This window comes from Scatophagus argus, chromosome 13, assembly GCF_020382885.2.
Source record: "Scatophagus argus isolate fScaArg1 chromosome 13, fScaArg1.pri, whole genome shotgun sequence".
NCBI lineage: Eukaryota > Metazoa > Chordata > Actinopteri > Scatophagidae > Scatophagus > Scatophagus argus.
The window spans coordinates 14,978,526-15,120,535 of record NC_058505.1 but is presented as its reverse complement, the minus strand read 5'-3'; the positions used below and the strand labels follow the sequence as shown (position 1 = coordinate 15,120,535).

Sequence of the window (142,010 nt, the reverse complement as noted above, 5' to 3'; positions counted from 1 at the left end):
ATAGTGAAATGATGTTATACATGTATGTATTTATTATACAATGTATTGTCAGGCAATATTCCATTATTCCTTGGGGAAAAAAAAAACTTCTTTTCGAAGTTTCTTTTTGTCTTTTTGAGCTCACTATCCAACATTCACTCTAACTAAACATTCTGGGATAGGATCCCCTGCTGCATCAACCTCACAGGATCATTAATACAAAACAGGAAGCCTGTCTTTTCTGTGTGAAAGGGCCCTTATTTATGTAAATGGTGCCCATTTTTACGTGGCAGAGCAGATTTTATGCTAACACCCAGATCACATTACTACACATAATGTTAATATTAACTCCACTGGGTTTCAAGCAGCAGTTGGGAATTCAGTATCAAAACATTTTAGATTAACATAACAATTACATAATATGTATCCAAAGCTATACTTTTTTTGCATGTGATTAAGAAAAGAATAGATTGTGCCTTTACCATGATTTGGGCTCTCCAAAGTGCAAATAGTTGATACTGTAGAGGTCCATGTCCTCTGTGTGCCATGCAAATGTGGTCTTCCACATGCCAAAATACAAGTAGGGTGTATTAACACCCTCAATAGTGATGCCACTTTCATGTTCAACGGTATCCAAAATGGTGTCTAGATGGCAAATGTTCCACTCTTTGACTTCCTTCAGGAGTAGAGCAGATAAAATAAAATAAAATCAATAGCTGAGAGGGTGATAAATACTACAATGTTCAGTATCAGCATCCATTACATATCAGGTCGACAGATACACAAACAACAATCTGAAAATCCAACAATACTGATGAATATTCACAACAACCACCACATCCAATAGGTGTTAACTCACAGGGTCATAAAGGGTTCCATTAACATCTGCCCCATATATGGGAGGGTTAAATGTTACATTCTTCCAGTACTTCCTTTCTAGCTCCTCAAAGTCATCATAATGTGGACTACAGAACCTGAGAAGACATTAACAATAGTTAATTATTACCAACACCGTAAATGAGCTTCAGTAACAACATGCGTTTGACTGTATTCAGTTGCAGATGCAACAGATTTACGAATCACCGGAGAGAAAAAAAATGACAAACTTAAATGTCTCACTTGTCACTGTTGGCAAGCTTGCGGAACTCTCTGACAGTCATGGCCTTCTTCTGAATGTTGTACTGGGTAAAAAGACCAGACTGGCCTGTCACCACCTGCTGAATGGGCGCAGGTATCACCAAATCATCTATGTCGTCGTAAGAGCCTCTAGGCTTCCATTCCTTTGGTGGGATAATCTTGAAGAAGGAAAGTGGAGAGTAAGTTATCTTATTTTCTTAACACTGTTTGTGATTGTGATTGTGTAAAGATTATTAAACATCAAAGCTTTTCGTAAATGTTTTTATTTTTCTGACAAGCTGATGTAAACACGATTGCAACACATGAAGTGATGAAAATTAAACAAATGACCTCCTGTTTTCCTAGATAATGTCAGAGGAAAAAACAGACATAAGATATCATGACTATCTTATAGCTCTCATAATTTTGTCACTGATTGTTGTACCATTATTAGTTTATTATTTTATAACTGCTCTCCATTTATTTGATAATTTGATAATTTTTTGTTAGTAAATGTCATCCCATAAGCACTGATGTGTACTTACTTTAGCCAGGCCTGCCTTATGTGCCCCCTGGGACTCCATATATGCAATGTAGCGGCTGAAGTTCTTGAACTCTTCAGCAGTGGGGTAAAAAGTCATGATCCTCCTGGAACCATGGCTTTGGAAAACTGCGTCCGAAGCCATCCCAAAATGCAAAAGCACCTCCTGTAGATCATAATTTGGGAAACTGTCATTTTATTAGTTTTTATGAGCTATGCTTTTATTTATTTTACACTGCAAATAAATATATAGAGTTAAAGAATCAAAACAATAAATTGCATATTTTGGCACGTTCATTTTTATGGATTTCACAAAGTGGTAGCTAAAAATGTCAACATACTAAGTGCTCAGTTATCTATGTGATGACCACTCAATACATATTTATCTTTCAGTTTTCACACTACAAATTAGATCATTCATGTCATTTAGTCTCTTCAAATCGATACTTCTGAGTAGAAGAGAAAGCACTGATTATTTAAATATCTGTAGTTATATGCTGCGTGTTTCTATACGTTTCCTCACTATGGCGGCGGACAAACTAGATTGGAAAGCTACAGTCGCCTCTGATTGGTTAATCCGGCGTCTCTTTAATTCAGCCCCTGTGTGGAAGCCCAGTCAGTTAACTTTAGCACATTTGCTAACTTGCTAAAGAAACATGAAGTATTTCATGTAAAGAACTTGCAATGACATGTAGTACACTATTAGCTAGTCTGATAGCATTTATGTTTTCACTGGTATTCAAGTCTCATTTATATACAGTCACGTACATGTAAATACAAATAACCGTTTTGTACTGTATGTGAACTTGTCATCTTGTTTCCGTGGTATTCATAAGGAGAAAGTAAAGCTAGCTAGTCACAATAATGGGATGTGACTATTACAGAAACCATCATACTATCCGGTTCATTCGTACTGTGAGGAGTGAACTAACTTAGACAAAGCTAACTTAAACGTTCTCATTAGTCTGGGTAAAAAAAAGAGATTAGAGCTGATTCATACCTAAACGCGTCAGTCAACAATTGTTTAATTTGAGTTTTATACACAGAAACTATCATTCACAAAGTCAGTAATATCTAATCCAGGAAATAGTCTACACCCGAAGCTTAGGCTATACATTAGCAATGGAGCAGTTCCGGCTAGATTAGCCATCAGAGTAGCATAGTAGGTAAAGAAGCTAACATTGTGGCATGGTCCTAAGATAAACTGGTATGCAAATGCTTACCACCTCCTTTTGGTTGATTCAGACGCTGTTCTTTTACGTTGTAAATGCCTCGTAATCAATAGAAATAGTAGGTATGAACTGAAGAGAAAGAAGACGGCTTGTCCCCTATGTGCAGATAACTGCCGTCCATTGCCACTTGTACGCATGCACACGCACCACGGATTTTGTTTACCACAACACGCATGGGACACGCTCAGCCAATCAGGTGCCGACTCTGATGGTTCGTCATATGATGGATGAAAACACGAGCTTAAATGTCATCTGTTGTAATGACCGTAAATATTAACTTAACTAACTACAGTTGTTTTTGTTGCTATACATAAGTGATATATAGAGACTGCAGTTTTCTTATATATGTATTGGTTGTTTCAAGCCTATTAGATTGATGTATTAGTAATGTTTCAACTCACCCATCTATTCTTACCTTTTAAAAGGTAATTGTGGTATATGAGAAATCTTTATAGGGCCAGAAAGCTCATATCTTCAACCACAACATAAAAGTCAGGGCAGCTGAATGAAAGAAGCAACTATTTTCATAGTTCAATGTCGATTAGGTTTTATTTCCAAAAGTCAGGTGTACGAAGATAATATCAAGATAGATCAGATATCTGAGGTGAGAAAAGCACTCATATTACCTCAAAGTCTTTGCTGTCAAATTCAAAGAACAAACTTTTTGCGTTTTATTTTATATTATTATTATTATTACATTTTTATGTGATTCTGATTAAATATTCTTGAAAAATATTCACAATATAATATATAATATAAAAAACGATTTTGAGGTCCTTGTAGTTTCCATTTTTAGCTACTTTATACTTCAGTTCAGAGGTTGGTTCAGAGGTAAATGGTGTACAGAATTGGAGGTATCGGAAATTAAATACTAACATTAGAGCAAGATAAAAACTTTTAATTATAAGAGAATAACATACATTATACTTATTGGATGATACAAACATTGTTTACATGGTTTTAATTCAATTTGGTAAAATGCTAATAGGCAAAGAAAATGTAATTATTTAAAATAAAAGTGTCACAATGAAGAAATAATCTAATCTACCTCCTTTTTCTCTAAAAATGTCTGCGTTTTTCAGTGTGTCAGTTGCATCTGTGTCATCTTCAAATTTTTGATCTATACTAAAATAACTGTAATGGTGTTCTCTGATAAACAAAGCATCATTGTGCAAACAAACAAACAAACAAAACAAACAAACAAAATCGCTTGAAGACTGTGAACATCTGTTTTATTTTATGCCAGGGAAGGCACGTTTATACACTGAATCCAACTGTTGTTGATAGGCTATTTTATATGCATCTACATTCAGGCAGTGCATATAATATGGTTCCCATGAATAAATGCAACAACATTAACACATTTGTTAACCACAAAAAGATATAGCATATATGAGCACTGACTATTTGTATATGCACACTTTTAGCATAAGTACATGTGCACCCTGTAGTCCATACAGTTTTACTGACCTTTTACACCAAAGGAGACATACAGTACATTGCATCAGCAGCACTTGTGGGTTTTTGGAAAGTCCACAAAGAATATATAATGTTTTTGAGGTGTCAGTGCCAGGTCAGTTTATTTCCACTCTGTTTCTCTCTATTTTGTTCCAGTTGCATAAGACCACTCATGTTGCATCCGCATTCTGTCAAAATGCATATATAACAGACCAGCATGATCAGTACAAATGTCCCTATTTTTATGGGACTTTCTCCTTTGGCTGACTCATGTTGATTTTAAACTTTGGACACTGAGTCTCAAATCCACCAGTTTACACCTTCTGCTACTCAAAACAGTAAAAACTATCCAGTCAGCTTCAGTACTGTCAGGGAACATATTAGACTGTACTTATTCACAACTTAGTGTCCCACTATGAGACAAAACAGCACCCATGAATGAATGTCTCTCAATGAGCATAATGTTAAGCTCCTTCTCTCTGTCTGACACTATTAGATAAACAGGGCGGACTAAAGAGTAGTAAGGGAACAGACTCTTTTTGAATTTATCAGCTTACAGACACAACAGCTGAAAGCAGTCAATACAACCACAATTTGTTATGGCAGTAGCTGTTATTTCAGAATAAAAGCAAAATAATACTTAACACACATTAAGAGTAACACTTATTTGATTAGAGAGGAGTCCACTGGGATATATTCAACCCTCATACAGTACCTTTTCATATTCTGAAGTCATGCAGGGCCTTGGTGCTTTGTATCCTTAGGATATTATATACTATTAAAGAAATGGCTGTTAGAATAGAGGAGAACAATCTTTTGGTATCCATGTTTGTTTACATCTGTTTTTGCGACCAGCTCACATCTCTCATTAAATATTATTTAAGTTTCATGCAACTATGACTGGTTACGTTGTGCTTAACACAGACATATATAGAATTTTGGATTTAGAATTTATATTAGAGTTCAACATATGGAAAATTAAGAGCTGTAATGTAGAAACAGATGAGCCAATTGTATTGACAGTAGTGGTGATGGTGAGTCTTTATGTTCAAGATGGTGTACACTACACTTTTTATGTTACTGTTAATAGATGGTTGGATTGCAGATGAACAAGGATTTTTTTATGTGTCTCCTTTTTGCATAATGTAATCTATGTATGCATGTGGTGCAATTATTAATTACATTTTGCATGTACATGTATATTTCATGTCTTTAAACCATCCAGTCTATATTTGATAATTTACTATTATTATCAATATTCAAGTTTTAGTATTATGTCTTTCACATCACAGTGGAAAATCAGATCTGTAATTCCTCAATTCCCTAATTATTTCTTTGCTAGTTTTCCACTGAAAGCAGATGTGAGACCATTTTGTAAAGGTAAAACAGGAGCTCTGCAATACTTTACAGAATATTTAAGATAAAGTATGGAAACTCACACACCATTTCATGGATTTTATGCTTTTTGCATCTGGCAGTAGTCCGTTCTTCACCAGGAACATTTCACACACAAATCATGAATGGACTTAGTCCTTCTGATCTCCAGGTGTTGTGTCTTTTTGTAAAATGACACAATGGAACTCAAACTGGTATCAAAAAGCAAAGCAGAAACTGACTGTGTATTTGCATCCACCCCTCTAATCTTTCTTTGTTTCACCATTCTCTGGTTGGCACCATGCCTTAGTCCTGCTTTATCTTTAAGCACCAGTGGCCGTCTGCATCCTTAAGATGTGGCCCTGTTTATAACTGCACTCAGCCTGGGAGCAGCCTTAAGCACACATGCCGAAAAGGGCCTTCTGCTTGGTTCTGTGATCAAACTAGACTCCTGGTTGGTTATTTGTCCATAGGCTTATTGATTTTCAGGGTGTGGACAGTGTCACTGAGAGCAACAGTCTTCTCTGTGTCTGTCTTGTTGCTGTCTTTTCTGGACATGTCAGGCTCCCATAGAAAGAACTCATGGAGGAGGGTGTTGACAGTGTCAGGACACTCCATCATGACCATATGACTTCCCTCCTCAATGACTTTAAGGAATGCAAACAGGAGGATCTAGAAAGGAAGCCAAAAATGAATACAGAACATTACATTAGGTATTACAGCACCAAACACCAAACCTTGAATTTCCCTCAGGATCAATAAAGTATCTATCTATCTATCTATCTATCTATCTATCTATCTATCTATCTATCTATCTATCTATCTATCTATCTAACTAACTAACTAACTAACTAACCAACAAAAAAATCATATCCAGTATCACATGATGAATAAGCAAGCCATGCACATATGAAAATGTATTAGACCTCTGCCATGCGCTGGTCCTCATCCATGGGCACAAACTTGTCGCACATTCCATGAACCAGAAGGATGGGCACAGTGAGCTCGGCATGGTAAACCTCATCCCCCTCAGGCCAGTACTGGCCACTCATCATGGCTCGCAGGACAAACGGAGACACATTGAAGGCATTGCCTTGCTTTAACAGCTGCTTTTCTTTGGCACCCTGACGGGCAAATCCAGCTCTAAAGATTAGATAAACAGAGAAGGTGTTACTCAGAACAGTTGGGTGTACATTTTGATGGTCATACATTCTGTATGAGGACCAAAAAGTTATTTGTTACAGTAGTGTATGACTGTCTCTAGTGTTTTACCACCATACAAATCAGATCTTACTTGAGGAAGCTCCAGGCCAGACAGGGCGACAGACAGTGCAGGACACAAGATGGCAACTGGAAGATGGAGCATAGGCTGGGCTCCAGAGCTGTGGGACCCCCACCATTGATCATCACCACCTTATGGACCAGATCAGGATATTCATGGGCCAGGAAGGTACAAAATGAGACTCTGGAAAAGATAGGACGAGTTGAGTATAGCCTGTTAACAGCAGCAGGTTAATCACTATTAGATAAAATGGCAGAAAAAGAGCTTTGATCAGTTGTAGAATTGCTTCTCAAAAACCCTCACCCATATGAATGGCCAATGAGAATGTTGCGTTTACGAGCATATCGCTTAAAGATGGCACGAAGGTCTTCTGCGAGGGCATAGAAAGTATAAGCTGCTGCAATCTGTGGGGCTGTGCTGGCTCCGTGCCCTGCCAGGTCAGGCGCAATGACTTCATAGCCAAGCCGAGAGAAGAAGTCCAGCTGGCTGCCCCAAATGTCCAGAGAACCTCCCACACCATGCACGAAGAACAGAGCAACGTCCGAGTGTGTTCCTTTGCAGCTTGATATCACCCTCCTTGAGTTGATTAGCACTGTGCGCTTGGGTTTACGACGGCGACGGCGAGGAGGTGGGGCAGGTTTCTGTTCCCCAAGGGGTGGAGGAACTGGAGGAGGAACAGGGTTGGGGTCTGGGGAGGAGGGTATTTCTTTGTAATCAGCCAGCTCCACCTCTACGGTGCTACAAGGCTCCAGATCCCCATCTTGACACTGCAGGATCTCAGAGTGCAAAACATCACCGAGATTCTCAATCACCAGCTGGCCGTTGCGGTAGACTGTGATCTTCCTCTTGCAGTGGACGCTGCTGCCAGTACTGCTCTCATTATTAAAATCCTCAGGAGGGGAGCTGCCATCATCACAGTCGCCATCCGTCTTCTCCTTGCCTGCAACTTGCTTTTCTGTTACTACGGGCTGACGTTCAGGGATGATGTGCCGCACTCGCAGGACTCTACCAGGTTTCACCTCCACAAATTCGAAACCATCAGATGGTTCTGATGACTCAAGGGGCAAGACCAGACTAGCAGCCTTCCCAGTTAGACAGCACAGTATGCCTTCAGTGATACTGGTCAGCATGATGCTTCCCTGCATAAATAATATCACACAGATACAAGAAAGCAGATCATCACTCACATTACACAGGTTTACAAAATGTACAAAATATTAAAACAGACTACGTATGGGGATGGGTTCACGAAGCATGTCACATTTGCATTATGAATGCTTCCAGGTGTATTTCCTGCTGCAGTGTTTGCAAATGTCAACAGCTCAGCAGGAAGAAACTGGGCCCTCACTCAATTCATACAATATTGGACCCAAGCTGTTACCTAGCAACGCCGTTACAATGCAGCGCTCTTTTTTATCCCTCACAACCAGTGTCAAATGATATGAAACACACCAACATCAAGAAGGCTTTCAGTTTAACACACTCTAAACTGCTAATGCAAATTCAAAATACCACTGCCAATATAAATGCAACTCAACCAGCCTTTTACACCAAAGGAGACAGTAGAGCTTTACCTACTGACACACTCACCTGGGTGACTAAGCAATCGAACATTCTGAGAGTCCACATCCACAAACAGACAACATTAAAACAACGCCTGTCCTATGGTTTCAGCGTCAGTGAGGGCTGACCATTCACATGCTGACCTGGACGTTTGCTATTAGTAACTCATCCTTTTCACATGGTCTGAATCATGGTGCATGACTGTGTGCATGTCTGCAAACTGTATGTCTCATAATGGTATGATGGCACTTTTTTAAAAAAAACTTTATTGCTTCCAGTGGAGATGAGAGGAAAAATAAAGCATCGTATCATTAGTAACCATTTTTCATACAAACACAGTCTGCTTATCTATAGGAAACAGAGTAAGAGTCACATCTACACGGCAAGACTTAAGTGTTTCCTGGTAACAGAAAAAGAACAGTGAGCACATTACTGTTAACGGCATATCATGTAACATGTAGTTTAGATCGTGGTTGTGTTATATGCCTCCTATTTAAAAAGAATGCCATCTTGGCATGCTGTTGCTGAGAGACAAAATAAAATTAATAGGTAATTAGCAGTTAATTTTAATAGGGCATATATACACAGACATAACTGTGACTAGTGGGGGATTATTTTCAATGAATTTCTTTCTAAGCATTAGTAAAGACCTTCAGATGAAACTCATAAAACATGTATTGAAACAAGTCTCATTACTTCATCCCCCCTACAGATACAGATTCTTATTGTGCCATTATGCAAATACCATCACTGTAATAAATGCATAATAAAGAGTACATGTGTGAAAGTTTCTTTGTATTCCATCTGCTTTTGGTTAAACAAAGCCAAAAGGTTTAGGCAGGTAAATGAACAATACAGACTGCTTCAGAGGACTGGCGCTACAGTGAGTGGAACATGGAGCTGGCCTAGAGCATGCCTGCATCTGCACAGGAGTATTAACGTGTGTGTTGTTGTTGTTGTTGTTGGTGGTGGTGGTGGTGGTGGCGGTGGAAGGATGGTCTGAAGGTCAGTGCATCAAGTGCTATCCTGTTACGCCCAGGAGCCAAGTGAATGTTGACTGAATGGCCTGTCTTTCACAAGCTCCAAAATGGAAAGTCATCAACATAATAAGCAGACACTGCGAGCTGCAGCTCAGCTGTCAGTCTTAAAAATGGCAGTGAGTTTCATTTTATTCTCAAAGTATGTTTCATATTTCCACCAGTAGCCAACACCAGTATCAATTCCACAGTCTATCTATCTATCTATCTATCTATCTATCTATCTATCTATCCAATGCAGTCCCGTCATTTAAATAAGGGATTCTCCTCCTGACCTACTATCCATCAGTTTGGCCAAGCAGGATTTGAATATCGCTGAGCAAAGAAAGTGGACCAGAATCTGAAATGTACAAACCCTCAAGCCAAAAACTATGAAGGTTACTCAGCCATGTTATTTTATTTTATTTATTTTTTTTGCCTGCATTGCAGAATATATAGGTTTATATGTCTGCCAAGTCTTACAGTAACATACATTTAGTACACAGTGTGCTTCTCTATCCTCACTGCAACGGGGTACAGTGCAGCGCAATCTGACATGATATCTGCACATCAAATAGGTCTATTTCCGAAAATAAAACCTTTACAATCTAATTTCTGTTTTAAAAAAGGCCTAATGCACATATGTCCTGGAACTGAACGGTTCCAAACGATCAAGCTAAAAATCGCAGTTCCATATTCCAATAATTTGACTTAGAATAAGGATTAGGGTTAAAAATGCACAGTGAAGGACATTTTTAAAAAAAATTAGTACACACATAGGCCTGATTAATGGCGTCGCATCACAAGTAGAAAAGATTAGAAATCTGTGGGGGTCCAGCGCTGAAGGCCATACTTGCAACATGCATATTATTGATAGGTCTATTATTTTGCACTTAAATACAGGTCGTTTGCTTGCAAGAACCGCGCAGCTGTTTGTTAATGCTGATGACTATATGTTGCACAATAAACATTAGCTAATTAGATAACACAATGCAATAAAAATCGATTCCTTACCTGCAGGATGACTGATGATTCAAGGTGATTAGAATTCTGCAGTCAAGGGCCGACAAAACTGAAGTGAGAAAAACGCTGCATTTGGTGCAACAATTTGTCTACGCTTGGTTTGCTGCAAAATAGTAAACGCGTCTCATTAGCCTCATTAGACTGTGATCACAGAACACGGAGGGATCTGAACTGGTTAGAGGACGCATCCATAAAAGTGTGCCAATAGTTTTTCAATAAGACACCCATTACGATAACAAATATTTTTTCCCTCAGCATCCACTGCGCACTCAGGCCAGACCCTACCCAGCCCTGCTGCCCTTGTATCCGCAGCAGCCACAGCAGTCTTCGGGCATTTTCGCTCCTGAGTGGCAGTGAGGAGGGCGAATAGAAGACAGGCGAGGACAGAAAGGAGGCCAATGGGAGACGCTTGTTTCCTTGTTGCCAGGGCCGACAGAGTAACAAAATACGTGCGCGCGTGTGCTCGCGGTCTGGGAGACTGACAAATAAGAAGACATGATAGTCCAGCTAATTAACTAAGCAGGCTAACACATGCGTATCACCATATGTGCATGTGTGATCCCATTTCGAATTCCATAACTAAGTTTAAACCACCTTACATGCACCATCACAAAGAGACACCTGAAGACGTTTCATTATAGGTGCTGCATCGCTGAAGGCAGCAATGACCTTTAAGTTTTGACCAAATGGAAATGTGCTGTCAGTCTCTGTTACCCTGTTGGTCTATGTCTGACCGGTGCCTGTCACGGAATAGCAGCTGTGACGTGTGAGGGGCGGAGAGCTTGTGACACAACAAGTATATGGGCCTACTTTCTATTATTGTACAAATAACAATTACTGCTTTATGTTATTACATAGCACGCATTTGGGCTTAAATAAAATGATTTAAAACGTGTAATTTGGCCCTCCCACATCAGCCCAGAAACTGTTTTGTAAGAAAGGGCATTTTCTTTTTGTAACCCAACAGCACTCACCTGACAACTCATACAGCATGTAAATATTGTATTATATTGTGCCTTATAAATTACAATCCTTGTGATTCATCCATCCATCCATTTTCTATACCGCTTATCCGTCAGGGTCGCGGGGGAGCTGGAGCCTATCCCAGCGAGAGGCGGGGTACACCCTGGATTGGTCGCCAGTCAATCGCAGGGCCAACACACAAAGACAGACAACCACACACTCTCACACTCACACCTAGGGACAATTTAGAGTAGCCAATTAACCTAATGTGCATGTTTTTGGTATTGTGGGAGGAAGCCGGAGAACCCGGAGAAAACCCACGCAGGCACAGGGAGAACATCCTTGTGATTCAATTTTTAATTATTCACAAAACACTACATCTTATACTGCACTCCGATCATTAAAACCACTGACAGGTGAAGTGCATAACAATAATCATTTGTTTACAATGCAGTGTTCTGTAGGGAAATCATGGGTTCTGGAAATCATGTGGATGTTCACACACCACTCACCTAAACATTGCAGACCAAATACCCCACACCCACCCACTCACCAGCTCATGGCAACAGCTCTTCCCGTCAGCAGCAGCCTCCCCTTACTAAGACAATGCAACCAATCACATTTCAAAAACAGCTCAAGAATGTCTCAGGGACCACAACAACGGCCTGCAGACCCCCCAGATCCCAACCTGAGAATCTGTGGGATACACTAGACTAAGCCGAATCCACCCTCCTTGTGGGTCCTCCCACCTGGAGGCCCTGTGGAGGCCCACCTTTATTGCACAGGACCCAAAGGATCCAAAATCCTGATGCCGGTGACCATGAAATACCCCCAGAGGTCATATATGTCCCTTCCCCTGACAGATCAGAGCTGTTTTGGCAACACAAAAAGGACCTACAAAATATTACGCAGGTGGTTTTAATGTTGATAGGTTGATAGGTCATCATTATTCTGTAGAATCTCTGTGTATTAGTGCAAATATTCTGAAAATGTATAGTATTATTAAGGCTTTAATTTGGCTCTGGTTTACATTGCTTTAACTGAATGGTTCAGCAGTTTTTCTTGAAAAACCTTTTTGGTGCTTGTATGGCATGTGTGTTCTGATGGATATACTCTTCGGCAGGCTTAGCTTCTTAGCAGGCAGTATCTATGACTGTTTATCTTTATTCTTGTGCCCTGTTTCACAGATACTAATCTCAAACTATGATCCTTAAAGTTGCAGCCGTTATACTTGCAAATACACTATTTAATTGGTGAAACATGGTAGTGTCGGTCATAAATCGGTAATAAACTGACATGTGCAGCAACAAGGGTTTCAATTGGCCGAAATGTCTGAGCCAATCATTTCGCTTCATATTCGCAGGGAGGTTGGTAGGCAGACCTGTGACATTCATCGTTCTCATGTCTGTGTCAGCTGTGTAAATATCTTAAAATGAACATTATATTGTCTCCTTTTTCCCGATTGCGTGGAATCACTCATCTCACCAGGTAACAAAGTTCACGTAGGTTCGTAGACAAACGCTAAATTCAGTAGTGTTTGTTTACGGTGCTAACATTGGCACGTTAGCTTAGGAGTTCGTTAGCAGCGTGGATCTTGAAGCTAGCTGCTTGCTGATTGGAAATGAGAAATGTAGTTAAGTTAGAAGATGGTAAACCCGTTATAGCTTCATTGTAACTAATCAAACCAAAGTTTATATCAACATATGGTGGTATTTGCTGCAATAATTACAGTATTAAGAAAGAACTGCAGCAGTTCGAAAAGTGACTGTTAAAGTGGCACGCCACCAGTTTATAGTAAAGCCGGATTCACACTTACTGTGTTTTATGTTCCATAAGATTTAATCCCTATGCTGACTTGAATATCCATTCAGCCATCGTAATAAGTTTCCTATACATTATTGTTATTTTTAATAATGTGCCTCAAATGTTCGAGTACACTATACTCTGTCTTTATGAATTATGAATGACTACACAACATGCCCTGTGCATAATCTTAAAACAACTCCTGTGATTACAAATGGTGAATATGCGCGAGATTGATGTTAGTTAAAGGAGTAGTTATAATGTGTTTTCAGTGTTCACATAAAATTTCATCATCGTGTTGACGGTAAAAACCAAGGCATGAGATTTATGCATGATTTCTCTCTGCATAAAAGTAGCAGCACTGTAAATTTTACACGGTACTCACAGTATTGTTGTGGGACAATGGTATTAAAAAATAACATTTTTAATTTCTGCTCTTTCAACAGCATTCCTGCAGGGAACCTTGCTGTGACTCACATCTCTCACCTCAGATCATTCAGTAACTGGATTGTGCCCAGACCAGCTATAGGACCTCAGATTCTCAGATGTGGGCCGCTTTCTTCGCAAGCTGAGGGGTCAGGAGTGTTCCAGCAGCTTCCGTGGCAATACCAGCAGGTACGGACAAAGAAGAGAGGAACAGAATACCAGCCTAAAAACATCAAACGCAAGAGGACCCATGGCTGGATCAAGAGGATGAGCTCACAAGGCGGCATTGAGGTGGTCCTACGGCGCATGCTGAAAGGACGGAAATCACTCTCACACTGAAGGTTCCTATTGGAAAGCCTTCAGGAAACAGACTTTTGATCCATTGAATGCATTGTGTTAACTGGTGATACTGGGTGTGTGCTGGGTTTGGCACTCTGAATGCAGCAGTAGGTAGGAGACTGAAAAGTGGTATTTTGTTGAACAAGTTTGCCTACATTCAAAAGGAGCCTGTTAGTAGATAGCAGAAAGGAAGAAGAAGTGTGTCTTTTAAAAATCTGTCATCTTATTTGTTCTCAAATGAAAACACAAATTGTGGTTAACCTGGAAATAAAAAACATCCCAGCAGAATTTACATGCGTTTGCATTTGTGTGTGTGTACATGTGTATACATGTGTATGTATGTGTGTGCAGATAGATAGATAGATAGAGCTCTCTCTCTCTCTCTCTCTATATATATATATATATATATATGAGAGTTTTTAACCTTACAAGCGCGGGTCAGGGCAATAAACTGACATTGAATTTGAATTTCCCTCGGGATCAATAAAGTGTCTATCTATTTGTGTGTGTGCGTATGTAAAAAATACATAGACATACACAAAAAAATGCTTACCGCGATACGTAATTAGTGACAGTCACAGTTTTAATGTCAATAATATGGGGCATTCAACTATTTCTTCACCGTGGTCCACCTATCCGCTCACCTCGTAACTGCGAGCAGCAATAGGGATATGCATTAACGCCACTTTGAGAAGGGCATGTTAGAGAAAGTACTTGTGATGTTTTCATGCCACTACCCCTCCTGTATTGGGAGATTGGTCTGTTACATAACTAGTTTGTAGCCAATCAACGCATTGTCTTTTTCTCCCTCGTCACGCATCGACCTCTGTTCAACCAATGAGATACGTAGAATCGCCCCCCCGGTAACCGCCCCCGAACAGACGAACAACAAAAATGGAGCTGTGAATTAGTAGCAGTTAGCTTCTTGAGAACGTTCAGTTTTACTTTTGTTTAACTACCTTAACGAGAGTGGAAGTTCCCGACTGAGTAAAGTGGCGGGATGTGATCACTCGAAATTGTACGTAATTAAATGCTGAAAGAAGCTTTCGAACGGGTGAACAAACGGATATCTTGGCTACGACAAAGACAACAAGGCTTAGTGGCTAGCTAAAACAGTAGCATCTGCTTGTTTTCACTGTCACTGTGTTAACTCACCAAGAGCGTGTCCCGGACAGAAATGGAGAAGGTAGGTTCATGACTGGTGCGCTTTTAATCGTTTATCGGCAGTTATACATATAAATGTGTAGATATTAGTTTGAGTTGTTGGTTTTATCAGCTTCGATAGCCAAGTTGATTAAGTAGTAGTAAATAGGACGCATCGTTAGTGTAAATACTCTATTTAAAAATCACATTACTGTTGCTATCCAGTTTGATATTAAGAGGAACGAGTTGTTTTCAGCTACAAAGTAATGGTAGTTAGCACCACCACCCAATACTTTTCCTTCTTTGTAACTGTACTTTGTATCTTTTGTTGTGTTCTCAGGGAGATTTTCTGAAGGGACTGCCTGTCTATAATAAAAATAACTTCAGCAGATTCCACGCGGACTCTGTGTGTAAAGCATCAGTAAGCCATCAGCCATCTTATTTGTTGCTCATATTTTGGATTACAATCACGGTGTCAAAAATATTAGACGCATGGTGGTACTGCTTTCTAGCCTGATGTGATTCTTGCCAATTTATCGACTAACATAGAATTCAATATTGCTTTAGAACCGTCGGCCATCTGTGTATCTTCCGACACGGGAATATCCTTCAGAGCAGAGTAAGTGTATTGGCTTTTGATAATGTTAAAGAAAAGCTTATTTTGTATCAAGACTGGCTCAGATCAACTTCAGTTCCCCAGTTACAGTTATCAGTCCGCTTGGTTATCAAGATAATCTCGACGGGAACTGCTGATTTCAACTACATTCTCAGTTTTCTGAACCTTTTAACTTTGGGTGTATCATGATTTAATTATTGCCTGTGGTATCTCTCCTTAGTCATTGTCACAGAGAAGACAAACATCCTACTGCGATATCTTCATCAACAGTGGGACAAAAAGGTAAAGGTTCAATGGAGGAGAAAGTTGGTGCAAGTTGTACTATTTTTGACAGTAGATATCCTCTGTTTGGAGGTTTGTAGTTTGTTAAATGTCATTTCTTTCTTACTTAACCAGAATGCAGCAAAAAAGCGAGAGCAGGATCAAGCAGAGGGGGAGAACACAGCACCTCCACGGAAAATTGCTAGAACAGACAGTCGGGAGCTCTATGAGGATTCATAAACAGCTGTGCTGTTGATGCACACCCAGCAGAGACTGATGTATACGAATAAAATGTTCACGCATGCCTTTACACTGAAGCACACAAGGATCAATACATTTCAGACCGCAGCCAGCATGACATTAATCCCCAAAATATTGGTCTTAATATGTGCATTTATCTTCAGGTTTCCTCCTTAACCAAAAACTTTATTTGGTACTTTCGCCCAGAATCTCTCTCTTAGATTTCAGTGTTTGTAGTTTGGAAATCACTTGCATCTACCTCCTTTTTTCTCAATCCCGCTGGTTTTTATTTATGCTCACACAGCTTTGGTTTAAATATGCAGGGAGTAAAGTCGTTGTTCCCTTGCCACTATTGAAGGATTTACAAATGTAGTTATTCATACCGTATCTGAGATATGCATGATTTAGGTTAAGCCCATGTAAGTGATTAAGCCATCTTTTGTGGCTCCTACTCCATTGTGAATTTTTAGTTTTGGAATATGTAATGAGGGTGGCACGGTGGTGCAGTGGTTAGCACTGTCGTCTCATAGCAAGAGGGTTCTAGGTTCGAATCCCGATCTGGGCCCTGAGTTCTCCCTGTGCCTGCATGGGTTTTCTCCGGGTACTCCGGCTTCCTCCCACAAACCCAAAAACATGCACATTAGGTTAATTGGCTACTCTACATTGCCCCTAGGTGTGAGAGTGTGTGGTTGTCTGTCTTGTGTTGGAAACTGCCTCTTGCCCGTAGTCAGCTGGGATAGGCTCCAGCTCCCCCGCGACCCTGACGGATAAGCGGTATAGAAAATGGATGGATGGATGGAATATGTAATGACAGCAACCCTTAAATTTTTATTTTAGCTCATGTCATTACAGTAGCTGAAAACAAAACTGAGTTGTGTTGGTTGCTTAGATTTAATTATCCATTCAGAGTTTGTTATGAAAAGGCATCAGTGCCGAAAGAAATGTTCTTGTGTTTTTTCCCCCCTATGAATAGTGATTTATTGCCTTAAACGGAAGTGAGTGTGTTTTGAGTGCCCCCTTGGTTTACATTGCTGTTTCAGGTGAAGAAATGAAAAACTGTTGAGTTGAATGGATATTGATCCTTAGTATCGCCACAGTAAGGACACATTGAAGCCAATACAGTCAAAGAGGTGACCAGTAGATTTTGTAGCCATATTTAAAGTTTGATGCTCATTAGTTTGAGGTCATGGTTTTATAAGCAGCACTCAAATCTTTGTAATCGTAAGGTTAGCACCTTTTATGGACTAGGTGATGACTGCAGGTATTTAGCTGTACTGATGTGTAGGCTACTTGTAAGGAATGCTGTCAGTCCTTGTTATACATTTGCTGTTAACATTTGTTTAAATAGATTTATCAGTTGAGTTATAATGAGGGAATGTGTTTTTGGATCAACAAGCTATTGACAGCAGGGCTAAATAAGCACAATGTGTGTTTGCTGCTCCTAAAGTGAGTGAAGCTCATAATGTTCTGTCTTTCATATTTGTACAGTCTGTATATTGTGATTATTCTGACCCTGTTATCAGGTAAGAAGGCAATATATCACTGTTTGCTCTTCCCCACGTCAGCCATAGTGTTACTTCATTTTATTTAGTGAAATTGTCCTTTTATGCAGGGGGTGAAACAAACAAAAGAATTTTGCTTGATTTACATAGCACCTTAAGAGACATGACTTTTTGTGCACCTAAAAGCGTGATACGATGCAAATGCAAATTATGTTTATCATGTTTTCGGTAATGTTTGGCACATCTGACAATTTAGTCTGTTAGTTTACGTTTTTACTTTTGTTAAGGGTTGGTGTAAGTTTCCTGAATATGACTTTAAACCTGAGACATGCAGTGTTTTATTTTCCCATCTTTTCATAGGAGCTTCACAAGCTCATTCTATGTTTTATCATATGGTTTGTATTTGGCCACCTGATTAAGTTTGGAAGGTATTGTTTTCTAAATGCTTTGCTTTGTGTCAATTGTATAATTATACTGTTGTCAATTTCAGGTGTTGTTCTTGTATAGATTACTCAGACAGAGTAAAGGCTGTGACTTGTAGTAAACAGCAACACTGGAAAAAAGCCCCTCATTCAAAGAGCATTAATTGTAAGTCTTAGCATGTAGTCATGTTAAACTATATCAAGTTCAGTTGAAATTATCTGCTAAATATTCCCTTCATAGGCATGTGTTGATGCTCAAATGTGTATGTTCTGTTCTTAATTTAAATGTTTGATGATTGATGAATGATTCTCCTTAAAAATGAGTTCACATACATGTCCTGTTGCCATAAATCCATCCATACACATTGATATAATGTGAACAAAGTCAGCCAACACTTTATCTCTTGATGGGTGCTTATTCAAGTGAGATTTATTTGCATTATAAGTACATTCACTAGTTTATGTAGTAAAATAATTCATAAAAAATCAAAGTTAAGAAAAATAGAATATTTTTTTTATGGTCACAGTGAGTATAATCTGACCTATTGCGGGAGAATACAATGGCTTTGAAAGTGCTTCACAACTGAAAAGACGTGATGGACGTGATGCATGCACATAACGTAACATGCATTCAATACAGGCATCGCAATGAGAAACAAATCTGAAATGGGAAGCTGCAATTTATGTCCTTTCACAAAAGAGCTAATTGAAAAAGCAAATCTGTAACATCAACATAATCTGTTCTGGTGCTTTTGACACTCAGGCAGTCATGCAGTATTGAACCCTACATAAAGGTTAATCAATCCCCATTTGAGGAGTTACACTTACTGTACATAATTGTACATATTTTACATGGAAGCTGGATAATCAAGTGTTAATAGACACACTATAATACTTTGTGTGAAATAAGTTGAGTTAAACTCTAACACTCGCTGACCTTACAAGTGTTCCGTGTTACTAATGTGATATCCTACAGTACACATGTGTCACTGTTTCTGAATGTTGCCTGAACATTTATACATTGCTCTAAGTTCATAATATTACAGTTACAGTTGAGCATTTATTAACTCTTTGAGCCAGAGTTTTCTAAATCAGTCAGTTGTCTTGAATCTCCCTTATCTGACTCATTGGAGGGTAACTCCTCCGGGGTTGTGTTTAAGTCAGCCCTGTTGGGCTGAGTGTTTGCAGGCTGTGTCCCATTCATACACACCACAGTCCCTTCTGATTTGCTGAAACTGAACAGCTTCCCAGGACTGAATGTCCTGTTGGGGGACTGTGACCTCTCTTGGCCACTAGGGGGAACTGAAGAGGTCACTGTTGACACAGGAGTTACTCCAGCTGCCACTGCTGGCTCTTTTTTCACCTCTGGCGACTTCAAGAACTTCAGGAATCCTGGGAGTTTTGCCTCACCTCCTGTTGGGGACTGGGCTGGTGAGCGTGAGGTGCCAGAGGAGAACTTTCCCTGGAGAGGAATAATCTGCTTCAGCTTCATCACATTGTTGTTTCCGAGTAGAGAGCTCGGTCTTTTAGGCTTGTCCCCCGGCTTGCCGCCCTGTGTTTTGTCATGGTGGTGCTGGTGCTGGGCGTCTGCCTTGTGGTAATCACTCTCCTGACGGGCCTCGGCCTGCAGCTCAGCTTGACGATGAAGCTCCTCCTCTTCACGTCGGCGTCTGAGCTGCTGTTGGAAGTGCTGCTGGGCTTGCTGCTCATGCTTCTAAATGGGGAGGTGTGTTAAAATGAACACATGGAAAAGGAGAGAGTGAGAGAATCACAGGAAGAATGAGCAGGATGGCAAAAGACAATGAAGCAAAGAGAGAGAAGGTATGTAAATGTATGTGAGGCAGCAGTGTTAGCAATAACAAGGTTGAACTAACTACTTACTAAGAGTAATTGAGTCTGTGTGCCTTATTTTATTTAACATCTTCACTGTTGAAGAAGTTGTCATCCTATCCAGCAGTTAGTTCACACAAACCAATGGTTTCCGACTTGTTTGCATTAAATATGCTGACTTTGGCATCACAAGACTTATCTAAGACACCATCAAGACAAGTGCCAAAGATGCGATCCAGCACCATACAGACAAACATAGTCAAACACGTACAGTTATGTTGTTGTTAGGCTGCACTAGTGTACATTGTTGGACAATGCACACCAAGAGACCAGTAGACACGCAGGGATACATGTGTAGAAATACAACAGAAATCACACAAAGTGCAGCCAACGGCAAGCCTTGTGTTGGACGAAGGTCTTTCAAGCTATGATACAACTATACCTTGAAAGCTTCCCTTCGTCGGTACTCTAGCTTGGCCATTTCTTCTGCAACCCAGCCAGGAATATCAGGGATGGCAACATGGATGATGTACTTTAGGAGGATTGCAAAGTGCTGTAAACCATCAAGACCACAAAGGGACAGGCTTAACACACAGTCACATTCAATTTCCTATTCTTATTTTTCTTCTTTTACTTCAAATCAAAGTCCACATACAGATACTAGTTTTGTGTTCAGTGATGAATTAAAAATAAGATTCTGAAGGTTTCATGAAGTCACAACAAAAAAGAAAAAATAGCAGGCCATGCACATTTATACTTCTTTTGTAATATTAAAAGGTATCATCTGGGGAATAAAACTATATTCTCTTAAACCTACAAAACTCTTCATAAACAAACCTGCATGTAACATATACTGTACAGCGCATACCTCCAGTAAGACAATGGAAATGATGGTCATCTCAGGACTCAACCAGGGAAACAGACGCTGGAGCTGCCCACACTGACCAATCAGGTAACAGTTAACTATAATGGCTATCAAGCCCATGGCCTCCATTGCGGTCTGATCCAAAGAGGAAGAGAGGGGAAAAAAAAATGTACAAGCTCATCTGATCAGATGCCCTCACTCTGTAAGATGAAGCCCGCAAGGCTTTGCTGACATTTTCCGAAACAAAACACACTGACCTGCCATTGTCCAATATTCTCCACCCTCTGTCCAAAGGGTCTCTGCAGGCCGGTGCAGAGCTTCAGGGCGTCGCTGCGGATCTCAATGATGTTGTTGATAAGGGCACACATCGCCGCCAGGGGAAATGCAGAGGAGAAGAGCACCACATAACCAAACTGAATGAACATTTCCTGGTAATCCTGAAGTGTGTCCTGTTGGGGTCAATCAAGAAAAAAAGTCTTATTTTCTGTTGTGAAGTTGTTTATAGATGATCTTGTATGAGGCAAGATAGTTTTAAAGTGTAAAACAAGTCCTACCTCATATGTCTGCATACAGCTCTCAATCTCAGCCTGGGTCAGAGTGACAGCTTTGGGTTCTTCAGGTGGATCAATCCATGACTTCTTATTCTCTTTCCCCTCATCTACGTTCTTTCTTCTCTGACAGAGAGTGTCAGATTCCTTTGGAGAGGACACAGTACCGTTCTCCTTGTTCTCCTGCTAATGTAAACATTAGACAGTGACATTTTCCCTAATGACTACCTATCATTAGAGAAAATATATATACAGATCTAATCTAAAGATATCTTAGGTGTTGTCATTTGGATTTGTCAGTGAATGGATGTGATCAGCCTCCACAGACATGATACGACTTAATTCATAAAACTACAGGAAATACGTTGGACTGTATTGGAAATAGTTTTAGGTATTTAAGCATAATTAGAGATTTGTTTCTTTAAGATACAGGAAATGGTATGGTATATCACTCCAGACAATATTTTTGCAGAGTAAGAAAAAAAGCCAAAACTAGAAAGTAACAAATAGACCACATACTTGAGCCTGCGATTCACAATCGCTGTCCTCATCACAACTGTCAAAAATACTGGACGCATCCATCCCTTCCTCTACCAATGTGGGACTGTCCTCCAGAAAGCTCTCATACACCGTCTGTGTTTCCGTCGTGACATCCTGGTAGTCGACCTTCTCAGTGAAGCTCACTTTACGTTGCTTCAGATTGCTGTCACTCATGTCCCATTCTTCCTCTGTCAGCCTGAATCCGGCTTTCAGATCCCCTCTTCTCCTCGGCTCTGAGTTACCATTAGCAGCGTGACTGACAGGGATTCCTCTGGGACCAAGGAAGGAATAGGCTGTCATTGAGGCTTGGGCTTTCCCCAGAGCCAGACGGCCATACTTGAGCATGATTGCCTGGAGTAGCTCCCACAGCACCTTTGGGGTGAAGACACCCAGTTTGTTTTGCTCATAGAGATAAGGCTGGAGAACCTCCTTGATGTTCTGAAGGAACTGGCGGAAGATCAGTAGAGTGGCTAGCATCTGTGAAGAGTAGACAACATTTGTCACTGTGCTGAATGTAAAAAGTGCATAAAAGATGACACATCCAGAAGTGTTTAGCATGCATTTGATGTAGATATTTAGTATGACTGAAGGTATAAATTCACACCTGACATGATCCCAGGACATTTACATCATTTGACACGCAACATTAAAGGGGCAGCTTATAAGTTATCTTCTGAATTCGATGGCAGCTCTGAAAACATCAGGCAAGCCAACTGTTGCTCACCGAAGTGTTTGCTGTAGTTATCTTTAGTGATGGCTAAAATTTGCTTAGTTAGCAATCCTGATAAACAGAACACACCCTGTTTGGGGCATCCATGTTGTTTCCAAATTGTAGCTTAAAGCTCATCAACACAATAAATTCGGGAGAAGAACTTCCCAACTGGGGAAATTGGAGGAGGAGCATGTGAATGCACACTGTGATAATGTTAATAGTAATTGTTACCTCTTTAAGTCGCTCCATGTCCTTGAGGTAGAATCCAATGTAGAAAAGGCTAAGGTAAGAATTTATGAATTCAAACTGTAAAAAAAGAAACCAGGAAGAAAACATTACAAAAAGTCAAACACTTACAACATCAAGATGAATTACCTCTGTTCTACCCCCTAACAGAGGAGGAGGAAGTATGACTTACAAAAACCATCTTGATGATGAGATTATTCTCATAGGCACTCTGAAGTCTGTAGTTCTCTGGATGAAGAAATAAATATAAGAGAAGCTTGTGCCAATCTGGAATAGTAAAAACTTATACCTTTAACTGCCTTACAGATTCCTCAAATGCAAAGGACAGGAACCTCACAGCATAATTCTTTCTATATTGGCACTCGGGTAACTTAATGTCATGAATGTCAAAAATGTTATATTTTAATTAACTTTCTTTGATAGTGATTTCTCTACTATACATCGCTATTGTGTCCAGTATTGCTCATTTTGTGTCTCTTACCCATGTCATTAAGCCAGTAGGCAATCTTCTTATACACTTCATCACATACGGTTACAGTGACGGCCAGAAGTATCTTAGGAATGAATCTTGTGATACTAGGTAGCTCCTGAATCTCCATCACCACTTCCTGCAAGGTGCATTAGAAGCATGATAAATACTTAATAAGTCCTATTCATTCATATCTCTCAAATCCCACAGCTATTTTTAAAACGCTATTAAATGAATATGAGCAGGCAAGATATATATTTGACTGTGCTTTGTTGAACCTGTTTGTAAAAATGATATCATTAGCAGACTAAATTGTACTTATGAATCTTAACTTTACACTGCAGTGGTGCTCGTTCTGCCCTGCTGTTGTTTAACTATTGTGTTATTATTCACATTTCAAGTAACGGTGTTTATATCAACTCTATTTCTTTCCATTAAACTTCAGCGCTGTGTTGCCTGTTCAGACCTGTAGCTCCAGGCAGAGGAGCATAGCGAGGAAGACAAAACAGAGACAGAGGAGGCAGATGGGCAGGCTGACCAGCCATCTGAACACAGCTCTCTTCCAGGGCGGGTAGTAGAACTCCTCACAGCCCGTTATGGGACTGCAGCGCTTCACTCCCTGCAGAGAGAGCAGAGGAAGACAGGTTTCATGAATACAATCATCTTTACTGAAAAATGAATCGCAAATGTGTGTTCAAAATATGATCCACTGCAACTTGTTTCCCGCTTGATTATATTTCTTTCTGATTAACACCAACCCAGATTTTGAAGTGGCATTTCACTTAGTTCAGATTTGTTTGGAGAATGTTCTGTCATGAATGAGATGAATGCAGAATGCATGTACATCAATGATCCAGTTATCACACATTCCACTTCCTCTTTTCATGCTATTATTTCATATCACGATAAATGACCATACTACTGTTGGCAGAAATGCCTCCTCAAAAAAAACATTTTCGCCCAACGTGGGGCTCGAACCCACGACCCTGAGATTAAGAGTCTCATGCTCTACCGACTGAGCTAGCCGGGCTTGTTGCGTTTCCTCCCAACATTTCTTTTCAAAGGGGTCACCCCACGTACCCTCCCCCAAACCCTTTTTTCCTTCTACCCAACAGAGGGTGGGGTGGGGGTGGAAGAGTGGGTGCCTGCCCCCTCCCTTTTCTGAGAGCACGTGGGGTATGAAGCCACACTCTTCTTGTAAACATGAACCATTTCCGGGTATTGTGTCAGCCCTGAAGAGTTGCACAAGTGCTCACTGATAAACCACTGAACCAGACTGACACTGCTTTTTTACCTGAGGACAGTGGAACTGCTGTACTGATATAAAAGAATTTACCATAAGTTTTAGATAGATAGATAGATAGACAGATAGATACTTTATTGATCCCAAGGGAAATTCAAGCATCCAGTAGCCCATTACAGCATTGTAAGTTAGTCAAAAAGTAAGCAAACAAACAACCAAACAAGGCCTAACTGTTAGTAGAAAAAATAGACTAAACATATACTAAATAAACTAACACATAAAGTACAATAGAGTGCAAAGGCCTGTTGTGACTGTTGAAGCGCGTACCTTTGTGAGAAGTCTAGAAGTCTCTTGACAAGTGACAATTAAAAGTTTTGGTGTCAAACTGCACAAATGCTGCAAGACGTGAATGAAACCTGTACACCGGCAACAAACTGCTCTTTCCATCCATGCGTGCTAAAAATTCAGCAACAGTCCTCACCCTGAACTGTGGCCTAGGCTCCTCCAAGGACTCCGCTGGGGTGTCCAGGGTGCCCCACCTGTAGGCCAGCTCCGCCTCTCGTCTCTTCCAGCGCTCCAGGAACAGCGTTGCCCACACAACATTGAAGAGCGCAAAAACCACACAGCAGATATCCTGACTGGTCTGTGATCAATCACGTGAGAGTAAAAACACACTTAGATAACCTTTGAAAGTATGATTATGCCATAAGTTTTTGTGTAGGTACTGAGTGCTGATTCGACTTGTTGTAAATGTTTCTTGTTATCTATAAAAACAGACAAAAGAAATAATTTTGTCAGCTCTCTGAGGACAGACAGCAGTAACAGTAAGGTTCAGTAAGATCCTGATGTTCTTGGCATATGAATAAAATATGTAGGTGAAAGAAAGCACAAATCAGCATCAGTATACATTTATTGTGATAGGTAGAAGAGTAGGTGTTAAAAAAGACAGATTGTGTGCAACAGCTCTTGTTATAGAATGAGTTTCAAGTACCTGGTCAGCCTCTGCAAGTATCCAGAGCAGAAAGCCGATGACAGCAGGGTAAAGCATGGAATTAGTGTAGAAGCCCAGCCAGGCAAAATACATGCTGATCTTCACTCCAAAGTAGTCACAGATATCATCTACAAAGCAGATGAAATTATAAACAGCTTATATAGAAATTGTGATGTATGGAAGCATCATCATGAACAAGACTTAATATTAACAGTCAGGCCTGCTGTTTACTGTCCTTCCATATTTTCTTCAAACAAAACTGGATATTTCCTACCCAGGGGCTGCCTTTCACACACAGCCTGGACCCAAGAAGTCATCAGCTGGTTGAGGATCCTCTGCTCATGAAGGGGGAACATTTGATGGATCACCCCCCGAGCCACCAGCTCTGGAACTACAGAGAACACATCATCACATCATGTCACCTTAGTACATTTTTTTTCCATTTTAGACAGAGCTTTGTCAGTTCAGATAAATGTAACGTTTACAGTAAGTCTGCGTTATCCCTATGTTATCACTTTGCACATAAAACACATTGCACACAGCACTGACGCTATTTAGATACAAAAAAGTTACACGGTGCATCGTTACAAAAAAAGTCATATCATAATAAATGACAGCATACTGATTGGCTGTCCCTCCAGGAAGTGAATGTTGTGAAGGACCTCCCCCTGTTTGGCTCGCAGATTGTCCAGCCAGTACTTAATAATACTCTGACGCTCCTGAAAAACATCAGGAAAAAAAAAAGATAACTTATAATAACTGGATACATGTATTTTGAATTCCTGAAACATATCTGCAGAAGACAGATTAAAAATATTTTTAACACATTCAAGCCAGCAGTTTTGACCACTAACCTGTGAGGTAAAAAAGCAGAGCTCGCTCTCTATGTTCTCGTAGATGTTGTCTTCCTCACAGGAAAAGCGCCGCATCCCGCCGCCAAACTGCGGTTTGACGACCTTGTGCATGCCCATCTGCTCTGCTCCACGCAGTAAGCTGATGGTGAGGAGACAGGGTAAATGAGCAGCAGGATTAAACCTGTGTGTGAAGGCTGTGCTGCAGATGTTTGACAGATTAGTGCATAGAGGGTAAACACACATTAAACTATAACACACACACACAGCTGTGACTGATAACTGTCAGTGTGATTTTTAACTTCTGAATTTGCCAATGTGTGCTTAAAAGAATAGTTCACCATTTTGGGAGGTATACACACAGCCCAGTGTAAGACCACTACAAGCTGGTTTTATGTTGTTTTCAGTCTTCATGCTAAGCTACGCCAATCAATTCCTGGCTCTAATTTAACAGTTAATGCACAGACATTAGAGTGGTATAAATTGTTTCATGTATCTCCTGGCATGTCAGTGAATAAGCATATCTCCATAAATAACAAATTTTTAATTTAATTTGCCAGGGGACCAGGGACATTCATCATTTTTTTCATCATTTTTCTTCATTTTTTCATACTTGCCTTTATTCGCTGAAGTGCAGAAATGTTCAAACACATGCAGATATACAAACAAACACATGCTTACGTTTGTTTTCTCTAATGGTGGTTCAGCTGAAATGGCAGAACTGGGGTTTGTCTACAACCTGTCTCTCTGCTCATATTGTTGGCTCTCCTTGACTTCATTCTAGCAACCTTGCTGTAACCCACGTGCAGATAAAAATTAAGTAAAATGTTATGAATAACCAGCAGGAACCACATTTCAATCACCATGCCTGACCATTATTCTGATCTCAGTCCTAAAATCAAGTATCAGCAATCCTCGGCTGCTTTGGAAAAGTAAGGACCAACCAAAATGTGCTCACTCCAAACAGTTCAAACAGAGACAGATTCACTCCACTCATGCATGTACGCACGCACACACTGAAAAGAGCGCGAGTTTCAGAGTCTTACTTCTCGAATGTTGTCGTGATGAAGAAGGCGTGTGTCAGGGTGTGTTTATGCTGTCGAACCTGAATGCTGACTTGTGGGATTCCAATACGAATCTGATTCAGGAGCCACAGCAGAGTGTGGTCATCTATTGTATCTGCAGGGAGAAAAACATTTTTTTAGTTTGACTGCATGTTAGCGACAACTGCATTTTCATTTTTTTCACATTGTGTCTCAATTAAGCTATTTTGTGTGTCATTACTCAACATCATTGTAAATGAGGACCTGCCCTCAATGATGTTTTTGGAGTTTAAGTAAAGGTAATACTTATATCTTTTTATATTTAAAATAAATAAACATCAAACTGGAAATTACTTACACTTTGGATCCTACCAACATGCACATACTATTCCCTATATGGGCTGAATGTTAGTAATAAGTGAGCTATTTACTGTAAGACGCCTGGTGATTATCCCATTTGTGTTATTTATTTGACAAAATTTTACAGTAGAACTGCAAGATTCAGTGGTCAACATCCAAATAAATGATCAAATATGATGTGGAGTTGCTTGATGATAGACTACTGATCATCACATTAGTGGCAATTACCAAGTACAGAATGATAATTTAATTCGGGGTTATTTAATGTTGCTCCACTTTTCCCCCAAGATGTTAAATGCAGAACTCACATTGTCGTCAGTATGATGGCTTGATATTGGATTTAAATGTTGGTGAAAATCTGTTTTCAAAGGTGATGATGTAACATTATGCTACTACATAAAATGTCCATCTCTGTAACAAGAGGAATGTCTCAAAAATCACGATAATATGGACAAAACAGACCAGCAGTCACCCCATGCAGCATATACAGGTTTTGTACATCATGTAAGTGTATAAGATTTATCTGTCTGAGTCAAACTGTAATGGCAATTTAATAAAATGCTTTCAAATCCCATTTTAAACCCACAACTGCAGCTCCTTCAAAAACACTGCAGAAAGGGCTGGTCTGTATACAGGTACAGTAAATGGATGCGATTTAATTGTCCCCAGAGAATACTTCAAGTCCTGAGTGGCTGGCTGACCACCAAAGACATTTAGTGAGTGTGCGCTGTTCTCTCTACAGTGAGGTATTCATCACAGGACAAACAGGGAGGACAGACTGGAGCTTACAGTACCTGGGAACGTCATCAGGATATCACAGTTTTCAGTGGGCACCATCTTGAGCCAGGACTTTCGAGACATAATGTAGTGTCTGGCCTGCAGAAGGCGCTTCCCAAACAATTTATCTGAAAGCAAAAAAGGGGCAACAGGGTGAGAAGGTGAGAGAGAGACTCAAATTGGGGTTAATAAAGTTTAAAATGACTGAGAAAGATGGCTTGACCGGGTGTGTCTGTGTGTGTAAGAGAGAGAGAGAGAGAAAAAGAGAAAGAGAGAGAGATAGAGGTGGGGTCCAGGCAGATGGTGATATTTTTTCATGAGGGCGATCAAGGACACAGATGACAGGCTAGTCATTAGTCTCACTCTACCACTCATCACTGACGTTACTTCTTCACCTTGTTTTGTTTTTGGGTTTTTTTTTTGGCCTTTCCAATGTTTTGCTCAGTCATGGGGCGCTTGTGGGAAAAGAATAAATGACAGAAATATCCAAAACAATTGTTCAGCCAGCGTGAAGGTTGACTGTGCCGTCCTGCCTATGACTTTGAGCAAATACTATGAGCTCTAAGCAAATACATGATATGTAAACTGGGTGGTGTGTAAATAGCCACTTGCAAACCAGCTTTTCGAGTCTGTTTCTAAAACCAATAAATGCAAGCAAAGCAACAGGCCTTCCCAGCAGCGTTACTCCACACGTACATTATCACGGTGCGGTCTGAGCTCTGAAGTCATCATTTTTTCTGCTTCTTTTTTCACACGTTGGTTCTCACTCTAAAGTCACACTCTCGTAGGCACAAAAGCCCAGTGGTGACTGACCGATCTCTTAATCGTTCACTGAATCGTGCCGTGACACTCTCTCTGAGGACCTGTCTGTGATCGGGATTTCACATTCTGCACCGTAACCGCACTATCACATCATCTACTTATCCATATTACTGGGAGCCATCAGTGCTGCTGTTATCACTGTGACACTAGTGTATGTTAGACTGACATGCACACTGAGCGACTGCCACAAACCCTTCATATACTGTACCTACAATAAATGACACAAAACAACAGTGTCACATATGTCATTCAGTAGAGCAGCGCTGTGTGTGCGTGTGTGTGATAATTACTCAAGCCAAGCCAAATCACTGACACTGATATTTTCTTATCTTTCTGAATCACAGATCATCTCTTCGACTGTCGCTGACATCATTGCTCATTAAGACCACAACATGCGTGCATGTATCTGACATGCAAATCTCTCTGCCAGGCAGCAGTCGGTTATCCATTCCCAGCAGCATTACCATGTATGATGAGAAGACTTAGTGTCCATCTGCAGTGGAGCGTAGACTGAAGAACTGGATTATATTGTACAGTAGATTTCTTTTTTATCCTTCTTTTTGTGTAAACAGTTGCGTAAGCACTATGTACGATCATGGCCACACGTACCAGTTTCAGCCATGGGATTTAAAAAAATCATCATGTTATATTTAGTGATATTTCTAAGTCTGTCTCACACAATGACTCCTGAAATACAGTTCAACCTGGAGAACATCGGCTACACAACCTGATATATGATTTCCCATAAATAAACATGACAATAAACCATCAGTGACATCTAACTAATGAACCACTCATCCACAAGCCCACAATGTTTGAGTATGTCTTGCCTTATGTCTAAGTACACATTAAAGATGGCACATTCTAAGAAACTCCTAAATAGTTTCACTTGAAAGACCAGCATAAAGCCTAAGCCTGTATCACCTGTCCTGATTCATATAAATGATCTTCTCCGACAAGGCAACACGGGATGCTTTGAAGTAAAGATGAAAAATCAAAGTAGCTACAGCAGTGACTTTGTTAAGGCTAAAGCTGTAGCGGTTATTTGAACATAATGCAGATGACCAGACCTTCATCTGAGTGTCTCTTCTTTGTCAGAGACGATCAATGAGAGTATAACTCAGGGGTCCTGGAAAATGCCATCAGTTCAGCCTAACTATCCTCCTCATCATGCAGTTCCAGATTTCATCTGCCTACTCACCACTGTAACATTTCTCCTGTGAAACCCTCAAGTCTTCAGCACCTGAGACAAAACGGAAACAGCTGACATCTGAGCCTGACATCTGAGTCTTCAAAGTGCAGCACAGCCCGCCAGGACGTGCACCTCGGCTGCACATGACTCCCGCATGCACCTGTGGACCACTAAAGCCTGACTCTTCCCGGGCCTGTCTCGGTCGGAATGCGCATTATGCAGCGGGAAAAGGAACGACTCCCTGACATCAAAACCCAATCACAGACGACTGATCCCTTCACTCTCTTATGAGTCATTCAGTGAAGTATATCAAGCACCAGTGACTGCAGCATATTGTCCACGAACAGTAGCCTCATTTGTTCCTCACTAGCCTCATGTTTTTGTTGAACACTAAGCTTCCTCTGAGCTCCACTGCACGCACGTACAAGACAGTGTTTTCTATACCGTTTTCCCCTGACACTTACCGAGCACTCCGGACGGTGATAAGGATGTTTGCTGCTGCTGCTGCTGCTGCTGCTGGTGGTGGTTGTTGGTCCTGTCCTGCTGCTCACTTGGCGCCGTCCTCTCCATCCTCTCCCCTGCCCCGTCGCTGTCGTCGACGTCTGCGGTGCTGCTGCTACTGTTTACAGTAGTGTCGGTATCAGCTGCTCCGGTGCCTGCCGTTTGCATGGTGGAGTGCACTAATACTCCAGGCGGTGATGGGACTGATAGACCGCGCTGCACAGAGGACTCTTTTGCTTCTATTACATGGCCGTTACATGTACAGGGAAAATCCCTAGCACATCTGATAAATGAGGAGGAGGAGGAGGAGGAGGAACATGATCATGGCATCTACACGTTACGCGCACTAGTCGTGACTGGGTGGTGACGACAGAGCGGAGGGAAACACCTCGCAGGCTTCAGGTCTGCATTCCGTAGCTGTTCATACAGATCTGCAGGTGGCCAAATAGCACATGTCTTCGATTATTGATAAGGATAAACCTGACACAACTGGGCCACGTCCCACAGTGACTTTTCAAGCATTTCCATGCACTATTTCCCTTCACCTTGCCGAATGAAATGTAGCCTGGTTTGAAAATGTTCGACATTCCTTATGTAAATGAAATTAACATGGCCTGTATGTGCAGATCTGTTAATGCCATTGAAATTGATATTTAATGCATATTTTATGATGGTAATACCGCTTTTCGTATATGAAATAATCATCAGATTGTAGCAGGGCCAGATTAGCTGAAAGCATATAGGGACCCATTGCTTATTTGCTTTGTGTTTGAGAGTTAAATTCAGCCAGGAGATGGTTAGTTGAGCTTAGCATAAAGACTGGAGGCAAAGGAATTAGTTAACCCAGCTGGCTCTCTGGAAAGTTAACTAGTCCTACCAGCACCTGGTGGGTAGTTTTAAAACTCCATTCCAACACCATTTTTGCACCACACCAAGATTAGCACATATATGTGGGTGAACCTGGTAAAAGTAGAGGCTGGCTGTGGCTCTTCAGGTGCCTTTTGGCAAACTCCAGATGGGCTTTCATATGCATTTTACTGAGGAGTGACTTCTGTCTGGCCACTCTACCATACAGGCCTGATTGGTGGAGTGCTGCAGAAATGGTTGTCCTTCTTGAAGGTTCTCCCCTCTCCACAGAGCAATGCTGGTGCTCTGTCAGAGTGACCATTGGGTTCTTGGTCACCTCCCTCACTAAAGCCCTGCTACCCCGATCACTCAGTTTAGTTGGGCGGCCAGCTCTAGGAAGAGTCCTGGTGGTTCCAAACTTCTTCCACTTACAGACTATGGAGGCCACTGTGCTCTTTGGGACCTTTAATGCAGCAGAAATCTTTCCGTACCCTTTCCCAGATCTGTGTGTCAACACTATCCTGTCTCAGAGGTCTACAGACAATTCCTTTAACTTCATGGCTTGGTTTGTGCTCTGACATGCACTGTCAACTGTGAGGGCTTATATAGACAGCCTGTGCCTTTCCAAATCATGCCCAATCAACTGCATTTACCTCAGGTGGACTGAACTCAAGTTGTAGAAACTTCTGAAGGATGATCAATGGAAACAGGAAGCACCTGAGCTCAATTCTGAGTGTCATGGCAAAGGGTGTGAATACTTATTTACATGTTACATTTTTCATTTTTAATAAATTTGCAAAAAATTCAAACAAACTTGTTTTACTTTGTTATTATGGGGTATTTTGTGTAGAATTTTGAGGGAGAAATTTAATTTGATCCATTTTGGAATGAGACAGTAACATAACAAAATGTGGAAAAAGCGAAGCAGTGTGAACACTCTCCGGATGCACTGTAACTGTTGTCTAAGTATGCTTTATGCTTTATTAGCCAGCTCTTGTCCATAAGTTTGTCTTAAAAACATATCGGAAGCTAAATTATATTATAATCCCATATGATGATGTATTTAAATGTTTGTGTCTCATTTTCCACCAACAACATGAAAAAACCCTTGTGTGGAAATGGAAAAACGGGGCCAAAAAGACGCTAATTTCTTGAAGTCGGTTATTCAGTCACAGAGGGGTCATTGCTCTAAAGCTTGTCTGTCCGCCTGTCATGGGTTCTCACTGTCCTGTCAACATCTGGGCAGATTCTACCTCAGCTCTGTCTGACGGATGAGGGTGTTTTGATTCTGTGTGTCACTGCTTGAGGCACAGTGAGTAGTTGAAGGCAGAGAGAAGATTGTAGACCACTGTGACAGACTGGACCCAAGTGTGATCTGAGGTTTCAGTGAATAAAGATAATCATATCCTCCAAAATGATGGTGGCTAATGAACTGAAATTTGTGTGTAAATATGCTATGTGAAAAGAAAGAATGAAAAGAAAATATCACTCCGCATTGCAAAAGCTTCCACTTCCACTCAGTTCTGATATTATATTGCAGCAGCAGATCATGTGATTAATATTGTGACATCAACTATTCAGGTGATATTAGCTTCATGCTTTGTAAATTACCTTTTTTATTTACCACCTTTTAGACCTGTAAAAAAATTCATGACATATTTAATTTCCCTTCCCAATTCCAGCATGATAATACACTGCAATGGACACTAGATGGAGGCAGAAGGTAATTTAAAGCTTAAAGTGCCTACCAGGGAAGGGTCAGGCTGCTGCCACAGTCTGTTGTGTATGTCTGTTGTAACCTTTAAGTTTAAGAGTGAGGCGACTTCCCTACTGTCTATTTATTACAAGGCTGAAAATAATGTAAAAGAATGTAATGTAAGAGGAAAAATAAAGATAAATCTCTATTAATGTATATGTGTCACAGACAAGCACTATTGGCTTTTTGGCTGCCCTGCCTCTGTCAAAGCCTATTGTTTTAATAGCTATTACCTTTTAAGTGAGGCAGATGGCCCTACATATTGGAAATTATCACTCAAATTTAAAATGAGCTTGAAAGCTTACTTGTCTTGGTTTCACTTTCTGTTTTACTCAAAATGAAGAGAGAACCGATGATAACCTCTCAACAATATGGTAACTGCCAGGAAACAATAACTTTTTGTCTCCTGCTAAGTGATGTTATTTATTCATTATGAAGAAATATTTATGATTGTTGGTAAGACAGGGTCACAGAGTGAACTTCCTGCTGTGTCAGCTTTGTTCATTGACCTAAACTTCACCTAATGAGTAAATAGGCTGTCAGCACACATTTAAACACACTTAAGACAAGATCGAACTTTATTTAGCCACAGGGAAATTGTTGTGCAGCTTTGGGCCCTGTCTCTCAGTGGCTGTGAGGGATTGAAACCAAATAGCTGCAGTGTCTTTAGCTCCATAACTCACTCTGAGCAAACAAGATGATCAGTAATTGTCTCTCTATCCCTCTCTGTGGTGTAGCAGCCGTAAGACTCTTGGAAGGTGATGGAAAATCAATGACATAAATAAACAAGACACTGGTGTGCAGGCTTACAGCCGCTAAGCTCATGATAATAACTCTGACACTTGAGGAAAAAGGCATTTGTTCCTCAGTAAAGCCTCTTGTTTCAGGTGTGTGTTTGTGTTTCTGTTTGGTATATGCACAAACAAAAGGAAAACAACATGATGTAAGATTTTACCATTATTTAACATAGACATGCTCCTGTAAAATATGTCAGTGAAATGGTATTCAGTGTGCAATTTTTGTGTCACACTGTAAATCAACATCGGTCACCATAATTGTTCTTTACTTCAGCATCAAATGTAATATTTGTTTGATTTTGATTGAAAATACAATTTAATCAACACTTTGACTCATGACTAAGTCTAATGTAAAACTAATGACCTTTGCATAAGATGATGACTGAAGTTAACATTAAAACTCAGCATGTTAGCATTGTTATTGTGAGAATGTTAGAAAGCTGATGGTAGCATATAGCTCAAAGTAACGCTGTCCTAATTACCTAATGACACAGCGGCTAGCATGGCTTTTGAATATTACTTATTTGAAAGTTTTGACTCAAGTGTTTGTTTTTTATTTACTTGGTAGTTTATTGCATTCATTAACTGTAATTCTTCATATTGCACTAGGTTTGAGATCACCACTTTCAATTGTTGCAGCTAAGAAATCACGTTTGGCTGTAAATACTACAATAGCCATGAGCATTAGCTGCTGTAGCCATGGAAAAGAATCCAACCAGAGTGGCAAATCAGAGCTTTAACAAACTGAAAAACACTTTGCAATGCCATACCACAGAATTCAGCCATGTTTACACCAAAATTAGAAGTGAATAGATATAAGGGTCAGATAATAAAATAAGTTTTCTCAACAGTGAAATCTTCAGCTTCTAACCGCATTCAACAAAACACACGACAAAATTTTCTCTATGATCTGATGTTTCTTGCCAAAATGCACACTGGGGTTAACTACTCAAGCTTGTACCTTCTACTTTTGACAACGAACTGGAGATTTTCTAACGTAGCTGTGAATATTTTGATCAGATATTTAACCAGGAGAGTTTCATGCCAATCCAAGTTGTAGATGAGCACCAACTATGAGTTGTTTGTTTGTGTGTTATGTTTACATCATGTGCACAACTTTAGGACTGCAAGGCTGTCCAGGCTACATTAGGTCTTACTGGTTACAAAAACAGGTTACATGAAGCCAAGCAGTTAACCTGATCTATGTTTTCCTTTTCATAATTCTTGGAAAGGGACGTCAAGGTGAAGGTTATGGTCGCAATGAAGGGCGTCAGTTCAAGGGTACATTTTATCTTCCTGCTGTTTCCAGCACTTACCTCACTCTCCCTCAGCACTATAGTATTTTCACAAGAGAAGGGGTTTTGTCCCCTGGTGTTTCTAGCATCCCTTGCAGCCATGGGACTGAGGGAGACCAAGAAGATAGGAAATGCAATTAGAAGTCACAGTAAAGGGGGAACATTAACAGCTACAGACAAAAGAGGTCACAGTCCGTCAACCTCAGGTGAGGAAGGAGGTTGTAATTACGAGCACCTATTCCCTTTCCTGCAGCAAGAGCGGCAGGGAGGTGGCAGAGCACAGTTAGACACAATGGCTCTAACTGTGTCACTGGTCTCAGTGCTGTCCACAATGCTTGGGGTCAAGATCCCCAAAGAACAATTAGCAGGTTAGCAATGTTAATAATCAGTGGAATTATTGTACTGAATGACCTAAATATTGACAAACTGACAAACATTGACAAATATTAACAAATGATTGTATTCAGTGCCTATTGTGTCCAATGTTGGTTGAATTACATTTTTTGAATTATGAAAAGCCTCACAAAGTTTGACTTTTTAATCTCTTAATTCTTACTAATAATTATTGTTCACTATGTCAGTTGAAACTGTAGTCAGTTGTGTTATTTACGTATGGGAAATAAAGAAATGAGTTGACAGGAAAAATGCAGAGATGACAGGAAATATGTTTGCACAAACAAGCAACATTGCAATGTTTTTCCAGTGAAGTAGTTTCAACGTGTCCTGCATCTCAGTGAGCCCAATAAAGTGACTTCCATACGCATCCAACCAGTTGACCTTTAATATCGTCATAACTACTCCTGCAGCAAGCCACACATCCCAAATGTGGAAAAACACTTCATGTTGAACAAAGGATATCCTTTGGACGGGAAAGAGTTCTCTACCCGCTCAAGTACTGTATTTATTAATTGGCGCCAACACACTTTTGCTTCTTGAATTAACAGTGTGTTCCCATCCTTTAACAGTGCAATGAACAGGATGTTTGTCTGTTCTCATGTTCTCTTTGTTTCCCTACTCCATTATTGCCTCATGGTAACGTTGGTCTTGGAAATACTGTACAAACAAAAATAATTTTATATTTCACTTAACTAATTTTATGATCACTGTCAATAGTATAAATAGGTATGCTATATTGCAGAGATGTAAGGAAAGTGCCGATCATATTTCATAAACATCAGCTGTTTATTTCTACACACTGAAAACAACCCTGTTTACATTTTTCTATATTAATTTCTGTTTTGTAAACCAAACAGTTACTAAAGAATAAAGATAAAATCTGGCTGCTTTTTCTGTATTGAAGGTCTGAATGCACGTCAGACGCCAAGAGAAGCCCCATCTTTTCACCCATGTGTTGTGTTATTTATAAACAACAGGGTTAGGGATATCCGTGTTCTTTTCAGTTAAGTGATGGCACATTGTTTTTAACAGCAGTACAAGTACAAGAACACTTCTAAGGGTTCTTCCCATGTGCCTGCTGACAAGTTGGCAGGTAAACATAAACATGCTGAAGGGATTAAATCGTACTGCCAGAAAATCTTGCCTCAAACATCACAGGAGGGGCAGGGGAGTCATTTGTAGACAATTAACCATACAATAGGTGACGCACACAGGGACAAACAGTTATTTCCGGGTCTGTATATGGTAGATATCTTAGATAGCTTTGTTTATAAAGAGGAGACAGGCACAGTTGATGTGCTTACATTGCACAAGGCCTTTATTTTTCTGTATTTACAGCTTAAAAATACAACAGGTGTTTATTCATGTTAAATTGCATATTATATAGATACAAATCATTAACACACAAAGTTCACATTCTGCATTCCAAAGTGCAAAAGTTATTCAAATTTCTTTTGTAAATGCACACAGAGGTGTAAACTGTCATAAACAGTGTATAATATATGGTATATGTTAATATGCATATGTGAACTCGATATCAGAAATTTGGATTTAGCTGTGCATTGTAGATGGTGTCTCACCAAGATGAACTAACCCAGCATTCTGGAGAGATCTTGTTTCTCCCTGGAAAAAGAAAAAGAAAAAAACAAAACAAAGCTTTTTGTTACAGAAAAGGTTTGTTGCTATTCTATATTGGTGTTATTGTCAACACTTCCAATGAGAGGAAAAACAAAAACAAAAGGTTATAAAACATATGTTTTCTTATACTTTAACACTATTAAATACAAAAATACAGTGTTCTGCTTTTTTAGAAAACCACTGAGTCTTCAGTTAATACAACAACATATTTGTAACCCATTCTAAATTATTCAGAATTTTATTCACTTCAGTATGGTCCAGTTCGTAGGAGAACCAAAGTACTGAGAGATGGACTAATGTGTCATTGGTTATATTCATTATTTTTTCCCAGGATTTATTGACATTAACAGAGATATTGAATATTGCCTCTGTGGAAATGCTGTTCTAAATGCAACAAAAACAGCAGCAACACTTTTGTATTCACTCTGAACCTACAGCTAAAGGTACTCACGCAGGGGCTGCCGGGTTGATGAGGCGTTGCAGATCTTGAAGGTGCTGAGCAACACTGACTGTTAGTTAAATATAAGAAAACAGTGATTTGTCACCACTGAGCCATAATCATAATCAATCACACACACTTTTCATACAAGTGGATGGCTGTGTGTCATATGTGCTGTATGTGCTCTCCTTGTGTATGCATGTATATTGCATTACTTATTATGTTTCTGTAAAGGTTCAGTTCAAATTATCTATCCTGGTTTTGAAAAATCCGATTCTGCCCCCACCCCAGTACAATACAATGCAAATAAATAAATTGCCCCAGAATGGGAATGCTCTTACCTGGGCCATGTCCACTTGTCCTTCCTGCACTGACTGGCAATCCAGTTCCACCATTACTATTCCCACTTGATGTTCCTTTCCCTGTTCCACTACCTGTCTTACTTTGTCCTGAATTACTGCTCCCATACGCAAACCACGGGCTAAGTCCAGAGTTAGTTCCAGACCCACTTTTATTTGTCAATCCAGTTGAACCAGAGGAAGACCCTAGGCCTGAGGTGCTTCTCACATTTGACGTTGGCTTATTTGAGCCTGTCCCGGTTGAACTCAAGTTCGGGATTAACCCAGTCGACCCAGATGCTAAACCAAGAGTTGATGAGCTTCTCCCAACCAGTGGTGGCTTGTTTGAACCTGTTCCACTGGAGCCAAGATTTGGATTTGACCCTGCTGGTCCATAATTTGAAAAAGCTCCCACGGCTGATACTGGTTTATTGTATCCTAACGCACTGGAGCTACTTGATCCAGATGATAAGACAGATGAGCTTGAAGAGCTTGTCCCACTTGATACGGGCTTATTGAATGAGCTTAAGCCCACACCTGACCCTGTTCTAACAGGCTGCCCCCCACCCAAAGAGCTGGATGAGGAAGAGCTGGATCCAGCACCACCAGATGAGCCCCACCCAGTCTGACTTATGCCTGTTCGAGTAGGCATGCCTCCACCAAAGCCAATCTGAAATCAAGTGAAAACACCATTAATATGGGAAAAGGTTTTCATTTCTATTACACGATGCAACCAAATTGAAATCCACCACAAAACGTGATTATATTGAAGACACAAAGCCCCAATTATTTGATAAACAGCAGACACTTATCACAGAGTTATTTGCCCAGTTCTCACCCTTGTCCTCTCATGGACCTTACTGGCAGACAATTTCTCTACTCCACCTAATTCTCTGCACTTATATCTGGATCATTTCAAAAAACCTGCCAGGTTGCTATGATCTCATTCATCTTACATACAAGATCTCAAAGCACTGGGATGAGGGCTTTGTTAGTACTTTATTCTTTCTAATCATCTATCTTGGCTAGAGGAGGAAACTTTTGTAGACAACAAAGATAGAATTAGTTCACAGAATGACATAGTTTTTGCACAAATGTGTGCTAATGTCTGCTGTGTCTGCTGTCACACCTGCAAAGCTTTTAACATTATAATCACATAATGAGTCACAACATTCATTTTCTTACCCTGGATATGCAGGACATGTTGAGCTGCTTGAGTTGCTCTTTAAGGTGCTCAGCTTCTTTACTTTTATATTTGACACTGCTGTCCAGGACTTGAATCTCTCCATTTAGTCTCATCTTGTCCATAAGGAGTCTCTCCTTGTCCTCGTCATGTTTCCGCTGAAGGCTGTCTAACTTTTGCCTGTGTTGCTGCATCAGGCCTGTGCGGTTCTGACTGCACCAGCGGTAGTCCTCAGACAGTCGCCAGTTCTCTGCCTTCAAGCGGCTGTTCTCAGACTGGATGCTTGACACCTGTTCTCCTACAGTGTTCAGGTAATTCTGGAACTTATCTTCCACCTCTTTGGACAGACTGCTGCAATTGTTACGGATTTGCTCCAGGTGCTCACTCTGCTTTGGGCAGGTGAGGTGGAAGGAATTGTGTGCGGGGAATACGGAATTGATCTTCTGCAAGAAAGCTTTGGTGACATTGGTCACACCACTCAAGGACTGAACAAAGTCAGTTTTGCATTTCTGTCTACAGAATTCCACCTCCTTTTCATGTGTGAATTTGTCCCTCCTCAGACTGATGGTCTCCAAGTTAAGGTTATCCCTGTCTTTGGCCATCTGGTCCATTTCCCTCCTCATCTGCCGTGTTGTTTGTGTGAAGTTGGACTGCACAAGCTCTAATCTGGCTTTCAGCTGCTCGACCAAGAGTCCACAGGTATCACCACTCGGGACTGCTAAATAAGAATGAAGAATAAAAGAAAAAAGAAGTAGGCAAATATAGAATAACTCAAATGTTTCATTTATGTTTGGGTTTGCACTAAAGAAATGTCACACTTACATGGTGAGCAATGGCCAGGTGGTAGTGGTCTGGACTTGCAAAGGAGCAACTCGACAGTGCACTGTTGCTGTTCATATTTAATTGAAAGAAAAGACATTAGTAATTTTGATTTTTGTATTTTTAACCTCCCAGTTACCCCCCTCCAGAAAAAAAACAAACAAAAAAAATGAACGAACAAAAAAAGAATAACTATGATACTGACATGATATATTGGCTGCCCTGCTCTTATCAGCATCAGTGATAGAAAAACCATATCAGTCCACTAGTAGCTCTTAGTGGTGATGTGCAGTGGTAAATTTTTTCTAGAACAGTCGTGAATTCTAGACTAATAGAAAAGTAAGATCTTTTATATGTCGATCTAAAGTGGCACTCTGACTCACACTAAATAAAATACAGCCAATATGTTGTGTTGCTTTTTCTTCTTCTAAAAACTATAAAAGAATATCTCAGAACTACAAAACATGAAAACTGCATTTAAACAGTAGTAAATGTGCAAATTTACTGTTTGAAAACAATATGACAGCATTAAAGCTCTTAGAAGTATTGCAGGTATTTTCCTTTCATTTGTAACTTTACTTATTCTAACCCAGTCATACTAAGAGGAACATACTGTTTGTAATTTGTAAGCCTGTTGAAAGGTTAAGAGTTCGATTCCAAATAAGACTTTGCAAATCCATATGAAAAAGGTCAGGAACTGGCACATTAGACAGAATAAAAAGGTTAAGCTCAGTTTCTCACCAGCTTCCTGTCAAGATCTTGGATAAGGTCTACTGAGATGTTGGCGAAGAAGCGTATGTTGGCCAGGTCCCAGTCATTACGGGCCTTTTCAGTCAGGGTGGAGTTGAGTAAGGTGGTCAGGTTCTTCCTCTGGTCCCTCAGGGCGACATTCTCTATGGAGAGTCGGCTGAAGCTCTCTTCAAGATCTTGGATGCGTGATGTGGATGCTGAGTCCTGCTTCTTACCGTAGATCAGGAAGAGCACCAGGCTGACTATGATAAGAGACTGAATGAGCGAAGAGAAGAAGAAGACAATGCGCATATAGTAGCCGCAGCTCTTGCCCTTTGAGTGGTACTGCATCCTCTTCTGGGTCTGTGGGCTGTGCTTGGAGACCTGAGAGTAGCCACTGCTGTACATAGGTGCTGGTGGCCAAAGGAGAGTCAGAGAAAAGCCGTTTACAGTACAGTCCAAGGGTTGATGGTTTAAGATGAGAAGCCAGCCAAGTTCAAACACGATTCATCTCTGAATCAGAGGACACACGCGTTCCGCCTCAGCACTCTACAAGTCAAACGAAACAAGACAATGCTGAACTGTTTCAAAGCAGTCAGCAGATTTCGCAGTCCATTTCATGAAAAGCTTGCACCTCTGTCTCTAGTCCAACACACTACAGATGTGTGCCAGATGTTTCCTCTCTGTGGCGTTGATGGTATGAGCATTGATCAGATTGTGGGTGAGTTGTAAACAGGGATAGGAATTTATAAACTCCTCTGACCAAACACTTCCCATAATCAGAATCCCCTCCCTGCTCATAGGCTGCCCCTCCCTATGCAGAGTTTGACAACACACACACACACGGCCAGTGTCTAAGCATATACAGTATGAGCCATGCAAGCTTGTTTGTTTATTTGAGCCTGAGTTTGTGTTAAACCAACTGAACCACTTCAGTTTGCTTATGACATACATGTGTGTTTCCAGTCAAAGCCAATATATTTTGGAATTTCCTTAATCATCAAAGTTTAATTTCATGAGAATTTAGTGTTTAGCAAATCAGTATGAGGCTTTGAAGCAAAAATGCAAATCAGTATGTTCTTGATTTGGTGTTATTGATTGAAAGTGACATTTCTACAGATGACCTCACCTGGAGCAACAACATGTCCTGTCTCATCAGGAAGGCACACCAACGGCCCTACTTCCTCAGGAGGCTGAGGCGTGCCGGACTGGGGAGCTCAGGCCTGACATCTTTTTACAGATGTGTGGTGGAGAGCGTCCTGGGCTTCTGCATCACTGTGTGGCACGGCAGCTGCTCTGTGGCAGAGAAGAAGGCTCTGCAGAGGGTGGTGAAGACTGTGGGGCGCAGCCTATCCACAACCACGGACATCTACACCTGAAGATGCAGGAAAAGGGCCTCCTGCATCATGAAGGACCCCATCCATCACTCACACAAACTGTTTGCTCCTCTCCCCTCAGGCAGGAGGCTGTGGAGCATTAAGGGCAGGACCATCAGACTGAGGAACAGCTTCTTCTCAGAAGCTGTGAGACTGCTGAACTCCTCTGTAGGTCCTCTGTAGCCCCTGCTGTTACCCCATACCTTATACCTATATACTATATATACTTATACCAGGAACAGGGAAACTAATTTCTTTCCACCTCATGTTTTTACATGTGTGAAATGACAATAAAAATCCTTGAATCCTTCTGTTTTCTATAGTGAAAACCTACAGTCAGTAAAGACCTCAGCAGACTCCCTGTGGGCAGCTTCTCCATAAATGTGACAAAAACTTTTTTATGGGATCATGAAGAGTGTTTTCCGGTGCACAGCAGGGCAGGAGGACAATGGCTCACATCATTCTTCTGACATTCATGTTTGGTGCCTCTTTGATGTTGCAAGTCTCAGTCCAACATGATGACGCGAATAGGATTCCCTGGGTCCCATAGGACACACACACACACACACACACAATTTAAAATGAAATACAAAACCCTGACAGTAACAGACACAACTTTTTCCTGCCAGGCATAGTTGACTTGCCAGGTCTCATCTTGACAGGAAGCAGTAATTCATAGAGGAACTGCTGATGGCCAAGCCTACAGTAACTTTCAGGACAAGATCCTAGATAAAAGGCGCCAACAAACCAACAAACCAACAAACGCAGGATATCAGACACAAATACAAGACATAAACAGTCAGAGTGTTGATATAAATGAGATTGAAATGGATTGTTTTTATTTTTACTTCTAAAAGTTTTTTTTGTGTGTGTGTGTGTGTGTGTGTGTGTGTGTGTGTGTGTCAAGCCTTTGCCAAACAAGCTCATGCGATTCCGATTAATCCCATCCCAGTCAGACAAGAACTACTAGAACTGAAGAGGAGGAATGACACACATCATGAGTGTTTGTGTGGGGGGGGGATAAAAGTTCAGTGCAGTCCAAGATCTGCAGCCTACACTCAAATATTGAAACAGATTCTCAGCAATCCCATGTACAATGAGTTTTATGGCACCACAAATCAAAAGAAAGTAATAAAACTAGTCCAAAGAAAACAGATAGTCAAACAACTAGAACTACTGATGAGATGATAGATGCCACTCTCATTTCTGAACACAAAGCTACAGAGCAGCAGGAAGTTGTCTTATTTTAGTTGGCTTAAATGCTGGAAACAGGGGGAAACAGCTTCCCTGGCTTTATCCAAATGTAACAAAAGCAACCTGCCAGCACCCCCAAAGCTCACTAATAAACACATTACATCTAGTTTGTTCAGACTGTACAAAGATTTAAATGTAAAAACAGCTGGCAACCTCAAGAAGACATCAATATTGCTATTTCCTCTTTCCTATCTTCATGCTATGTTTAGCTAACCACCTGTTGGCTGCAGCTTCATGTTTAACTGCCTGGCTCATCTAATTCGTCATAAAAAGGTAAAGCATATTTCCAAAGAAATTGGGAAAAGGGAAGTGAAAGGGAAATTTACACACTCTTCAGCACCACTACTGATTAAAATAAAAAAGGGTATCCTGTGTAATGTGCTGCAGTCTGCACAATGTCAACTGAGTTCTCCTGAGATTAAAGCTTCAAGATATGAAACAATAAAAATGCAATAGTGCTCTGAAAAAGGTCAGGCAAAAAATGGCCAAAAATACTAATTTACAAGTTGTCAGTGACAAATTTCTATTTCTATTTATTTTTTGCTAGAAATTAAAGTTGAGTTCCACTGAGAAGTGTTTATTCAAACCAATCAAACTGTTTATTTCTTCATCCACAACTGCTATAAAGCTGCCCACGAGGATACATGTGGGCGCACGGCAGTCTAATTTGACTGCAGCTCATATGTGAATGAGATAAAACTGTATGACTCACACACATGTCTCAGCTGCTGTGGTGTGTAGCATCGGTTTTAACAGAATGCACAGTTTTTGGGAGACCCTCGGGGTGTCAAAGATTACACCCTCTGCTGGGTCGGATAGTGAGGGGACAGAGCTCTATTGTGTTGGCAGTGTTAAGGATATGAAATGTTCTGTTAGACACAAAGCCAACTGAAATATTTACAGAGATGGTTTCCTGTCAGCTGAAGGGGGGCAGATGAGAAGGTCTTGCCTTCATTTGGCTCCTCTTTGTTGATGAACTACATGTCCCCGATGTTCCTATTACATTTCAGGCATGCAGCTAGAATATGCTAGTGTGTAACAAGAATTTTCTAAATTAACCGAACTGAGCTGTAAAATGACTCTCACCAGGCAGTCATCTTTCAAAGGTGCTATATATGTTGATTATTTTCTTTGAACTTGAACTGATGTACCACCCAGATCAACTTGTGTTGCTTGAGCAGCATAAATACAGAATTTCAATTTCTCATTGATACAGTTAAACCTCTGTGGCACTACAGGCTTACATACAAACTCTGTTCTTTTTATGTATTTGTATTTTATATAAGAAATACTTGACTATATATAATGTTCTTATAAATTCTGTGTAGGGCAGCATGGTTTTGCAGTGGTTAGCACTGTCACCTCACAGCAAGATGTTCAAATTCTTCTGTACGCTGTTTGCATGGGCACCCGTAGGTGTGAGTGTCTGGTGATCTGTCTTTTGTTGTACATCTGGGCTGATGACGCAGTGAGAGGACAGCCTCAATGAAATATTCAAAACACACATGCACAGCATTAATTGTCATCAAACACTGCCCCTTAGTGGGGAATCCATAGAACTGCACCTTAAAATCACCTCTCAGCTCAGTTTATCAATAAATGTGGTGAATAGACAAATGACCCAAAAGATTTCAGAAGTAAATGTCCCTTAAGGAAAGCAGTGACAAAGTAGCAATAGATGAGGGAAAGGATAAAGAGAAGTATAGGAAGCACCATGTTAAAAAGCTGCATTTTATTTATTCACGACTTAAACTGTTACTGATCTGATTATTTGTATTCAATATTTGATGGACTGAGTCTCACATACAATCTATGCTCCTAAATAAGCAACTATCCTCCAGGTATGAAAAATGTAAAGTACCCTACAGTCTTGCTGAAATGTACACTTTGAGTGACTGACCTGAAAACAGTTTTACAAATAAATGTTACCATATAATACCACTTTGTTACACTCTAAATGTACCTGTATTTCAGTTGCAGGTTAAAGATAATCCTTGCTCAGTAAAATAATTGCATTTACTAAAGGAAAGATTTGTCATTTTTGGAAATACATCAAGAAAACTGTGTTGGTGAGGAGCAAAAACTTTGTGGAGTCTCTGCTGGTTGCCTGGCAACTGCTCAGTAAGTGTATCTCTTTAAATGTCAAATATTCCTTTAATTAGAACAAATATTTGGAAAATAATCCAATTTCTACATTTTCTTGTTACTCCAGTGCTTCTCAGTACACCCACCTGCCATATTGTTTTAGCCTCCCTTATATAACAACAAATTGGGGTTCCCTCCAGAAATGTTTGGCTAATTGGTAACTTGCACTGTGCATTTGGTTACCCATATCACAGCCGTGTGGTATATCAGATGTCCAGCCTGAAGAAAGAGGTCTCTGTTACTATACTTAAGGGCCAGAGGGGAAGTGGTAAATTCCTAAGTCGACCACCAGACCGAACAGTCAAATAAACAATATGGCGCTAAATAACTGCACAGTGTAGAGTATGTGTTAAGTGGAGAAAGAAATGCTTTCTTTTGTTATCTGGGCTCCTGAGTGGGCAGCATCCCACTGTCCAAATTTAAATGATACTGTACTGCTGCAGCAGGGTTAAAAAATTCAGACATTTATCATGACAATGCATGATGATATCAAAGCCAGGATCGTTAAAATGAATTTTCTCAACAGCCACTCTGATCTGCAATCCTCTCAGATCATTTATTCAGGCTGAAATTTAATTTAGAAACGAAAGACTAGCTGTGACCAGTGGCTTCTGTGGTTATGTGATAAGAGCGACTGCAGCATTCATATCAAAGAAATTCTCCCTCATATTCTATGTATCTGCTTTTTTAAAAAAAAAAAAAAAAAAATTTCATGCTGAGCCAAAAGGCAACTGGGGCATTAATTAGTAAAATAAAGAGGATTTGGGTGGTGATGATGTGACGTACAGTGGCTTTCTGCACGTTCCCATCAGGCACCTCTCATCAGAGGTGGCTGAAAAGGCCAAATGATGAATCTCTGAGAGTTAATCCCCCCTCTTCTCTCTGTGTCTTCAGCCCAGCAGATGTTTTCCTTTTGACCCACACAAAAGGTCTGTGTTTTTGTTTCCAGGCTTGTCCATTCCTCAAAGGTCACAGGTCACTCTGGTCTCAGGGTGAAGCTGTCACTACAAGTCTAAACATTTAACAGCCATCAGAGCGTGATGAAAACACAGTCCCTGCGACAAGGCAGCACAGACGCCTCATGATTACTTTAAGTAAAGACCTACTTTCCATATGCCGATGCGGTTGAGAGCACACACTAACACCCTGAGATTGAATTACAGCGGTTGCTGGGGATGCCTTGAGGAGAAGGCCAGCCTAACTTTAGCTGCTTTAACATGCAGGGCTTGGATGGTCGTGTTTGTTAGGGGACAGTCCGCTGTATGAGACATTAGAAGTTAACTTAGGTTGAAATGTTAACTGGATCGGTTGCTGAGTGAAGTGTGTTTGGGCCTGCCCAGATATGCCAAAGGGTGGGGTTTAATCACGCACCCTGTAATCTTAACTTTAAAAGGTGCCTGACAACTTAAAGCCCAAGAAATCAAAGGATTATCCTAAATTTGACTGATTTCTGAACCAGATTACAAGGTTAAAAATGTGGATTGCACAAAATTAAACCGTTTTTTTTATACCATGAAAAGATTTAATTACACACAGGCAAAACTTTGACTGACTAAAATATATGTACATGGTCAAACAAAACTGTAATTCTAAAGAAATTAGAGATTCTGGTAGATGGATATACGATCTTAGATGAAACATTTGAATGCACATAAACATATGCTCAGTTTGTGTGACCCGAATTAATGTATGACCAGCTGATTTTAAAGTAAACAAGACCTCCATTAAGGGATGTCAGCTCATTTTAGGGGTCAGACAGCTGACAAAAGACCCAAAAGCCATTTCAGACAGAGACTGAACTCGGTAAACCAGCTGCCTGAAACAAACTCCAAATTTGTAAAATAACAGACAGACTTGAACATCCAGACTGTGACAGAGAAGTATTGCTATTATTTCTAATCAGGCACGCTCACCCTCAAATATTTTCACAGCCATGTAACTCCATGTGCCACTTGTTATTGACATTCCTCGAGGTCATTTGGTGGGGTCACCTGGGTTTAATGTAGACACACAGATCCACTTGAGATTTGGTTGTCTAACAACCATTAGTTTGTTTGTTAGTAAGTTATCAGTTATTTAAATGAACACACTGCTAATATGTAGGTAGGGGTTATTAAATTTCATGCACATAATATTCAGATTCTATACAATTTCTGAATTTGACTGTATATATTTTATGGCAGGTTCAGCCACCATATACATTTTTACTGGTGGCCAAGTAACTATACTTAAAGACACATCAGTAACGGCACACAATGTCAAACACTGCTTTCAGCCTTGTGATCAGGGTTGAGTTGGCAGCCTGGCAGACATTTTTTTTGCAGTCTTGCATTTTCTGGATTTCTCACTGGGAGCAACCAAATTCCTGACTGTTGGTTTAAAGGTCACATCGCTCCTGCCCTCATCTTTCAAACAGACTTACATTGTGAAGTGGAAATGATAGGCATGTGCAGCACCACTTTGAATCTATAGTTTATCATACCTTTTCTCCATCTGCTCAAATGCTGTTTGAATGAAATGTAAGGTAAATTACTGACAAAATGTAAATGATGTTAGAAATACTTCTCAATAGGAGAGTCTTTAAAAGGTGATAAAGATACAAAATGTAGTTTCGTGATGGCCTGCTGCAGTTGTTGAGTGAAGCTAAACCATATATAAGACGTTGGCTAATAATCAGGAGTGAAATAAATGTCAATGTGGATGTGGATGTCAGCAGTATGATTGTTTTAGGCACTGTGCTGTTTCATAGGTACAAAAGTATAGATTAACGGCTCTGCAGACCTCTCACACAGTCCTTTACAAGCACCCTTTATTTGACAAGCCTGATCTTTCCCAACACAAGAAGAGACAATAAGCAGGCACAGTGGCCTAATTAAAGGGACTTTCATTGAAATTAACACACATTCTCTCTCACGCACACACACACACACACATACAACCCTCTGATGACTCATTAGCTGCACAATGGCTGGGACAATGTGTCTCTGTAACAAACACACATTCTGTTCTCCAGGGGGTAAAGCTGGGTTTAGATTTAAGAATGTCATAAAAGTGTCTGAGGGGGGAAAAGAATCCCTGTAAAAACCTCTGTAAACACTCGCTAGATAAGACAACAAGTTGCACATAAAGAATCTTTCATCTTGCCATATCTGTGACTGCAACCCCCAACCCCAAAGAGCCGCACATCTACAAGCAGATTCATCACTTATCTCTTAAAGCTCTTATCCGTCCTCCTCCTACTCCCCTTTATCTGCATTTGACCCTGGGCTTTTTAGCACGACAGGGGCGTGAAAGTCAGTTTGACCTCTTGGGGTAACCTCGAACACAAATCACCGTGTGCTCCACAAAGCACTGAGAGAGAGGGCCTTGAGCAAATGAGCACTGACCACAAAATGCTAACCTTTACTTCCAGCACAATAAGCTGCTCTCAAGCGGGCTGCTCCACACATACGCAAGATCAAAGTGTGTTATTCAAGTGGGAGAGACATATCCCTCCTTTGAGAAATAAAGTTCATCTCTCTGCTGCTTTGCTTCGTGTACTGCAGCGGAGAAACTTTCAGATGCAACGTTTGATTGCTTTCTAAAACACAAAGGGCGGGCAGAAGATCAGCTTGCTTGTATTTGTTGCAGGGCTTCAGGGTAATCTGGTATTGTCGAGGTGGTTTTTTGAGGCCTCGGGGTCATGCTCTCTGCATCTCTGAGGAGAGAGATCCTCCACATCCTTCCTGTGAGTGTGTGTGTGTGTGTGTGTGCTGCCCCACACAACCCACTCTCTTTGCTCTTTGACTCCAATGGCCATATAAGGCGGACGGCACCATGGTAACCGCAGGGCTTGAATAGCAGTGTCAAATCCCTGGGAGTACACACATACAAACACACACACACACACACACACACACACACACACACACACACACACACACACACACACAGAGACTGCCCCCTCCCCCTCTGCACACACTCCTGCTCCCTCCCTCCATTGCTTTGCTTGATCTCTCTCTCTCCCTCTCTCGAACACACACACAAATAGGTTGGAGGAAAACAGACAGACAAGAGGAAAGAGGGGTGAGGAGGAAAAAAGCTAACGCTGAGAGAAATCCAGCCTGTCTCGGGCTGTGGCCATTTTCTTGAATCATAATTTGATCTGTGGACTCTGAAGCCTGAGATAGAGAAGTGGGGCAAAAGGAGCACCAGTATTCGTTCCACCCCCCACCTCCTGTTCGCTTGAGCCATAGGGAAAGCTTCTCACACACACACACACACACACACACACACACACACACACAGAAAGCAGAACACAAGGCTAGGCCGCAAGTCATTAGTTCTTGGTGGGCAAGCACTGACAAAAGGTTGGAGGGAGAAGCCCACATGAGTGCCTGGAGAGCAACCGCAGGAACTATGAAGAGCTGAGCAGACGGATGGTCTCCTGCTTTTCTTGATTTTTTTTTTTTTTGTTTGGGGCGGGGGGAAGCAACACAGAGGATATCGTCACCACCTAGCACTTGTGCTACAACAAGCAGCGAAGAGAGCTCACTTCCTTGTGCTGAGGATCTACTTGTGTTGTGTATTTTGGACGCGACGGCAGGCAGTCCACGTCGCCTTGTCTGCTGCCACCACTGCAGCTGGCGGTGCCTTGAGGAAGAAGGTCACAACCACATGAAAATAATGTTGTTGTGCGAGCACTGACTTGTTTTGCTTAATCTGGACTGTCTTCATTGTGGGTCACAATGCTGCTGAGAGGATTACAGCAGAAGAGGAGAGCTGTGTCTGCAGCCTCGCTTGCTGGAAGAGAGATCTAGAGCGAAAAAGGAATTTATTTGCCAGTGAAGTCAGGGACATTAATGTTCACTCTGAGGTAAGCCTGACATCATTTCTAGAAGAATTTGAATATTTAGCTAGACAGCTGCCTTTTGTGAGGAATAACTGGTGTGAGCAGAGGCGATTTCAGTGTAAGGGGTACTTTAAGAGGGGTGGTCAAAACCTCTCCAGGCATGTGCTAGGATGAGCTACAGCGAGGTCCTTTTTCAGCCATTACAGTTGCTACAGAGACAGAGCTGGGAGAGTGGGGAAGAGAACAACAGAGCGTGGGGCTGTGTGTAAGGAGGAGATTTTCACCCTTCATGTCATTTGTTTGCAAACTGTTCCGCCTTTGCTCTCTTTTAGGAGAACTGCAATGTTTCACTCATTGTTTCCTGTGAAAGGTTCCACGGCTGAAGCGTGACCGACACTGTTCTACCGGGCAGCGTACGAGCAGGCTTCTCTTTAACCATCTCAGGAACTGGTTTGAAGACAAGGACAAATAAACAGCACAAAAAAAGAGAAAAGGACAAAGGGAAAAAGAAAAAGGAGGCACTGAGATCCAAAGGCATGCAAAACTAAAAGTTGCCACACGTGTGACTATTTCCAGGTCATAGTGGAGTGGGAGGAGACAGAACTGCTCTTGTTTTTTCTGCCAAACACGCTCCTCTTCAATGCTATAGCCGATTTTTTAACATTGACATTTGCTAGTTTAGCCTCACAACTGTGCTGTTATATGCTCTGAAACCAAGAGACTTAATTAACTAATGAGAGGACAGGCAAGTGGAAAAGACTGATTCTCTCCAGGTGAGGGGGAAACACACAATCTGGACTATTGATGTTTATGTTACCTTGACAGCAACCAGAAATCTTGGCTGCCTGTCCCATTTTCTTCTGCGGTGGTTCGGTAACCAAGCGATGGCCATGGTGAGCGGGGGCTGGGGAGATCCCAATGGGGGCACCAACGGGTTGGGGGACAAGAACTACCTGAGGGGGGACGAGGAGGACGGCTCTCCTCAGGCGGGGGGCAGCGACATGGAGGCCGGAGACGACGACAAGGCCTGCGTAGTGGACTGTGTGGTGTGTGGGGACAAGTCCAGCGGGAAACACTATGGCGTCTTCACATGCGAAGGCTGCAAGAGCTTCTTCAAGAGGAGCGTCAGACGTAACCTTAGCTACACATGCAGGTGAGAGGGGCATTATGGGTAATTCTTTGTTTATTTGTAGTCTGACAAAAACTGTCAGCTTGTATTGGGCTGTCTTGTCACTTTTTGCATAAGCTAACAAAAGTATGACTTAAAAAGCTATTTATTAACCTAATCTCTGCCTTAACCCCTAACTTTACTCTTAATTGGAACTTTGAATAGAGATGATTTCTAATTTTTTGATCATCATCTTTTAAAGATACAGACTTTTTGCACTGCTTATATGGCTGCATCTGCATCTAGATTTTCCTGCAAATTTTCGATAACTTTTGAAATTTTTCATCTACTGAAAAATATGTAGCATAAAACCGTGCTAAAATGTAATGACTTTCAAATGTGTTAACTTATGTCCCACAACAAAAATCAACTGAGATGAGGGGTCAAATGATGCGGGGACAAATTTACAAGTTGTAGGAAAACATTAACATTAACATGTTACAGCAAGTTAGCATGACTGAATATTGAATGCAAATTAAACGCAAGCCTTGTTAGTTACATTATTTTTAACTGAACTTACCCTCCATCACTGAAAACTCACTAACTGCCCTCAGACCACGCAGCGCCCCCAGGTCAAATACCTGGTTTTAGGGTGTCTCATAACAGTCCTGCTCGCAATTGAAAACGTACTCGGTTATGTAACTTACTGGGACACGTGATAATGAATTGCTCAGTGACAATATACAGATGATATAACTCAAAAAAAGACATTTGCAGTATATTTCATGCTATATGAAGTTATTTTTGACATTTTTTGTTTATGGTATTTTCAGTTTTTATTTCAGATTTTCTATTTAATGACAATGTTTGTTAAGGTAAAACAACAATAAATTCCAGAATAAATCATACAAAATGTGCAGAACTGCTCCAAACAAAATGTCTGTGCCATGAGGTGTGTAAATAAATACCCTATCACACACAGAAGCACAAACGTAATGTTAAAGCTGTCTCTACAATGGAACTAAAACAATTAATTTAAGAATTATCAAGAGCTGTTTCAGTACTTTTTCAAGCTAAGCATTATCTGGTTTCATCTTTTCAGATGAGATTTTTTTTGTCTTGTATGATAGTGCACTGGATATCTTTGTGTTTTGGATCCTTTGTTGCATAAGCAGTCAATTGAATTAATCTCCAATGAAACTGTGATGGATTTTTTTGCATTTCTCTTTCCATTTTTACTGACTGGTCCTGCTTAATGGAGAAAAAAGTCAAAGGATTCACTAATAATGAAAGCCACCATGAGCTGTGGCTCCATGTTTGCTTTGTGAAGCTGTCATACATAAACACACAGATAAAGGTGTCTATAGTCTACAGCCCAAATCTAGAACATCCAACCTGTTAAACAAAAACATCTGTCTTTAAGTACAGATAAATAGTCAAATTTAGCCTGTCATTGTGTATATATTCAATTTTAGTTTCATCATGATCTTGTGTTTAGGGTTGTAACTAACAATTTTAATTTTTGTAATTGTCATTAACAATTTATCTGAATGAAATGTCAATAAATAGTGAAAAATGGTCCATGACAGTTTCTCAAGGTGATGTCTTTGCATTACCTGTTTTGTCTGACCAAAGTCCAAAGCATAAACATATTCAATTTACAGTCAAACATGACCGAGAGAAGTACCAACTCTTCACATTTTAGGAGTTTGAACCAGACAACGTTTGACATTTTTGACAAAATGACTGAAATGATTAATTGGTTACCAAAAACGGTGCAGTTGTTTTTTCTCTTCATCAACTTAGTGTTTCACATCTACTTGAGTTAAACAAGAATAAAATTAATATTATAGAATACACATAAGAACAGCGGTATGTGATTGAAAGAACTATGAACAGTACACCATAATGTTGGAAAATGTAAAATCTCAAATGACGATGCAGCATCAGGGAAACTGCGACAAGGAAATGTTGGTATCGTGTCAGATCAGGACAGCTCTTTACAGCATATTTCCTTTTTCACATTCTCATTTGCCGTACAGCAGGACTAGTTACACATGGGTGATATAGATTTGGTTATTTTCAATAATTTGGGTGAAAATGAGAGAATCACTTGTTGAGGTGAGAGCAGATCACACAGTCTGACACCTGAAGGAAATCTGCAGATCATTTTGGCGTTAGAGCAAATTCAGAGAAGCTGTTTAACTTCAAAACAAAGTTTGACGCCGTTATAACTATAGTCCCAAAATGTTTTGTTTATGTTCTCAGGTCAAACAGGGAGTGTCAGATTGACCAGCACCACAGAAACCAGTGCCAGTACTGTCGACTGAAGAAGTGTTTCCGTGTTGGCATGCGCAAAGAAGGTATCTGTCTATCCTAATCCATAAATCCACCCTCCGTTTTAATCCCCTCGCAAAAGATGGGAGACACACTGTGATCGTATATCTGCAATACTGCAAATACTAAATTGAACGGATGTATAAAAATGCAAATAATTGATATTTCTTTCAGTGAAGAGGCTTTTCTTTACTTCAGTCTGCTGCTCTTGGAAAAAAGAAAATTAATCATAGTCAAATTTGCTGTTATCTTCACCCCTTCTGCACATGAGCCCCATAGTGCTGAGAAAATGCCACATATGCTGTCTAGGCCCTATCATGGCTAAGTTAGCCATGCGTGTCAGCTCAATGTGATGTACTAAGTGGCTTAATCTAGTGCCTGTGTAAGAGTGACTGAGTGGGATACAGTGCTAAGACACCTGCGTCTCAGAGCCTTAAGCCCCTGGTTGAAGCTGCAGACCCCACTGCCTTGTTGACTCAATCAGACTGAATCCAATATGGGGATTTCACCTTAAGTGGTGAAGCTCAAGTGAGGCATCATTCAGTCTCATGGCACAGAAACAAATAATGAGCCAATGCAGTGCATATATACGCACCTAAATTCACATTTATCTTTTGAAGGTTTGTGATTTTAAAAACAACTTTATGAGTCTCTGAGTTGTTTCCCCCTCGTACTCACACATCGTAAAGCATGCTAATGAGACGCATTATGGCCCCCTAAAGAGAAATTCCCTCTACTTGACCACCTCCACAAAGAGGTCAGAGGTCAGCAACATTCCTCAGGCTGGAGTGGATTCATATTCCCAAATGAATGAGTTGCTACTGCCCCGTCTGGAGGTTCTTAGTCTCTTGGGTGTTTGTGAGAGCAGAATCCTTCCAAGTTTAGGATTTAAGGTTGCTGTAACAACATTTTATAATTCTCGCCCAGAATCAACATTGCAGAGATTTAAATTTTAATGGAGAGTGAATTATTGTCTATATGGTTATCTATGGAAATGAAACAAGTCTTTCATTTCCATAGATAACCTTCATTCAACCTGATGAGCACAATAATATTCTCCTCACTTTCATGCTCTTCTTGAGTCAGTCTGGGCTCGATTATGCCTCCTTTAATCTTGAAGAATAATTTCCTAATCAGGTCAAGCCGCTCTGCTGATAATCTGACATACAGCACTGACTGAACTCAGTTTTAACTTTTCTTTCTCTCCATTTTCTTTCCAAATCCTTTCCTGTACCTCCCCTTGTCCTTCACTATTTTCTCCACTCATTATCTTCTCCTTTCCATTGCCTTTGCTTTCATCTCCTCTCTGTCTCCCTCATTTTCTCTTTTTTTTCATCCTCTCCTCTCCTCCCTTCCCCTCCCCTTTGTCCCCCAACCAAAATACAGCAGTTCAACGCGGTCGGATCCCACCTCAGCCAAGCCTCAGCCCCTCCATCACGCCCATCGGCGGATCCAGTGGCCTTGGTGGCGAGTTCTATAACAATAACAACGGAGGAAGCGGTGGAGGTCAGCCTTTGTCAGAGCTCATTTCCCAGCTGCTGCGAGCCGAACCGTACCCCAACAGTCGGTATGGACACCAATACAACCAACAAACCGGTCCAGATAACGCCATGGGGATCGACAACATCTGTGAACTGGCTGCCAGGCTCCTCTTCAGCACTGTGGAGTGGGCCAGAAACATCCCTTATTTCCCTGAGCTGCCTGTGTCAGACCAGGTTAGAAGATTTTTAAAAGAGTATAGTTTCTGTACGGTATAGTACAGTGTTTGAGAGAGAAACAGAAAGGTCAAAGCAAAGTGTATGCTTCAAAACATCAATATGGAATCAATACAGTGAACCTTAAAAATGAATGATAACAGTGTAGAGCAATCTGATTAACACACCAACAAATCCACAGGTGGCCCTGCTGAGGCTGAGCTGGAGTGAGCTTTTCATCCTCAACGCGGCCCAGTCGGCCTTGCCGCTCCACATGGCTCCCTTGTTGGCCGCTGCCGGCTTCCACTCTTCACCCATGTCTGCGGAGCGCGTGGTGTCCTTCATGGACCAGGTGAGGGTGTTCCAGGACCAAGTGGACAAGCTGACCAGGCTGCAGGTGGACTCGGCGGAGTACAGCTGTCTGAAGGCCATCGCACTGTTCTCTCCAGGTGATTGTTGCTGCTCTTGTGCTTTTTCAGCTGTTATTGTCACCCAGTGTACTGCCGCTATTAAAGGGACACAGTTCACTGGTTAAGTTGTCGGAGTTGTGAGGGACAGATTAAAAAAAAATGAGTGCAGCTGCGACTCAGATATTCCTGTTTTTTAGTCTCTATTTTTGGACAATCTTTAAAAACACTGAAACCTACATTTCCCACAATGCAACCCTTCAAACTGCACACATTTCATTTCTAATGCAAGCTCATTGTGAAAATATATTTCATACTTTGCAAAGCTCCAGTAGGATAAAGTGCTCTGAGTGCCGCTCACATAGATAACCATGAGCAGGAACTGAACACACAAAAATAAAGACTAAATGCACACTAATCCACATGTGCCACATTAATCTGTGAATTTACCGACTATGGCACCATCTCCTGGCTTCTGAATGAAAACGCATTAATGCATTTCGTGCTGCAAAATTTAGTGCTGTCACCGGTCATTATGCGGCATGTGCATTTCAGGGTTTGTATGACTTTTAAAATAATATACAGACTGGAAATGCCTCATCCAGAAGCATTCTCTTCTATCCTTTTAAAGCTAAAAGACCATGATTTGCTACTTTTTTAAGTTGTGTTTTTGCCTTCTGAGGTTTCTTATAGTTTTGATATGATGAGGCTGTATTTGTATGTGATTCTCTGAGGGCTATTTTATCACATTATCTGCTGGGATTTTTACCATCCTCTCAGCTCATCACGACTCTTTATATAACCTGCCCACACTATTAAATAACTGCCTCCTCCTCCCTCTCTCAGACGCCTGTGGTCTAACAGACCCAGTCCACGTGGAGTCTCTGCAGGAGAAGGCTCAAGTGGCTCTGACAGAATACGAGAGGATGCAGTACCCGAGTCAGCCTCAGCGCTTTGGACGCCTGCTCCTGCGCCTCCCGGCCCTGCGCGCTGTTCCCGCCAACCTCATTTCGCAGCTCTTTTTTATGCGCCTGGTAGGAAAGACACCCATCGAGACGCTGATCCGTGACATGCAGCTCTCCGGAAGCTCAATCAGCTGGCCGTATGTCCCAGGACAATAGCCCCCTGACGGACGAGGTCTCCGTCTGGTATTAGTGACGACAAGGACCCACAGGAAACCACTTGACTCATCACTTTCCATCTGTGTGGTTATGAAACTGCAGTGCCAGCTGGCCGTCAAATGTACTGTACTGTAACTGCTCTATTCCCCCTCATGAAGCAGGCCCTCTGTCTCCATGCGGGCCTTCAGAGAAGGGAGGAGCCAGTGCCAGGATGGATCTGTCTTGTTGCCAGCCCGCTTGTTCTGGCTCCAGGTCTCAGTTCAGAGACCAGCACTTCATGCTGGGCTCCGATATGGCCGCCACAGCCAGTCATGTCACCACCCACATGCCATAGTGACTAAAGACGCTGCAGTTTCATGTAGAGGGCAGCAGCACCCTGCTACAAATACAACTAGAGGACAAAACTGTCCTGCCAGTACAAGACAGCAGAACAGTTTTACCCACACTGGGCTCATTTTCCACGGCTCACAATTTGTGATACAGTGACCTTTTTATCCACACAGCTGATAACATTACAATGCAGTGTCATGACGATAACAAATATAAGAACAGTCTGAAGAATCAGGAAGCTGTGGACGTGTGGCGAAGCAAAGTGAAGACAGTAACAGCTTTGCTGTTGAAAACAAAATAGCTGTCTGAGCTCAGCAATGAGCAACAAGCCAAGGAACTGAACGAACAGGACAGAAAGAAAAATAAAACCAAGGAAAAATCACCAAAGTCTATCATATCATCTTCAGAGATGGTTTTTAAATGAAATAATTAGTACCGAAATCAGAGAGAAAGAGATGAATGGACTCTTGTGACTGCCTGATCATCAAGTAAACAAAGCATTTACATTCATTCACAGGGCTCACTGTTGCTATAGTTGATTAAAAAAAGAGTTACATGAGAATGGACTAATACCTCACTAGACATCAGAATGCTTTAGTCTGATATTTCCTAAACACAAACCTCTGTACATGTTGTTCACCAGAAACCGCCTTCTTTTTGACAACTGCCTTGTTATTCAGTATGGATTTTGGACACCTATGAAATATAAAATGAGTCTTCTGAGTGTCACAAACATTTGTCTTGTATCTTTTTGAAACAGGTCCCCAAAGTGATTTTCACTTGTGTTTTGAATATGAATTTTGACTGACTGAATAATTCAGCTATTAAGCATTGTTTGGCTCAAGCTTTTTACTTTAATTTTTTTTTTTTTTTCAATGAATGGCAGGCTTACATCAACACAGGCTTTAGTAAAACAAACAACTCAAGCCAATAAGAATTAACTTGGCAAATACAGCTGGTGATGAGGGAGTTTATAACCAACACTACCAATTAAATGCCAGTTTATGCTGATCAGTGCTGGGAGTAACGATCCATTGGAGGTGTACTGAATTGTATATATATATTGAGGCCAACTTTGTCTTTTTGCATGTTCTGACGTTGTTTTTGATCTCTGTTGAGTTGAGATTGTTTCACTCTTTTTACATTATGTACTTCAAAGTTCATTTAAACATAAAAGTATTGCTTTCACTGTTAGCTCCTAAATGTTTTTGTTCCTCTATGTATTTACTTGAAAATACCTCTGTCATCTGTTGGGATGTCAAAAAAAGAAGTTTATTTTCATGCCATTATGACATAGAGACATTCATGCTCTCATCCCTAAGCACCTGAGTGAGTCTCTGCTGTTGTGAACAATGTGATATGATACTGTAATGGATGAAAATCTGGTGGAAAAGCTGCACTTGGAGGACGTTCAATGCCAAAACATCACACTGTCTGTGATGAGTTCGATTTGCTGGTCCACCAGGATTTACCTCACGCGGGTATTTCAGAAGGAGAGTTTACAAAATCACGAGTGATATATTTGAAAGAATGAAATCACGGAGAAATACAACATGTTTCAGCGTTCAGTGATGAAAAACAAGTGGGAGTTTGTAGCTCTGCTTCTTGATCTACAACCGGGTCTCTTGAAAGTTGTTTGGATATTCTTCTATTTGGCAACAACTCACATGATCATGTCATTGATGGAAAAAAAGATAAATATGCTATTAATGTTCTTATTAATTCTTATCTTTGTGTTACTGAGTTTTTAAAATTTCATGTGTATGGCAACGTTATTAAAAGAATCGAAAGATGATGATGTGTCTTTTATGTTTTTGTTTTTTCAAACTACTTGAAAAGTGTTGTTATTACATCTGTATGCAGAATGCCAAATAAACACTATAAGATGTATCTAAAATGTATAAGTGTATTAATGAAAGCAAATTCATATGGCAAAAGCTGAGTTGTTTTAACTGCTGATTTATTTAAATAATATTCTCCTTTTCTGTAGCTCTTTCTCCATTCATGAAATTAGTTCCATACAAAAACTGCCAATCATAAGTTCCCATACTTTAACAATTTAATATTATAGAAATAAAGCTGCCACTGAAGCGGAAAGTGAAATCTAATGTAAAACACAATAAATTCAAACATTGTCAGTGCCAACCAAACGGGGAAAAGTCTATCAGCAGCGCTATCCCGACATCTGTCAACTGCAACTGAAGTTGTAAACCGCAGGGTCAAAGTCAGCTGAGGTTCAGCGACTGTAAAGCCAGTATGAGTCTGGCAGCTGTGTGCCGAACTAACAATTATGACAACAAAGCAGGAAAACTGAGAGAAAACGGAGGACAACTCCTCGCCAGCTCCTTTAGCCAGCTAACAAAGACCTTGGTCATAGATTTTCACCAGACGTTTGATGTGAAAAAGTTTTTGCCGAAGTTCTTTGCACTGCTTCTTCTTTGTTTGATAGTCGGGTGTCTGGAAGAGAGACAAATTTAAGCAAGTAGACATTACCATAAGCAATCAACATTATCAGATATTTTTCAGCATAGCAGTAATGCCACTTGTAAAATAGACTTTTTGAGAAATCAGTTTTAGATATTTTTTTTTTAGATTTTTTTTTTTTGCACAATTTTAGACCTACAATTCCCATATCTGTATATTATGAAGCTATAGCCACCAGCCAGTTAGCTTAATTTAGCAAAAAACTGAAAACAGGAAGAAACCACCAGCTTGGTTCACCTGCCAAGTTTTGTTTAGTTTGTGCAAAAGCCCAAGAGTATGAAAACAAATTGTGGTTGTACAGGTGTTACACTGGATTACTTTTTGTTTTTAGATTTTACTTTCCATTTCAGAGGCAATTTCAGTTTGATGTGGTTGCTAGGTAACAGCTTCATCTGGCCAAGAAATGTTTCCTTTGGACAGAGCCTGGCTAACTGTTTCCTCCTGTTTCCAGTCTTTATGTATTTAAGCTAACTGGCTGCTAGGTTTAACTACATGTTTTTCCATACAGACACAAAAGCGGTATAAACCTTATCATGTAACTCTCAGCAAGAAAGTGAATAAGTGTATTTCCCAAAATAAAACAGAACTATTCCTTTAATTACTATACCAAAGATTTTCCACTCACTCTTTTCAGGTCTTTGAGTCGGTTATACTCATCTGCCACACCCTGAAAATGGAGATTCAAATTATTTCACTGGATTGTGCTGGCAAAAACAATTGCTAAAATGGTTAATGTCCACTACTTTTATGGCGGTCCAACAGACTCATACTGAGGAGGGACTAAGGTGTTGGATATAATCAAAAGGCACAGCTATAACTGTATACACTCCCTGCCCTGAATTTTTCCACTCTGTGCTCCTCCCTTCTGTTTTTTTTCTTTACCTGATACTTCACGGAGCCCTCATCCAATGCGTCCAGTTCTCGGCTCAGCTTGTGCATCTGGTCACTTATTTCATCCATTTCAGCACAGAGGCTCTTGTAGCGGGCCAGATCAGAGTCAAACTCCTTCTTGTACTGCCGCCGCTGCTCATCTGAAATGATCTCTGGGTACAGCCTGGAGTGGGATATTATCATGAAGACATGAAATGAATATCAAATTAAAACTATGAGACTATGGCAAAAAGAGAAGGGAGTGAGCTTTTTTTTTTTAAATCAGTTTTCTTACGAGTATTAAATTAAAAACATTTATACAGTAGGCCAACTTGCCTTGAAGTGATGCTGGCTACACTTTGTGGTATTACAGCATTTTCCTTTGATATAAAATGAATACTCTGTGTCAGGAAAGGACACTTTCTCCCTATTAATGCTGTGTTTAATTAGAAGTTATGCCAGAAGCAAGTGAGGCTTTCACTCAGATTGGACTTAAATATTTCAATTTGAGTGCAACCATGGGTTTTAAAAACTGACATTGATGCTGATTTTTCTTGCTTCAAGCTGCTGATATCCAGTGTTTTGCTGATGGTCCACATCTTTAAATTTCAGCATTTTCCTGCTGGTCTTTTATGAGGGGAAAAAAGTTGGAATGGGATAACCAGTCTTAAGTAATAGTTAACGCAGTTTAGCTCACGCTTCTTCCCATCCTTTTGACATTACACTGCTTAAAAAAGCTGACTTTATTTCTAAAACTGAAAAAAAAAAACCCTAAAGAACTGTTTTTAAATAAATATTTCCATTAGCACAATCCAGTCCACTTATGATTTTACTTTTGACCTGTTTTAATATTTTTTGGTTAACTTTTTTTTTTTGCTTAAAACAGAAAAAAAACAGTAAAAAACATTTTGAAAACATGACTGCAGAGGTAACTGGCACTGGCAGTAGAGTTGAGGTTAACCTGTAGAGGTAATCTGTATGGTCCCAATCCAGCTCATTGCCAGTATCTCCAGTGGTGTAACCAGTTTCATCTTGGGACTCCATCATCTGCTCCTGAGCAGCAGGTCTGGGCTCTGGGTCCTTCCTCCACTCTCTCTCCACATGATAAGGAGGAGGTCTCCTGAAACCGTCAGTCTCTCCTGAAGAGCCGCTGGAGACCCTCCTGTTCTGATACAGAGACTCAGCATGCTGGCCCTTATTGTTGTCAGCAGAGAAGCTAAGGAAGACACAGGTATAAGATTTATGCTTGTGCATCTACAGCCGCATTCAGTTATATTGTGTTTATTAGATGCAAATTCACGAAAAAATGTTCACTGACTTGGTTATCATCTATTTGTTGTCATAAATTGCAGAGTGCTCCAAGTTTTGATCGATATATTGCCTCAGTATTCCAGGTCTGGACTTCTAAATGTATCAAATATATTGAGTTTTCAAGTATTTGATGTTGCACACTTTTCAGGCCACAGGAAACAAAACATGACATCCAGGTACTGAGTGAAAACAAGCAATATGCTTCATTACTCTCTCAGGATATTAAGCTGTAGAGCAGGTTTGCTCATTCTCGATAAAATCAAGCAGTTTTGCCGAACTTACTGTGATAATTGAGTTTATATTGTGTGTGTACTATTTTAAGAGTAAATAAATAAAATCTACCAACTTGTATGGTGTATTATGGAAGCAGCAGAAATAGAAAAAAAGAACCTGGAGGAACTATTGCATCTATTACATCCTGAGGGCTACATACAAGTCTGAACCAAATTTCACAGCCATCCATCCAATGGTTGTGTCAGCCACAAGTGTCAATGCTATTTTGAGAGCAGTTATGATGAGTGAGTTTAATAAATGAATACTTCAGAACCCATTCTTTATTCTTTACATGGATCCCCTTTAGCTTACACAGACGAACAAATATGAAATAGTAGTAAATATATCTAAATATATAATGAAGATAAAGAAGGTTCAAAACAGCATTACCCATAATAATGTCTAGGCAAGAAGCTGTAAAATTTAGCTTTTAGAATTTGTAATTAATCTATTTTTTGTGGAGTGCCATCGGGAATACAGCTCTAAACCTGTTTAAATCTTATTTATAAAATAGAGCTTTTTCAGTAGTGATGTGGTGTGGTGGTGGTCACCTGTGGCATTCCCCAAAGTGCTCACTTGTCATGGATTATGCCCATAAAGCCAGTGTATATTGTACTAGTTTATTATTCCAGAAGACAAGTTAGCCATGATAATTATTTATGTATCTCGCACACATTGGCACAGAAAGAACTATTCTACAAAAAAAATAAATAAATAAATAACATGGCTTCTCCTGTTCTGTGCAATTTGAAGTTCCTTTAGATGTTTCTCAGCAGCACTGACAAATGAATGAGCACTTCTCCAGATGATAGAATGAGTGAACAACATAACATCAATTGCAACTGAAGAAGGAAAATATTCAGAACATTTGATTCTTCTTTTGGTATAAAGCAATTCATAATCACATATTTGTGTCACTTGCTGTTAGAATAAAAGCACAAAACAGGTCACCATAATTGATATAATTTGCACTGAGAGGAATATGTGTTTCTTTTTATTATTATTTAACCATCAATATTTAATCTGGGGAGAAGCCAGATATTATACAACAATCAGTATCCTCAAAGGAAGTAAAATGGATGTGTTTTAAGGTCTTTTTTTTTTTTTTCAGCACAGACAATACTGTGATGTTCTTGCGGCATGGACTCATCAGCTACAACCATCACTCACCTGTAGTTTTTACAATTTCCCTCGCTGTGAATGCTGACTGTTCCATTGCCATAAGAGACCACACTATTCTCGGCCCTCAAGTCAGGTGCGGTACGTGTCTGCTGGGTTTGAGACACCTCTCCAACATGGTTCACCTAAGATAACATCAGGAGGCTGGAATGAGAATCCCTTCCTTTAATGTTGAGCTTATTAAGCACTGCGATATATGTGAGACCTCAGGAGCAATCAAATGTATTTTTTATGCTGGAAAGAAAGATCATTTTCTGTCACATAAGGAGTGAAGTGCAGAACCAGAGAGTTCACTGCCCTGCAGACTGTTCTCAAGAACACCTGAATGAAAGAGGCTGTGTCACTGTCAGTCATGTTTGCATGTAGCTAGACAGATGCAATGGCAAACACACACACTCATAAAGCCACACACACACACACACACACTTCCACTGGTAACATGCATTTCAAATCAGACATAGTTCTGAAAATTGGTTTTGTGTGTTTCCCTTCAGTTCATTTATTCAAATAGTTGAAAGAAAGGATTTGAAGTGAAATACCTGGAAGGAAAGGGACATCTGTTCTTTGGGGTGGATATTAGAGCGTTCTCTTATTTTACTACAGTGTGTCACGCACTGCGTAACACACACACTGTAGTAACACACACACACACTACACACACTGTAGTGCGTGTGTGTGTAGGTAAGAGATAGAGGTAGACAATAGTGAAATCAGCCGAACAAACATTTCTGCTGTTTCATCTTTCTGAACAGTCAGGTAAACATGCTGCAGAGCACTGAGCTTGTTTTCTTTTTCAAAACAATGTGCTTATGTACAACACAACAACATCAAAACCTTTTACCAGACACAGAAATTGGAAAAAAAGAAATCAATACATTACAAAAACAAGCATGCTCAAATGATACCAAACACTAAAACTGCATTACGGCACATGTAATTCACTGTCATACTGTATAATGCATAATTAATGTCTTCTTGTCTTTGGCCTATTTCTGGATCACAGTGTTTCTGTGTTCTAGTGAGATGATGCAAATGTCTGGAAAAAGCAGCCTGTGAAATAGATCTCATGAATGTGGAGTCGGAGGATAATCCTTTTGGTGGAAAAACTCCAAGGAAACTGCAGGGAATCTGATCCACTGCAGCAGAAAGTTGCTGTGGCAACCGCTGCTTCGTGAAGTTCGAATGCTATTAATTCCTGTGCTGCTCAGTCCAGTTAGCATTCGCGAAATAGACACTTTCTGCTAAAGATGAAATCCAAAGAACTGAGAGGAAATCTATAAGCACTAAATAAACACAGAAGGCTAGATTTCTCTATCTGTTATTTTATTATAGTTTATTTTAGGTCTGCAATAAATAGGCCTGCTGATTGTTATCTTGATATGTATAATATAATAATTTATTAGCGTTTATATACCCATAAAATGTCAATATATTGTGAAAAATGCCCATCACAATTTTCCAGAGCCCAGGGTAACACATTTAACAATCTGGTAGCTTCGTGTGAATATTTGGCAAAGTGACTCCATCAGTCCATTATTAATAAAACAGTCACTGATTGACTTTCAGTCGATCAACTAATTAATAAGTCAACTAATTGCTAAAAAAAAAACCAAAGGCTTTGAATTTACAGTAAAAGAAACAGGTTCTCACTGTAAAGAATCTGTAGAATAAACCAACTTTTGCGCTGTATTTTCACTTTATGAAAAATTAGCCAATTATCTACGATTTCTTTTCTGTTGATAATCTGTTTGCTAACGTATTTCTTTACAGATCTGCAACATAAAATGAATCCACATCCCCATGACTCACTGTATGTTTTTGCATACACCATCTTAGGATATTCTGTTTGGAGGAGCTGCACATTTGATCCCTCCTCACATCATGTTTACAGTCTTCTGGGGATTTGCCCATGTCGATAAATAACGGTTGGACCATCCTGTTGAATGTGATCAACATAAAATTCTCATACATTACACCGCGTTTGCTTTTAATGTAGTTATCCTGCACTGTTTTCTCTCAACTACCTTTGCAGCTTTGTTCAATAGAAATGTTGTAAAAAAAAAACCAAGCAGTGTATAGCAGTCCCTTTGCATACTGAATCATTTAGCGCCACCACACTCTGTAGGGATTCACACAGTAACACTGAGGCAACGCAACCCTTTTTATACATTATACATGCCACATACATTATATATGTCTCCCTGCAAGGCAAGCATCTTCACTTCACAATACAAGAATGCGCCAGAACTGGGCCTGCATCTCGATGAAGCGTCTACGCTGCATGCACGAGCGTGTAGTTTGCAGTATATAGGCCAAGGCCTTGCTCGATAAACTGATTGAATATGTTCCTTCCCTTTCCATAATGAGTCATGGTGGACATGATACATTCATAGTTGCAACTTCTAAATGACACATGAGGCTACTGCTGTGAAGTGAAGACAACACAGTTTCCACAGGACTCTACAGCACTTGCTAAATGCTGTTGCTGTAGTGGTCTGGGACCGTGTGTATAATTTGAGACACACATAAACACAATGGATGTTGTTTCAGAATTTTCTCTAACATGGGAAATACTGTTATCCTTTCAGCTCCTCAGGCCTCTAAAATACAGAAAATCACCCTTTGGTTGGAGTGCTCACAACTCCACAATAAGACCACGATCTGTAAGGAGGGCTAACAGAGTCGTCTCTTCCTTTTGAGGGGTCAGAATCCGAAGATATTGGAAACCACTGGTCTAGAAGGGACAGGAAGTGAAATGTACTCATCGTGCACATCTGTATCTATCTACAGTCCACCAGCATCACACAACTTACACAGGTGTCATTATACAAATGGTCAAAATGTCGCTCATCAAAATACAACACCAACAACAACAACAAAAAAACTGTAATTATTTGTGTATTTCAACAATTATCAGTGATCAATGCTGTCCCACAGGTCATTTAACCTACTGCCTCGCTCTGCAGGTCTGTCATTTTTACTTCCACATTGCAATCACATTTTCTGAACAGTAGTTTATATTATATAATCTCATAGATGTTATTTCAGTGTGACAAAGACGTCATCTACAGTTAACAAACTGAATGTGGTGAGCATCATGACCACTGGGGAAAAAAGTGAACTGCCAAATTGTTGCAGACTATTTTGAATACAGACACATAAATGTGCTATATTTGAAAATCTTTTGTTTGTAAGATTCTGTCAAGCTTAAAATTTTTTAGGTGGATTCTATGCTTCTTCAGTGTTTTTGATTAATTACATAGTGATTCGTGTCAGTAAAAAATAAGCAACTGAATTGCAATCCCTGTGGCTCGAAAAAGTTTATACATGTCTCTTTTGAAATATACAGGTGCACTATGTGTCAAACTGTGCAGTTCTTTCTTAAAGTAAGTAAAATAAAAATAAAAATAAAATTTCAATCTTCCTCAGTATTTTCACACACTATTTTCAATATTCTGTGACTAGTTTCACGTGAAAACATGTGATCATGTACAGGAAATACACTTGCTATAATACCAGTTCAAACCACCCGAATCTCAAAAGTTGGCTCTTTGCCACAAGGTGAATTACTCTGATAGAGTCTCATGACCTGTTTCTTTCCACAGAAAATCCTATAAACATTGCTTGCAACCCATCCCATGTTCATATGGTTTCTGTGCACCTGTTATCACCAGACTGGTTAATGATCAGTCAGAGTGAAACCTGGGTGTGCCGGAGATAAGCAGCAGTGTTCTCTGAGTCAACAGCAGCAGGTGAGTATGTGAAGCCTAATGGTCACTGGGAAGAAGTGGAAAACTTGTGTGTGTGTATATATTGACCCTGAGCTCTCTACACGTGACTACAAAAGAGCAGATATGCGATTGTAACCACTCTGGATTGTGTTTCTTTATATGGCTGTAAAAGTAGAAGTAAACATAAGCCGCAAGTCTTTTGTAGACTTATTGAAAGTAATACATACACACTCATTTACACAATACAAACACAAGCACCACTCATTCTCTGTTAAAATATCAGGAAGAAGTAAATAATAAAGTTCACTTCATAACTCACCCAGTCTTGTACATCCTGGCCCTCTGATGGCCTGACCAGCGGTTCCTCCCAGTAGATATTGGCTTTGCCGTGGCGCCAAATCTTGCTGCGGGTCTTGTAGGCGTAGTAAGCAGACAGACACAGGGCCAGAACCACCATCAGACCCAACACCAATGCAACAGCCTGAGGAGAACAAGTAAATTATATATTGGGATAGAATAAAACTGAATAAAATAAAATAGAAGAATCCTACTAACCTCCTCGGGGTCCATGTAGCAGTAGTGGTGCAAGTACTGATTGTACATGGGGAACCCCCCCGGAAAACCAGCACCCAAGCTGCCGCTCAGGCTGGGACTGCCCTGGATGTTCTGACACATCATCAGCATGGGGTTGTACAGCATGCTCTGTGAGCTCTGAGACATCGGGTTCACCCCGATCACAAAGATTATGTCGATGATGCCCTTGAAGTCAGAAGACAGACACGTTCATTCACATAAATAATTTAAAAGCCTTCTACATTGTATTCTCTTGACATAACTATGGGACATGTTGCAGCTTCATACCACAACTTCAGTAGACAATTTTAACTTTTTTCTGCAATGTGTGATGCATTTCCTTTTAGTTTGGGTGGATCGTGACAGATAAAGCTTAAAGCTGCACTTGCAAGTGTCTTTCAGGTGATTGTTTTGGTTTTTGTTTTCTAGCCCATATCTCCCATACCTTGGTTTATTTTCACCATTCTTGTCACTTTAATTTCCGGATAGCAAGCAGCTTCTAAAAACCCACCATACACCGAACAGCAGACAGACAGACCGACAGATTGCTGCCCCAGTCACATTAAATGAAACAACTCCCAGTAATGTAGGGCAGTCACAATGTCATGATTATTGTAAAAACATTCACGATACCGATATAGTTGCAATATCTATAGAAAATCTGTTGTTCAACATTTCCTGCAGACTGGAGTGTCCACCACTACAAGTGAACCAAGAGATTTATGTGATAGAGGGGTCAGTGATGGAACTCAGTAGAACCCACAATGCAACATCCTCATCCTCTTCGTCTTACTGTGTTATCACTTCTACCACCTCCAAGTACATAACCCTCACCAATCTGCAACATGTTGTTAGGTGGGTGATGTTTAAAGACGTCATGACAAAGGAAAGAAATGTGTCATTGACTGATACATTTTAGGTTTGTAGAGGCTCACCTGAAGGACAGCTAGGATGATATCACAGATGAACACGGTGAGGTAGAACCTGCATCCCCTCATGATCCGCGATCGTGAGAAACTCCCCACTAGGAAACCCAGTGAAGCCAAGAAGTTAATGGCTGCCATTGAAATCATGGCCGCCTTGGCAGACTGTGGCGTCATGTAGGAGCTACTGTAGCCATAGCTGCCTCCATAATATCCCAACTCTGTCCCTGGGAGAGCCCCTGGAAACCCAACACCGTAGCCCCCATACCCTAATCCATTCATGTCCCACACCAAGGTTGAAGCCACGCAGGCGAATATGATGAAGCACATGAGTGCTGTAACTCCTTGGAACGTTTTGACAAAACCAGGGGGAGAAAACCAACGGTAGAAGTGTTGAGGCCTCTCCTCCACATAGTAGGAGTCTGGAGGGACATTTTGAGTGTAGGAGACATAATGACTCTGGGGGGAGTGGACGCTCCTTGGGGGATAGAAGCTTTGGGAGGTGGTGCTGTAAGGAGGGCTGTAAACAGGAGGGCTGTCATAGTACCGAGGCTCGTACATGGTTTAGAGGATGTTACTGCAATTCTAGTTGGAAAAGAGAGGAAAAATTAAACACGTTACATAGCTTTTACATGCATCAGTGCTACAAAACAATGCATTTGACAGCTGCTTTGAAGGTGACAAGTTCTAGCCTTACGTTGTCTCACTGTGCTTGAATGCTGCTTTGATGAGTAAACTGACTTTTGAAATGGAAAATGCAAATACAGAAAATAAAATACCTTGACTCTAAATGTCTGTTGCTTAGCCTTTTCAGCACTTCTGCTAATGTTAACGCCACTAGGTTTTTATTTTAGGCACTTTTTACTGTACGGCATGCACCTCTCTGCTCCTCATTCACCTCAGCCCAGCCCTGAACCTTCTCTTTCTCTCATGTGGCTGACCCACACTTCACCACTCCAGAGGAACTCAACCCAACAGGCTTCAATAATTCAGACAGACAGACAGATAAGAGGCGAGCCGGGGCAGCCATGCAGGGTGTTTACTGCAAGGGGGGAGAACCACAGACGTGTTCCTGTGTGCACCTGCTTCATGTGTGGCACTGAGAGAAAAGGGGGAAACTACAAAATAAGCCCAGTCGGGTATGACAGAACTGTTTGGGTCTTTTGATCATTTGCTTGCTTTATATGACTGTTTCTGTTTGCTCAGAAAAGCAAAACTGAAATAAATAAATAAATTCATATGTTCTTTCTTTTCATGTAACTTTGCTCTGTGTGTTCTTTATTCAGAAGATGATCTACACAAAACCATGTCTATTTTCCATTACAAACGTTAAGATGGAACCACTTCACCTGGTATTGTTTCAAACGAATTGCAAGTCATTACCAGAAGTCCATTATAAAGGCATGGGTGTTTTTGTTTTTCAACATTCAACAGGTCAGATCTTTGAACAAAAAAAGCCTTTTATAATTGATTTCAAATGTTCTAACAACTTTTAACAATTAAAAACTTATACTTCCCAACTTACCCACGCACTGGAGTAATCGTCCTTCAACTTTGCACCCGTCCATCCATTTGAGTCTCCTTTCTAACAGCGGAGTCTCCACTTTATACCTCGCCGGCGGTCGTAAACATGGTCATATATATATGATCATTGTGGGTTCTTCTCGCTACGAAAGACAGCCGTGAATGAAACTTACGGAGCAGTCTGAGTGGCCGTGCGGAGCGGCCGTGAGTCTCAGGGCACAGTTCACCCACTGCTAACACCTCATAGGCTGCAGCTGCGGCCGCATCAAACATTAAACACGGCATATTAAATAGACTCTCAGTCCTGACAAACCGTTAAAGCAGTCATGATAACTTAAAGCCTTCATTTATCAGCAATGTAGCTGCATACATATGACGCAGGTGGTCATACTGTGAAACAAATACCTACTTTTATTAAAGGCATTCAGAGCTGATTTTGATCATTAGATTAATTATTTAGTGGATCAAAATAATCGAAGCTAACAAATCATTCCAATTCCAGTTTCTCAACTCTTTTGTCCCCTTTGCTGTATATAAAGGTAAACAGTACTCTGAATGTTTAAGCACCAACCAATTAATTGATAAAATGATTTGCAGGCAGTATTGAAAGCAGGCCAGCAGGTTCAGTCTACAGCCTACAGTCCAGCATGAAGGTTCAACCACTGATGGTGTACTGCTGGCCTTTTCCAAGAAATTAATCAGCATAGCTGTGGTTTCCTCATCCTCTTACTTTACCTGTGTCCAGCTATCACTCTGCAGCAATATCAGTCCTTCATACTGCTGTGCCAAAACACCCGGATCGCCGTAACACTCTCATGTAAGTGAGGCGGCTGTCACTGCTATATCCATGCAGAAAAACAAGTCAGTGTACAGCACTAATGGCAATGCTCACACATGTGATTATATAGCAGAAGGAACACAGAAAATGTTAGTCACTTAATGTAGGGGAGTTTGACTGAAGACCAGTTGACTGCATAAGATAAACTACATGTGCTATTATTATGTCACCACATTACCAAGATGTTTTCTGCCACAATCTGTTAACATTGTCTGTCTGGGAACTTTTCAGATAATTTCACAACACTGTTGAGGTACACTGACAACAAAAGTACTCTGCTATGTGTTTAAAATTCCTAATATTTTTGACAAGTCACTGAAGAGTCATTTCATGTTCTGTGGTTTCCTGTGTCACATATGTCAGCAGCCTGATTTGGATTTGGCCTGTTGGTTGTCTAAAATAAACACCAGGAAGGCTGACACGGTCTTCTACAGTCAAACCCAAACAGTGATTATGAGTGATTAAAATTCATCCTTAGTGCTTTTCTATCACACTTTCTGGTGTTTTGTAGTGACCAGTAGTACAGTAACAGTTTAAAATACTTGAGATTCACCACAGTAAAAATCATGGCTTACCTAACTGTGGTTAAAAACAACACAAAGTAGCCCATGAGGTAGTAAGTAACAGAACCAAACAGAACTTGTAAAGAAAACAGCATACAAGGAAAGTAAGTAATAGAAAAAAATTTATTGTACAAACTTTCACAGATTTAGCTCTTGCAATATTGTTGTTCAGATGTGTTAAAAATCAGGTTTCATGTTAGTTGTAATCCAATGTTTATGCCTGTATATATATAAAAAAATTACAATAACGTATTTAGAGTATTTACAATGAAAAATATGCATTTTATTCAAAATATGATAATCAGTGAAACAAAACACAATAAGAGACAAAGAACCAATCATAAAAAGGTTATTCACCAGGTGCTGCGGATATTTCTTTCTTTCTGGTCTTCATGTATGACCGCTTGCCATTGTTTCCTGGTCAAAAGTGCGGATTCTCATTTTAATGTGACTTAATTTTGCTTTCAGATAGTCACAGCGTTCCTTTTTCTCCAGAAATGCAGGGTCCTGAAAAAACACCCACACATAAAATAAATCTCTGGATGCAATATTATTTGCTTTATTAAAGAAAAGCAGATATTGACTTGGTGTTCATACAATGGTAACAATTTTAACGCAAATCTGGGTTAAATGTTAGAATTGCCAAACAATTTTTCAATTGTTTGTGATTGAAAACATGAGTGGACCTGCAATCTTTCTCCATCACTTACTCTCTTCTTCTCCTGATACTTCTTTAAAATGTTATCAATCTTCTGCCGATCCTAAAATACAAATTGCATGATGACCAAATGGTTTGGCATGAAACACAACATATAATACTCTCCAGATTAGAACCTTATGAGTGTGGTTTATGTTCTCTGAAGAAAGATGTTGTACATCCATCTCACCTCTTGGCTTTTCCCATTCCTGAGGAGTTGTGCCATTGTAGCATCCAGCTCTCTGAACTTATTGAGGGTGGTGCTGATGTCTCGGTGGAGGTCCTTGTATTCCTGATACTGGTCATTGAAAACAGCTTTGTACTTTTCCCTTTCTTCCACACAGCTAATCTCTGGATACTTACTGTGTGTCAAAGGATTTTAGGGAAGGTTAATAACATGATTCTTCTCATGCGTTTCTGTTGTCAAATGGATTGCAGTATATAGTATATATGGAAAATGTAGATAGAGAAACCTTAATGGAAAAAAGATCTGAACATTTATGCAACCCCTGAACACACACTGTTTAAACATTCACTCACATGATGTAGTCTGCAAGGATGTGTACTTTGGGGGTGTATTCAGATGCTGTGGCTCTGTTCAGACTGGCTGGGTTCTTATGGACCTCGGGACTGAGCGCATATTGATTGATATAATCTTTACTCTGAGACTTGTCCATTTCATCCTTGAATGATATGCGCTTTGTTCTTTGAGGGGTTAGTGGGATGGACTGGTGAAACTCCTCTTGGGGCTAAAAGAGAAATAGAAAAATGTATTATTCACAAAATATGAACAAACAAATAAAATGATCTAACGACTATACACCCGTGTGCAAAAATCTGTGTCATCATTAGAAGAAGCTTTGGAGTTTGAGGTCTTAGAGGAAAATGTAGGTTACACTGTGTGTCAGAGAAATAAAAAAAAATGCAGCCTCGGGAAAAAATTGCCCCATTCTTTCGAGTCGTCAAGCTAGGCCTCTGAAGTTGCATTCCCTCAGCTGGGAGATTTTTTGAATTATAATGTTCCCTCCTGGCTTCTCACCTTTTCTTATTCGACATCAAATACCTTAGCTGACCATGCTGTTTCCTACCCATAGGTGGTGGCTGTGGTGCTTGATAACATGGACTCTATCTGAAAACAGTAATAAGCAGCTTGGTAGCTGTTGTAGGGAACAATCATAAGAACTTGGAACATAACAACAATACTGTGTCAGTTTTAAATGTCCCCATTTCAGTATACTAGACCGAGCATGTACACATGTGGTGTTTTTATATCCCAGTCAGCAGAGTATCAAATAATTAATTAAAACCAAACTTATCAGAAAAATGAACACTTGAATGACATTAGCGTTTAGCTCAAATCACCACCATGTCCATCTTCACAGAGCTAACAACATGTAAAATGTTATTAACCTTCCACTTGGCAAATGACATGGCTGTAACATAGTGGTTCTGATCTTGTTGTACCATAATCTGATATTATCAGTTATCTGCCCAGACTTTTATACATGAATATCTGGAGCTGTCCCTTCAAAAGTAAACTTCTCACTGTCGATATCAAAGATAAAGGCAATGGTGGTGTTAAGTGCATTTACTGGTGCATTTAGCACTCATTTCTTAATGCTATGTCTGCTTGGTGGCAGTCACCTTTAACATTTTTGCAAAGAGAAGCAACGGTAATAAACTTAAGAAAGTCACAGCTCTGGGATGAATTATTATTATTAATTATCTGCCATGGCATCGGCCAACAGAAAAGGCTGACATATCAATGCTGACAAATGGTATGCTCACTGCAAATTGTCTTGACTGACCTAAAATTTCTCTGGATTTGATCTACTGTTGTTGTTTGGAGCTGTTGCCGGCTCATTTGCTCACAAGTGTGGATAAATCATGGGCTTCCCAGAAGCTGAGAAGAAAATCTATGACGGTGAACATTTTAAAGAAGGACTTCACACTTTTTGGAAAGGTTTTAGAGTGAACGATATATCCATACTGTATCCACAAGAAGCACTTCCACATTCAGCTAAATGCAATAATTAATTCTTATTAATTAATTTATTAATTCTCTTAATTCTTTTTATGGAAATGATTTCCCTCCCTCTTTAAATTTAGAAGTGTTGAGCTTGTATTCATAATAAATTTACATAGGATTAATGTACTGTACCTTGTTCACAAAGTATTCCCTCTCCCTACGTGCAGCCTCATGCCTCCACATCTTCAAACACACCAGGAAGCTTCCCAGATACATTGCCATGTTGATGAAGATGAAAGCAGTTCCTGCCATCTGGCCTCCATCAACCCGACACAGATTGGCCATGATGGGGTTAACACCTATTGTCATGAAGCAAAGCCCTCCTCGGTTTAAGTCGTTCAGGTAGACAATCCCTGCTGACATGTAGAGCAGGAACATTGCCACGTTGATGAAGGCCTCAGTCAGAGGCCACCACTGGGAGTTGAGGAGGATGGTGCGATAATACATGGTCAATCCCATGACCAAGAGAATAAGGGTTATAATCCAGGTGACTCCAGCTACTGCCAGTATAAAGGGAGTCATAGGACCTGAGTAGCTGTACCCAGACAGGCCTTGCCCATTGTTATAAACGCCGTTATAGAGTCCATAACTGTTGGACCACTCACTGTCTTTCTGTATATAGGCAATGACACAGGCAAAGACCATTCCCCCAAATAGGAGCTGAAGTCCGGCAAGGAGTCTGAGCAAGCCTGGCCAGGATTTCAAATACGAGTACTTCTGGTTGTAGACCTCCAGCTTCTCAGCATAGTACTCTGCAGGGTGGATACTGGTCAGTAGAGATTCCTCTCGAGAGGACTGATGGAACATATCATCATAAGGGCTCTCCCTTAACAACTTCTTATGAGAGCTCTGGGAGGACTTGCCCAGTGAGTCATCCCAGTTCCTGCGCTCTATCAGGGGACTTACCGGAGGGCTCACCCTAGTCCCATTAGGAAGGATTTGGATGCTCCTGGAGCAAGCTTCAGAGTCAGTAAAAGTGTCACTTTTCCTTCTCCATTTATGGACGATGCCCCCCCATGACTGAGGGATAAGAGATTTAAGCCTGTCCTTCATGCTTCCTTTTTGGTCGTTATTTTCCCTCTCTTTGTAAGGTGGAGTACTGGATGTGTGTCCTGTGGAGATAGTATCGGTATCATCTGTGATATTATCTGGTGTGGGTGTGTGAGCAACCCACACAGGCACTGGTGGATCACGAATGGAGTTCCTCTCACTATTAGAGGAGCCAGCCACACTGTCAGCCTCTTGTCTCGTGAATTTCCTGCTCCAGCTTTTCATGCTGCTGGCTGATTTTGGTAATTCATTGAGAAGGAAGTAAGCACACAGTCCTAATGAGGCACAGAGAGGGATAAACTGTGGGGAAAAAAAGACAAGTGTGGTAGGCTGTCGTAAGCTTGTATGCATATATGCCACAATTACTGGCTTTAGAAAGTATAATTAACACACCTGAACCTCAGTAACCTGATGATTTTAACAAGACTAAAGTATGTTGCATTTGATTCAAATCAAAAGTCTGTGAACCTTATACTTTGTATTACCTGCCATAAACCTCATAGTTATAAACAAACATGATAATCAAACCAGGAATTTCCAGGATAAAGATAACATGAAATAACGGAAACAGTCTTCTGAAAATTTGATCTGATAACACAATGCCTTTGTACTTCAAAGGGGCTGTTTAAAATGCAGGCCATATTATTTTCAAATTTATTTTATTTTAGCCTATCATTTCTAAATGACACTAAAAACAATTGCTTGACACTTAAAATTATCAGTAACTGATTTTCTGGCCACTTGGGGGCAGCGGAAATACTCAGAGTCCAAAGTCCAACACTCACTATCCCTTTAGCTCTGTTTTGGTTTCTATTGACTGCTGAGGGAAATATCTGACTCGTTTGGCTGCTAAACGCTCCACTATGTTAACCAGCTAGTTTGTGTCTGTCTGTTGTTTGATGCTGGGCAGGTGCTGGATCTCAGCCAGGTGTAAATACAATCAATTGCCTGACCACATTCTTAAAAGTCATCTAACTCCATGTCTTTCTGCTAAAAGTTAAAGGTAGTAGCAGAATTTAGCTGATTTAAAAAACAGATGATCTCAGTTTGTGTGACCTGGAGCACATGATGTACATGACAAGTCTGCCAAGCTTAATGCTTATTGTCGATGTGATCATGATGTGAGCGAAACTAAGATAACTACACAATACAAAGAGCCATCAATAGGATGTCATTCTCCAGGTAACGTATCCAGACACAGATCATATGTTAATAGCAGATGTAAATGTGGCCTATGGATGAGCCCTTTCTGTAGTCATTGTTAAAATTAAAACATTGATTATAGCAGTTTTAAACTGGATTGTGTTATAATCCATCAAAATAAACAAGACTCCTTTCCTTAATTTTAGGTTATCATTGCATAGTACTTCAGTTTAAGTGCAGACTGACAAAAAAATAACAGATTTAATGTTTATTGTTATGGTACACGCAGCTCAGGCAAGGTTGATGAGTCCGCGAATAGATTTGGAAATGAATAAGATAAATAAAGTTTAGAAAACACTCCTGCATTGTTTGCCAAATGATTTAACGTGATGTTTAGTACTGTGTCATTTGTGGCACACAAACCAAAACAATGCCTTTAACACACACAGCATCAGAAATACGCCAGACTGTCAGCAGTACATTTCAAAGCGGGACGGCAACATGTCTGCAGTGTAGCTCAGGCTCAACTAATAACAGAGCAGTATAAGCTGAGCTGTGACTCACAGCAGGCTGCTGCTCCAGTTCGTAATACACAGCAACAGTCAGGAAAGTGTCACAGTACACCCAAGCAGGGACACACTAATAACACAGAACATATTTGGTTTTAAGACAACAAAAAGATCTTACAACCAACAACTTTTCTTACCGCTTTGATCCTGCCTTGTCTCTCTGGTCAGAGTGGCTGCTTGTAACAGGGAACAGGAACTTGTACCTACTATAAAATGGCCACTGCGTTCACCAGGCCAACTCAGCTCAACCTATTCAGTCCCTCAGATGACTCACTCTTGGCGTTAGGTGCTCAGTTCTGCACATGCAGAGCAATTGTGGGGGGAAGTGAGAAGGGGGGGTAAAAGCTTAAACATTAAACCTGAATCACTCATGTGCCGGTGCTGACTGGCACCACTAGGTTAATCTCTGGGAAAGAGAGAGAGAGAGGGTGAAACTGTTGACATTAATAAAACTGAGGAAAGGGGGTGAGCTAACCTGGAATGATTCACATAGCCCACAACAGGTACTTTAAAAGGCCCAGGTGGACATTTACGCTGCCTAGAGTCCATATTTTCTGTACTTTATGAGTAAGTAAAGGGCAAAAAGTTGATAATCCTCTTAGTACTGCTAAAGGGACTTCTGGTCTAGCTTTGTCTCATAATGCTGAGCATTATGGATATCACTTTAAACAATCAAAAACAGTGTCTTGTCCACAAGATTACACTTATTTTTAGAGACAAGCATGTGTTTCATATCAGCTCTATGATATAAATTACATCTTATATCTAAGATCTGTGAAATACTGCTTTATCATCTTTATGAATAATTCATTATCATCTCAGCTGTGTCGTTTTGTGTTATGGTAACAGAGGGAAGTGGAGTGCTTGGCACTAGAGGGCAGCAAGATCCTGTGCTTCTCACTTGTATCACCACCTCTCTGCCTCTCCATTGTTGAGTTTCTTTTGTCTTTTCATCGTATTTACTGTCTCTCTTTCTCTTTCCTAGTTACCATTTCTCTCTCACTTGCAACATTTTATGTTTTCAAACCTGGCTGCCCCTATGGAACCACTATATGCTCTTGTATCTTTTGACTGTGTTTCTTCATGCAAAGAGTAGAATAAAATACAGTTTGTAGAATGCATCCTGATTTTGAGACTGTTTTGAAGTAGCAAAGGGCAGATTATTATTTTATACAACCACCATCTAGTCAGAATGTCATGCAACATTCTCCTTTGGCAATGAATACCTATTAACTCTGTTAGGATTTAACCCTCCATGTTTGAATCCAGGAATCATTCCTGCTGTCTAATGTGACGTCACCCAGTGCCAGCGATTCTTTCAGAGCAGCACTGATTTTCATGTAGAGAAAGCTCAAGGCAAGGACATCTGTAGTGACCCCTCTCCACCTTCACACACACACACACACACACACACACACACACACACTGCAGTACTCAAAGCCAGTACGTACAGTACAGTAAACACATAATGCAACCCACTTTCTCAAGTGAGAGTCCCACCAGTGGCTTTGGCCCGGGGCTACCTCATCTGTTGGTGCCATGTACGTCCTCTATTAGCAAGTGCCTGCTCATTTGCACGTCATTTGCAGAACAATGCAAAAGCCATGTATTATGTTTTTATACAAAGAAAAGGCCTAATATGTAGATATACTGATCTCTATGTAACATGAATTTGTTGCATATTTTAAGTTGTAAATCAAATTAATTTAATCAAATGAAATTCTAATTTGTACATTTGTTATCAAATGTGTGATTAGAAAAGATGGCTATTGAAAAGAATGAGTGGGTGATGCAAATGAGGGAAGGAATGACTTGAACTGTCAGGAAACAAACATTTGCTTTCTTGCTGAGAGTTTTCATATCTGTCTGTTTCAAAATGAAGCCAGTCCACTTAGCTTAGCTTAGTCTGGAAGCATGGGGAAGCTGCTAGCCTTGCTCTGTCCAAAGGTGAAACTACAAATCACTACAGCCATGCTAACTGCTCTGTGAGACTGTAATTAGACACAGTGATGCTTTGAGTTAGATGTTAACACTAAACCCAGCTACAGCTGAGCATGATGAGGTTCAATCTTCCTTGAATCCAGAGAGAGAAATGAGCGACAGAGGAAAGATACAGATAGAAAGGGAGAAATGATTGATGCTGATATAAATGGCACTCAAAAACATTTGCTGGAATGAAAAGGCCCTTCACACCCACTCTCTGCCACTGCAGAATTGTGCATTAAAAAGGCCAAAAACCAAGATCAATACTCCTATTCTCTCTGATTTCCCCAAGTGTATGCCAAACCACGTTAGCTGAAAGTTATAGGGAAGGCATTAAGCATAATGCAGCTGCTAGCTATTAGCTCCTAGGGCAGACAGGGAGAAAAGTGGGGCCTGTAATAAATTCAATAAATGACTTCCACTGCCTGACACAAGCTGTCCCCAACGGACCTTTTTCCACTCCGGGATGATCTGCAACACCTTGCAAGCTCATTCCTCCCCCATCCTTCCCCAGTTCGAGGGTCATCTGCAGTCCCCTGCAACATGCTTCTTTCTCTTGTCTTTTCTCACTGTGGACTTGATCTTCAATACCCTCTAGGGGTAATCTCTGGTAATTTGATTTCTTTTTTCTTATGTTTTCACACTTAAACTCAAGAAGAAGAAGCAGATGAATGCATTTAGTGATCATTGCGAGACTGACATTATTACAGAGGGAAATAATGGGAAGCTTGCCCACACAGGACTTTAACTAAGCTGAGTATCTGTTGTTGAACTGGGTATAATTGCACAAAATTTTGACTTGCACTATGAATCACAATTTTGATCTAGTGCCTGTCTGAAATCACAAATAATCCTTATTGTATATAAAATGCTAAATACAATGCTACTTTTAATTACGCTGTACTCTTATGGGAGAGACGAGGAGCAGAGGACCTGTGCCTTGTGTTTCCACTGCGGTTTGTGTTCGGAGTTGTATAGCAACAACTACAGGGTGACTGACTCTGCCACTCTAGCGGGATATCGGTCCACTGCCAAGTCCCTCCTGGTTTGGCTGTAATTAACAAGGCTGAGCCTTGTTTGTGCATGTGGACATGAATAGTAGGTTGTTATTTGAACATTAATGGCTGTGTGTGTATGTGTGTGTGTTGTTCTGTGTTGTGTACAGCCCATAGTTCACCTTGGAACAGTGCCTCAGCAGCTGTGTGTCCTCTGGAGCGATGTTTATGTTTATGACAATACATCCTCCTGTAATCATGTTTTAGGATGTCCCTGCCTCACAAATTTTCAGGAGGAGACTTGTGATGTCTAAATCTGTCAACACATGTGCCAACCCACCTTTCACTGTCACAACTGGCTTTAGGCTGCTGCCATTTCCCTTTTCCTTGTGGTGGACCTTGTGTGAAAATGCTTCAGAGTGCAGGACAGAAATGGCAGGAGTTTGTACTGTTATTTTGTTAGTTTAATGGAAAACTAAGCATAGGAAATAGTTTCAAATTAAAGATTCATCTACAGCTGTCCAAGAAAAAGATGAGAGTTATGGTCATAGCTGAAGATAGTCTTTAATGATTTGACCTTGGTGTCTCTCCTTGCTAGGACAAAAGTTCACCTGCAAAATGAAGGAACAGCGTACAGTATACAGAGAACATGTTAAATCCATATGCCATCCAGTAAAAGTTAATTTATTCCAGTGCTACTACGTACATTATGCATCATGTGGCAGTGTACACAGAACAATGATTGGGTTACATTTCTTCAGTTTTGGGTTTTTTTTTTCACTTTGTTATTGTTCAGTAGAAATGTGTTCTGATCCCTGCACTATAGGAAAGCCTACATTTCAGGATAATAAAAGACTGGGATGCATTTATCACTTTAACTCACCTATCATCATCATGAATGTCCCTCACTTTACTACAAAATACTGTGTATTTTTAATTTTTTTTGGAGAAAATCACGATTAAATATTGGAATGGTGTTTTGGCAGGACTTTGTTCGTGGCAGAATAAAGACTGAAAAAAGGAAACCTTTACAACGGGGTAAATAAACAAAAACAAACAAAAAAAACAGCAAAAAAACAAAAGAACCTGATTGTACCTACATTAGCTAAAAAGGTGTGAAATTAGAAACTTTTGTCTTTAATTTGCTAGAATTTCAAACTCCTCATATCCTTTCCAAATATTGTTTTTGTAGTGCATACTCACAACATGCTGTGCGTTGCACCCAGCTACATTTGCCCTTGTGGCTTTCCATTTGTCCTGTTTACTCTGGGACATCCCCCAATAGCTCATTTAATGGCAAATGTCTGTTGCTCTCTGTGCTCTCACTTTTGTCTTTTTTCAATCTACTCTCTCCCCACATTCTGCTGCTGAAGTCCTTAAAACCAACACTTTCACATCCCTCTGTAGGAGACACTTCAGCATCTGTGATCCTTTCAGATGTAACTGAATACTACACACTGAGTGCAACATGGAACATGACCTGGGGGTTCCCCTCCTCCTTCTTTTCTTTCTGTTTTTTTTTCTTTTCATTCAAACCTCTCAAAGGTCTTTGCTGTAGGCCATTTGAGAAGCCTCTTTGTATATGGGGGACTGCTGTTCTTAATGATGACAGATGACAAACGCGAGGCTAAACCTTCGATGTAATGAAGAGGTGGAAACCTTAGATACAAACAGGCAGGTGAGGTTGCAATCAAGCAGATAATCTTCCACTAGCCTTCCTCACTCATTGGATGACACTGATTGAAACAGAGACTGTAATGGCATGATAGATCCCTTCATAGTGGAAGGGTGGAGTGTAGCACTGTACGAAAAGCAGCTAGAGGTGGGCGCAGTAAAGACTCATGCTTCATCAACTCAAGTTGAAAGGAAAAAAGCTAATATTCATGCTTGATTAAGTTCCACTTGTAGCAAACCGAAGATGTTCTTAAGTGAAGAGCTCAGTTCAGAGCCTGTGGGAGAGTGGACTCATTCACTGTCTCCAAGGCCTTGACTTAGACCAGATTCAGCCTGAAGCAGTTTGGAAATAATCCAGGAAATCATACTGATATTATTTGCCTGTTAGCTTAAGGGGCTTTAAAGACAATTTTTAGCACTAACATCCTTTTGGGACTCAGATTATCTACCATTCAAACTACTTTAGGACAGCATGCTAGCCCGCTAACTCGCTGACTTCCTGCTCTGCCTTTTAAATGTAACTTTGGAAAAAAAATAACTTCGAAGATCCTTAATTTGTCATCACAACACTAGGATGCGCCATTCACCATGCCTTTAAAATTTTCAAATTTCTCGTCTATCTTTATGTTCAGTGTCATTTAGAAATACAAAACAGAGGTCTGATACTGTATTGTTCAAGAAAATAGTTTCACATTTTGAGAAATACACTGATTCACTTTCTTGCCTGAAAGTTGGATGAGAAGATTGATGCCACAAGACAGAAAAGAGGGGACTAGTGTTACAAAATTGCATAAATAATAAGTTGTGGTTTTATAGAGTCTTGTCGTCTCCGTGAGGTTGTCAGTAAATCAGTGAAGACTGCAGGAGGTGACCATTAACATTAACATAATAGTTTTAGTACGAATGTGTAATGTGTTAATCTCACTGAGTGCGGCTAGCTGCTAGCATTTACTTCCTGTCTACCATATTGGCACGAAGGTGGTAGCAGTCTTCTCACTGAACACTCAACGAGAAAGCGAAGAAAAATATTTGCATGAAAGCACAAAATGTCAAACTATTCTCTTAAACTTGATGAGGGACCATATCATCAAGTTTGTTCAGCACTTTTATTTGTACCCATTCAGGATTCGTTTGCAATGGTGATTTTTCTTCACCGAGTATTTTAAACAGGGAATGCATTTCAGAATCAAATTACTGCAACTCTCTAGGCTCAGCAACTCTATAAACCCAAGGTATCCTATAGTAAAAAAAGAAAGTTTTAGTAAAAAATAACAAAAAGAGAGAAAGGCAAAAAAACAAACAAAGAAAAGTAAACAACTGAATCAAAATCATGTAAAACATGTAAAATCATCAAGCCATCCGGGGAAAATTGTGTTCATTGTCATGTTTGCACAGAACCATGCAGAGGGGCAGGGTTGTTTTTCTCAGTTCGACCGGTGATGTGTGCCAGTGTAGCTGTATATACCAGCAGACCCCAAGCCATGCCATTATCTGAAGACCACAGGAAGCTCTAATCAGTGGTGGTGAGAAAGGTAGACTACTACATATTTCATTGTTGTGTGTATGAATGTGCAGCACTGAGCTAAAAGTGAACTTGTTCTCTGACAAACACATTCACAAATATTCTCTCAGTCTGTCTCAATTTTGCTTATCCTCTGAACTTTTTCATTTCTCGCAGTGTTAGTAGAAATAGAAAAAAAAAAAGATTTTCAAAACATTTAGAGTTGCTGTGTAATGGAGGCAATGTTATGCATTACATTAAGACAATTTCTTTAGATTTTTGGAGAGGAATGTATCTGAAAAAGGAATGCAATGCTGTATTCAGACTGTTGTAAAAAAGCTCTGAAATTAGTAATTAAATAACCCTCTACTATTTATACATTCAGGCACTGAAAAATCACGTCAATATGTAACTAAAAAAGATAGTCGCTCTCATTTTCCCTTTGTAAGAACAAGGAAGCTGAAACCTTGAAGTTGGCAACTGTGTAAATTTTTCCAACCCAGTAGTAATGCCATATGCATCCCCTTTGCTCTTCTTTTGTGAGACTGTTTCCCCTCCCCATCAAGCACATTTTCATACACTGAAGTCAGAACTTTCATAGCCTCTTCTAAAGCTTTCACCCTAACCTATGGGAAAGAATCCATGACTCTAGTCTTCTGAAAGGGAACTCTATTGGTTTGTCTCGCTCTCCTCACCATACAATCAGACAGACGGACAGATGGGTGGACGTATGTCCTCCATGGCCTCAGAGGGCCAGCAGGTGAGCCAAGGCCCTCAGCTCCACAGACCAACTTCCCCCCTCGTGTTTAAGGACTCTCCGGTGTGATAGCCAGCTCTCACCCCAGCGACCCTGAACTCAGTCATTTTTTAACTATACAAGGGCTTTTACAAAAAAGCTAACTTGAACAGCCATACAATGGCTAAAACATAAACCATATCTCTACTTTATCTCGGTTTTTCAGTCATTTTAAAATTTTTTTCTTTTTCTTTTTTGGATGCATTTATGTTTTTTTTTTCCCTTGATTTAAGTCTGTTTGCTTTTCTTTGTTCTTTTGGAGTAGCTCTGATCCAGTCCTGTGCTGAGAGGCTCAGTCACAGAGGAATTGGTTTTTGGATTTGATGTTGGGTGGGGATCAGGTCAGGGGCCAAGATATGGGTTCATTTTTAGTCCAGATATGGACTTGTCAGCGGTTACAGGGGCAGCTTTGGATGTGACAGAATGAGGTGACAAGTTGATTTGGGAAAGGTGGGGCTCCAAGGTGATTGCAGAAGGTTTGTCAAGGTTATCCGCTATCAGAGGAGGTGTGTGGTGCTGTGGAGGGAGAGCGCCGCCTACGGGCGGTGGAAGTCCAGGATCGCTCGGAGCGTTCAGAGCGCTCTGAGGCTAGTGAGGCGGGCCGAAAGCGGTGAACAAAGCCGTCCAGGAAGTCCTGCTGCTGCTGGGTTATGGCTTGGGAGATGAGGCACGGCAGCGCCTGCAGGCTGCCCGTCACCGAGTCCAGCTTGTCCTCCAATGTGCCGATGCGCTTGTCCAGCTCCTCACTGCGCTCCTGCAGCTCTGACACCAGGTCATACATCACATTCTGGGTCTAATGAAGGAGAGAAAGAAAATGTGTTTGGGGACGTGCAAGAACAGGAGGACAGAGAAGGAAGACAAGGAGGGCGGGACACCGAAGGGACAGAACGCCAACATTAGCTTGCATATGCAGATTTTTGACAATGTTTTGTTGATTACTTCATATATATATATATTACTTCAGTCTCTCTTTCAAACTCAACATTGACTGAACAGTGTTCAAGCTGCTTTATCGGAGAGGGATGGAAAAGAGTATTTACATGTTAACATCCAAGACTTCAATGTACGTCATAGTATTGTGTGGGGCAGTGTCATCATGGTCACATACTATACTACATTTCGGAACTGGTGTCAATAAATACCCATGACTACTGCAGAGTCATTTGACCTGGGACTGAATACCTTTTTCACTGAAGACAAAAGCCAGATGTAACTAGATGTTAGTGGTTTTTTTGTGTAGTGTGAAATTGAGATAAGCATACATTCATACATAATATACATACATAATACATAATAGTTTTACATGCGTAGACAGTTTAAGTGTGACTCACTCAGTCTGAAGAGAAGGAAACAATGGCAGGAAGCAGTGTAAAGAGGAGCTGTATAGTTTCAGCAAGTCAGCACTGATTTTATCTTCCCACTGTTTCACAAGCACCTCATCCAATCCATTTATAGCCAGAGAAGGTCTTTAATGCTTTATGTATATTCCCGACACAACCCATTCATATAATGGAAAGTGTCTTTAATATTTAGAAACTTATTGTCCCCCAGCGGATGCAGTGGGACCAGTGTTGGTTTATGTGGTAGCTGCATATAATTCTTCATATCATCTTCTTCATATAATTCACACTATAACAATTTAATAGGATATAAAACATATTACATATATTATTGCTTTTTTACGTGATTTCTGTCTAATGTATGAGCAAGAAATCAAAGGGGCTTAAATCATAGGGCTTAAAGAAGAAACACTGAACTGTTGAACTGCCAAGGGGTGTACACAGATGGATCTGACCATTGAGCAGATTAAGGGCAAGTAAACACACATTAAAGGGGTTGGCCTCAGGACCTTTTAAAAAAACACACTGGAGTGCAAATGCCATCAACATCAAATGAGGCTGCAGTCATATACCTCCCTTTGAACCCCCTCCCAGCTCTGCTTTGGTGGGTCAGCTGATGTCTATACAGCTGAACAGAAGCTATCGAGGCATGCATTCACCCTCCCCTACAGTCAGACAGTGTTTACAGTGTGTGCTTAGGCTCAGGTTGCTACACTGCTGTAAGATGTTACCAGGAGTAGGAATACAGTCTAACTTCATTCAGTTTAGTTATTTGACAAAATACACTACACAAAAGTAAACAGCAGACTCCAGAGGTAGTTCCAGATGTTCCTCCATCATCATCTCTGCTGGTTTTAAACCTCATTTAGGCCTGAGATTGTGAAAGTTGATCTACATTTAATATTAAGACAAAGTGTGCCATCTGATCTAGAATCAAAACAGTAAAGTTGCTGGTTGTAAAAATGAAACAATAAGCTGAAAAAAGCTCCACAGAGCTGAGGGTAATTGATGTAAAAATATCGATCATAGCCACTTTAAGGTTACATGAAAACACAAGACTTACCTTTGCCAAGTCCACTAAGGTGTTGGCCTGATCATTGAGTTTTCTTTGCTCCATCTTCACACTGCGCAGTCTGGTGGAGGCACAGGGAGTTGGGAACAGGAAGAGGAAGAGGTGGACAAAGGAGAAAGGGAACGAGGTGAAGAAGAGCGGTGAAGGGCATAAGGGAATAGAGGAGGATGATTTGTAGGAGTGGAGCACAGAGAGACAGGGTGTTTGGGTTTATGAAGGGGCAGGAGGACGGAAGAAGGAGGAGGAATAACACATTTTTTATCAGATGTGCTCTCTTATAGATGACATCAAAAACAGAGAGGACAACCTGCATGCATTGTAAATATATGTACATATTTATATTTATACATATATAGAAATATATATATGTATATATATATATACAAGCATTCCTGGTCTTGGTCAATGCAATACCAACCAAAACATGCAAAATTTCAGAAGCATACTACACTCTTTCTGAAAAAAAATTAAGACTTTGTTTATCATGTTTTATCTTTTTTTTTTTTTTTTTTTGTTATAACAAGATCTTTTTCTCCTAATAGCGCAGAGCTTTAAGTTGCACTTTTAAACTTAAATACTGAGAGATAATCTTGTTACAACCCAAAAATGATTTGGTTTTTGAATAAGAATGGGGGAAAAAAAAAAGTCAACATAATTCCAAAAACATATTATCACTAGGACAAAACATGATGCTTTTTTCCCCAGAAAGACTGCAATATGCTTCCATACAAGAAACCCTCCCATAATCTATGTTTGAAATCAAAACATTCCCATCTCTTTCCACTCCAAAAGTAAGACATTAAAAATGGAAAAAGATGACATGCCCTTTTTCAGTGCTACACACAGCTCGGTGGTAGGACTTCATATATACACACTGGTCATTCAGTAAGCGTGCAGTGAATGTGAGTGACTTTGCGCACAATGAAACTGTCAGAGCTGAAGTGCGTGTGTGTGTGTGTGTGTGTGTGTGTGTGTGGATGCCACAGATAAAAGATGAAGTGTGGCAGAAATACATTGTGTAATGACACTGCTGAACATACGGCAACATAGACATTTCAGATAACTTGTACAATGATACATCGGACATGTTTTGTGATGCCTTCAGTACTGTGTCTCTTTATCGCTAATCAAATATATTATGGCACTGCAAGAACACTGATGTGAATAATGTGCCATTGTTAGCAGTGGCATCACACAGCCATCATCTGGATGTGTGAGAGGAAGAATTTCCCTGTTCGGCAAATTATGAGACAGGATGACATTCAAGGGCATTTATTCATGTGCAAATCGGTATATCAGAGCAGAGTGAGACTGCTCGCTTACGGCTCTATCTCTGTGGGAAACCGTTTCAGCTCGTACGTGTCTGTTTGCTCGGCTTTATCATCCCTTATGGATGTCAAAGAATAGGGGCTAAAGGCCTAAAGCGCTAACTATACCGTTTTATTTTAAAACCCATGTGTTGTGTCATGTCTTTTTGTGCCATGTCATCACTGTCATGTGCAATCATTATTTTAAGAAAGAAAAAAAAAAAAATAAAAGTCAATATTAAAACAACAACAAACATCTCAATCTCATCAGTATGGAGGGCATTTTTGGTCATAATTCAGATTAAAAGTCCAAACAGAATATTGAAAGATAAAACCTAAAGAAATAAAGAAAACAAAAATATCAAGATTGAGACTCAAAATGGGAAGTGAAATAGCTTCAATGAAAATACATAAAACTTAAAATTGAAATAAAATATGTATTATTTTCATTTACACATTAACAATAGGCTTTTTGTATTTTTTTCTTTCTATCTTTAATTTTGAATTTAACAGTTGATATTTTAAATTGCCATTTTACTTTCTAGGTTTTCAAGCTGTTATCTAAATGAGGATGCGTGGCCTGACAGTCTGAAAATGGAGACACCTTATGGGCAACAGGTGGAGCTGACTGCTAAAGAACACCTGTGCTAGCAAGGGAACATTCAGCAGCTACTGAGTTTAGCTGCATTTCTAATGAGATCACCACGATACATGCTTCTAAAGCAAACACAACTTCTAAAGCAGGAACATGATCTGAAATCAGGGGGAAAACAGCAATCAAGTTTTTCTCATGAAATTACTGCTGGAGTTATTTACATCTCTCTGTCACATAACATCACTCTGCTTTACATAATCTTTACAGGTACTTCTTTGAGAACTGACTTACAGAGCCCAGTAAGGTAACATCAGGGTGTATTTGTTGTGAGGAGCTGGAGGTAATGTCTTAACCTCTGTGCTATCCTCCTGTTGACAGTGAGACCTTTGTCCTCCCGGCCTGGTTCGACTGTTTTTAGATCTTAAATGTTAAATTATCACCCAAATGTTACACCTTTTTAGCCAATTTAATTCCTCATCAGCACATGTTTTTGGACAATCTATACCATTTACATGAAATTGTACCTAATTTTTGAATTATCAGTTATTTTGACTACAGTTTAGATCAGAGGGACACATGTTGATGATTAAGTATCACATGCTGGTATATGTCAAAGTTTATATGTCAATTTTAATTGCAGAATATTATGACATCTGTTGTCGGATGATCCAGTCCAGTTTTACTGTTTATAAAGCAAGTATAAAATATTAGCCAATTCTGTGTTGCAACTTTTTATCTTACAACTTCATTTCAACTGAACACTTCTTTTTTGGAATTTATGGTCATTTACATTAAATTCTACACACAAGACTACCATCCAAGATGAGAATCCAGCTGAAACCTTACAGAAAAGTGGACCAAAGTCTAGTAAAAAGAACTCCCCTCAGAGCTCAGGGATGCTCTAACAGTGACCAAAAAGAGCAGCAAGCTAAATATGGAAACCGCAAGGGCATCTTGCTCCTGTCAGCAACAGGCAATGTGTACTTGTGTCCAGGCATCATTAACATTGTCAGTGGAAATATTTCGAGAATAATCATGGGTCTTCACATCTGGATGATCTTCCACCTATCCAGATGTGAAGCAGACACAGCATGCCAACTCCAGGAAAAACAAAGGCTACTTTTGTGCATGGGCTCCCTGACAAAGGTCTCTGACACAGTAGATCACCAGGCTTTATGAAACATGCTATCAAGGTACAACTGCCTAAATACATCACAATATTAAGACTTCTACATAACAGCATGTGTCATCACAGCACATTCGGCACAAGACCTCCAGGACACCCTGAATGTCTATACCAAGGTATATAGAGCACTGGACCTAGTCCTAAACATCAGGAAGACCCAGGTCTTACATCAACCACTACCCAACCAGACATCTGTGGACAATGCCACTCTTGAAAATGTTGACCACCTCCACTACCTTGGCAGACTTCTTTGCTCACAAGCTGACATTGAGTCTGAGGTTCACCATCGCCTGAGTTGTGTCAGTGGAGCCTATGACAAAGTCAGGAAAAGAGCCTTTAAAGACTGAGAAATAAGGCCCAAGCAAAACTCCTGGAATACAGAGCAAATGTCCTCCCCACCCTGCTGTGTCAACTGGAATCATGGATCACTTACAGCAGAAACTTGAGAGCCCTGAAACACCACCACAAAAGATCCTTACAAAAGATTCTGAGGATCAACTGGGGACAGACACACCAACATCAGCGTTCTGGAGGGAGCCAATCTGAGTCGCATCACCACCACAATAATGTAGCACCAATTTTGATGGACATGTCATCATGTCCAACACGTCTCCCCAAACAGATCCTTTATTCAGATCTGAAGGAAGGTCAGTAAGCCCTTGATACTTAAGGATAACATTAAGACCGGTCTGGTAAAATTCCACATCACATGAAACAAGTAAAGGAACATTGTTCCTCCTGGATGAAATTTATGTAGAAAGAAGCTGCACACCATGAAATAGAAATCCATCACACAGCAGAGACAAAGCAACACAACCACAAGGAGAGAGAGAAATAGGGTTAATGACACAATTCTCTCCCTGTCCATCGCCCCATTACACCAAAGTATATGGATTGCAGTTCAGCTTTTAGAGTCATCTGAAGACCCAACAGAGAGGACAGTCATTCACAGTCACTCGCCTTGAGTAATCGCCAATGATGGGTTTGTGTGTGTACATGCATGTATGTGTGCATTCATCTGCTGAAAAGCATAATGCCTTGACCCATTGCCCCATTGCACACACTAGGTCACATCTGACCCAGAAACACCACCGATGCTATAAATCTAAATAAAATACCCATAATTCAATGAAAGCAGTCATTGTTAATAATTTAATTTACAAAGAGAACAGAACAATCCATGTTATTCTTATAGAAACTAGATGAAATAAATCAGTGTTTCTGGTATAAAAACGTTGATCTGTGGACAGGAAGAAAGTTAAAATTAATTAGATAGATAGATACTTTATTGATCCCGAGGGAAATTCAATAATTCAAAAAATTACCAGGAGGTATCAGTAGCAAAACACCACAGATGACTAGCAAAGCTCTTTCTTGGATGTTAAATGAACAAACTAGATTTTTCAGTTTTCCTGAATGCAAGTCTTGTCATATCTCCTGTTCAAACATTAATGATATTTCATTCATACGATGGGATTCCTACAATTAAATTGAAAAATTATCAAAACTTTTCTTAAAACTAAAAAAAAAAAAAAAAATCTTTATTTATAGCCAATAAAATGCTACTATAAATTATGTATATTTAACTCACAAAATAGAGATGCCATAACATTATTTGTAAACTGTCCAGATCATGATCTCCATAAGGGCTCAGGTCACAATGGTCTTCCTGACACATCTCCTTGTGGTGACCCAGGCTTTCCCGATGCTGTGTTGTCACTTGACTGATGTTTGATACCTGCCAAACAATAACTCCACTGAAGGGCTGAGGAACACCTGAGCTTCATCAGGCCACTCAAATGATCTGAAGAAGAAGAAGAAGAAGATTCTTTACAGTCAAACTGAATTATACTCAGTGCAACATGGAGAAATGTGCTCTCTGTATTTAATCAATGTCTGAGGATGCCACTACCTTGGTCAAGGGCACTTTTTGCAAAACAAGGCAGCATCAGTATTACTTGCGAGACAAATACATGGCAATATTACAGTATAAGCTCAACTTACTAAAGGCTGCAACACTTCATGGCATCCCTCAGTGGTCCTAATCTATCAGACTATAAAAATCACCTCTGTGGTGAAGCTGAAGAGTCCAAAAGTGTGCCTCTGTGGTGGCTCAGTCTGCTGGACAACATCCCTTGTTGTAGGTAACTGCAGAGATATGCTGGCCTGAATGCAGGAAACATGGGTTACACCAACATCATCTCAAAAATATATGGCAACAGTAAAACAAAGTGCAATAATGAATGATAACAATTAATTAAATTAAGAAGAATTTGATTACGCAAACCTTTTGACTTCAATTGTAACTTGTGTTGAGTCATACTAAAAGCTCATAAATACAGTATAAGGTCCTGGTGCAAAAGTATCAGATTCTGTGTTTATATACAATATGATAAAACAGCATATGACCAGCTCTTTCTATATGAGGCACTAATATCGTCCATAATACTAGTATTGCAAAAATGCTAAATGTATCTGTGGATCAGAAAGGCTGCACAGATTTATGGTGTGAGCTAGCTGCAGGGTATTTTGGTATATCTGGCTCTGGTTGCAGATTACCAGGAAGTATTTATTTACAGAATTCGCAAACAAAGGTCAAGTGTCTAAAATAATGTGCAGAACACAGTGAGTCTACGTTAGCTATGTGTTTATTTATCAAGTAAACTGCAGTAACACATACCCATTTACTGGCAGGGATCGGCGGCGAGGCTTCTTAACGGCTGCCTTCTAAGTTAGGCCACGAACTTTTCAGACAAAGGATGAAGGTCTGTTGATTTCCAACGATGTTCAAAACACTCCTGATTTAAATATTAAACCACTAAAATATTTTTAATAATAGCCCTCCTTCCAGCTCTGCTCACTTTACTTGTTTTCTGTCTTCATTGTGGTGGTTTCTACAGCAGTCAGCTCCCCTTCTTTTTATTTTTTTTCTTTTCAAGTTTAATTATGGACTAATGGACTAATTCCTAGTTGTGTAGTAAAATAATAATACTTTAAGTTTTATCACTTTTAATTTTCTTTTTGGACTTTTTATTTGAATTATGACCAAAATGTCCTTGATAAATTATAACTATTGCATATTACTGTATGCGTGTATTCATGTCATCACAAAACCATCAGGAGTGTAGGATGAGTTCTGTAGATGCAGGTTAATATAGCCTCCAGAGCAGCTATATTAATCATGAGAGACATTATACAGTACATCGTAGATGATTATGAACTGCTGGCCGGACCAACAAAAGCTCCAAGCTCATTCTGTGCAGGATGCTTTTTCTTTCACACGTTCTCTCCAGACAACCTTCCACTATTGACATCGATGGCAAAAAAATGTTGATGCTTATTTTTTTAATTATTGTTTGTTTGTTTCATTCCATTCGAGGGGGTATGGGAGGGAGAGGGAAGTAAATGGAACACTGAAGTAAAAGGAAAAACCATAAACGATTCAGCATCCAGCATTTTTTTTGTTTTTTTTTTTGGTAACATTTTTTTCATGCATGTCAAACGCAGACATGGAGAGAGGAGGAGGAGAAGGAGGAGGATGTTGAGGAAACAGTAGGAGGAGGATACATAGAAGACTCAACTTACTTCTGAGCTCTGCGGTGATAGAGCAAAACAAAGACAGAACACAGTACAGAGTTTTAACCCCACAACATTCACGAAACGAGTGAAACCATTACACTTCTCACTGTAAGCACGGGGTAAAAGGGGAGTCGGAGGGAGAGGGGGGCAGGGAGGGGAATAGGAAGGAGCATTACACTAGACTGCAGTGTGTGTGCTTGTGTTTGCGTGTGATTACATGTATGTGAGCATAACAATCAAAGGAAATGGTACTCTAGGAGAGGACATAAGAATATAAGCTACCAAATATCCTCAGCTAGACTACATTTCATCAGTTTATTAGCAGAACAGCTATTAATAATAATGCAGCCTAAACATTTTGTACCACAAATAACAATTAAAGCAATCACATGGATTGAACATCTTAGGAACAATTTCTCAACAACATACTGTGCTTTCTGTATTTTTGGTGCATGCTGAGTGACTCCTCTCGGTGGTTGGTGGTGAACAACTCTGTTGTATTTTTGTCAAACATTTCATTGTGCATTGGAAGACACAAAACAAACGCAGTGCAGGACTTACTGGTGAATGGCTTGGAGAAACTTGCGCTGGTGTTTCCGCACCTTGGCGTGATCTATCTTCTTGACCAATTTAGTGTGTTTATAGATGAGCCATGTTTCCCTGAGTACATTGGCAGCTGTGTTCTTAACCTGTGAAACAAGAGAAGAAAAACATGTAAGATGTACAGATCAGACATCCATGATTAATATTACTACAAATAAATAAATAAATAACTACACAGAGAGGTGAAATAGTAGCACGTAACTAAGAAGACCTTTAGTTTTCAAAACTATCTTAATATCTTTGCTAGCTAAGCTAATACAAACCATGAAACACAAGAATTTCAGGAAATGACACTTTTTTTGAAAAGACTTTCTGAAATGTGATTTTACATTTTTGACCATGAAAGATAATAAGATTAGTATCAGTGTAGGGCATTTGTGAGGACATCCTTTAAACCATTGCTCTCAAACTGGGGTTCATCAAATGATAAATCCAAATAGTTGTGAGATCATTTGTGAAATAAGAGAAAAAGAAAAAAAAACATACATTTGCCACACAACACCGCTTATTTTTTAACAGTGTCAGTGTTTTTCAATCTGTCTTTTACCTACGATATCTAGATTTAATGAAGTTCTTCAGGCCTCTAAAATCTAATCAAATTGCACTGTCTGAAATTTAAATGAACACCTTGAATGATGGAAAATCACTCTTTGGTCAACCTGTCATGATGACTCAGAAGTAGACAGATCTTTGCTTTAAGGGGTTACAAAGCAAAACATTTTAGGTATCCTTTCTGTAGAAAACAGCAATCTATTGTCACAGCTAATCTTAATACAGAAGTGTATGGTGACTCACTCGTTTGCAGAGTTGTGTGTCCATCATGAAGTTGTGGACATGCTTCTCAGCCTTGGTCAACTCTAGCTTCCTGGCTACCACTGCAACCACAAGTGCAGTGCAGCCAGCTCCCTGTTGCACAAACATGTCATCAAACAAAAAGAGCAATACTCTGTGACCTTTAAAAATGTGTTCATAAATAAACTGAGAACCAATAAGGACACCATGTGGAGCACTGAAACTCCTATCAAAGTTTTTTGGATAGAAACAACTATGCATCGATTAAGTACAGCAAAGTATCTCAGATAAATGTTTATGAGACTATTTTTCTGAAGGAAGTTTGAATTCACTTCATCAGAAAGGTGGAGCAGCATACACAACATTCACATACCAGTGTGTGAAAAAATACCAGACTGATTTTTGGTGTCTGGACACCATGTGAGATTTCAGGATCTTCAGTTACACATGAACATGAATTGATTGTCAAACACAAAATCCTCACATATTTATCGACTCTATAAAACTTCCACATGTTCTCATCCCAGCTCGTCACATACTGACGCTTTGTCACAAGCTTTGGTGTCTGTGGCTGACGCGGAAAGCCTCCCTGCCACAAATCCTTTTAAATATGTGCTTAACAGGAAAAGGCCAATTAGGTTAAAGGTTGGATTGGTAAGGTGTTTTAGAGGCACTTTGGTTATATTTGTAGAATATCTCTGAACATCATCACAGCAATCAGTAGATACTCAAACACGCTGGAGCTATGAAGCAGTCAGTGTAATCACAGGCAGTGCACGTTCATGTGTTTCAGAGAAGTGTCTTTGGAGAGAGGCCTGAAAGGAGGGGGTGGGATTTTTTCGGCTAGATTCTTTCAAAATCTAGCAAGTCTTGCTTGTTTCTCCAGTTTTAGGTTTAAGCACAAAAACTAAGTGGTTAGGTTTAGGAAAAGATCAGTGGCATTTAGTTTCACACAAGACACAAACTGTGGTCTCCTGAGTGAAAGTCATGTATATCTCATCCAGGCACACAAGGCTTCCCTCTGTGTCTGGGTGAGGCACTGGGTACATGGTAGATGGTATTTGACGTGCTGGGAATGACACAAGTAGAATTAGATATAAACTTGCTCAACACTGGGTTTCCTTTTGCAGAGAGTTCAGGCATGGTCAAAGTGTAGCTGACAGTGTAGTTACTTAGTGCATTTTTTGTGAGTGAAGAAGAAAGACACCCACCATAATCCCTGTAAGCAGACACACGCCTTTCCCACAATACGTGTGTGGTACCATGTCCCCGTAGCCAATCGAGAGGAAGGTAATCGAGATGAGCCACATGGCTCCCAGGAAGTTACTGGTCACTTCCTGTTTGTCATGATACCTGAAGGGATGAAGATAAGCAGAAGTGGGATATACACAGTTAGTAAAACTGCACACAGTTGCTTGAAGGTGAGCATGCTGGAGAATGATGTGGTGCTGTGTGAAAACAGATAGGTGGTGGCAGGTGGAGGAGGTGGAGGTGGTGAAGACTGAGGAAGAAGGAGGAGGAAAAAAATCATGGCATAAGTTCTTACACCTGTTTTGTAAAGGCAGTTTGGTACAGGGGCTAAAAATGCATCAAAGTCCATTCTGACTTAAAAAAAATGAATGGATCTGCAAGAGGCACGACAATAATTTCTGTTTTTCTTTGAGTATATTCTGTCTGAGACATTTTAATGGAGAAACATGTATGATGGGCAAGAAACTTAAACTGACATGAAGGCAGAAAAAAGTGTGTTTTTAAAGAAACTGATGGAATGATTTCAAACTGAGAAAGCAAAATCATTGAACATGTGATTCATTTTCAGTGTCACTCAAGATAAAACTTAACCATTTGGTGAGTGGAATGATATGGAGGAGCATTCAAAAAATGGGTCTGAGGCCAAATCACTTACTCCTGTTGTACATTAGCATAGAAATGACAATTTTAGACGACATGTTTCCAATGACAAAGAGACAGGCCATGCCGCCGTAAGTGACTGGTTAAAAAGTACCGCAGGTCAAACTTGATTTGAATATGACAACCAAACAAATATAATGTCAGAGCATCCACAAATGCACATACAGCTGCATTAAATCAAACTAACAATTGGCTTATTGGTCACGGTTTGCTGCAAATCTTCCTCCATAGCGTTTATGTTGTCCCCGAAAAAGGTTTGGCAATGCAAATCATCACTTCAAACATGTTGTTTGCTGAAAATAGCTGACAGCCATGCTTGAATTGTCAGTCCAAAGGCCCACAGTGCAAGATATTTCTATTTTAAAAAAAATAAACAAAAAAAAAAAACACGCTGTACAAAGCTGGATTGATGATGACATTCCCATACCTTTTGCAGCAAGACAAAAGTCCATCACAGAGGCAATTCTGTCTTATCCACCCACCCTCATTCAACTCGCCTCATTATTCCCAATGGGCTGTCTAGGAGGAGATCAGATAAGATTTAAATTCAGAGTTAAAATCAAATATTCATTAAACACTTGAGACAACATTTTCCTAACATCCTTCTGACAAGACAACATAGATGGAGTCTAATTTCTCGGGATTTTGTTAAGGCTTTTCTAAAGGGTATTCTGAGTGGATCATCAATTGCTAACGACTTCAAACTATCCAGCAGTGACCCAGCATGTGGACTCAAAATGGCCGAACAATCGCCTCTAATTAGCGCACAAGTATAGATGGGAACACTTGAGGCCAGAGAATGAATTCCCTCAGCTTTACTTTGAAAAAAAAAAAAATTAAACTGCTTTAGTTGAAATGCCTTTTCCTCCTTCTCCTCCAAGACAGTTCATTGTTATAAAATATTAGAAATCAACTAATCATGCCTTTTTCAGTTCTTTAAACCCCCACTCTCAAGTTTCTATGCATGCTCAAAGCCAGGAGAGAAAGTAACTATGAGCACTTTTTTCCCTCGGAGTGACAAAAAGTGTGCGGTCTGTGGGACTCAAGCTTCTTAAATGACATGCAGAGAAGCAGTCTGTACAGTACCATGCAGGAATAAAAAAAGATGTCTGCATCCTGCATGCTTCAAAGCCAGTATATTGAGAGCAGGGGAGTGATGGGAAAACCTGGACCGCTGACAAATACTGCAGTATTATCAGGTGGAATGGGGGATATTCTCAGATGGGCTTTCATTTGTAAACACTGGGGTAAGACTGGATAAGTAACAAAGGAAGAAGCTCATTGAGTTTGACACCCCTGTCTCTTTTACCTGCATCCTAACACAGCAGCTGCCCTTTGATAGCTGCCAGGGGGCTAAACTTGATCAACTAGCTAAATATTTTAATTACAAGTGACTAGTATGTTAATTTCATTCATCTTGTCATTAAGGCGAGCAGAGAGTGAGTCATGTCTTTAAGGCAGGCAGAAATTTGCTACACCTTGTGGCACAGTGAACAATGCACTGCATTACAGTTCTCTCTGTTGTAAGTATATGCCATAAATATGCTTGACAAAAATGCAGTTTTTGGAGAATGCTTCCTGTTTTATTATCTGTTTTTCTAATGGCTAATGTGGTCATATATTTACACATATTTCAATAATTCTGAAAAAGAGCAGAAGATTTCAACATGGGAATAGAGACAGAGGCTGGATGGGGGGATAATCAAAAGCATTTTAAGGCTCTCAATATACTGTGTCAAGTTTTGGAATAGCATGGAGAAGAGCTGGCACCACTTTCAACTTATTCCAGGACGAGAGGTATATAGTGTCCAGAGCAGACAGCTTTATCCCCGACTGTTAAATCCTCCCTGACAGACACTCTGCAGCGAAAGCATTATCCTGAAATCACTTAACTCATATATAAGTTATTTATTCATTACTGCATCTAAAATAAGACCATAATTTACATCCAAATGAGCTCTAAAACTTTGCTTCTGTGGTGGCTTAGAGGAAGGAGTACAGTATGATTCACACAAGACAAATAAGAAAACTCTTTGTGGCTGAATCTGAGCTGGTCAGTATATAACAATATGACATGAGTTTGCTTCCTCGTCAATCTCTTGAACTTATCACCACTGTATGAACTACTGCTGTAACCCCTGCCTGTTATTAAAATGTAAACCCAACATTAAGATGTGCTCTGTTCATGCCTGCTAATCAATGACTCTCATGGTTTCATGTTTCAACTGCAACACTGTGTAGATGATACATATGAGAAGTAAAAATTCAGCGGCCAAAGTTGGCAATATTCCTTTTTGTTTCTCCCTCAAACACACATGCACACACACATAGACACACACACAAACTATCAATGTTATACGAAATGTCTGACTAAAAAACATTGCAATATATAATAGGCTATTTTCAATTTAAGAACACAATGAAAGCCTCTGTGCATGTAATACTTAAAAAGTTACTATGAATGCAACACAGCTAGCTTCAGTCTGGATGTTTTTGAATGAAAACTGTCACATTTTTATCTGCAACTTTTTAAAACGGTATTATAGTGTTTTCAAGTGGATCACCTCACATACATGAAATACTGTAATAATGTATAGTCTGCTTGGTGGAGGTATCACACAAATAAATGTCTCTTTTGTGATTTGTGTCTATAAAATACACATTTGTCGGGAATTCTTTAATATACACCAATACATGCAAAACCTGATTCCACAGTGATATATTAAACTTCCTCTAGGAGAACCACAACCTTTGTGTCTATTTTCCTCCGCTGGTCAGCAAAGCAACTGACTTCCTCCACATTCAAAAGCGAGTGTTAAACAGCAATCACCTGCATACAATCACAGCACTTCCCCTCTTCTTCCAGCACCTTGGTTTCACATCACAAAAACAAATCAAAACATTTTTTCAACAAGTACAAGTCTTGTTGATACAAATGAATGTGAGCACTGGCTAAGATTACTTGAGGACAAATATGTTGGGATGCTCCTTGGGGAGTGTGTTAGTTGCAGTAAACATGAGCAAATCAAAAGTGATGATGACCCAATTAAGAAACTGCAAACTTAATAGTGTTTTTAGAGAGCAGCCAATATGCAAAGCAAGCAAGCAAGCAGCAGCAGCACACACATCAAGTGAACTGTAGCATTTTTATGATATGTGCATTATATAATGTTGAGAAGTTTCAGATAAACAAATAAAAGTTAAGTTGAGTTAAGATATTTTTATATTTTTTTAGATTTTAACTGCTGAATGTATATATATATAAATATATATATATATATATATTTATATATATAGTCAAAGTTATTGGTGACTTTAGTGTCAGTGTTATTCGGCCTGATGGTCTTTCCACCACTTTGGTCCAGTGAGAAATATCTCAACAACTATTTGATGGATTGCCATGAAGTCTGAAACACAGATTCAGCACAGACTAAAATTTGTGCTATGATATGCCTCCCTTAAGATGAGTGGAAAAAACTTTGAGTGTGATGATGGCTTTGTTCCTTTCCATTGGTTTGGTTTATAACCAAATGCTTGCAAAAAAAAAAAACCAAAACATTCCTGTCAGCTTGAGCTATGCTTTTTTTGTTGCTATTTAGCAAGTTAACACATTAAATGAAGAAAGTGAACATGGTAAACATTATACTTGCTAAACATCAGCATGTTAGCATTGTCATTATGAGCTTGTTAGCATGCTGATGTTGACATTTAGCTCAACAACCACTGTGCCAAAGTACAGCCTCACAGAGCAGGTACAATGGCTGCAGACTTGTTTCTTGTCTTGAAACAGTTTATATCCTATCTTTCAGAAACATGTAAATATAAAGACACAAGACACTTTTTGAAAGGTTACATAGAACTGTTGCTAGCATGGAAGAAACTAATAATGTGTATAGTCACACTCACACCCTATGTTTTACATGTTTACTCTTTCTCTATTTCCCTACATTGTAAGCCTACAATGAAAAAAGCTTTCACTGTAAGAAGAAGGTCTCCTTAGATGTTTGTGTTCCACTCACTTCAATTCAAACATGTCTGCAGAAGACTGAAAGTAATAGGCCCATCCACACCCATCTTGATATCTGGGCTTTGTGCCTGAGTAACTGTGCGCCTGGTAACTGAATTCACACAATGTCACAGTGACACCTCATCTGATAATCAAACATGGAGAAGCAGGGATCTCACAAGGTGTGTTTTAATTGTATTGTAGCCAATTAACATAAAATATAAGGTAAAAGATAAGTTTGTTGTGCGACAGGACATATTCATCAGTTTTCGGTTAAGTATGACTTCATGTGCCTTTGTTACACCTACTGTATAATTGCTGCTGGGAATGAAATTATGTCCTTGCACCAATGGCAATACAATTTTGATGTAATCATAAACTATACATAATGTATTGCTGTTAACCAACTGAGTCGTGAATCTAAGATTAAAGAGCTGTTAGTTTGCTGACTTGAAGATTTTGCAGCGCGGCAGGCTTCAGAAATGATCAAGTGTGTGTTTTTGTAAACCTCATCCGTTTTAATTATGATGTATGACAACCTCCAAAGAGTTCACTACACTTGTTTAACTAGTGAGATTTCCTGCCAGTCACCCTGTTACAAATAATCAAGTAAAAGATGTCAGCTAACCCTTGATGCAGTATTGGGGCACTACTCTTGCAAACTTTTATATTATTTAAGAAAAGTCAGGCGTCTCCTGTCCTTCTTAGTCTCAGAGGCAGCCAGACAGGAAGCTCTGCTCACAAAGCCCTTAATCTTAATGCTTCAGTGCTGGAGTGTGGTTATGTCTCTGGGGTGATCAGATAGTGAGCATCCTACTGTAGGTGCTTCATTGAATAAGACTAGAGACACCTCCGCAAAACTCAGCAGTGAGTTCTTGTATCTCACTCACCATAAAACCTGTTACCAAATCTCAAGCTGGAAACAAGATCACAACAGTCCCCATACTTTTTTTAAAAAATGTTCTTTGCCTACAGAAATAGTAAGCTCCAAGGAATTGACATGACAAGCTTTGAAACACCACCTCTAGTCCGCCTCCACTGCCAGCTAAGTACAGCTAAGCATTTTTTTCCCGGTGCACAGAGGACTCCACCTAAAGTGCTGCCCACAACACCAGGTTTGGCTTTAAGGTAGCGCTTGCTCATTGGAACCCGTGAGACTGCTGTTAAACTAATCTCTACCTACGTTGAGGTGCCCCACAAAGCGCCTGCCCAAACTGGTTTCAAGGTTTCTTTTATAACAAGTGGGGATTTTCAGGCAGTTTGTTCTCCCTAGTTTGTTGCTGTGAAACCTTCAGATATCAGGCTTTCTATACCTGACAAAACGCAGCTAAGAACATAGATGAGAAAAGAAAGAAAGGATTATTCTTTCCCAGGTGTGTGTTGCAAACCTGACTGATAAAGTGTTAGGAGTACATGAAACTTTTACAGCATGAAAGTTCTATCGCTTTTTGTTCAGAAAAAAAGACAAGAAACAACAAGTATCTTAATAACATCAGAACAAGTAAAAGGCTAACAACGAGGGGTCTTCAAATGTTTTGTTGAATCCTTAATTTGTCTATCAAATTGTTGATTACCTTATTTCATCATATCATGAAATAAAGTAATCAACAAAATATTTGTTTTTTGGCTGTGTTTTTCTCCTTAAATCAGAACATATTAACACAATATAAGAACATAATGGGATTGTCTCTGCAAAGACATATGACAAGTGTAGTGTTTGGGCTGAATTGAGCATGGGCACTAAAAGTGCTGCCATGGTTGAAACAGCTCTAATATTAATAGATAATTTATTTTACTTGAGGTAAGGAGATGCACTTCTGCAAGTGTGAGGTGATGCAGTATTTACAAGCAACCAAAAACAATACTTTAAGTGTGTGCATTGACACCAAATGCTTTACGATACTCATAGTATTACTATTTTTGCTTGGTAATATGCTCCTAGACAATTTAGCATGTCGTCCTCTTTGTCATAGTTCAAGTTCTCATGTGAAAAGAAACCCAGAGAACACAAGTCTGCGGTGAGACATTGAGACATTGGAGGTAAAATCAGATTATAGTTCACAGGAAATGAATATGTCTCAGAGTTACCCAGTGTCTGAGAGCACTTCATACATTGAGGACAGCAACTCTACAAGAATTGTGACTATCCCAAACTGGTAGGAAATAGGTAATCACAACTATTTACCTTTTCAACACTAATTAATTTTATATCTATAATGGGCTAAAAAAAAACCTCCAGAAATAAAAAGTAATTATGCCTGAAAATGGATGTATTCGAAACTCAAGTAAAAGTAATAAGTGTAACATTTTAAGGAACCACCTACTTCAAGCTACACTACTTGTCTTTTAACCAAGAACAGCACAGGTCTGGTTCCAGATCTTCAGAGCAGATCATATTTTGGGTGATTATAACTTCCACGGTCTCTGTTATGCAAATATGTTTGCAGGCTTTGTATATGACTTTGTCAATACTATGTCTGCCCAGAGTGCATGGATTGAAAACAAATTATCAGATCAAGTCATCAAACCATAGAGAATCCACCTGTCCTTGAGGTTGCAACAATTTGCATAAAATCCATCTCTCTTTGTGGAGAAGATGCTCAATTTAAAGATAATCTTGTGAATGATTTAGATTCGGAGAAAGGTGTCCTAGTCAGTTATACTGAAAATGCATAGGAAACTGTAGATATAGTTCACCGTGTGATCCTTGTTCAGTGTTAGGCATGACATCCAACATTGGATCAGTGTCAGTTTGTCCTTCCATGTCTGTCAGATTTATGCCAGCGTTTGAGGACAGAAATGCATTGAAATAACAGACACATTTCAACCTTGTCATCATCTGCTTAGCCAAGAGAATAAGGAGGCATTTTATGTTGCCACCCATTTTGGTGCTTTGTGAATTTGAATTTGATAACAAACTAGAAAGAACAGCATTTTTTTAATTTATGTCACTTGTAGTCCACAAATTGCAAAGCTGTAAAATCTACATGAATGTTTTATGTATAGCTAGAAGTTCAGGTTATACCGGTGTTTGTTTCTTTGGTTAGACATTTAAACACTGGTTGCTGGCTGGTGCTGTTTGTGTCTTGTGGCCAACCGATGACACAATCTGGATGTCATACCTTGGGTATAGGTGTAGCTGACTAGTAACTCAAACCTGATGATCCGGGGCTGTGCTCTGAGGGAAAGTCAGCTAAACTTTCTGAAAGCTTGTCTTTTACATAGCCTACGGGTCTTCACTAGAGAAAGCGAGGTGAGAAACAGCAGGCTCACATCGCCTTGAAATACAGCATTTTGTTTCAGATAACAGAGTTAGAACAGGAGAGGAAGAGAATTAGATAACAGTTAAAGGGGAAGTGAGAAACCAGGGAGGCAGGCAAGGCATGCATGCAAGAGTGTAACTGTGAGATTAGGCCTGCTTGTTATGGATAAGGGAAGGCATTGGGACATTGAATCAGTAGTGGGGAGAGATGAGGAAAAATTGCAAAGCATGCCACGTTAGATGGGTACAGTAGGAGATCTGCAAGGGATCAGTCAGGAGGAAGAGAGAGAGAGGGAGGAAGCCTTATGGTAGCAAGGGAGAAGAAGCCAAAAGAGCTTAGTTAAGGAGCTTAGTTGAGGTAGGTTAGCTCTGGAGATGGACTGTATCAAGAAAGACGGAAAAGGGAGCCAGTGACCAGTGTTAAATCCATCTACTGTAACATTAGCATTCCTCCCAACTCTTCCACTCCTTCCACCCCTCTATCCCTCTCTGTCCCCTTGGTTGTGTGTCTTTCATTCCCCCCATCTAGGCATTTTCCAGGTAGACTCCGTGCTCGTCCAATCTCACACCGTACTGCCCTTTGATTGGCTCAGGAGCGTGGTCAATGTGACAGTGCAACGGCGCATTTAACAGAAGATACAAAAGTCACACACAGCACTTTGGGAAACAAGCGCCTCTTTTTTTTTTTTTTTCCTTTTTTTTTCTTTTTACTTGAAATGATGGGATTGATAAGTAAACATGAAAACTTGCATGCTGTTTCAATGTTTACCAGAGGAGGGGACGAAGGGGGATGAGGACATTCAGTTCACAGGTGTAACAAAAAACTGGAGACACTGCATTTAGCACAGATCATACTCCTCCGTCCAGAGTGTCTCAGTTTACAAACAATGTGCTGTGCAACAATGGAAAGCAAGCCCTCATTTTCCTGCCTAGCTTCAAACTGCATAACAATAGTCATATATATTTGCCGACTAAAATCATGCAGCGCTAGATAGTAATACAAGCCCCAGACCAAAATGACATTACCTAGTACACAAAATGATTTTTGACACTGACGTTAGTCCACTCCTTGCATACTCAGAACTTCTTTCGGCTATGGGAGACAAACTGTCCTCACCTCTAGAGCAAAGTCTCTGGGGTAGAAGCAACAAAAGTGTGTGGAAAACCATTACAACACTGTTCAATTAATTTTGTGAAGGGAGACACATAATGGGATGGTAATGTGTGAACACAAAGAACAGAGAGGCTTTTGCTCCTTGACAAATCTTTGGAGTTGCTTCTAAAAAGACTTTTTGTGCAATATGGATCCATAACAATTGCATAAGGAGAGGGAGAGAAAAAAATGAGAGAAGACAAATTGGCCTTTGGCAGATTTGTGAAGGTGACTTGAAGGAGCTGCTCCATTTTAGCACAAATTTCCTCCTCCTCCTCCTCCTCCTCCTCCTCCACCTCCTCTATCTCCTCCAGCCCTTACCAGCCTAACACACAACAGTTAGCAAAGAGACGCTTGCTTCAAAGTGCTGCTCATAACATTGGTCTCTGCTGTGCTCCTATAGCCACTAAAAGCCTGCTTTCTCAGAAGAAGGATGGTGCCACTTTGCCAACTAGAAGGCCTACCTAATCCTCCTTTGACATACTGAGTTTGGAAAGGAGCTGCCCCTTTTTCCCCTTCTGCCCCTTTTTCCCACTACCATCCCACCCTCCAACCCCACTCAGGGCAGCAGTGGCGCCAGCTCGGTGCAAAATGATAAGTTGTTTTTTTTTTCCACGGCTAGAGAACGAGGACTCACATGGCATCCCTATGGAGCAGCATAGTGGGGAAATAGAAAGTACAACAAAACATTATAGACACACACACACATGCACACACACCCACACACACACAAACACACACACACACACACACACACACCTAAATGTGCATGTTTGCACCAATCCATCTGTCTGAGCACACATTATTTTAAAAATGAAACCAAGGGACTATCAGCATGCACTGCCCATGGAAAGTATGTATGTCACAGAAAGTGTTTGTGTGAGAAAACTAAGACTGAGAGTCTGTGCTTCTCATCCAGCCACTATTTAAAAATGTCCAGATTTCCAAACTGACATTGGCATACAGTCGGGTTAGGGATGTGCACTGTTAGATGTCCAGTTTTGTAGTCTTTTCTAGTATATTTTATATGGAATTCCTGTCTCATTTGTCTTTAGCCAAAACTTTCATTACTAAATTTTTAAAGTGCAAAATTTTGAGAAATCCATGTATATGTTGTCTTTCAGCAACATAGATGAGATCTACAACTCTTATGTCTGTATGGCTAGAGCTGCCCAAACAACAACCACTGGAGTTGAAAAATGAAGCCAATGTGGAGCAGGCAAAAAATTGCATTTCCTAGAAATGCCACTTGAGGCTGGCTCCAACAGTGAGTCAGTCCCCACTGACCCCAAGTATTAAAATACCAACTTTAGTAACTTTGTTTCTAGGCTACAAAGTGGTTTTGGTCTATTTTGCTAATTTCCCCTTCCATGATTGCTACTTTGATTACTTTGTGGTGTTGGTGTCTTTTGGAAAATTTTTCATGCAAATATTAGGCAAATAATAAGGATTGTTTTGCTGTTAATTGTATGAAAAGACAGTCCAAGAAGCCTGTGTTCTCTATCTTTGCTTATTTCTGGTTTAGCTGTGAGTTAGCCAGAGTCAGGCCAAGATGAGGAAGGAGCCAACACACTGAGCTTCACAATGGCTTTTCAGAAACCTATGGGTGACTTCAGAGATTTAATTCTTGTCTTTGGAGCCACCAACTGGTTAGCTTAGCTTTGCAAAAAGACTAGAAACATTGAGCCTCTTTACAAAGAACTAGTAAGTGTAAAAACAACAATATGTCATGTTAAGCATTGACTATTTCCAAGTTGGAATGAGGAACTTCATGGATAGGTTGTATGGTTTTCTTCTGTTTCAAATCTTTGAGCTAAGCTAAGACAGCTGATTGTTGCTTCCAGCTACATATTTACCAAACAGACCAAAGAGTGGTATTGATATTCTTGGGTAATTTTAAGTAGCAAATTATAATCTTGCTCTTTTCTGTATGTCTTAAAGGTTGGGAATGAGAAAGACAGATAATGAATGACTGTGCAGCAATAGTCACAGAATTTCCAAATTGGGTATATTGTGTATAGAGAGATTACTAAATAAAAATACTTTACTGTGTGATGTTTTGACCATATGCAAACATTAAGTTGGCATGATAGCAGTTACACTTCACTGTCCTGCCACTGAGTGCCAGAGGAGCTGGTATCAAAGCTGTTAAGCTGTTCTTTTCACTGCCAGGTCACTCTGTGAGGTGTAAATCCACCAACCGACAGTTGGAGGTACTGAAGGTCCCAGAGGATCCAGAGGTGTGCAAGGAGGAGTGGTTAGTGTTAGGTGTAAACACGAGCGGGGTAGTTAAGAGAAGAGTTAGAGGAAAGGAGGGGTATTTAGTAAAAGCAGGCGAGGTGAGCTGCAAGAGGACACTGATCATCTGTAGTCTGGGCCTTCGTATGAGCTAAATTTTGAATTTTACAGTACAGCATAGGTACAGCATCATATTGAGTCTGACGAGAACTGCAACTATAGACCCCCCCCCCCCCAACTCCAACTATGCCAAAATGACTTTGAAACATCAAAGCTGCCATTAATGTCTCATTTCCCTATGCAAATGCTAAACGAGAGAGGGAAAAAAGCTTTTCATTTCTCCCTGCCTCTTTCATTTTCAGTGAGAATTGCTGCTGCCCCCTTGAGACGAAGCCCGATGCGCAGTTTGGGGGAGAAAACAGGTTAGGGGAGCCTGGGGGCTGCTCTGCATTACCAAAACAAACCATTCAGCAAACAAACAATTAGACACTCATGAATTATGGACAAGCCATCTAAAATAGCAATAAAAAACAAGGAATGGAGGGTTGTGGAACGATTGCTAATCAAACATATCAGGGATGTTTAAATGCTAAGGCAACGTAGTAGTATGCATCAGTGTATGCTTTCATGTGTACCGTATTTAAACGTAACCTGTCCTGATGATTCCCCACATGTTCGTGGACCAGGCCACATGAAAACAAGGTAACATTGACAAGCTCTGGACAAAACAGAGACGAAAAGAGTGCAGGAAGAAAGGAGCTAGAATCCACAACGCGTGATTGTGCACCAGCCATTTTGTTTTTCAGTTTGTCCCCAGCAACATCCATTATTCACAACCCTGTGTTTACCTCTCACAGACGCGCACAGTCCATGCAGCAATGATCCAGGAGGATATACTGAACACCAGCAGAACAGTTCCTGGACAGATGGTCATGAGGGTCTTCATGACAAAGCGTGTGTTGAAGTTTATCTTGTTGAGGGCACCAATGCTGCGAGACGAAGCATCAGTGAACAGCTTGCTGTGGAGCAACATGACCCTGCCTATCAGGTAGAGTCTCAGGAACATGGGGATGGAGAGGATGATGTCTACGTCAGCATCGGCCACCGACGGTGTGTAGGTAAAGGCCAGCCGTGCTGTCCAGGTGAAGACATACTGGCCCGGGATGGGATGGATGGCACACACCAGCAGCTCCAGCACAATGAAGAAGATCCGCTCATACGTCATGGCTATCCTCCAATCGTCCGCACCATTGTCAACCATAAAGAGCTGGGAAATAAGACAAGCAGACCAATAACTTGTTATACAATTTTCTTCTTCTTCTACTTATGCGACTTTTTTTAGTTTGGTGTTTGAGATTTTGGCTTTTTCAACATTTTCTTGCCACCCCCCACAACTTCAAACTGTTTGCAAATTCAGACTGTAAGACCTGCATTTTTCAAATCAAACAGATTTCAGATACAGCAGATTTCATTTGAAATTATAGTAAAGATCTGAAGAAATCATGATGAATTAGAGTAAAATGTGTATAAAATGAAGGAGAGGATATTTAAAATTCTTTCATTTGTTGTCACCATATGTTGTGGCCATAAAAAAGTGAATCCAAGATTTGGATATTTAATTCAATTTAAATGTGATAAGTCTGTTGAAGTTCAGATCAAGTAGACAAAGAATATATAGAAAATGGCAAATAATTTAGTATAACTTTGATCCAAGCAGAACAACAAACGATGTAATAAAATGCTACAAAGAAAACCCTCATATAATATCAGTATTTTAGTCTACATAAATAAATGTCAAAACAATTTTTTCACACAATAAAAGTAATTTTTCAATAATTCTTTTGAGTTAACCTTTTTTTTTTTTTTTTTTAGCAATTCCCAAATGCCAGATCAGAAACCTTCATTATCCTGATGATCAACATTTTCAGAACACTTCTGCTGCTGTGAATAAAATGATGTTATTTTATCTGAGGTAGACTCACCTGGATTTCCCGGGCATGGTACATTATTATAAGACCAAGCAATATAACAGTGGAAAGGCTGATAAGGCATTTCAGTGCAAATGAGTATGAAGATTCCTATGGTGAGAGAGAAAAAAAACAGGAAAAAATGTATTAGATACACATTAAATTGACACAATTATTACTTTTTATTAAGATATTTAATCTTATCAGAACAACAAATCATGTATTGTGACTTATCTCTAAACAACCAATGATTTCAGAGTCTTATGTTACTTCTTAGCAACAAGATAAAATGAGGTAGTTAAGAAAAAAAAAAGAATTCCAGTTAAAACTGTTTACTGTAACACAATACAGTAAATACCTGCAATTATCCCCATATAAACACATGTATACACACAAGTATATAGAGCCACACACACACACACGCAGTACAGCATAAAAGTCCAACTAAGACCTGATAATGGGGTTTTACACACAAACACTACAGTCAGGATGTTGTTAAACAATGCAGCTGCAGGTGGAGGTGCAGCCTGATATTATCTATGGCTGCTGTTCCCCACCATCTAAACTACCAATTAATCAAAGCCCAGCACTAACAGGGGGGACTTTCCATTAATGGTAGGTGCTGAAAAGGCAAGGCTAGCATTAGCAGGGGGGCACCACAGAGAGGGTTGCTGGTGATAAATAGGCCAACTGGATGCTCATGCTGCAGTGTGTGTGTGTGTGTGTGTGTGTGTGTGTGTGTGTTTGTGTTTGTGTGTAAATGAGGACCTGTACTACTCAAGCCCCCTCCCACCCGCTATGTTGGTAAAATGCCAATTGATAAATCAATTTAACAACCATGGTGTAAAAATGCCATTTTGCAGCAGGCTAATGATCCTGGGGTTGTTATTATAATAACGACACAGTCAACAAATGACAAAAACAACAACTCGAAATATCGCTCATAATCGTCAGTGTGGTGACAGTGGGAGCTGTTCAATATTACTCTGTCCTTTGGTGGTCCATATTACAGAGGGTATTTTTAGCTATCAACTAGATTGCTTTGCCCCTCAGGTCGGCCACATGTTCTCAAGACATTCTAATGACTGAAATTGTTTTGAGAAGTCCCTGGTGAAATAACATTGAGTAAACCAATTAATCCACCTGCCAGAGGTTCAAGGATTTTTCAGTCCCAGAGCTCACTGCGTCTTAACGTGTTTCCCTCCTTCAGGGCTCAGAAAACCTTGGCTGAGCCTCAAGTGTCTGCTGTGTGACGTGAGATGGAAAATGGACCAACACACAGCACATGCCACCCATCTGATGTGTGTGTGTGTGTGTGTGTGTGTGTGTGTGTGTGTGTGTAGGGGGGTGTTGTGCCACTCAGAGAGGTCATTTTCATTTCAGCTGAGGTCAGCTTGATGAATGAACTGAACCCCACTTAGTAACAGTCACAGGAAAACCTATTGACCATCTTAAAGCCCCATAAATCATCTTTTAGTAGATTACCACGCTGACTTACCAGATTGTACAGACACACACGCACACATACCTATGTGTAATCAAAAGCATTTTCAATCTGACAGATACAACTGGAAAAAGTCTCTCCCTTGTGATAGGAATATATCAGTGGTTTTGTGTGTTTTAGTCCACATTAACCTATAATTGTACTTAGTATACCAAAGGATACTTAAAGGATTATCTTATCTTATCTTATCTCATCTTATCTTCAAAGTTTTTATACGACAAACTACATCGGAGATTTGTTTCAGTCCGCTGACGTGCAATGTTTTCGGCATTGCAGTTCCTAAATTCCTAAAAGATTCTGAGTCTCAAACTTTGGATGCCAAAGACTCCTTGAAAGCACCAGAGTTTTGAAAATGCCTCTTTCTCACAGCTTCAGCACCATGATGTAACTTTGGTTTTATACAATAAAAAAAAAGAAGTGCTGAAAGCCCCTTTCCCTTCACCAACAAACGTCTACAAATTATCTACTAACAAGTTATAATACTGTATCAACGTTAGAATAATATAAGTTTAACATCTGTGATTTTCTTCTTGTGAATTTGGAGCCCAAGTAATCAATACACCTTCAACATGCACAAGTTAATAAATGTAAAAGCCTCCTATATGGTCTCCAGCACTGTTGGGTTTTTACTCCCATACAAATTATAAACTATGGTTAAAGAGATGCTCTTATTTCCAGAGATGAAAGACACTGTGACCTATTATGTACTGCAGTGCACTGCAATGTCAGCTCCAGAGTAAATAGCCAAAATACTGTGACAGAAGCGGCTCTGAATGATTGAGTGAACAATATTCTTCCCCAAACACCCTGACGCAGCAGAACTGACTGGCTGATTCAGAGGACAAGGACAGGTCAAGGAGTGGTGACCTGGTCACCACAACATTGAAACCAAACTGCCTTGCTGGTGTCTTTGTTCAAGAGTCTCACTTGTTCCTAAAGCATGCTGTTCTGTCTGATCTCTCTGATGTGCTGTCGGGCAGTTTAAAGAACCTGGAACGTCATTCACATCTTTTAGACTTGGTGACCTTTCTATTCATCTCTACTCGTCTTTATCTCTCTCCGTCTGAATCTCTTCATCCCATTTTCCTCCACTAATATCCCTCTCTCTCCAGCTCCTTGTCCTGCTGTGAGCTAGTGATTTTAGATGGTTGCCTCACAAGGAATGACAGATAGCCACAAAGGCACCAGTAGTGGGACCAATCCTTTGGCCAAAGTCTGATGCCAATAATGAAAATGGATATTTCAGGGGAAAAAAAATCAATTGGTAACACAAACATTCAAGAAATTACTGAATAAAAACATTTAATAAAAAGGCAATCACTCTATGGATTAACCAATCAAAAGACTCTCATAGTGCAGATCACATGACACTCTTTTTTATTTGTATTTGTGCCATAGCATGTCTGTAATAATAATCACTCTTCATAAATGTGACAGCTGCCAACCCCACGTAAAATCAAACTTTCACAATAGCAATGACAACACACAAAGCTCCCACTCTCGCATTGCACGCATGCACAACCTACCTTAGTGTAAACCCCCCATGACAGTTCTGTCTCTGTCACCATGACAACAATCCCAAACATCCCAAAGATGAGTGCGTAGTCACTGAGCCGCTTCCGCTTCTCAAACAGAGCCCTCCGGTGGCCGAGCTTGTAGCCAATGTCCCTGTTCTTCTTCTGCGGTGCCCTGCCTCCACCACGCCCACTGCCCTCCCTAACCAAGCTGTCATTGGACGCTTTGCTGGGGTCTTCGCCGCCGTTGCCCTTGGACACCACCACCTCCAGGCCAGAGCTATGCAGCGTCTGCAACGGCTGCGTCTCCGAGTCAAGCTCTGCGAGGTTGCGGCGCGACGAGGACGCCAGGCTGCCCACTAGTGGTCTCACCACTCCGCCATTGTACTTGCAGGTGTTCATGGCTATCTGAGGGAGTCGGCCGCTGCTCTCGGAGAGGGAGGGCTTGGATCCAGCATGGCTCAGCTTCTTCTGCTCAGTAGTGGCCTGGGAACAGGAAGAAGAGTGATAAATACAATACTATCACAACACAAAACTGACATGAAGTTGAAGAGCTTCATACAGGTTGAGACTTGAAATAGAGCATTGATGTGGGAGTTTTATCTCTGTGACTCTGGAGAGGGCAAAGAGAGGGAAGGATCTTGCAAAACAATTTCTGGTTATAAAAGCAGACAGATTTAGCGCTCAGCAGGACATGTGGCCAAACATACAGTACGAACCAAAATATCAGCAAATTTTGTTTCAGTCCCAAACACTCCAAGGCCTTTGTTTCTGGGCAACAAATACAGAGAGAGCAGGTAACAGAGATGTGGTTGTTTATCAAGAACAGTTTAAGCTGGAAGTGTAACAATACACAATCATTGAAAGTTTACAGTTAAAACCTCAAAAATTCTCTTGATTTATCCATGTGTTTCACGCATATGAGCTTTACTTTCAAGAAAATGGCATCAAAACTTGATGGCTGAAAAACAAATAAATAATGAATGGAGTTTGATGTATAAATAAAACCATATAACCAACAGCAAACCCTACAAAGTGCCGAAAATTGAATCTTTGCGCTGCACAAATTTAGATATGAATGATTGATGTATGGTGTGACCCTGTTTCCTATCAGAGAAACACTCTTCTCCTGCAGAGATTAGAAGCAGGTTTGCCCAAATGAGAAAGGAGAAATGGAGGAAATGTTGACCTTCTCAAATCTGGCATACAGAGGCCAGAATTCCACTATTTTAAGAGAAAAGCAAGAGAAACCGTTTCATTTGAAAATCAAAGCGTAATTTGTAATGTAGTGTCTGTTAAGCTTAAGGACAACTTAGGAGTAAGTTCACAAACACAAAGTGGGGCATATATTTGCATATAAACATAAAATACATGTTTTATAAAAAAAAATTTAAACACACAATGCACAATACTTTTGCATATATGATTTATAATTGAAATGAGATAGGAAAGAATACATTAAACTTCTTTTACTTTGTCACCCTCCCAAAATGTTCCTGTTTGTCTTTTCTGACCCGATCCCCGATTCATACTCCTCTTTTCTCGCGGTGTGTTGTCTTTCATTTCAGCTCTTCTCGGCAGATAGGAGTGAGCTTCTGTCGTTGTTGCGCAGACAGAAACTGTTTTATCCATGCAGAGGCTGTGGAGCAGTCACCCCAGAAGCATCTATCTGCCTGTCTATCCTCTGCCCTTCAGAGACTCAGGCAGATTATCATAATGGGTTATGAAAACTTCACATGGAACAGTGCTTTTTCTGAAACAAGTCGGGGGTGTGTGATAGCTCTGCTGGTCCTTTTTATTAGCCTTGACAAAGCATGCCTAATGCCTTTAAATGTGCTGGTGGGAATAAAGAAGGGTGGCCCTAATGGAAATTTACTAACTCTGGCCCTGTGATGCTATCGTTTTGCACATATTGTGGCTCCATGAGAACAGGACTAAAGGTTAAGGATTAGTGCAGCCCATAGTGTTTCTAATCCCCTTTTCTGTATTAAATTGCTTCTTAATCTGTGCCATTAGGACCCTTCTACATACTTCTGAAGACTGTGCAGTGAGTGAACTTTAGGTTTGAATGACAGGAAATACTGTAGAAATAGATGCTGATATGGCAATAGGGCTGATTTTTACTTAAGGATAGGAGGTCTGAATTTTGCAAACAAATAAAAAAAAGCAAAAAACAGAAAGTTTTAAGTTTTAAAGATGCTGAGTGGATTAAAAGTCTAATACTGATTTTGTCCATCAAACAAAAAGTGAATTCTTGCACATTAACTAAACTAGCATACCTACACATTGTATTTAATTAGTTCACTGCTGCACAGACTTTAAAAACGTTTTGACGCTACTTTGATTTCCACAGGAATAGTTTGCAAATATGGCAACTCAATATCAATTGTCAAAAACAGTATCAACATCAGAATTATCACTGAGGCATATCTTCACAGACTACGGCACAGGACGAACAGCAAAGTCAAATCATCAGAATTACTGAAGCCAGTGAAAGCTCTGACGAAGCAGCAGAAGAGACTGAAAAAATATTGCAGGATTGAACTCGTCAGATGCAAGCTGTAATTTTAGGAGGCTATATTTTAACAAGTTTCTGTAAATATTTTTAGTCTTTAGTGATGCTTAAATAGCTTGCTTTGTTCCCTCATCAAGCTCTGCAGTACATCAGCCTGCCAGTCTTTTGAATGCGCTGAGCAACAACAAACATCATCATTCCTTTGATTTTGAGTGTCACAACATAATGTCATTCACTGCTAAAAGAGAGTTTCCTGCTTTTGTGTGCGAAGTAAATAATTCTGAAGTCCTGCTCTGAGCCCAACTATTTTTAGTATCAGTCAAACTTTCAGTGTGGCTCTGAAATGCTTGATATGTAAATGTGGATATCTATGTGAGGAAAAAATCCCAGACAATTACACCAAACAGAGGTTGTGCATGTTTGTAGAAAATGCTGCTCATATTCATTCATTCATTCATTGTCTATACTGCTTATCCGTCAGGGTCGCGGGGGGACTGGAGCCTATCCCAGGTGACAACATGCGCGAGGCAGGGTACACCCTGGGCTGGTCGCCAGTCAATCGCAGGGCTGACGCTGCTCATATTGTTTTGTGCATTTTCAGGACATGTATGTTTTGTTTTTACTTTATTTTACATTTTACCTTACACCCATACATACATACACAAACACACACACACACACACATACACGCACATATGTGCATGCGCAGTCGCACACACACACACACAGGAGTAATTCATGGTTCAGTATCTTGCTCAAGCATCAAACCACCAACCCTATACAGCCAACATGCTCTACTGAACTAAGTTAAAGCCACTAATTGTACTTAACTCTCATCACTGAGTGAAACAGACTGTATAGATGTGTCCAAAATGAGGAGCTGGCCTCTCTAAAACTAAGACTAGCAAAATGCACTTATATAAGTATCAAAAACAAAATGGCTATTCTCAAGGTGTTACAGAAGACGGCCATGTTGTGACAGTCATTAGACCGTATAAGAGGCCGAGATGTAAAAGAAGAATGTCCTAGGGAGTGTGGTCCATTAATGTAAATGAATGGAATTAATGGTGTCCATCATTAATCATAGACAGCAAGGCTGTTGTTACATCCTCAGCTTTAGTTACCTGTCTCTGGTGCTCATCAGTCACTGAACCAGCTCAGGACTGACCTATAAACAAGCAATGGTCCCATCAGGCCATTTGAATGATCACTGCCATCTCTGCATTTCGACAAATCAGACAGACTGTATCTGTACAGGCATATCGAAGTAGTAGGACTTTCTCTTCTATAAAAGTAAGTCCTTCACAGACTTTGCAGCAGGAGTCTTCACATTCCAAAACGTCAAAGCACTCAATCATTTCCATAGCCTCTCCCACTTAGCCAGTTACCCAAGCTCTCCTGCTTTTTGCATTTCCCCTGCAACCTGACTAATCAGTACGGCGAAAGGGCACGGCAGGTCGGCCTTGCCCTTGTCGTCCCCTGATGCCCGCACAGAGCAGACACGGGGAGGCTGCCTGTCCAGCCGACCAATGGCTCAATTTCATTCTGAATGGTACGCAGCATCCAGGCTCTATGAAATGGAGCCTCATAATCAAATTGAAAAGCCTTAGTGCAGAACAGTTTAAATGAAGGCAACTCTCTGCCTCGCTCCTCTCCCTCTGTCTGTGTCTCCTTCTTTCCAGCCAGCTAATCTAATAGAAAATTCTTCATTCTTTAGTGCTGTATGGGGCTACTGTGCTGCAGCACTGAATGCTTATACACCCTAAAAAATGGAATTGTGCATTATAAAATGTTCAACTTTGTGTATGTGTTTGTGAGTTTGAGCATGTGGGTGCCAGCCTGTTTAATTATATGTGTGTGTGTGTGTGTGTGTGTGTGTGTGTACGTGGGTGGGTGGGTTGGTGGATGTGTGCATATGTGAGCTAGTAGAACAAGCTGAGTCTCAGCCAGGCACCGGATTAGGTCGGATATTGACGCAGACAGTGTGCAGCAACGAAACAAGCACAAGAGGTGGAATTGTTTGAGAGGATCCACGTGTATGTGAGTGTGTAAAATCTGCAAACAGCGGATGGATGCTGACAAGGCTGTCATGAAAGTAGGAACATGAGGAAGAGGAGGGAAGAGGTGCCAAAAATAAGGCAGGGATCTAGAAATTGCAGAAACATGAAAGACCGAGGGAGTGAAAGAGAAAGAGATAAATGGAAGAGAGGGAAGACAGCTCCCTGTGGGTGTCTCGGCCAGCCCCTGGAGTGATTGAGAGCTGCGGGCTACACTCTCCAGTTTGTCCCTGCACACTAGATGCTGTCACATTTCTCTGACAGGCCAGCAGGCATCAGGGCTCCTCCGTCCATCCCTGACCAGCATGTGGATCATTACTCAGCGCTGGTAAAGACAGAGGAAAGCCAGAGGCTGCAGCCCCACGTTCAAAACAAAAAATCCTCCAACACAGCACCTTGTGAGCTGCGGTGATGGAAATAAACAATTTATATTTAATGTTATCTTGCTAGAGCATCTAATGTTCAAACATGAATAGGCTTACATATCATATCTTGAGAACAACATCATAAATAAAAATCTGTCATCTTTATCAGTGTCTAAGTAGAAATGCTCTTTCCTAGCAGGAGTAAAGCATGAGCCTCTGGGAATGAGTCTTTTCACCCTATACTTCATACTTATATCTCTGCAGGGATGTCTGCTGTTAAATAATGGTGGCTTCTGCCCTTCTCTGGGATAAGTTGAAACTGTTGTAAGTGTTCGAAGAAGACTCGACAGTCCCAGGGATTTAAGAGGCAGCTGATGTTCCAAGAGTTTTCACAGAATATTCTCAAACCCACTGCAGGTGTCTGGTATGATCAGCAAATGTGTGGACAACTTGCTTGATGTGCACCAAAGTGAGCAGCTTACATGTGCGCGTGGGACAGAAGCTGTTGAAGCACATGAAAAGAACATTCACAAGTGTTTTTCACCTCATGCATTTATTTACAGTCCCACATCTTCGCATGTGTGATTGTGCATGCTGTAGGCCTACATGTTCAGTGTACAACATCAATACTGCAACAGATCATCACCAACATCTCACTCCACCATACAGCCATGGTATATTGATTTAATTTTGATACTGTCACATGAGATTTGACATTGTCTGTGATTGTGGCTATATAGTAGAGCTGACATGTTTAATATGTGTTTAGTCGATGAACTATGGAATTAAAAATGTAATATTTGAAATTAAAAAGGATATCACACACACACACACACACACACTGCTATTAGGTATCTGTCATCACTGCTTAGCTGATCAGCACAACAATGAGGCTTCATGATAAAATTATGGACTATGGATAGACTATACTTAGAAAATAAAGGCCTGTCTCTAATATAAGCTTGCTTTAAAAAAAAAAAAAAAAAAACTCTCTGGTTCCCTCTATCCTTGGCCACTACTTTAGAATTCACAGTGTGTTGTTAGAGTTATTGCTATATTGCTATATATATATATAGCAATATAGCAATAAAAAAATATTCCAAGTCATATCACACAGCCCTAATGCCCTAATTTGAACGAAAGAATGGATGGTTCTTAACTGACCTTTAAACCGAGGTCTCGTGGGTGTGGGTGGGTGTAAATGAAACATCTATAACTGAAACTGCATGTATAATAACATCAACTGCCATCTCAAACACGGAAGCCAGTTGAAATGCTCTTTTTTTTTTTTTACTGACGACGATTACCTGCAACTGGTAAGGGTCTGCAATAGTGTTTGCTTGATGGAATCCCCAAGGGAAGACCCGACACATCGACTCAGCTAGAGAATAAAAAGCAACAATAAAATCTGCACACAATAAATTGTGACAACACATTTAAAAAATTCAGCAATGTAGTCGCCTAAGGGATACTATAACCTTTACTGAGGCAAAGAACGGCTTAAAATATGGGCCAATAGCATGAACTCACAGCAGAAACTAGATGAGATTCTTTCGCTGTTTAGTTCACTGTTGGCATCTCTCAAAGATCATATTCATTTATTCTATGAATCATCTGAAATATGATGTGGCCATAATTAGTTTTTTGTGTTTTTTTTACAGCGGAAAAACATACAGTAATAAAACAGAAAGGCAAGCCAGACAGAAGTAAGAGAACAGGGCTACTACTATGTGCACATGAGATTAAAAAGCTTAAAAGGGCTCTAAAAATATCCCTTTTCAAAACAAGTCAATAATGCATGAGAAATGCAATATTGGGGCTACATAAAACAGTTACTACAAGTATGTAGTATCAGAGAAAAATGCCAGATTTAATACTGTTGCAAAATCACTGTCTGAAGATTTCATTGTCCACACAACACACAGTTAAAAATGATGGTAGCTTGATAACAGAGACATTTATTGGCCTCTAGCAAATCTCAGCCTCTCTCATCTCCCCTTTCCTGTCCTCTTCGCTCTCAGAGATTAACAACTAAAAATTAGCCAAAAAACTAAACCTCTACGGACAAAAAGGAAGCAGGTACATGCCTGTGGGAATGTGTTATTGTTAGGACTAATAAAGCAGTGTGTTCAACAGAGACACAGTGCTATTACAATTAGGACCCAGCAAGGTTACTCCATGAGTACTCTTGTGAGTGTGTGTCTTATAAATTAGGTCCTGGGGAGATTAGGGTCTGTACTGATGGTGGGTTACCTTTCCGCTGGGACACCCACTGCCTCATTAGGAACAATTTCAATTTCCAGCAGATTAAAGGAGGGCGTTGTTAGAAACTTGATTTGTAGATCGGGGTCATAATGGATGGACTGATCATGGTTTATTGTTAACAACCTGCACATTGAAGCTGGTGAGGAAACATTGAAGCTGGTGTGTAAAAACATAAATTGGATCATTGAATACTCACATAAATAACAAATATGAAATAACATTCTGGTGCATTATCAATGTTGTGAAGTCACGTTACGACGTGCCCTTGCAGAGGCTACATCTTGGATTTGGGCTAACTATGCTGGCATTTGACCAGCTGACAGGGACATCAGGAGATTTTTAGCCACCCAAATTAATATGTAGCAAACTATGTACCAGAGGCCACAGTGATTTAAAATGAAAACCTCCTAGCTACCTAGTGTCACTTTCCTATGTGAAAATAATGTCAAATGGTGTTAGTTAACCACGTTATCTTACTAGCAAGCTAACCTTGCCTTCTGTCAGGCAAAATGTCATCTTAAGATCAGTTTAGAAGTGGCAAGAAAATGTATCTAGAAATGAACTGTTCTGTTCTGCTAAAAATTGCCCCCTTGCAATTATATCATCTTTGGATTACTGTTGTGCATTGCTGTGCTTGTGACAGTTTCCTGATTCCTGACAGTCTTATTTAATATGGGTGTTCAGTGAGAAAAGTGAACGCAACCACAGCACTCACTATTGCAGAATATTCCAGAAGCTAATAAATGTCACTTAACCAAAGATGGTTACCCAGAGAAAGACATATAACTTGGTAAATGGTCAGCAGGGCCACTGAAAGCTCACGAGAGGTAAGAACCACTCATAAATGAAATGACACAACAGTGGAAGAAGCCAAGCAAAGTGTCTGCCTGGGAGGGCATCTTAGATAAAACTCAGGCGTGAGCAGAGTGTAGATAGAAAGAAAAAAAGTAGTAACAAAAGGTTTATCCATCTATCTATCTACATGTATCTTATATATACAACATTCCAACATTTTTGTGCAATTTACTTTTATTCAGTAATTTAGTAAATGATTTTGTCTACTGATTTCTTATTATCCTTTTTCTTTATTAAATATTACACTGCACTTTGCTTGTACTCGGTCTTTAAAAACAGTCTGTTCAGGTCACAACCTAATGTCATAATGTTGAATGTCTTCACCCGATCCATCTGATCTTCTCAGAGTTGGTGTTGATGTGTACACGCCTCCATAAAAACTGCTCCCTGAGGTCTGACATTGTACATGGGGAATGGGACTGCACTAATCAGCTTTCTAAAGCATGTACTTTATTTGATCTAATCAACAGTATTGCCCCATTTGCCCCCCACAGACTCCCATTATAGCTGATTGCTTAGTTGATGCCAGATTTGTTCTGGTAACCCCTCTGATAAAGAGGCAGACCCAGTCCTTAACATTCCCACACAAACTGAGAAGAGGTTTAGGCGAGGAAGCCCTCTCATTTTAACACCACTGTTGTTGTTTATAAACACTCATTCTTTGCGATACACATCATCTAAACTTTTCATTGTGAGTTATATAAGACAGAGAACTTAAAATACATTTTGGTGGGAACATAATGCCACCAAGATTATGCTTTTTATCAGCATATTAGGTTTGTCACTTTTTTGATAAATAATGTTAATCATTTATCATCAATAGTGTTCAATTCAAATTACTTTCACATCCGTTCAGCACAGCTGGTAAGTGTTATACCTTTTGCATTGAGAAAGACAGCAACAATCGTCTAGTGTACTTTCAGGCAACAGGGCATGCAACAGGTGAAAGTGAGAGTGAGAGTGCATTTTACAAACGCACCCTGCTAGAACACAAGGCACAACATGGTGTACTAACAGGAAACACAATTAATTTTGAATTCAGTAAGATAATTTTCCAATGATGAACAAACAAATCTCTTTCGGAATCAGGATTCTGAGGTCAGATTGGTTTAAATGAGGCATGAGGTTTACAAGTAATTTCAAGACTTGTTTAAGATTAGGCTGTCAACATTAACCTGACACACGAGTGTTGGACCTCTGATGCTTGGAAGAGACACACAAGACAAAATATTGTTTATAAGCTAAAAACACTGCCTGAGCGAGACGCGTAAACAAGTACACTACTATCTTATGTGAGGTATTGTGAAAGTGTGTGAAACAGAGTGAAGGTGTGTGAGAAAGAATTACAGTGTGTGTGAAAAGATAACAGTGTATGGGTGGGAGAGTCCCTGTTTGTGCGAGGGACTTGAAGGTAAAGAAACAGCAGCACATGAAAAGGAGGGTAATTATATGTCATTGTGGATAAAAAAACCTATAAATTGTCACTCACATGTAAAACTATTGCCTCACGCATGTACTTGAGTCTAATGTGAGTGCAGGTATGTGTGAGAGAAACTGCGTAGTAGTTTGCGACTACACAAACAAGAGGGCACATTAGTGCAAACGAGAGTAACATTATGTAATGTTACATTGCTGTGTGAGCACAAGTGTGATTTATGACCTAAATGGCCTCTCGTACCAATGCTTCCTTCCTCCCCATCAAAACAACCAATAATGTATGTGGTCAGGGACAGAAGACACACACAAACACACCAAACCACAAAAGCTTGAAATAAAGCTTAGTCTATGTGGACCCAGAAGACTAAACCATCTTCATTAGGTGACAGTTCCCCAGGCACCTATTTGACATCTCCACAGTCCCACAGTGGATATACATTCCTCACAGATTATCGCCCTGAAAGCCCTAAAGCCGACGCTATAAACCCACAAGTCTCACTTCTTGTCAAACTACATTCATGATTGTGATCTCCAAAAGCCGTATCAAAATATAAATACCACCACCTGACAACTTGCACTTTCATTGCAAAATGACTGAGTTTGGAGACAAGCCCTCGGTAAATTTACGCTGAGGCAGTTTCTTTCTCTTTTAACTGAGGTAAAAACATCAATAGTGAGGAGAGAGAGGACAACCTATAGCACAGGACAGATCAATAGCGCAACAAACTCAGTAAAGATTGACTGGAGAGTTGCCTGGAAACGTCCTGCTCGAGATTTATGACAGGAGGAGGACACAAGCCAACAGGAGAAGCTATACAGGACAAGAGAGACAGAGTGATGGGGAATCAGAGGAATTCTCATTTTTTAGCATTTCAGGGTCAATGTGAATCCTCCTCATTGTCTTAATAGAGAATATATACATTTTAAATAACAATGAAAAACATAAACAGACGTTCTTCCCTACAACTCCCTGCAGTCTTCCATGCAGAATAAGTCTGATCTGAGATTGCGTTAATGCGAAAACCATTCAGTTTCAATACCCCATAGTCTCGCTTATTTTTCAGTCGGGTCTTAGATGAGACTTCCTAGTTGTGAAAACAGGAAGAGAAATCTACCAAAGCAGACAGTATGTATGTTTGACATCCCAATGAAAAAATTACTGAAACAGTGAAGATGAAATGAGAGGATATCAGGTTTTCTTTGCCATATGTCACCTGGCTCCAGCTTGCTCTGACTGGGGGCAGCAGTCTCCCATAGACTCAAGCTAATTGAATATCCTTATCTGGCTCTGGAGCCCACGTTTCTCTGGTGAATTGAAGGCCAGTTGGAAAAGCAGCACATTTGTATTCACCCACATAGCAGCTGTAACACACACCTACCGTAATTTACTGCACCGCAATCTGGTTTTCAGGCAGGTGATCCATAACCGGACCTCACAATATCCTGTATTAAAATCAAGCCATGTTTCATGTTGTTCTGTCAGAACTACATCTCATTTGATAAAAGTTCTGGAAATTGTGCTAACAGCCTCCAGCTGTGATTTTTTTTTTCTTTGGTTATGAAATTAAGTGCTGCAGTTTTCCAATGCCTCCTGGGCCCTTTAGTGTAAATTGATTCTATTTTAAAAAGTCTTTTTCCCCTGTCAGAGAAGAAGAGGTGGCTGGGGGCAGCGGAAACGAGTGATCGAAAATGGACTCTCTCAAAGAAAGAGAAGGGAGAGATGCAAGGCAGCTTTGTCCGTGAAAGGGTTAATAAGAATACAGCAGTAACAAAAAGGGGAAGTGCACAGACCATGATGGTTGCCCATTAAGGGGTTAACAGTCAGAGGGAAGCTGATAATGGAGGCTGGAGCAGCTGTATAGGAACTACAGCACACAGAGAGCTACATACCAACCGCTTAACATAAACCAGGGAAAAACAGAGGCGGAGTGAGTGAGGGGGGAGATGAGGTGCTACATTTTTCTCAGGTCAGCGTCACGTGAACCCCATAAGCCCCATAAGTTCAATAAAAATAACATACACATATTGTTATAAAATCAGCGCTTTTTTATGGACTTCTTCAACAGTTCTACAAACACATTCACACCCATCTGGAATGTTCACTCCCTTTGTAAACAGGACGGTGGATGTATAATTAAGCCTGGAGCCCTTATGCTGTGACTCAAACAGGAAGCCGCTCATGGAGAAGATGACGGTGTAGCGACACAGTGGAAGAAGAGGATCCTCCACACGACTAGAAGCTACAATAGAGTTAATGTGACCTTTACCATGTGACGATAAGACTGTGGCAACCACATGATAATGATACAGCTATCCTGCCCCTCACTCACACACTAGCTCTCCTTCCCTTACACATAAACACAGGTACAAAACCAGCATGTGAATGTGCACAAGTACACAAAACACATGCAACAGAACATATGTAAAACACACACTAGGAAAATGCCCCCATGGAGCAGATGTTTTTATGCAGCTTACATAGCCTGTAGTCAACCTCAGCAGACCCTGAACAAATCACAGAGCTCCACGGTGTACAGTATACATGATAGCTGTTTTATTTTCTCCAGCTAGGTGATTTGAGGTAATGAAGGGAAGGGAGGGGAAGCGGCTTCATTCAGCTCATCTTCTGTTTCTATTTGTAAAGCTTGTGTGTTGGAGAAGAGCCACTGTGGCCGGCGATACACACATATGCACGCAGTATTGCTGCGACAGTAATTTGTATGTATTAGAAACACACACATATATACACATACACAGAGAGGCCTCCTGATTAAAGGCTGGGCTAAACTGTAATTTCCATAGAAACATCTTTTGTTTGTATAAAGGTAACAAATTGTACATTTTCTATAAACAGCTAAAGGCACACTAGATCTTACTGGATGCGGATCAGCCAAGGCTTTTTGTTCTTCACTGAATATTTATCAGTGGCCAGAGGAGGATGTGATTGAGTTTTACAGGGGAATGGTTGTGTATCATGTGCTGTAAATTAAGTAGTATGGCAGCTCAGGGGATCAGCAGTCAAACTCTGACCTGAGGGCATAAAGAGGAAAAGAAAAAAAAGCTACCCAGTGAGAGCGCACAGGCAGAGCAGGGAGCTCATCGTGAATACGCACAGACACAGATGTATTCACACATGCTGCCATACAAAGCAGACACTCTATGTAAACAATTTCACAATGGCAGGTGAAGCTTTCCAAACTTGCATTTTCAAGGGCAGGCTGTGAGCGAAGCGTTAGTGGATTGTGTGAGCAAAGCATGATGAAATCACACATCTCTCACATCTCGTTACTGCACTCTGCTCTCCCACCAAACACTGTGTTTAACAAACATTTGAAAACAGCCAGCAGGCAATATTGAAATGACACAATGAGCTCACATGCCGCCAATATCATAAGCCACACACACACACACACACACATTCACACACAGATGAAGCCATCACTGCATGTCTAAATCTCCCCGGCACTGTAATGAATTTCAAATATCTGCTTACAGCTGCATTACTCACACTCTCATACTCTTTTGTGTCGTGATCATGCCCTAAAGCAGGGGCAGCCTCAGATCAATAACCTAATTAGCCATAAAGCATATGCATTGTGGTGATACATTATATGCCTGGCATCCCTTGGCCAGCATCTCACAGGAATTACCATATAAATGAACTGCGGTCATTTATTAAGCAAAGAGCCCTGGTGGGGACTTGGCATGCTACAGAATGGAGAAGGGAAAAAAAAAAAGAAATTGTAAGTTACAACACACATTAGAAAAGGGAAACATCGTGAGAGGTCGAACAGTCAAGTTACAAATTGCACTGAGTGCTGGCAGAGCGAAAACATCTGCCATGCTGTGCGACTCTACCGTGGAGTAAAGCAGCGAGGCTCGCAGCGACTGAGGAAAGCCCCAACACGCGTTCTTTCCACTCTTTGTATTCAACTGGACTGCGAGTAATTCAATACACTTCTCCTTGTGCAGGCTCACTCAAATGAAACGCAAAGCGAATGAACTTTATCAAGTGGAGCACTATTTGAACCACTTACAATAATATCAGTGTTTCGTTTGTGTGGGCTATCTTACAGTGTGTGTGTGTGCGTGTGTGTATATGTGTATGTGTCTGTCTGTATGTGCAAGTGTCCCCAATGTAAGTGTGTATTGCACCATGTGTGTTAAAGAGTAAGTGTGAAGCGAATAGTAAATCCAAAAGAAAGTCTTGTTCAGCACATGATTCCTTGACCAAACTTAATATCCCCTCGAGAGAGAAACGGCAACACAATACCAGGCTGATCTCTCCATAGCAACACACATGGTAACACAAATCTATTTCAGAGCAGGAGCGCAGCACAGCACTTAAACACAGTGGACCAAAAAAATGGGGGGGGGGGGGGGGGGACAGCAATCAATTATTAAAAGAGCTTCATGTTCATACTTACAGCCTGTGTGTTCCCAGCTGCATCTGAAACTAAGAGGCTCCCACAGCTCACACCTACCCCTCTTCATACAACTGTTATCAGAGATCTACAGCAGTGCCGCTCCTTCGTCACGCACAGAGGATGTGAACTAGGATCTGCCCCTTGTCTGACATTTAATTTTTTTTTTTTTTTTTTTTTTTTCTCCGGTTGGGTGTGTTTACTTTCAAGGTGTTGGCTGCCCTCGCAGACTGGAGTGCAGAAGGCAGTGGAAACACGGATGCCTAATGAGAGAAAAACAAACGCAGGGCCCTGTAACGACAGCGTAGAGATGACCGATAGAGAAAGTTTAAATCAACATAATGTTTCTGCTGGCATAAGCCCACTGGTAAATCATAACACTGTAAGCAGATCTGTCGACATCAATTGTTCCAAGCTCCAGCACCCGACGTTACCTCAAAGTCACTACAAAGCCAACACAAACGTACAGCTGATGAGATAAACCACTAAAGCCCAATTACCTCAGCATTTTCCTTAATTTAGACTGTAGGAGCGCTGAGAAAAAGCTTCAAATAAATGACCTTAGTTATGGCTAATTCTGAAAAGAGAAAACAGGAGAGAAATTACATACTGAACAGAACACTTGAGTGAAAACAAAGAGCAAAATTAGAAATATTCAAAACAATTTCAGAAAAGGCATATGAAGTGTTAATGTGAATTTCCTTAAAAGAACTACTTCCACATAAGTTGTTGTTCATGTTTAAGGCAATCAAAATCATTTACTTTCTATTTTTCAAAGCTCCACACAGACAAACATGCACCCACTAAATCACCCAGATGGTGTCAAAGAGACACTAAGTTGGTTGCAACTGCCACTTTGATATATACTGTGTTGACCTTTCTCTGATCATATAGGGTGATTATATGTGTGTTGGACTGCAGTTTGGCAAGATCTGCACAAAAGGCTTAACTGTAATAGCTTTCCTCCTCTTTCAAGCCATCCATTCTGCAGTGACACATATAACCTTATGTTCTCCAGAAAGGTAGACTGCCACTCGCCTGACACACACACACACACACACACACACACACACACACACACACACACACAAAACTACAGCAAAACAGCTTACAGGTCCGATGCACCCAACAAACACGGGTGATGTGACAGGAGAGAGATGGCATCAGGATGGATAGTTTTGTTCTTTTTACTTTTAACTTGACCCGATTTCTACATTAGCAAATAGTGAAGATGCATTTTTCAAGCAGAAGGATCAAAAATTCTCCACGTACAGCTACAAAACTGTGAGGATTTACTGTTTTCATCCCTTTATATGAATATAAATTGATTCTTTTGGGTATTTGGACTGTTGATTGAACAAAACCAGCCACCTGAGGCCCCGAACTCCAGCTTAGGGAAAGTGTAACAGAAATTATTTGCTATTTTCTAGCATGTCACGCACCAAACTATTCATGCACTTATAAGAATGTCTTTTCAACAAAAAAAAAAAAAAAGACTTTTCAAAGAAAAATGCCAAATATTCTGTGGCTCCAGCCTCTCAAATATGAGGATTTGCTACTTACTTTATGACTTAAACTGAATACTTTTTAGAATAGTTGGTTTATAAAATTAGTAATCTGAAAATATCACTTTGGGCTATGGGAAATAGTAATGAGGATTTTTACACCATTTCCTATTTATCTGACAATTAACAGAACGGATTGACATTTCAATCATTTTATGAAGAAAGCAAGTAAGCACATTTCCTAAAATATCTTTAAGAAATAAGGTAGGTCTTTCTTAGTCCCACAAAATATTAGTCTATATTGTCTTTGAGAATACATAAGGAAGGATTCTTCAAACTTATGCTACCACAAATCACCCATACTGTCACTGCAAAGGACAGAAAGGCAGCAGCCTTCTGTTGGTAGACTTCTAGCCTTCTCGGTTTAAACTTCGCAGGCATTGTATTATTTTTCAGCATTCTGAAAACTCCTGTTAACTTCTGGCTGTAGACGTGCACCAAATTTGACAAATTGCGCAGTGATTAATGACAAGTTTCTGCTTAAACACATCAGACTTGTTAAGCGAGAGCATGTCCACCAGTGTTTATGTACTACAGTGTCCCTGCAGGAGATATCACCATAGCAGTAAGTGGCAGGCATTAGAGTACTTACACAGTCTATCACAATAGAAGCAGCAATGCACCTTTCAAAGCACAATGTTATTGAGTTGGGACACAATATCGTACTACCTGCCATCAGTTCAGTGGGCTAGCTATTGGGTTTCAGGGTGTGCTGTGGGATACTGTAATCGTATACACTTTATCAGTCTTGTTCTGTCGCAAGTGTTTTGTTTAAGGGATTTCAAATGGGAGGTGGGGTAGGGGCCTGTCTCAATAAGATGTAACCACGATCCCACAAATACCAGTGAATAGAAAAGTGTGTGCGGCGTATCAAAATACTTGGCATGGTCAGATCTGAGCGAGCAGAAAAGTTTCCAGACTTAGGCAGAATCTGCTATGGTGGTAAGTCTAAGATTTGTTTGTCTCTTTCATATTTCCACTGAAACTGGATTATGTAATAGTTGTCTAATCAATAAATGTCTTGTTTACAGCAGAAATCACATGCCGGAAAGCTGCAAAGCAGATAATTTGACATATTGCCATATTGATTAGTCCAAAAGTTGTCTCAGAGGTCCACACTGTCAATGACTTCTTCACATTGCTACCTACACGGTCTGATATTGTGGTCATGACTGGTATAAAACTGGTAAAAAACAGTCAAGAATATCCACCTAGACCTTCTCTCCACTTTGTTCAAGACTCTTTCTCTCAATGATTAGTACATTTATTCTCAAAAGATGTCATATTATTATGTTAAATGGATGGATATTGTGTAATTATTTTATTTATTCTTGGTTACTTTATTGGTGGCCCAAACAAATTTAAGGTGCATAACATCTGACACCATTTTAACTTGATGCCTCTGCAGTGCACACAGCAGATCAGAAGACATTCAAATCCTTCTCATATAATGTTAGAACATTTTCTTTGGGTATTTGGACACCAAGTGAAAGGTCTTCAGGAAATACATGTGATCAATATTATGTAACTATGATAATAAGTTCCCTTTTCCTTCAGTTACCTCATGTCTTAGGTTTATTTTCCCTCTCAGAAAAACAAGCTAGTGATTTTACCTTGAAACAGAATTTTGGCAACTTTTAAGAAATAAAAAAAGTTTACTTTCCCTTCAGTCATTTGGTCATTTCAGTGTTCTGCTGACGCTCCAAAATTGTGCCAAGTTCAGAAAAGTCATGTCAAGGTGGTTCGATGTACCACCTTTTTCTTTCTGTGCCAGCTTGGCCCCTGAAAACAGCTGCAGCATTTTAAAAAGGAGTCTGTTTAGATGCGGCAGCCTCGTCAGTGCCTGCTGTCCTTTTTCCTTTCCTGTCCTGTAATATAAAACTTCACATCGACTACACCTGAAATAGATGTAAAAAAAAAAAAAAGAAGAAGAAGAAGTAAAAACAAAAAACAACAGTGGGGACTAAACTGATGCTCATTAGAAATTTTCACAACCAAAAATGATCATGTGTTCAATGTCCATTGATATAACCAATAATTAGCCATGTTTCCTCAAGCAACCAGATTTTTCAGGAGAGATGACTGGTTATAAAAAAGAAATGGGTGGGTGGGGGGGTTGTGGTTCACCTTTATATAAAAGTACCAAAACAACTTGTTCTTCCAACTGTGAGCAGCCAAAGAGCCCATTCAGCTCATTCATTTATCCATGCAATGCTGACCAAATGTGCCAATGATCTATGGTGCTAGATTTTACCTCATTTGAGTCATTAAATACTTTAAGTTGTCCCTGAGCACAACTTTCGTCTTTGTTCTGTCTCTCTTTTAACACACACAAGCTGACAAACACATGTGCAACTTAATCAGTGTTTCTTGTTGTTATCCACACTGTCATTTAAACTCTTTTACCTAATAAGCGTGCTTGTTCTCTTGGTCTGATATAATATATGAAGTTGATGTCTTTACCTCTATTTTTTATTATACCTACTGTATGTACTATGCAAATTATACTGTGTATGACATGGGATTGCACTGCTGAGTACAAGACAGTTCTCCATGCAGTACATGCAGCACATATACTACTGTATAAAGTGAGTCTGGAAGTATGTTGAACCCCCATCCCGGAGCTGTCCACACTGACAGGCACAGGCCTACAGATGTAAAGCTAATGGCTGTGTCAGAAGCCACAATATTAAAATTTCCCCGCTCAGATCACCCTCTGTTCTGTGGGAACAACAAGCGCTTTGTTTCCGATTCAGCTGCCGGGGAGCGTCATTTGAATATTTGCAGTGGGCTACCCAAAACAACACTGCAACATGTCAGAGGTGTGTGTGCGATCGCGTTTGTGCGTACATGCGCGTGCTCGTGTGACCAAATGAATCAAACAGCAGGTTAGATAAGAAATGTCACGCACCGGGCTACACGACAGGTAGTTAACACAGGTGCTTTTTGAAAAGCTGCCTAACACTGAGTGATGATTCAAATACCCCCCCACCCTAACCCCCGCCCGTTTTATACACACACACACACACACACACATACCATGCGCGTGTACACCAGACACATACATGAATGTGTTCTGTCAAAATCATATGACAGGCGTGGTCACTGAGTGAAAACGTTAAGGCCAGTTTGTTTTTGTTATTGGAGGCTAGAAGATATCGCAGGAGAAAATGTGAGAAAATGTACCTTATGGAGGTCGATGCGTATCCTCTCCTCTCCTTTATGTGGGCTCTCTGGCCACAGGTGATAGCTCGAGCCGTAGTTGGGGCTGTCTTTGCTGCTGTTGCTGACAGTCGCAGACGAGTTCCCCGCGTATGTTTGCTGTGTTAACGGGGGCGTTACGCGGGAGTCGCGGCTGTGTGGTTGCGCCTGGCCGCCTTGCGCGGAGATCCTCCCAGACTTATTGCGGTCTTGTTCACAGTGCTGCGGACGCTGGGGACAGAGCCCCAGAGCGCCTTGCTGCTGCTGCTGCTGCTGCTGCCGCTGTTGCTGTTGCTGCTGCTGCTGCTGCTCTTGCTGTTGCAGCAGTGGAGCCTGGTGAGTCCTACATAGCTCTCCCGAGCCGCTGGCGCAGTAGTTGATAGGCAAGCTGCTCCCCACCAGTAGCTGTTGCTGCGCTCGTAATTGTGGGATCTGTTGCTGCTGCTGTTGCTGTTGCTGCTGCTGCTTCTGCAGGTCCTGAGTCTGAGACTCAAATGCTCTCCTGTTACCCTCGGTTGACTCACATACATTTAAAGAGCGCCCTTTCTGCGAGTTTGCACGGATTCCTTCAGGGGAGGGGTCCCTCTGTTGGAGTCGTAAATGACTGTGCTGCTGCTGCTTCTGTTGCTGCTGCTGCTGCTGTTGCTGCAACAACTGCCTGTGGTCTCGGTGCCCTCCTGCTCCTCCTCCTCCCCTGCAGCGTTCCACGATGCTCGCCTGTTGGTAATTATTTGCACTCCTTCGGAGACGATCCCCCCTTTTAGATGCCCGGGAAAACAGCAGAGAGGAGGAGGACGACGTTGGTGGCGGTGGTATAGGCGGTGGAAAAGGTGGGGAGGGCTGCGGTGGGAGAGGATCGACTAGATGGTGCTGATTTTGAGAAAGGCTTGCCTCCTGCTCGGAAAAACTGCAGTGGCAGCTTGGAAAAACAGGCTGATTCTCCGACTGCGGCGGCGGCTGCTGCTGCTGCTGCTGCTGAGAGCCGACCGGGGCCCAGGGATCCTGCTGCAGGTGCGCCGGCTGCCCGGTGCTCGGTTCAGTGCCGCGCTGTGAAGGTCTCTGGGCGGTGTCGTAGCTCGCCAGAGGTAGAGGGTCGCCGCTGTGAACAGGTCTCCGAACAGGTTGGCTCAGACAGGGGAGCTCCTGTAGGCTCTGGCGGTGAGCGGCGGTGGTCAAAGTGCGATCTCGGTGGTGAGAAGAGGGCGGGGGCGGCAGGCTGAAAACAGGAGCGACTGGGTCTTGGCTCTGCTTGCTGCTTCCTTGCTTTTCGTCGGGGATTTGGTGCTGATGGACAGCTCCCGCGTACCGATGCCGCATCCCCTTGATCGCCTCGTCTCGCTGTGGTTGCTCCTTTGCCGTGCAGAGCTCCGACACCCGTTCATTGCGATCAGTCCCAGCAGAATAGGACCGACTTGTATCATTGGTAGGTTTGACCAGGACCTGCCTTAAAACGTCACTGTACAGCCAAAACACCGCCTTCGAATGAATATCGGTCCATTGCCTGCTATGCGCACAGGTTGCAGCTGATCGATCACTCCTTAAGGCTGTTAGGGTATTACAAGAATGGGATTATCGAGATGTAGAAAGGTGTTCAAATCCGGCTCACATGGTCGACCTTCTTAATCCACTGTGGAGCCAATAAATCGACTTTGTCAATGTTGCAATAACCACCCTGCATAATCAAAAATCACTTTTACTGCTACGTCACCTAAACCTATAGGCCTGTCAAAGATTGTGCTTTGCCCAGATATTTATCCTGCACATCACCGAGGTTTATGGTTTACAATTCTAAACGGAAACATTTTACTCCAGTTTGACGCCCATAAAGTGGACTCGTGATTTAAAATTCATGAGAGGAACAATAAGACGCTTGATATCCATTTCCAATACACATTTCCACTTGTTGGCCCATAGAAAAGCAGTCAAACAAACCGGGCCGTAACGATTACCTCATGCCATACAGCCTGAGCCTTGCAGTCTGGTATTTAATAATTCAGCAGAATATGCTTGGTTTTGTATTACCAGGCAGAAATATTTAGAATAGGAGGTGCATGCAGAGCCTGTGATCGGCTCGCAGCCTGCTGTGTGTGTGTGTGTGTGTGTGTGTGTGTGTGTGTGTGTGTGTGTGTGTGTGTGTGTGTGTGTGTGTGTGCATTCTGGTGCATGCTCTCAATGTAACACGGTAAAGGTTTTGCTAGATTGAGACAGAGAGAGGCTGGGCGCAGACGGCGCTGTCCGAGGTGCTGAAGGAGTCAGGACGATTGTCACTAAAATAGCCTCTGTTGGGGTGTCAAGTAGCCAGAGGATGGACAACTGTCCATCAGATGTCGGTCAGACATTGGACACATTTGAGGATTATTAATTTGGTGACAAAGAACTTGGATTAAAGGATAAATTCATTTTTTTCAAGTAACTGATAGTAAAATATGCTCATATATACAGAAAGAAAGTCATCGTTTCTGTTGTCAATACTGACCATGTAGTCATTCCTTTCAAGCACGATTTCATTATAACAGATGTGGGGGAAAAATCCACTCCACAGTCCCCCCTATTTATTTCCCCAGACAGAGTTCCCATGCTGAGCTGTGGTGGAGGGATAGTAACACAAAGAGGGGAATTTGTGTTAAAAAAAGCTTCAAACTCTCCTTAGAAGTTAGAAGACAAACCTCATGTCTTACAGCACCTTTAGACATCAGTAATACGGTTCTTCACAAGGACACGTGAAAAAGAAGAAGTGTCTCAGAAAATGATCATACACAGAGGGGTCAACTAGGTTTGCACCCTGCATTGGATTCCATCAGGATTCTTGGTGCTGAATCAGGATTAAACATCCAAAAATATAGAGCCAACCATCACATCTGTGGTTTATGGCTGTGGAGTGGATGTGATGGTTTTTTCCCTTGTGTTTTCTTTTATTTTTTACATCCCCATGTTACTTTTATGCTCATGAGCGCAAAGCACATGCCTTCTGAACACATCTTCGCATTGGAGCAAGGACTGTGTATTATGTCCTCTATCTCAAAGTGGAGTATGTAAGTAAGCTAAGGGTCACTTCACAGCCAGTATGGAGAGGCGGAATGATACAACCAGTAACATTTATAATGTACACATAAGCATGTGAGCATTGTATTGAAACAGACAAATTCTTTTCCATCCTCGTTCCCCTATATAAGAATAGGTTAGTATTTGAAAATATCAGCATGAGCAACAGAAACACACCGTTTTAGTGCAGGAGAGAGAAGATGAGGCTGAGCCAAAGATACAGGACGAGATGGAGATGGAGAGGCAGCCAACTTTTACATCATACATTAGCCATTCTTAATAAGTAATAATCCTTTCCTTAAAGCTGGTTCAGCCATTTAGAGTTTTGATGGATCAAAAGACTGCAGCGGTGGCACACTTTGCCTAACCACTGGAAGAAAGCTGAGGTACACTCTGTTTTATAGCTACGTGAAGTACTGCAGGAATTTGGAGTCGAGCTCTGGCCAGGGCTGCATTAGAAACCTGATCATTTTCATTAAGTAATTGGTCCCTGTGACCTGTGCGAGTTCCTTGGCAAGATGGAGTTTCATTTGCTAGTTTGGGAAGCAATGTTACTGCTTCCACATGAATTATTAAATCAAACTTTACAACTCCTGGACACACACAAACACTCATTCACCAAGCAGCTATGAATGCCAAAGTCCACATTTCCCCCCTCTCTGTCTCTCTCCCTAACACACACCCACAGCTATAACGTCACTACAATATTCAACGCAATATTTCACTCAGATTGCCTCTTTCTAGCAAAAACTGCCAATTGAATTTAATGCCTCTTGGATTGGTCCCATACAGCCGTCAAATTTGGCCAGTCCAGCCATGTCAAAAAGCATACTGGGCATCTCAGCTTTGCTGGCTCCTCGAGGGAGAAGCAGCGGAAGATCTGTGACACTAAAATGGTAGAGGAGGAAACATGGAGGAGGCCAATGGCTGCGGCACGTAACATAGGAAGTAGATAAGAAGCCTGTAATTACAGAGAAAGAGAAATCCAGCCAGGGCGAAGCAGAGAGATGTGTAAGTATGTGTGTGTGCATGAGAGACGGGGCAAGAGAGAAACTGATAGTGTGAGAGTGTGTGTGTATGTGTGTGTGTGTGTGTGTGAGAGAGAGAGAGAGAGAGAGAGAGAGAGAGAGAGAGAGAGACCGGACAGAGAGGAGGAGATATCTAAAAAGAGCAGGTGCGCCAACACAGAATAGATCAAACGGGTTCAATTGAAAGGAAGAGGAAGACAGAAAATGTGTTGTACCGTGAGGTGAACCAAAAATAATTACACACAGATATAGAAATTAGTCTATTATCTTAACACAGAATCGTTGACACTGAAAGATAAGCCACATGTGCTTTAATAATCAACTATTCTGACAAATAATTGTGTGCACATCTTACTGTATATTGAGCAATGTGTGCAGCGGGTTTGTTTCTTGAACTTTGCATTTAAAGTCCACGTAGGGTTTTCCTTATACAAATGAAGGAACTAAAGATAGAGGGTGTAATATGTTTTTACAGATCTGAGACAAATCTGCGATCTTGGGCTCAATAAACGAAATTGACTTGGCTATCATCTGTCTGCAAAACTCAGTTTTACTAAGCTGTGAAAAGCTTCTTTGTATTCAGCTTTGTGACGGTAATTCGTTCAAATAACCCACTTTTAAATTGTTTATTTTGATTAAAAAGTAAAAGAGCATTTAATTCTTGGCTTATCTGAACAATTATGTGCTTTTCACCGTTATTAAACTGCACTTTGTTGCACTGGTGTCATATTGTAATTTGATGGCATTGCTTGTGCAGTTTAGTGAGAAAGACATTTTTTCTGTCATTTACATCAGCAAATAGTGGACAGAACTACTGTGACATTACCCATAGGTTTCTATAGCTGTATGTGAAGCTCAGTGTAAGTGGCTCCAGCTCCATGACTCCCAGCTAATCCAAAAATAGACAATGGGTAGAGCCTGAGTGAAGCTGAGGGAAGCCAGGAGCTGAAACTTGCCCAACTAGCTAAAAGCTACCAAGCTAGCTAAGATTAACACGCTATTGTTGCATTCACACCATTGACTGTATAATAAATAGGTTCACACAGAAGTTGAAGCAAATTTTTTGCCTTGCACCTTGGAGTTTAATTGAAGGATCATTTGTGTTTTTCATGTTACTGTCACATCGTGTGTTTTTTTGGTTATGTTTTGTCTTTTGCTTTTTGGTCCATGTGTCATGTTTTATGTTTGTCTTGTCATGTGTTTCCATGCATTATGTTCTGGGTTTTCGTCATATCCTGTTTTACTTTGAAAGTGTCACTTCCCCTGTGTGTCTCTGTTTCATGTAGTTTTGCTTTAGTTTATCACGATTGCTGGCTCCTTCCTAATGTGTTTCACCTGTCTCTCATTGTCTTGTCTATTTAGACCTTGTTCCCCCATAACTCTTTGTGAGTTCATTATTTGTCTCCATGCCTTGTTTGTCTTCATGCCATGTCATACCCTGCCATGCCATGTGTTCATGCCAGGAACTTTTTCACCACAGATTTTTGTAGATCCTTGTGCCTTCATAACTGTGAGCCTGTTAGAGTTTTTGTTAGATTAAATTAACTATTGTTTTTGACCTCTGCCTGCCTGCCTCTCCTTCTGTGAGTCTCTGCATTGGGATCCTGCTCTCTCTGCGTCAGCGACGTCACATTTTTTTGACAGTTACTTGCACAACGTTGACAAAGGGTTTATTCAAACCAAACAGCCAAAATACCTTACAATATATCAGCTGCAATTGAGCAAGCAAAAACAGGCACCGACAATTTTTGTGTTTGACTTCAGTGTAGCCTCTGAATAAACTCACCAGTCACCAGAGACTTAGGTTCCTTCTCATTCGGTATCTTTTGTTTTTCCTCGTTTCTGTATGATGATGAAGTAAACTACAATTCTCAGCTGTCAATTCAGCAGTAAAATAAGAGAGAATTACAGTACATTACAGTGGATTTCAGTAGCTCCTTGTTCACTGCTGCAGAGGTTGAGAGGTGAGAGTAAAGATAAATCCACTTTTAATCCCAAAAGTTTAAAAAGTAAACTTTGTGCTCCACTCATCTATGGGTGTTTATTCTTCCAGAAGGTCTTAGTCCTCAAAGCTCTCCAGTTCATAACAGTTGTCCACCAGTGGACAGGATCATTTGTTAATCTGAACACCAGAGTGTCCACTTGGGTCTGTACAATTAACTGCGCAGCGAGCCATATTATTTGTCTGATGTTTGCATGAAAAAGTCCCCAAAAGCACCAACACCACAAATATGGATGAAAGATCAAGTTCAGTGACTCAAATATGCTGAAATGGAGCCTAGCTCCTAGCTAGCTGTCACTCAAAGTGACCACACCCTTAATTATGCATAGTTTTATGCCTTAATATAACTTAAATGAGTGAGTTATATAAACAACAAGGAATTATCCATAGACACTAAAAATGTTTTTTGCACCAGGCTGGAAACATATTTATTTCTGTTGTAACGTTGCATTTTAACATGGAGACTTATGGGCATTGACTTTGGTTTTTGGAGCCAGTCTTAAGTTGACATTAGAGGAACTGCAGTTTTTGACACTTCCACAGTTGCTTCATTTTTCAGCCCAAGAGGTACCTGGTTGGTTAAAAGAGAGAGAAGGAAGAAAAAAATAAAATTTTAGAGAGGAGTTTGCTAAAAAAAGACATGGCCAAGGTTTTTCAAAAACACCTCGTCTTGGCCTGAGTGCGTCATGTGTGATAGCTGTGTGTAAGGCAGCCATCTTGAATTAGTCTGTCAAATCTACTGCATGTCATGGCTTTGGCTGTCATCTCAATCAGCTATGACTAACAAGACTGACGCCTCAAGAATCAGAAATTTGGTACAGCAGGAGCAGTAGGCCTTGATACAGTGTTATGACCTGTGAATAATGTGACATATATTCTGCTGGACTGATGCGTCTGGCCTGCGTAAAACACTGATATGCTCCAGACATGAAAAACAACCTGCGATCCTTCAGATAAGAGACGAGTTGTGACTCAATGACATCATTGTGGACTCGGTGCAACCAGTGTGAGATGATACCAAAGGCATGCTTGAGACAGCGTGTCTGGAAGATACAGGCCGTAGCAGACCCCTGTGCCCAATGATGGAATTTATCTCTGACAGATAAGATCATTAGCTAGATTTGCTCCAGCTTCTCAAATGACTAAGTAGCTTTGCCATCATTCAAGAAGGTACAGGGAGAGTCATTGCTAAATATCAGCTGACATGTTAGGATCCCAAAATCCCATAAATGAGTGGAAAAGCCTGCGCAAGGCGGACAACTGTGATGAAGTGTTTTCTATTACCGCCACAAGCCGAGCCAAGGTGCAGGGGATGATAAAGTGGCCTGTGCAGGCAGCAGCTGTAATGCACGGGCATGCCAGGTATAACATCCAAGATGAGATGAGATCCCATTGAAGGAATAAGGGGACACTCAAAAGAATTTTGGTTAATCCTCACATGCTGCCGTAAGGTTAGTGGAGCAGAGGGGTGAGTGTTGTCATCCCTCTCAGAGGATGAACAACAGGGCAATTAGTCACCTTAGTCCTCACTAAACACACCCTCACTACCACCACCACCACCACCACACACACACACACACACACACGTATCACTACCTAGTTGTGGATGGTTCCTCTTCAGCATACTGAAGAAAATGTTATCACACCACAGCTCTGTTCATTTATTATAAGATTAGATTTGATTTGGTTTTTACTAATGAGATTATGATTGACAACACAAGGAAAGTCTTGTTGTCAGTGGCAGTTATTTCCACAAGAATGACAAAAATGGACAAAGAAAAACAGTACAGATAAAAAAGACAACATATTCCAAAATATTCACATAAAGACAATAAAAATAGATTTAAAGCTTCTTCAAAGATTTGTTTTTTATTTGATAGCACCCGCATTCACTTAACTCGTTTGTCTCTATCTGAGACATTATCTCACTAGCTTTAAAACATTGTACGTCATAATCTTTCCTACCTCTAATCAAGGTGCATCAGTGTTAATGCAGCTTTGACAGAAGTGTCTCTGGGTTTTGTCTGCTGCTGGCTCTACATGACGCCCTCTTGCTACACAACAACAATCAGCTTTTCTCTGACGCGGCCTTGGCACAAGCATTGGACCATCAACCTCTGTTCACCCAGCACAATCGTGTCACTTCATTAAATAGAGCAGTTGATGATGAAGGGAAGTGGAAAAGACAAAGAGCAAGAGAAAGAACAGAGAAAGATCCATTCATAATGCAGTGTGGCATGTGTGTGTTTGTATATGTGAGATACAGTGTGTGCCCCTGCATATAGGCATAAAAATGGCACTGCATGTGTGTGTGTGTGTGTGTGTGCTCAGAACATGTGCCTTAAAGTGTGCATTTGTGCATCAGTGTGCACATGCGAATACATGTGCATACCTGTGTGGGCGGATGGGACCAGCATTTGACAAGAGATACTCAGTTTGCCCAGTTGTAAAATATGGCGATGAGAGATAAAGAGAGGAGAGAGCTCATCACTAATGCAAAGGTTCAAAGACTCGGCCCCCGTCTCATCATCAGAGCAGCAACAAACACAAAGGAAATGACCAACTGACCCCTCGTATTCACCACCAGCAGGCAGAGACGGACTGCACACTCTTCTGCTGCTTTAAGACACATCCCTTACAAACCATGTCAAGAAGACCACACACCTGAATGCTCTTTGTGTTTTATATTGATCACCTCACACCATCTGCACAAACACAAAAACACTGGAAATACTTCACACACAACACAGGCGACCCTGTATAATCTATATATTCCACACTGCACCCCAGTAACACAGAAACGGTCCATTTCTGCTTCCTCCAGGTAAAGCTGTGTCAGATAAGAAAATTTATCCCTGCAATAAAAAAAAGTCATGCACTAGTGCTGTTCGCTGTGAAAATGCAAATGAAGTGGGCTATAAAGGTTATTAGTTACAGATATTAGACCCTGCAATTGCAATTTGATCATGCAATCTTTACACACCCCTCTTTTTTAACTAATACTGATATCAAGAGGATGAACTGCAAGGAGAGGGAATGAAGAGAGGAGAGGACATACCTTTCATTTGATGGAGGTTACCCGGGCTCCTTCCTTGCAGAAGACACATCAACGATGATTATAAACGACAGCAAGAAAATCAATAGTGTCCTTCTAAGAATAGGGACTCTCCCAGTCATTGCAGTCAGTCTGCAATGACTGCTTGTAGCACGGAATAACGGGGAATACACGCTCTTTTAGCAAGCACATGCTGAGCTTATTGTTACAGCTACTGGCTGCTCCCTCTTCTCTTCTTGTGTATTTTAGCCTCCTCTCCTCCACCTGTTTGTGCTCTGATTTTTTTCTTTTTAAATGGTTTCAGCTATGTTCTTATTTTTGTTTAAATGTATTTTTTGACTCGAGTCCGCAGTGAAATCTCATTCCCACCTCTGTGTCATGAAATTAATTATAGGAGAGAGGCGTTTAATATGATTTACCGGGAGATCGATACAATTTGAACTTTTATCAATTCAGCGCGTAAAAAAAAATCGGACACGGTGCGGGTCTCCCGGAAAAAACGCTGATGGGAGCTGTGACAAATCAAGAAAAGCATTGGAGGGGGGTTTTATGACCTTGTGTGCGCTGACGTCTCCCTCTCTCCTCTCTCTCCCCCTCCTCCTCCCTCTGAATTGATGCGGGGATTCCTGGTGCTATTTTTAGCCTCTTGGTCGTGGAGAGCCGTGCGTGGGTGGAGGAGAGAAAGGGAAGAGAAGCAGGAGGAGGAGGAAGAGTAGCAGCAGGGGGATGAAGAAGGGGGAGAGAGGGGGAGGAGGATGAGGAGGAGAGGAGAGGAGGAGGGGGAGATTTGTATGGGTGGTGGTGGTGGTGGGGTTCCCATGCGGACTTGAACTGCAGCAGCATCAACACAAAGCTTCCCGCTGCGAGGGCTTTGAATCGTGACCAGACAGCCTGGAAAAACAGAAAAGGGGAGCGCCGTGTCATTTTCTCCACACAGGACGGTACTGCTTTCTTTGATTTAGCAGGAGCTTTTCCACACCAGTTTGAAATTACACAGGTCTTTGAAAAAACGGTGGTAAAACAAAAAAATCATGCAGGATTATAGAGTGTTTAATTCTGAAAGGGATGAAAGGGATATCAGGATGCTGGTCAGGGAAAGTGTTCAGTAATAAACCATTTTCACAGCTCTTATCTGGGCTATATGTCGGAGCTGTTTGTCATTTAAATGTATGGTTTCAAATCTCATTACCATTTATTGTGTTAACTCTTGAGCAGTAGCCCATATTATTTGTTAACTGAATTTAAACAGGCTAAAAACGTGCAGGCCAACCTGATGGTGTTTTCACCGCGTGTCTATAATAATGCTTTTGCTACTCAAGATTTATTTCGGGTTTTT

General features: G+C 40.5%; 9 protein-coding genes and 1 non-coding gene across 23 annotated transcripts in view; 3 read left to right on the top strand and 7 right to left on the bottom strand.

Moving 5' to 3' along the window:
* Positions 1–3,031, bottom strand: part of kdm4ab (lysine (K)-specific demethylase 4A, genome duplicate b) — a 16,582-nt gene extending 13,551 nt beyond the window's left edge. For 4 of the 6 annotated variants that reach the window (XM_046408294.1, XM_046408295.1, XM_046408296.1 and 1 more), the window contains exons 1-5: positions 2,860–3,031; positions 1,641–1,824; positions 1,099–1,274; positions 839–953; positions 462–655 (exon numbers count right to left, since the gene is read on the bottom strand). In XM_046408294.1, the coding sequence (XP_046264250.1) occupies positions 462–655; positions 839–953; positions 1,099–1,274; positions 1,641–1,824; positions 2,860–3,005 (815 nt within the window). In that variant the 5' untranslated portion in view covers positions 3,006–3,031. The remainder of the gene's footprint in view (positions 1–461; positions 656–838; positions 954–1,098; positions 1,275–1,640; positions 1,825–2,859) is intronic. The other 2 variants (XM_046408298.1, XM_046408299.1) reach the window with 2 other exon arrangements.
* Positions 3,032–4,919: 1,888 nt separating this feature from the next.
* On the bottom strand, positions 4,920–11,346 carry abhd8a (abhydrolase domain containing 8a). Of its 2 annotated transcripts, none has more exons than XM_046408300.1 (5): positions 10,576–11,346; positions 7,286–8,121; positions 6,995–7,165; positions 6,627–6,843; positions 4,920–6,372 (listed from the first exon to the last, which is right to left on the bottom strand). In XM_046408300.1, the coding sequence occupies exons 2-5, from the start codon at positions 8,110–8,112 to the stop codon at positions 6,160–6,162; spliced, it is 1,428 nt and encodes a 475-aa protein (XP_046264256.1). In that variant the 5' UTR covers positions 8,113–8,121; positions 10,576–11,346; the 3' UTR covers positions 4,920–6,159. The 2 variants fall into 2 exon arrangements, with proteins under 2 accessions (XP_046264256.1, XP_046264257.1); XM_046408301.1 differs by lacking the exon at positions 10,576–11,346 and adding an exon at positions 8,244–9,768.
* A 1,531-nt stretch (positions 11,347–12,877) lies between these two features.
* Positions 12,878–14,403, top strand: mrpl34 (mitochondrial ribosomal protein L34). Its single transcript, XM_046409606.1, has 2 exons — positions 12,878–13,035; positions 13,797–14,403. The coding sequence occupies exons 1-2, from the start codon at positions 12,980–12,982 to the stop codon at positions 14,113–14,115; spliced, it is 375 nt and encodes a 124-aa protein (XP_046265562.1). The 5' UTR covers positions 12,878–12,979; the 3' UTR covers positions 14,116–14,403.
* A 561-nt stretch (positions 14,404–14,964) lies between these two features.
* Positions 14,965–16,452, top strand: LOC124070003 (DET1- and DDB1-associated protein 1-like). The gene is made up of 5 exons (XM_046409584.1): positions 14,965–15,301; positions 15,599–15,679; positions 15,826–15,877; positions 16,095–16,156; positions 16,271–16,452. Exons 1-5 carry the CDS (start codon positions 15,293–15,295, stop codon positions 16,373–16,375), a joined length of 309 nt encoding a protein of 102 aa, XP_046265540.1. The 5' UTR covers positions 14,965–15,292; the 3' UTR covers positions 16,376–16,452.
* A 2,241-nt stretch (positions 16,453–18,693) lies between these two features.
* Positions 18,694–32,325, bottom strand: ano8a (anoctamin 8a). 3 transcript variants are annotated; one of them, XM_046408680.1, is made up of 18 exons: positions 31,253–32,325; positions 28,792–28,902; positions 27,641–27,773; positions 26,598–26,736; positions 26,366–26,462; positions 26,018–26,134; positions 25,744–25,871; positions 25,234–25,395; positions 23,976–24,128; positions 23,522–23,648; positions 23,213–23,268; positions 23,026–23,100; positions 22,062–22,559; positions 21,549–21,728; positions 21,252–21,443; positions 20,998–21,129; positions 20,572–20,682; positions 18,694–20,013 (listed from the first exon to the last, which is right to left on the bottom strand). In XM_046408680.1, the coding sequence occupies exons 1-18, from the start codon at positions 31,455–31,457 to the stop codon at positions 19,363–19,365; spliced, it is 3,267 nt and encodes a 1,088-aa protein (XP_046264636.1). In that variant the 5' UTR covers positions 31,458–32,325; the 3' UTR covers positions 18,694–19,362. The 3 variants fall into 3 exon arrangements, with proteins under 3 accessions (XP_046264636.1, XP_046264637.1, XP_046264638.1); XM_046408681.1 differs by having other exon boundaries at positions 21,549–21,725; XM_046408682.1 differs by lacking the exons at positions 27,641–27,773; positions 28,792–28,902; positions 31,253–32,325 and adding an exon at positions 27,276–27,379.
* Positions 24,467–24,539, bottom strand: trnak-cuu. The gene has a single exon. It is a non-coding gene; the product is annotated as a tRNA-Lys (tRNA).
* A 5,349-nt stretch (positions 32,326–37,674) lies between the features above and the next one.
* plvapa (plasmalemma vesicle associated protein a) lies at positions 37,675–42,256 on the bottom strand. 2 transcript variants are annotated; one of them, XM_046408684.1, is made up of 6 exons: positions 41,538–42,256; positions 40,800–40,866; positions 39,980–40,695; positions 38,798–39,464; positions 38,469–38,526; positions 37,675–38,002 (listed from the first exon to the last, which is right to left on the bottom strand). In XM_046408684.1, exons 1-6 carry the CDS (start codon positions 41,931–41,933, stop codon positions 37,969–37,971), a joined length of 1,938 nt encoding a protein of 645 aa, XP_046264640.1. In that variant the 5' UTR covers positions 41,934–42,256; the 3' UTR covers positions 37,675–37,968. The 2 variants fall into 2 exon arrangements, with proteins under 2 accessions (XP_046264640.1, XP_046264641.1); XM_046408685.1 differs by having other exon boundaries at positions 39,980–40,692.
* Positions 42,257–50,327: 8,071 nt separating this feature from the next.
* On the top strand, positions 50,328–59,921 carry nr2f6a (nuclear receptor subfamily 2, group F, member 6a). 4 transcript variants are annotated; one of them, XM_046408350.1, is made up of 6 exons: positions 50,328–51,155; positions 51,502–52,284; positions 54,508–54,602; positions 55,966–56,291; positions 56,473–56,719; positions 57,524–59,921. In XM_046408350.1, exons 2-6 carry the CDS (start codon positions 52,016–52,018, stop codon positions 57,796–57,798), a joined length of 1,212 nt encoding a protein of 403 aa, XP_046264306.1. In that variant the 5' UTR covers positions 50,328–51,155; positions 51,502–52,015; the 3' UTR covers positions 57,799–59,921. The 4 variants fall into 4 exon arrangements, with proteins under 4 accessions (XP_046264306.1, XP_046264303.1, XP_046264304.1 ...); XM_046408347.1 differs by having other exon boundaries at positions 55,963–56,291; XM_046408348.1 differs by having other exon boundaries at positions 51,464–52,284; positions 55,963–56,291.
* A 150-nt stretch (positions 59,922–60,071) lies between these two features.
* LOC124069305 lies at positions 60,072–80,338 on the bottom strand. Its single transcript, XM_046408351.1, has 14 exons — positions 80,319–80,338; positions 75,256–76,473; positions 73,635–73,843; positions 73,285–73,456; positions 73,108–73,158; positions 72,792–72,904; positions 69,485–70,034; positions 68,532–68,735; positions 68,296–68,457; positions 64,237–64,370; positions 62,444–62,698; positions 61,495–61,666; positions 61,238–61,279; positions 60,072–60,585 (listed from the first exon to the last, which is right to left on the bottom strand). The coding sequence occupies exons 2-14, from the start codon at positions 76,396–76,398 to the stop codon at positions 60,484–60,486; spliced, it is 3,309 nt and encodes a 1,102-aa protein (XP_046264307.1). The 5' UTR covers positions 76,399–76,473; positions 80,319–80,338; the 3' UTR covers positions 60,072–60,483.
* Positions 80,339–81,408: 1,070 nt separating this feature from the next.
* kcnn1a (potassium intermediate/small conductance calcium-activated channel, subfamily N, member 1a) lies at positions 81,409–132,915 on the bottom strand. 2 transcript variants are annotated; one of them, XM_046409070.1, is made up of 10 exons: positions 131,533–132,915; positions 112,876–113,349; positions 109,861–109,956; positions 108,727–109,145; positions 96,520–96,661; positions 95,312–95,422; positions 94,475–94,602; positions 93,920–93,928; positions 87,238–87,307; positions 81,409–85,627 (listed from the first exon to the last, which is right to left on the bottom strand). In XM_046409070.1, exons 1-10 carry the CDS (start codon positions 132,862–132,864, stop codon positions 85,322–85,324), a joined length of 3,087 nt encoding a protein of 1,028 aa, XP_046265026.1. In that variant the 5' UTR covers positions 132,865–132,915; the 3' UTR covers positions 81,409–85,321. The 2 variants fall into 2 exon arrangements, with proteins under 2 accessions (XP_046265026.1, XP_046265027.1); XM_046409071.1 differs by lacking the exon at positions 93,920–93,928.
* Positions 132,916–142,010: the final 9,095 nt, after the last annotated feature.

What these genes read in the sequence shown, in the direction of transcription:
- ano8a (XM_046408680.1), bottom strand. Translation starts at nt 31,457, where the DNA reads ATGCAAACGGCAGGCACCGGAGCAGCTGATACCGACACTACTGTAAAC. An exon ending in CCTGGAGGGACAGCCAATCA is followed by an intron (nt 26,135 to 26,365) that starts GTATGCTGTCAT and finishes TGTTCTCTGTAG; the next exon opens with TTCCAGAGCTGGTGGCTCGG. An exon ending in TCCTCTGCCTGGAGCTACAG is followed by an intron (nt 23,649 to 23,975) that starts GTCTGAACAGGC and finishes TGCACCTTGCAG; the next exon opens with GAAGTGGTGATGGAGATTCA.
- mrpl34 (XM_046409606.1), top strand. Translation starts at nt 12,980, where the DNA reads ATGAACATTATATTGTCTCCTTTTTCCCGATTGCGTGGAATCACTCAT. An exon ending in GGAATCACTCATCTCACCAG is followed by an intron (nt 13,036 to 13,796) that starts GTAACAAAGTTC and finishes CTCTTTCAACAG; the next exon opens with CATTCCTGCAGGGAACCTTG.
- plvapa (XM_046408684.1), bottom strand. Translation starts at nt 41,933, where the DNA reads ATGTACAGCAGTGGCTACTCTCAGGTCTCCAAGCACAGCCCACAGACC. An exon ending in AAGATCTTGACAGGAAGCTG is followed by an intron (nt 40,867 to 41,537) that starts GTGAGAAACTGA and finishes AAATATGAACAG; the next exon opens with CAACAGTGCACTGTCGAGTT. An exon ending in ACCTGGCCATTGCTCACCAT is followed by an intron (nt 40,696 to 40,799) that starts GTAAGTGTGACA and finishes ATTCTTATTTAG; the next exon opens with CAGTCCCGAGTGGTGATACC.
- abhd8a (XM_046408300.1), bottom strand. Translation starts at nt 8,112, where the DNA reads ATGCTGACCAGTATCACTGAAGGCATACTGTGCTGTCTAACTGGGAAG. An exon ending in CTCATTGGCCATTCATATGG is followed by an intron (nt 7,166 to 7,285) that starts GTGAGGGTTTTT and finishes TATCTTTTCCAG; the next exon opens with AGTCTCATTTTGTACCTTCC. An exon ending in AGGACCAGCGCATGGCAGAG is followed by an intron (nt 6,373 to 6,626) that starts GTCTAATACATT and finishes CTTCCTTTCTAG; the next exon opens with ATCCTCCTGTTTGCATTCCT.
- kcnn1a (XM_046409070.1), bottom strand. Translation starts at nt 132,864, where the DNA reads ATGCGGCATCGGTACGCGGGAGCTGTCCATCAGCACCAAATCCCCGAC. An exon ending in CATGGGGGGTTTACACTAAG is followed by an intron (nt 109,957 to 112,875) that starts GTAGGTTGTGCA and finishes CTCTCACCATAG; the next exon opens with GAATCTTCATACTCATTTGC. An exon ending in ACCATGCCCGGGAAATCCAG is followed by an intron (nt 109,146 to 109,860) that starts GTGAGTCTACCT and finishes CTTATTTCCCAG; the next exon opens with CTCTTTATGGTTGACAATGG.
- LOC124070003 (XM_046409584.1), top strand. An exon ending in ACTCTGTGTGTAAAGCATCA is followed by an intron (nt 15,680 to 15,825) that starts GTAAGCCATCAG and finishes ATATTGCTTTAG; the next exon opens with AACCGTCGGCCATCTGTGTA. An exon ending in GGAATATCCTTCAGAGCAGA is followed by an intron (nt 15,878 to 16,094) that starts GTAAGTGTATTG and finishes ATCTCTCCTTAG; the next exon opens with TCATTGTCACAGAGAAGACA.
- nr2f6a (XM_046408347.1), top strand. Translation starts at nt 52,016, where the DNA reads ATGGCCATGGTGAGCGGGGGCTGGGGAGATCCCAATGGGGGCACCAAC. An exon ending in AACCTTAGCTACACATGCAG is followed by an intron (nt 52,285 to 54,507) that starts GTGAGAGGGGCA and finishes TTATGTTCTCAG; the next exon opens with GTCAAACAGGGAGTGTCAGA. An exon ending in TGTTGGCATGCGCAAAGAAG is followed by an intron (nt 54,603 to 55,962) that starts GTATCTGTCTAT and finishes ACCAAAATACAG; the next exon opens with CAGTTCAACGCGGTCGGATC.
- LOC124069305 (XM_046408351.1), bottom strand. Translation starts at nt 76,398, where the DNA reads ATGAAAAGCTGGAGCAGGAAATTCACGAGACAAGAGGCTGACAGTGTG. An exon ending in ATCCTTGCAGACTACATCAT is followed by an intron (nt 73,457 to 73,634) that starts GTGAGTGAATGT and finishes TTTGACACACAG; the next exon opens with TAAGTATCCAGAGATTAGCT. An exon ending in GCTACATGGACCCCGAGGAG is followed by an intron (nt 68,458 to 68,531) that starts GTTAGTAGGATT and finishes TGTTCTCCTCAG; the next exon opens with GCTGTTGCATTGGTGTTGGG.